The 135,894-nt window shown below is 33.2% G+C and overlaps 17 protein-coding genes across 20 annotated transcripts; 9 read left to right on the plus strand and 8 right to left on the minus strand.

The window, feature by feature from the left end:
* Positions 1–3,677: 3,677 nt before the first annotated feature.
* LOC107038977 (raf homolog serine/threonine-protein kinase Raf) lies at positions 3,678–7,199 on the minus strand. The gene is made up of 2 exons (XM_015258378.1): positions 6,582–7,199; positions 3,678–5,549 (listed from the first exon to the last, which is right to left on the minus strand). The coding sequence occupies exons 1-2, from the start codon at positions 7,152–7,154 to the stop codon at positions 3,813–3,815; spliced, it is 2,310 nt and encodes a 769-aa protein (XP_015113864.1). The 5' UTR covers positions 7,155–7,199; the 3' UTR covers positions 3,678–3,812.
* Positions 7,200–9,021: 1,822 nt separating this feature from the next.
* On the plus strand, positions 9,022–11,979 carry LOC107038979 (estradiol 17-beta-dehydrogenase 8). The gene is made up of 3 exons (XM_015258379.1): positions 9,022–9,140; positions 9,736–10,228; positions 11,675–11,979. Exons 1-3 carry the CDS (start codon positions 9,101–9,103, stop codon positions 11,889–11,891), a joined length of 750 nt encoding a protein of 249 aa, XP_015113865.1. The 5' UTR covers positions 9,022–9,100; the 3' UTR covers positions 11,892–11,979.
* Positions 11,980–12,011: 32 nt separating this feature from the next.
* LOC107038980 (deoxynucleotidyltransferase terminal-interacting protein 2) lies at positions 12,012–14,115 on the minus strand. Its single transcript, XM_015258380.1, has 2 exons — positions 13,953–14,115; positions 12,012–12,731 (listed from the first exon to the last, which is right to left on the minus strand). Exons 1-2 carry the CDS (start codon positions 14,047–14,049, stop codon positions 12,070–12,072), a joined length of 759 nt encoding a protein of 252 aa, XP_015113866.1. The 5' UTR covers positions 14,050–14,115; the 3' UTR covers positions 12,012–12,069.
* Positions 14,116–18,437: 4,322 nt separating this feature from the next.
* LOC107038841 lies at positions 18,438–33,281 on the plus strand. Its single transcript, XM_015258143.1, has 4 exons — positions 18,438–21,170; positions 26,799–26,972; positions 30,789–30,975; positions 32,240–33,281. Exons 1-4 carry the CDS (start codon positions 18,819–18,821, stop codon positions 32,461–32,463), a joined length of 2,937 nt encoding a protein of 978 aa, XP_015113629.1. The 5' UTR covers positions 18,438–18,818; the 3' UTR covers positions 32,464–33,281.
* A 3,215-nt stretch (positions 33,282–36,496) lies between these two features.
* LOC107038877 (mediator of RNA polymerase II transcription subunit 22) lies at positions 36,497–38,312 on the minus strand. The gene is made up of 2 exons (XM_015258190.1): positions 38,123–38,312; positions 36,497–37,301 (listed from the first exon to the last, which is right to left on the minus strand). The coding sequence occupies exons 1-2, from the start codon at positions 38,223–38,225 to the stop codon at positions 36,982–36,984; spliced, it is 423 nt and encodes a 140-aa protein (XP_015113676.1). The 5' UTR covers positions 38,226–38,312; the 3' UTR covers positions 36,497–36,981.
* Positions 38,313–39,531: 1,219 nt separating this feature from the next.
* On the plus strand, positions 39,532–54,424 carry LOC107039034 (gamma-aminobutyric acid type B receptor subunit 1). 4 transcript variants are annotated; one of them, XM_015258469.2, is made up of 12 exons: positions 39,532–40,002; positions 40,851–40,949; positions 41,794–41,928; positions 42,170–42,340; positions 44,102–44,600; positions 45,593–45,720; positions 45,839–46,131; positions 46,897–47,140; positions 47,958–48,201; positions 49,036–49,430; positions 50,060–50,223; positions 54,059–54,424. In XM_015258469.2, exons 1-12 carry the CDS (start codon positions 39,871–39,873, stop codon positions 54,099–54,101), a joined length of 2,547 nt encoding a protein of 848 aa, XP_015113955.1. In that variant the 5' UTR covers positions 39,532–39,870; the 3' UTR covers positions 54,102–54,424. The 4 variants fall into 4 exon arrangements, with proteins under 4 accessions (XP_015113955.1, XP_015113956.1, XP_015113957.1 ...); XM_015258470.2 differs by having other exon boundaries at positions 50,060–50,204; XM_015258471.2 differs by having other exon boundaries at positions 50,060–50,198.
* Positions 54,425–56,001: 1,577 nt separating this feature from the next.
* Positions 56,002–58,317, minus strand: LOC107038880 (protein roadkill). The gene is made up of 2 exons (XM_015258192.1): positions 57,824–58,317; positions 56,002–56,777 (listed from the first exon to the last, which is right to left on the minus strand). Exons 1-2 carry the CDS (start codon positions 58,154–58,156, stop codon positions 56,097–56,099), a joined length of 1,014 nt encoding a protein of 337 aa, XP_015113678.1. The 5' UTR covers positions 58,157–58,317; the 3' UTR covers positions 56,002–56,096.
* Positions 58,318–59,571: 1,254 nt separating this feature from the next.
* Positions 59,572–64,321, minus strand: LOC107039037 (pre-mRNA-splicing factor CWC25 homolog). Its single transcript, XM_015258474.2, has 5 exons — positions 63,917–64,321; positions 62,814–63,153; positions 61,559–61,722; positions 60,951–61,222; positions 59,572–60,668 (listed from the first exon to the last, which is right to left on the minus strand). Exons 1-5 carry the CDS (start codon positions 63,932–63,934, stop codon positions 60,554–60,556), a joined length of 909 nt encoding a protein of 302 aa, XP_015113960.1. The 5' UTR covers positions 63,935–64,321; the 3' UTR covers positions 59,572–60,553.
* On the plus strand, positions 64,126–67,018 carry LOC107039036 (2-oxoglutarate and iron-dependent oxygenase JMJD4). Its single transcript, XM_015258473.2, has 4 exons — positions 64,126–64,415; positions 64,903–65,200; positions 65,719–65,971; positions 66,549–67,018. The coding sequence occupies exons 1-4, from the start codon at positions 64,175–64,177 to the stop codon at positions 66,996–66,998; spliced, it is 1,242 nt and encodes a 413-aa protein (XP_015113959.1). The 5' UTR covers positions 64,126–64,174; the 3' UTR covers positions 66,999–67,018.
* A 5-nt stretch (positions 67,019–67,023) lies between these two features.
* Positions 67,024–70,902, minus strand: LOC107039035. The gene is made up of 3 exons (XM_015258472.1): positions 69,768–70,902; positions 67,721–67,898; positions 67,024–67,232 (listed from the first exon to the last, which is right to left on the minus strand). Exons 1-3 carry the CDS (start codon positions 70,761–70,763, stop codon positions 67,120–67,122), a joined length of 1,287 nt encoding a protein of 428 aa, XP_015113958.1. The 5' UTR covers positions 70,764–70,902; the 3' UTR covers positions 67,024–67,119.
* A 1,118-nt stretch (positions 70,903–72,020) lies between these two features.
* Positions 72,021–95,126, plus strand: LOC107038842 (sodium/potassium-transporting ATPase subunit alpha). The gene is made up of 14 exons (XM_015258144.1): positions 72,021–72,255; positions 74,568–74,750; positions 77,162–77,314; positions 77,635–77,675; positions 77,915–78,025; positions 87,206–87,419; positions 88,901–89,213; positions 89,291–89,416; positions 90,166–90,572; positions 91,289–91,552; positions 91,854–92,168; positions 92,833–93,238; positions 93,496–93,784; positions 94,556–95,126. The coding sequence occupies exons 1-14, from the start codon at positions 72,211–72,213 to the stop codon at positions 95,124–95,126; spliced, it is 3,438 nt and encodes a 1,145-aa protein (XP_015113630.1). The 5' UTR covers positions 72,021–72,210.
* LOC107038937 (uracil phosphoribosyltransferase homolog) lies at positions 79,256–85,223 on the minus strand. Its single transcript, XM_015258299.2, has 7 exons — positions 85,011–85,223; positions 84,855–84,897; positions 84,629–84,778; positions 83,468–83,612; positions 83,271–83,401; positions 82,680–82,743; positions 79,256–79,817 (listed from the first exon to the last, which is right to left on the minus strand). Exons 1-7 carry the CDS (start codon positions 85,145–85,147, stop codon positions 79,789–79,791), a joined length of 699 nt encoding a protein of 232 aa, XP_015113785.1. The 5' UTR covers positions 85,148–85,223; the 3' UTR covers positions 79,256–79,788.
* Positions 95,127–96,274: 1,148 nt separating the features above from the next.
* LOC107038874 (protein obstructor-E) lies at positions 96,275–101,218 on the plus strand. Its single transcript, XM_015258185.1, has 4 exons — positions 96,275–96,412; positions 97,154–97,477; positions 99,566–99,962; positions 101,025–101,218. The coding sequence occupies exons 1-4, from the start codon at positions 96,373–96,375 to the stop codon at positions 101,152–101,154; spliced, it is 891 nt and encodes a 296-aa protein (XP_015113671.1). The 5' UTR covers positions 96,275–96,372; the 3' UTR covers positions 101,155–101,218.
* Positions 101,219–103,552: 2,334 nt separating this feature from the next.
* LOC107039021 (protein obstructor-E) lies at positions 103,553–107,279 on the plus strand. Its single transcript, XM_015258449.2, has 5 exons — positions 103,553–103,689; positions 105,442–105,636; positions 105,727–105,911; positions 106,529–106,761; positions 107,093–107,279. The coding sequence occupies exons 1-5, from the start codon at positions 103,647–103,649 to the stop codon at positions 107,127–107,129; spliced, it is 693 nt and encodes a 230-aa protein (XP_015113935.1). The 5' UTR covers positions 103,553–103,646; the 3' UTR covers positions 107,130–107,279.
* Positions 107,280–109,805: 2,526 nt separating this feature from the next.
* LOC107039019 (protein obstructor-E) lies at positions 109,806–113,676 on the plus strand. Its single transcript, XM_015258447.1, has 4 exons — positions 109,806–110,132; positions 111,582–111,707; positions 112,062–112,350; positions 113,592–113,676. The coding sequence occupies exons 1-4, from the start codon at positions 109,877–109,879 to the stop codon at positions 113,617–113,619; spliced, it is 699 nt and encodes a 232-aa protein (XP_015113933.1). The 5' UTR covers positions 109,806–109,876; the 3' UTR covers positions 113,620–113,676.
* Positions 113,677–115,940: 2,264 nt separating this feature from the next.
* LOC107039020 (protein obstructor-E) lies at positions 115,941–121,530 on the plus strand. Its single transcript, XM_015258448.1, has 5 exons — positions 115,941–116,071; positions 118,381–118,599; positions 119,669–119,936; positions 121,200–121,334; positions 121,402–121,530. The coding sequence occupies exons 1-5, from the start codon at positions 116,014–116,016 to the stop codon at positions 121,415–121,417; spliced, it is 696 nt and encodes a 231-aa protein (XP_015113934.1). The 5' UTR covers positions 115,941–116,013; the 3' UTR covers positions 121,418–121,530.
* Positions 121,531–122,726: 1,196 nt separating this feature from the next.
* Positions 122,727–130,630, minus strand: LOC107039018 (protein obstructor-E). Its single transcript, XM_015258445.1, has 3 exons — positions 130,579–130,630; positions 124,747–125,154; positions 122,727–123,143 (listed from the first exon to the last, which is right to left on the minus strand). The coding sequence occupies exons 1-3, from the start codon at positions 130,628–130,630 to the stop codon at positions 122,833–122,835; spliced, it is 771 nt and encodes a 256-aa protein (XP_015113931.1). The 3' UTR covers positions 122,727–122,832.
* Positions 130,631–135,894: the final 5,264 nt, after the last annotated feature.

The raw sequence follows: 135,894 nt of genomic DNA on the forward strand, positions 1-135,894 counted from the left end.
AACTAATCTTGAAGGGGAATACTCAGCAAAATTAAGATGGCCTCGGGAGCACTTTAGCTCCTATTTTCTCAGCCAAAAGGGAACGAAAAAATTTGGAAAATGACTTTAAAAAATTGTTCCTTTTATAGAAACGGAATGCAGCGAGTTTCGGGTGATTTCAAGGTGATGAATAATTTTAAGAAATGTTTAAAAATGCGAAGTGGAGACGCCGCCATCTTTGAAGCTCCTTGCGGCAGAGGGAGGGGCATCTAAACAAGATGGCGGTGACCACATCTGTCAATCACCTTGCATTTTTAAACATTTCTTTAAATTATTTATCATCTTCAGATTACCTTCAACTCGTTTCATTCCATTCCTGGGAAAAGAACAAATTTCTCAAGCTATCCTTCGGATTTTTCCATGCCCTTTTGATTAAGAATTCATGGCGGAGTTTCCCCCACATTTCTGTAGTTTTTTTAAATCCCCATGCCTTTGAAAATCTCAGTTTAAAGTGTGAATACGATTTTCAAATTGAATTCTGAGCAAAATAAATTTGGAATGAGTTTTTTTTATCGAAATCTCATTTGACTAATGTAGAGTCGTTATGAAAAATATCGTTCGCTAATTATCACGGAAGATGTTTTACAAATTATTTGTAACAGAGTGAACGACCTCACCAACTTATTTCCATCAAAACTGATGGGAGGAATCAATCAATATTTAAAAAAAGCCATAAGATCAAGTGAATTTTATTTCTAATCTTCTCAAATACAATAAGAATTTTCATCTGTTCTGCACCTTCAATCCTGGCCCATTATCTCTCTCAGGAGAATCCCTCGAGTCTTTAAGTAACTCACATGCTCCCCACCGCACAGGTGATCGAGTGGAAAAATTATTCTACATAAATAAATAAATAAATTTTTTAAAAATGGGAATGAAATTTCTCACTTCTTCGAGCATTATTACCTTTTCTTTATTCTCTCATTAACGTTAATCTTATGCTTAATAACCCATTATGATATCATTTAGGCCTTCTAGGTTGTGACAAATCGACTAAAAAATGATTTCAGACACGATGATAAATAATAATCGGATACCACCGCAGCCCAGTTATCGGATACCGCGTTTTTATATTATTTGATGAATTTTATGTTTATCTCTGGATTCGTCGAAAAAAAACTATTTCTCCTGAATTCGGCACATTTCTATGATATTACATGTATATATACACACACACACACACACTTCTGGGGAAATATTTCAATAAAATTAATCACCTATCAGCACGCGTGGAAAAATTAGAAGTCCTCGGGATTTAAAAAAAACTACTGAAATGCGGGAAAAACTTTGGGCCGTGAATTCTCAGCCAAAAGGCGATGGAAAAATGTGAACGATAGCTTAAAAAATTTGTTCCTCTCCAGTAACTAGATGAGACGAGTCGGAGATGGATCTGAAGAGAATAAACAATTTTAAAAAGTGTTCAAAAATACGAGGTGGTGGCCAGGTGTGGGCGCCGCCATTTTGATGTACCAACGTGCTTCAAGATGGCGGCGCCTCCACCTCGTATTTTTGAAGATTTCTTGGTATTATTTATCCCCCTTGCCACTTGGTAAAACTCCAGTCCCTCACCCACACCCTCTTAACGTGACCCTATTTTGATTCCCTCCGCTGGAAGTACTTTGATGATATCTTTTCCACTCTCACCCCATGTGGCGTCTTAGAGAGCCCCTCGTCCTCGACCCTTCGGAATATTCACAACTTCTTTAATGAACGCCTTCACTCATCGTATTTCCAGTTTATTTACTCGACTATGAATAAATTATTTTCAAACTGTAGGAGAGTTTAAAAAATATATGACAATTATTGAATGAATTGAAGGGAACTAGTGGGAGAAATTGGAGATTTACTTTTGTTGAACGTCTTAATAATGTAAATAATTCATAAGATTCATTTGTAATAATTACGTTATATTTTGGTTTTCCCTTAGGGGATTTTTGTCTCAGGGAAATAATAAATTGCTCCTATCTATCGAAGAAATATTTTCTGTTTCATGTCAATTTCACCGAATACTTCTCCATTCATGCTTGAATTATACAGATTCGTATTAAAACAATTGCAGTCATTTGCAAACGTTTCGAATACGCAAAGTGTGTTCATCAGTTAATAATTAATTCCGCATAAACAAAAACAGAAAATCAGAATCAAGTCTTAAAACAATAATATTTCAGCTAAATTTGAAAGAATTCTGAGCGGTTGAGTAAATCGCGGTAAATTTAATGAACTTTATTAATTAAATGAGAGGTTGAGGGAAAGAAAAGAACGCGTGCAAAATGGAATGCACTTGTTCAACGAAATAAATTTTTTTTTAAAGAAATCTTTCAGATTTTTTCCATCCCCATTCAGCTGAGAATTCATCAAGTCAATTTTTCTCCGCATTTCAGTAGTTTTTTTACTCTTGAGGACGCCTAAATATTTTCTCACGCGAGTCATTCCCAACGCCCTTTCCTTCGCAAATTAGTGAATACTAATTTGAATTCCTTTTCTCCCACGAATCGTTTTCCTATGGTGATAAACATCATTGGAATACAGATATTTGCACATAATTTATCCAACCGACTGGGTAAAAAAATCTACATCCTCTCGTTATAACACCCCTTACATTATTTCTCCGAACGAAGCTAAGAGAAACAAAGAGCACGAAGAAAAATCATAAGACCAGGAACTTTGATGTATTTCTTCAGAATAACATTATATCACAAGTAAACGACAATTCTCGTTACTTTATTGAATGCTGTTACTGCTAAAAAGTGAGTATATGAATTATTTATATTCTTTTTTTCGAGGATTCTCCCTCATCTTCCCCCAGAAACGAAGATTTTCAAGGGAAATATCAACGAGCACTTCAATATTCTTATGTACACAGAGATACTGCTAGTTTTAACGAACGCTTTTCTGGAGAATTTCCCGTGATGCGTGAGGATTTTTCACTGCACGAGGATGATAAGAACAGTTGTCAAATTGAAGATTATCTTCACGTCACGTGTTTTAAAAAAATCGATAGGAAAACCCGGGGTTTGTGGCAGAAAATTCTGGTGAAATCTCTATTTCATTTGTTTAATTCTGATTTGTCTCGGTTTTTTCATCGATTTTTACGAAAAATCATGCAATTTTGGTTTTTCAATTTTTTTAAATTACAGAATTCAAGAAATGAAATTGAAAAATTGAGGCTAAAAAATTTTTATAGGAAAATCCTTTCAATCTTCATTATATATTGATTCATAAACACCCGAATAGCATAATTTCTGATCAAAATTGCTAGAAAGAATAATTTTCTACTGAATTTCTATTGAAAGTTTTATTAATTTTTATCTTTCTATACAATTTATTCTATCAATATTGTGTCTATAGAAATTCCTCAGCTCAAATTCAATTTTTTTGCAAAACAAAATTGCAGAAAAAATGAGCAAAACGGAATTATTTCGAAAAAAAATTCAATTTTTCTCTAAAACTTATTTCCTAAAAAATAGAAAAAGACAATTTAAAAAATCAGAAAATGTACTTTTTTCATTTTTTCTGCAATTATTATTATTATTATTCAAAAATTTGCAGAAAAAATGTGCAAAATAATATTTTTTCGAATAAATTTTCATCTTTTCACAAAATTGATTTCCTAAAAAATGGAAAAAGCCAATTAAAAAATCAGAAAAATTATTTTTCACTAAAATCCTCAAAAAAAACAGAATTTTCCAACAAATTCCCCAGGTTTCCCCCTAAATTCTCCCCCCATAATACCATTAAAATAGTCTTTCGTGATGTAGAATAGTCTCCACCCCTTAAATATTCCCCCCAATGGGACAAAACGGAAATGCGCCAAACTGAAAATTAACAGGTGTCTTGGGTGACGCACAAGCATAAAGAAAATCATCAGACTGCAATTGAGTCCTATTAAGATTGGGCTCCGACGTGGACCTAGTAATTTTCGGTAAACCCCTGATGAGTCCCTCAAGATTGCCATGAATTTGCCTGAATATGGGTCTCTCATCCCTGGAGAATTTGATGCACTCCTCGGTGAGACGTTTGAGTACCTTGGGTGTGTCGGACCTGAGTTTATTCAAATCAGGTTTTAAGTAGCCCCTCCCCACCTTATACAGTATTTGGTCCTTATTGTTAATATTTGAATAGGGCAATTGTCCAGCGAGAAGTTCGAAGAGAACGACCCCGAAGGCGTAGACATCGGACTGAAAGCTGTAGGGATTTTTCTCGTCCATTCTGATGACCTCGGGTGCCATCCAGAGGATGGAGCCAGTGGGCTGATTGGACTGTTGAGTCCCAGACCACCTGGTCTTGGCAGTGGCCAGTCCAAAGTCCCCAATCTTCACAGTGAGATCGTCATGAAGAAAGATGTTGTTGCTCTTCAAGTCCCTGTGAATGATGTTCTTGGCGTGAAGGTAATCCATCCCCTGGGCGGTCTGCCTCCCAATCTCGATGAGGGTCAGCAGCTCGAACTTGGACTCGAACACGTGGAGATGCTTGTAAAGAGAGGAGCCCTCGCACCACTGGGTGACAATGGCCAGCTGTGGCTTGCTGACGCAGCCCATGAACAGCAGAATGTTGACGTGACGAGTCTTCCTCAGAACGGCGACTTCGTTCTTGAAGGCTTGCAGCTGCGAGGTGGTGGGTATCTTGACGTTGAGGGTCTTGACAGTGACAGGGCCATGCCAGTGGGCCTTGTAGACAGTCCCAAAGGAGCCAGAGCCAATCCTGGGACCCACTAGGATCTCGTCAGCTGGGATTTCCCAGTCCTCGATGGACTCCCTTGGAGCCAGGAGATTCTTCGATGACTCGTCAGCTGACTTGGCTCTCGGTCGTTTTGGTCGCAGTGTGCTGGTGGGACTTGCTTGGGTCGACTGGCTGTGCTTCGTTGGACTGCAGCTTGGTGACACTGGCGACTGGCCTGCCTCCACTGGGCGATTTAAACTCTGAGATCTCGAGTAGTCGTCCACCATTATGGGCTCACCCCCTGGTTTAACCATGTTGAAGCAGACGTTTGGCGCTGAACTCGATCTGTCCTGCTGGGCCAGGGTTCTGGGGTGCTTCTGACGCGAGGGACCCAGTGATGGCGACATACTTCGGTTGAAGGTGTAGCCCGAGGGGAGAATTCCAGTTGTTGCCTCCGGATTGTGCGCCAGTAATGCACGAAAATAATCGTCCAACATTCGCACTTGGGTGCACAGGGGTGGAACACCACCAGTGCATCTCTGGTGGAATTTGTAGTTACAGGTACGACAGTAGAAACCTTGGAATAACAATTTTCTACAGCACTCGCAGAAGGCCAGGGAGAACCAGGTCTTGCGCACGAAATTGTGGGACATTGAGGTGGCTATGGGAAATTTGTCAGATATCTCGACGGATATTTCGTCACACTCCAGGGACGATATGTCTGTGTCCCAGGGGATTGGGTGCTTTGAACCGTCTGGGTCCAGTATGTACACGATACACATCTCCGTTGTTAAGTTGCGGAGCTTCATTGCTTTTGCTAGGGCGTCACGGAGCGCCATTCCCTCTCGCACCTGCGGGGAAGATAGGGGGAGCTTAGTGGGGTGGGAATTTCAGGCGCGAAATCATTTTAGTGAGAAACCTGGGGTGAACCACGCACGATAAAATTTAATAGAAAATCCTATCGAATTCGACAGACAACATTCAATGGAAAAAGTCAACAGGATTCGATTTTTCTATATCACTTATTCTTTTCGTGTATTTTCTGTAGAATTTGCTCGACTCAAATTTTCTGGGTTTTTTTCAGTCTATTTTTCTTTGCTTATCATCAAGAAAATCAAACGAAAAAACTTGGAAAGTTCGAGCCGAGGAAATTCTATAAAAAATGTCGCAATAGAATAAGTTATAGAAAAATTGAATTCTATTGACTTTTTCTACTGAATATTTTCTATTGAACATTTCAATAGAAATTCAATAGAATTTTCTAACGAATTCGATAGGTTTTTCTATTAAATTTTTTCGTCCGTGACAGGCTCTTTCTAAAATTAAAAAATCATCTAAAGGGGAATATGACGGGCTCCAGGCCTTCAAGGATATTTTAATTGGCAGAAAAAAATTTTTTGATGTCAAAGTAACGAAACTGAGAATGATTAAATACAGTAGTAAAAATTTAAAATCTTTTTTCATTTAAAAAAAATTAATATTAAAAAATTGCACAATTTCCAATTGAAATAAATAACTAAATAAAAAAAACATCAGACTTTGCTTCTAAAATTTTTTTCAACGTGACCCACTAACAAATACCCCAATAATAGTGATCAAGTGACACTTTTGCTATAAAAATTATTCAGTATAAATTTCGTAATTTAAAAAAAAAAATTCAATAAAAGAATTTAATACTTAATAATTGCATAATTCCCACTAGAAATTAGCAAAAAAAACAAAAACAATTTTTTAACAAAAAAAACTCTAAATATAAAAAATTGCATAATTTCCAATCCAAATGAATAAATAAATAAACAAATAAATAAAGCATGAGATTAGCTATTAAATTATTTTTCAAAATGACCCACTAACAAATAATGGAGCAATAATGCTGAAGTTACCTGTACACTTGTTCTCTGTTGATTGGGCAAGTGTGCCCTGAGTAACGATTTGAGAGGTGTTCTCGGGCACTTGTACCGCTCCGATAATTGCAAATCATCACAACCGGATGTACCACTACTTGCCGAATTGAGTAGTTCATTGAGCTTGTGCTCTTTAGATTCCAATTCATGAAGTTTACTTGTTAATTCTTGATACTCAGTCAGGTATATCGAGGGTGGATGCTGGAATGCAGCGAAACGGCTGTTCAACGCATCAATATTCTGTCTTGTCACGTGTATGACATTTTGAATATTTCGTAATTCATACCTGACTGGATCAGTATCAATATAAGCATCATCGGGATCACTGATATCTCCCTCATAATGTTGGTTGTTGCCGCGATGTGACGGTGAAGACATAACGCATCCAACAACTTTATTGTATTGCGACTTTTTAATGTCGCAATTGTTGATAACTTGTCGACGGTTGAACGTAATATCGTCTGTGACGACGACACACCACGGACCGTTCGATCTCGACGATATTTGGTTATCATTGACCGAGTTGAATTTCGATACGCCGATTACGGCCATATTACAACTTGGTGAACCATTGTGGGCGATTAACCCAACCTACTGCGTCGATTTATTCGCGCAACTGGACTCCTGTAAACTGGAATGCGGCTCTACCAACCCTACGGTGTGCCATGCATTTTTTATTTTGCGGTCGGACACCTGGGGGACTGCCTTATCGACGGGAATTGCGCGGGGAATTCGAAATTCTATAGCCGATGCTATTGGATTTCTATAGGAAATTCTATTTGCGTTGTGTAATGAATTCCGTTCCACTAGGAATTTTTTATGGACGTGTTTAGTAGAAACTATTCTATAGAAAAATTTTCATCGTTCTATAGAGAGTTCTATAGAATTCCTCCACGGGAATTTTCCATATTTTTGCAGCTGTATTTTGCGTATCTTTTTATTTTTTTTAAATGAGTCGAAGAATTTCTATAGAAAATTCTATTGGGTTTCTATAGAAAATCCTATTGGATTAGACTATTCTATAGAAAAATTTTCATAGTTCTATAGAGAGTTCTATAGAATTCCTCCACGGGAATTTTCCATATTTTCGCAGCTGTATTTTGCGTATCTTTTTATTTTTTAAAATGAGTCGAAGAATTTCTATAGAAAATTCTATTGGGTTTCTATAGAAAATCATATTGGATTAGATTATTCTATAGAAAAAATTTCATCGTTCTATAGAGAGTTCTATAGAATTCCTCCACAGGAATTTTCCATATTTTCGCAGCTGTATTTTGCGTATCTTTTAATTTTTTTTAAATGAGTCGATGAATTTCTATATAAAATTCTATTGGTTTTCTATAGAAAATTCTATTGGATTATACTATGCTATAGAAAAATTTTCATCGTTCTGTAGAGTTTTATAGAATTCCTCCACAGGAATTTTCCATATTTTCGCAGCTGTATTTTGCGTATCTTTTAATTTTTTGTAAATGAGTCGAAGAATTTCTATAGAAAATTCTATGGGTTTTCTATAGAATATTCTGTTGGGTTTCTATAGAAAATCCTATTGGATTTCTAGAGAAAATTCTATCAGTTTTTCGGCGATTCTTTTGAAGAATTCCGCTTCACTGCGCGTTTCTAGATAGATATGTTCAATAGAAATTATTCTATAGAAAGAATTTCATCCTTCTATTGAACCATTTCCTATAGGAATTCCTCGACATGAATTTTCAAAGTATTTTCCGCTATTTTTATTCTACTTTCGTTAAAAAAATTAAGTCAAGGAATTTCTATAGAAAATTTCATTAATTTCGATTGAATTTCTATAGACAATGCTATTAATTTTTGGCGGGTTCTATTGAGGAATTCCGCAGCTTTACTGCGCGTTTTGTTAAATAGAAAATGTCCAATGGAAACTGTTTCATGGAAAAAATCCGCGGCGCTTTCTCTGATAAATTCTATTGAATTTATATCGTAAGTCTATAGATGAAATTCAGTCAATAGATTTTCATTTTTCTATAGCAATTCCTGTGCATAAATTTTCCAAATTTTTTTCTGCAATTTTTTTATTTGTTTTTAATAACAAATCCAAGAAAAGAAACTTCAAATAAATAAAATAAATTAAATCTATTTTATAGAAGGAGACGATAGAGTTTATCTTTCTATAGAACTCATTCCAAAAAAATTTTGACATTTATTTAAATTTTCAAGTCTACTCTCCCTGGGGTCCCTAGGCACCTCCCACATCACCACAATCCAGCGCTAAAATTTGAAAGGCAAATTATCCAGACACTATTCCGCGATTTTTCCTCTTTGAATTGAGTTTCCTCCATCTAGGGAGTTTGAAAACCGCAATAATTAGAGGCACCAACCGAATCTGACAAATTCGCAAAGCGTTAATGACGAGAAATAATTCAATGGACTTTGACCGCTTGTGGCGAGTGAAGGTGGCGTTCTATTTCTATCCCTTCCAGCATTTGGATAGTAAAATAAAAATAAAATATTGACAGACTGAAATGTCGAACCTTCTGAGAGGACAACTTGCCTTCATCACAGGTTCGAATGAAGAATATTGAAAAAAATAATGATAATTCAAATCTAATGAAGAGCATTCAAAACATGATCATCCAATTTGAATCCAGAATACTTAAAAAACAATAATGGGTTTTAAAAGTCTTCATGTTTTGCTCTTGACGCATGATGCGTTATCTTAATCTATTCCTTATCAATCCGCATGATTTTGTTGCCTTTAATAATTTTATTTAAAAAGTTACGGACGTTTATTAATTTTACGAAGAAATTTAATGACTTTTATTGAACTTTGGAAGATTAGAAGAGAAATAATTATAAAATTGTCATTATTAACATTAAAAAAATGAAAATTAATTTAAAAAATAAATAAATCAAATTAATAAAATTGCATTAGATTCGGCTAAATTTTATGAATTATAGTAAAGTTTAAATAAAAAATTATGATAAAGTGCAATTAGTTTTAATTTTTCTTCACTCTATTTTTCTTTTCTTTTAATCAAAAACATCAAATGAAAGGCTCAGAAAATTTGAGACGGGGAAATTTCAGAGAAATATCTCAATAGAATAAGTTGTACAGAAAAATCTAATAAATAATAAATATTCTTTTAAAAAAAATCAGGAGCTGGCGGCGGAATAGGAAGAGCTGTCTGTCGAGCCCTAGCAAAAGAGGGTGCGGACATAATCGCTGCGGATGAAAATATCAGAACAGCCAAAGAAACAATTTCTGATTTAACGAGTTCCAATCACTTACCCATTCAAATCGATGTGTCGAATGCTGCGAGTGTAGACGATGCCCTGAAAAAAGTTGTCGGTCATTTCTCTCGGGCGCCAACGATTGTGGTGAACGCCGCTGGGATAACTAGAGACAATTTTTTGCTCAAACTCCCTGTGGAAGATTTTGAGAAAGTCATAGATGTCAATTTGAAGGGGACGTTCCTCGTGACTAAAGCCTGTGTCAATTCGATGATCGAGGGAAATGTCTCTCGAGGGGGTTCTGTAGTCAATATTGCTTCGATCGTTGGGAAGACTGGGAATATTGGACAGAGTAATTACTGCGCATCGAAGGCTGGAGTGGAAGCTTTCACGAAAACTGCTTCTATGGAATTTGGAAAGTATGAAATTAATTTTGGAAGGAGAGCAGATTGACAATTTTTAGATGTATTTCAATTACGTGGTTTTAATGGATAGAGTATTGCGATACGGACGGAAAAAATTGAATTCAATTTTTCTATACAATTATTCTGTTGAAATATTTTCTATAGAAATTCCTCGACTCAAATTTTACGAGTTTTTTTATTTTTCTGAGTGAAAGGAGAAGAAAAATAGAGGGGAAAAACTTGAGAAATTCATGTCGTGGAATTTTTTTTCTATAGACATTCAATAGATTTTTTTATTAAATTCGATGGGAAATTCTTGTGGATTTCTGAATTTTTTTCAATAGAAATGTTCTATAGGAATTCAATAGAAATTCTATAGATTTTTTTTTAACGAATTCGCCAGAGAATTCTTCTGGATTTCTGCGCTTTCTTCAATAGAAATCGTCTATAGAAAATATTCTATAGAAAGAACCAATAGAATTCAATTTTTCTAGACTTATTTTCTAAACGTATTCTATTGAGACATTTTCTATAGAAATTCCTCGGCTCAAAATTTCCAAGTTTTTTATTTGATGTTTCGTCTAGTGAAAAAAATATATAGAAAAAAAAAATTGACAAATTCATGTCCAGGAATTCCTATAGAAAATGTCTCAATAGAAAAACTTGTACAGAAAAATGGAATTCTACCGATTTTTTCTATAAAATATTCTATTGGAAATTTTCCATTAAAAAAACGCGCAGTAAAACTGCGGAATTCTTCAATAGAATCGGCCAGAAAGTAATAGAATTTTCTATAGAAATCCAATAGAAATCCTATTGCAAGAAACCACTCGGATTTCTCTTTGAAAATGCAAGTGTTCAACCAGTGTTAGACCAAATGAATCGGAATACCCTCGGTGAAATGGGTCTTAGCTCAAGAGATTTCCAGGATTCGGCTGATTGAGGGGTACTGGTACAAATACAAAACTCAACTCGTGGCCTTTCGTTTTCCAAATTAACAGAATCAATTGGTTTTGACTCACGACCAAGCCCCTTTTAACGATGAATGTGTCTTCTTTTAATTTATCTTTTCACACTATAATTTTTTTATCGAATTCACTAAATTTCTTAATGAAATTCAGAGATTAATGTAAAAAAATTGAATGTGAAGCGATTTTCATTTCAATTCATCTTTTGAATGCTGCAAAGTAATATAAAAAATTATTTCAGTAGCGAAGTGGTAAACCGGTTTAAATCGACTCATCTCCCAGTTGAGTTTTTGAGGAATATTTCCGAATCTAAGGGAGATAGCGAAATTTTTGTAATGACATTTGTTGTAGCACTCAATCGGCTCTACAAAAAACGTTATAACAACAATTTCCCTATCTCCCTTAGATTCCGAGATATTCATTGAAAACTGGTCACTAGTCAAAATTGACTTTTACCGTTTTACCACTTGGCTACTGATTTCATCTTCATCAGGTTCGGAGTGAGGGTAAACGCAGTGCTTCCAGGCATAATCGAGACTGCGATGATCGAAACAATCCCCAGCGAAGTGAAACAAATGTTCAAGAGCAAAATAGCACTTGGGAGAATGGGAAAACCAGAAGAAGTCGCCGAATTAGTGCTGTTCCTGGCCTCTCCCCAGAGTTCCTACATCAACGGAGCATCCGTCGAGATAACAGGAGGGATGCACTAGCCACCTCCAGCCCTTAATAAAAAAACAATTCAATTTAATTTTCAAAACATAAAAATGAAACTCATATTTTTTCAATAAAAAAAAAATCTTTTCTCCAGAAAAATAAATGATCTATTTTTAAATACAAAAATTATTTTATTCAATTCTTTATGCAGCCCCAAAAATACATATCCAAAAATTATTTCTTCTTCCCCTTCAATTTTCTCGCATGTCGATGAGCCTTGTAATGCATCTGCCTCTTCTCATCAACGATTTCCTTGTACTTTCGCTTATTATATTTGGCGAATTCAGCGTCAGCCATCAGCTCATCAACGATCGTTCGCTTCCTCTCCTTCTTCGTCAGTCTCCCGTGATAAAAGTCCAGTGGACTGTCCACAACTTTTCCAATTTGGAAGAATTTCGGAAGCGCCTTGACATCGTTCTTCTTGTAAAATTGCTTCGGATCCAGAACAGATCGCATTTGAATGATCTCAAGGTCATGCTTGACTTCGTCAGTCATCTCTGTCGCTGGGAGGTTGAACCATTTCTTCCCTTTAGATCGTTCACGCTCTCTCTCAGCTCTCGCTTTCCTCTGTCTCCTGCTTATTTCGTATTTTGGGACGTGAGTTAATTTCTCGAATCCTGGCTTTATCGCTGTTTTCTGGAGGATTTTATCCACTGGGTCGACCGCCCGCGACAGTTCCTCGACGTCGAGAGCCTTCGGGGCTGGAGATTTCTTCGATTTCGTCGTCTTCCAGCCCATGTCAGCTTCGAACTCGTCTAGGTCGATGTCGTTGATTGCAGGGGCTTTCGCTTCCTTTTTGGATTGCTTTTTTAGTTTTATTCGCGCGGGGTCTAGGTCTGAAAAATCATGGGACGTACGAAGACGTTTAATGGAGGTGAGAAGACTATGGGAATTTTATTTTAAAATTCTATTTGTTTTTGCGAGAATTATAGAAGAAATTATGTCTTTTACGTGGGGTTCTCAACAGATATTTGCAATATCTGTGAAACAATATAAAAAAGTATGAAGATGTTGATTTTTTCATGTAACTCGTTCTAGTGGGAGTATTTCTATAAGAATTCTTGAAGAATTTTTTTTTCTTGAGTTTTATTTGGAGAAAGATATAAAAAATCAGAAAAAAAATTCGTAAAAAATCGGAAAAAATTCTAGGGGTTTCGATGCGAAATTCTATTATGACAAATAAATGAAAAGGCAACGAAAATACTTAATAATAAGAAATTCTATTGAATTTTTAATGGAGTTCTATGAAAAGTTTACTAGAAAATTTATTAGAAAATTCTATTTGTTTTTATGTCATTTCTACTGGAAATTATGTCACTTTCACGCGGAGTTTTCCATAGATATTTGCTCATACAAAAAAGTATAAAGATGTTGATTTTCGCATACAACTCATTCTTTTGGAATTATTTATACAAGAACTCTTAATGGAAAATTTTCGATTTTTCTTCTTGAGGTTTATTATGCAAAACAATTGAAAATGTAACACAATAATTTCATAAAAAATTCTAGTGTTTCTACAAGAAAGTCTATGGGAGAGCTAAAAGAATTTTATTAGAAAATTCTATTTGTTTTTATGTCATTTCTACTGGAAATTATGTCACTTTGACGCGGAGTTTTCAATAAATATTTGCTGATACAAAAAATATAAAGACGTTGATTTTGTCGTATCACTCATTCTACTGTTTTCTTTCTTAAGTTTTATCATAAAAAAAATAAAAAGGCAACGAAAAAACTTGTAAAATTTATGCTGACGAATTTCTATTGAAAAATAAAATTTTCTAGATTTTTTTCTACCAAACATCTCTTGACAAAATGACAGAGTAAAATTGTACAATCTTCAATAAAATTAGCAGAAGAAATCGACTGAATTTTTTAATAAAATTTCAATAAAACTAGAATGGAATTCTTATAGACTATTATTATTAAATTATTATTTGTCAAAAACCAATTCAATAGAATTTCTTGAAGAATGCACTAGGTTTTTCTATCAAATTTTTTCCTACGTGGACATAACCTCAAAATACATTCCATTTATTTGTACTTTATGTTATCCTCACCAGATCCTTCGAAATCCACATCATCATCACTTTCGATTAACTTTTCCCTGTTTCCAAGATCCGATTGACCCGCAGTATCGAAGAACATTAGAGCCATTGTTTATGTTGAAGAACAACAATGTGCTCGCAATGAACGAATGGCCCGGACTGACGTCAGGAGGGGGGCGAGGGGGAGGGGGCAGTGGATAGGGTGGGGGGAGCCCTTGGATACCACTTCCAGGAAAAAAAATTGCATGGGGTTTTATCAACATGTTTTATTGGTGTTTATAAACCGTTTCCTGTTTCACAATTAATTAATTTTACGTACGATGGAAATTAGTGGAAAAAAATAGATTTAGAAAAACGGGTTATTGTTTGGAATAAGGAAGCAGCCACGGAAATTCTAATAAAATATAGAAATTGGCGAATTCTATAGAAAATTCTATTGCATTTCTATAGAAAATTCTTTTAGTTTTTGGCCGGTTCTATTAATTCATTTTTTTTATAGAAAATGGGTAATAGAAATCATTTTTTAGAAAAAATCAGTAGAATTTTATTTGTCTAGACTTTTTCTGTTGAGAAATTTTCTATAGAAATTCCTCGACTTGAATTTTTCCATTTTTTTCCATTCTATTTTTCTCCCCTTTTCAGTGTACAAATCGAACAAAAAACTCGGAAAATATGAGGCGAGGAATTTTTAAGGAAAATATTTAATAGAATAAACTGTATCGAAAAATAGAATTTTATTGAATCGGCCTAAAACTAAATTAAAAAGGAAGTTTAATTAAAATTTATTACGATTTTCCAACAAATTCTCCAGATATTTCTATGAAATTTTTCGGGCCCAAATAAGTTCATTTTATTGAAACTTTCATTTTCATTGAATTCAGAGTTTTTTAATATAAACGAAAGCATTATTTCTCATGAGAAATTCAGCTAGAATTTTATTAGAAGTCTATAACAATTCTAGTGAAATTCTATAATGAATTCCATTTCTTGTTCGTCGATTTTTAAAAAAGTCTAATAACAGATTTTTATTTTTGTATAAGAATTCTTAGGCCCGAATTTCCGTAGTTTTATTTCTTGAATTATTTATTAATGCCCAAGAATTTCTACAGAAAAACCTCAAAAGAATAGTAAAATCTAAATTAATATTTTTTCAATAAAATTTTATACAATTCGCTCTGGAAATCAGCGCGAAAATGAATAGATTTTCGAACGGAATTACAACAGAATTTCAGAAACAATTAAATATTTGGTCCTCGCATTTTTAAATTTCAGAATTATTTGTTAATTTTAATTATTTTTCAATTTACATAATTTTAATTATTTTTTAATTCATACCTAGGGATAAACCAATTATCAGCGGTTATTCCAGACCCCCGAAAGTCGAAAAAAATGAGTCCCATAAGGCCCTCTTTTGTGTTGCCTGAATACCGAACGCCACATCCGGTCTTTTTTGAATATCATGGTCGTTCGCAATCCATAACTGCTCCATTTTCCATAAATACCCACTCTTGCGCGTGAGAAAGAGAATACAAAGGTGAAACTTTATGAAATTCTTTTGCTTCGACAACGAAACACTCAAACAAATCCATTTGTTCATTTATGGATGACTGACTGTTACATTTAATTAATGACAGAAATAAAATTCAGTAGCTGAATAGCTTCACTCACTATAAACTCGATAAAACGGAATGAATAAAAGCGAATAAAATTGCGAATAAAAAAAATCAACCGATAATTGAAGAATGAAAGCACTTCGTTTATTAATTATTTCATCGCGTCAAGTAAAATGATTTCGAAGGCATAATGCCGCAGGTAATAAATGGCAATCATGGAAAGCTTGGGTAATCCAAGATGATAAGAATATTCCATTTACTGCACGTCAGGCGGATCAATGTTAATTACTACATGGTGCATTTTTCAGTAATTAAGCACTATCAAGGCTCATGGATTTCTTGATGAAGATATTTGTGAATAAACTAATGAATGAACAAGTAAATAATTGAGTAACTAATAAATAAATAAGAACACAAAATTAAATATAATGAATATAATGAATAACTTGATGAATAATCAAATTAATAAAATATGGCGAATAAATAAATGATTGTGAATAAAGTTGTTTAAATAATTATGAAATGAGGGGATGAAGTGGATAAAACTTTAGGTAAATGAATTTTCCATATATCAAAATTTCTGAACCCGAAAAAACTGCAAAAAAAATTACGTGTCTCCCTCTCAAAAAAAAACAACGTGCATAGAAATAAAGATTTCTCCATTTTCCCGATTTAACATTGTCGTAGAAAAAAATCTGGAAAAAACCTAAATTTTCCAATAAAATTTCCGCAAGGGAAATAGACTTCTCCACTAAATTATCTAATAAATATTTATTCACCTTATTTATTCATCTCTTCGGTATTGCCAGCATTTGTTTATTTTACATAACGTCAACATAACGTCAATTATATAAAATTCTATCTAAATTCACCTTTTAATTGAATTCACCTCTGACTTTTCCAATAAACAAATAAATCCTCTAAAAATCTCCCCCGAAATTCCCCACTAAATTATCTACTAAATATTTATTTACCTTATTTATTCATCTCTTCGGTGTTGCCAACATTTCTTTATTTTACATAACGTCAATTATATAAATTTTTTTCCAAATTCACCTCTGACTTTTCCAATAAACAAATAAATCCTCTAATTTGACCCCCAAAAATCCCCCAAAAAAAATTAAAAACTCATCTGAAGGCCCCTCCCCTCCAAAAATCCCCCCCAAAATTCCCCCCTAAATTATCTACTAAATATTTATTTACCTTATTTATTCATCTCTTCGGTATTGCAAACATTTCTTTATTTCAACATCAATTATATAAAATTCCATCTAAATTCACCTTTTAATTCAATTCACCTCTGACTTTTCCAATAAACAAATAAATCCTCTAATTTGACCCCCAAAAATCCCCCAAAAAAAAATGTAAAACTCACCTCAAACGTCAATTATATAAAATTTTGTCCAAATTCCCCTTTTAATTGAATTCACCTCTGACTTTTCCAATAAACAAATAAATCCTCTAATTTGACCCCCAAAAATCCCCCAAAAAAAATTAAAAACTCATCTGAAGGCCCCTCCCCTCCAAAAATCCCCCCCAAAATTCCCCCCTAAATTATCTACTAAATATTTATTTACCTTATTTATTCATCTCTTCGGTATTGCAAACATTTCTTTATTTCAACATCAATTATATAAAATTCCATCTAAATTCACCTTTTAATTCAATTCACCTCTGACTTTTCCAATAAACAAATAAATCCTCTAATTTGACCCCCAAAAATCCCCCAAAAAAAATTAAAAACTCATCTGAAGGCCCCTCCCCTCCAAAAATCCCCCCCAAAATTCCCCCCTAAATTATCTACTAAATATTTATTTACCTTATTTATTCATCTCTTCGGTATTGCAAACATTTCTTTATCTCAACATCAATTATATAAAATTCCATCTAAATTCACCTTTTAATTCAATTCACCTCTGACTTTTCAAATAACCAAATAAATCCTCTAATTTGACCGCCAAAAATCCCCCAAAAAAAAATTAAAAACTCACCTCAAACGTCAATTATATAAAATTTTGTGCAAATTCCCCTTTTAATTGAATTCACCTCTGACTCTTCCAATAACCAAATAAATCCTCTAATTTGACTCCCAAAAAAAATTTAAAACTCACCTCAAACGTCAATTATATAAAATTTTGTCCAAATTCCCCTTTTAATTGAATTCACCTCTGACTTTTCCAATAAACAAATAAATCCTCTAATTTGACCCCCAAAAATCCCCCAAAAAAAAATGTAAAACTCACCTCAAACGTCAATTATATAAAATTTTGTCCAAATTCCCCTTTTAATTGAATTCACCTCTGACTTTTCCAATAAACAAATAAATCCTCTAATTTGACCCCCAAAAATCCCCCAAAAAAAAATGTAAAACTCACCTCAAACGTCAATTATATAAAATTTTGTCCAAATTCCCCTTTTAATTGAATTCACCTCTGACTTTTCCAATAAACAAATAAATCCTCTAATTTGACCCCCAAAAATCCCCCAAAAAAAAATGTAAAACTCACCTCAAACGTCAATTATATAAAATTTTGTCCAAATTCCCCTTTTAATTGAATTCACCTCTGACTTTTCCAATAAACAAATAAATCCTCTAATTTGACCCCCNGCCCCCCCCCCCCTCAAAAAATCCCCCCCCGTTAACCTTCCCCTGTCAAACAGATCGAGTGGGTCGCGCGCAACCACTGCACAAACACTTTTCGATTTCCCGTCTCTCCAACGACAAGTGTACTCCCCCCCTGCACACACACATGAATCCCCGAAGCCGGCAACACCGAACAAGTCGGGTGGGAAGCATGAAAAAAGATAACCTAAGGTGGCAAAGCGCCGCGAGAGGGGAGTGTACAACCCAGAGGGGGAATCGTCGCGAAAGGGTCGAGCTCGCCACAGTAGTGGGGCTAAATGGAAAGCGTGGTGGACAGTGAGTCGCAGTGTTACGGCAAAACCGAGTGTTTCCTGACGTTCGTCCGCGCCCGAAAGATCAATTTCCCGGTGAAAACCTCTGTATTCCGATAAAATCGCGTCGCAATCCCGTGTGTTCCCCAAAAACCTGACAATCGTGCGCCTAAAATCCCCTAGAATGGAATCGCCGGTCGTTACTCCCCCCTCCCCCTGCCAATTACCAATAAATAATCAAGAGTGAGTGAGTGATAGCCGATGAGTGCTGTAGTCACGCCTAAAACCGCGAAGTCCCCGATCAGGATGGCTAAAAAACTGAAAACAAAATAGAGGATTTACCGGCCGAGTAACAAAGAGCAAAAGCGAAATGATCGAAGGAAACATGGCCACCGGTGCGAGTGTAACAGACCCCGCGATTCCCCAGTGGAAACGCGACCTGATCCGCCGCAGGCAGCAGAGCCGAGGCCTTTCCCCAGGTGGAGGGCCCCCGGGAGTGACGGGTGTCCCCGACCCCGTCATCCCCGAGGGGCCGGACTCCAGCGGGGAAAACGCCAGCTCGGATGCCCCTAATTCATCCGAATCATCAAGCGCTCAGGTTACTCCGGCATTAGTCCAAAATCCGACAGCCAGTGGCGCTGCGAGCCGCGAGTTGAACGACTGTTCCCCGGCTGGCAACGTAAAGTCAGTCGCGTGCAGCATGCACCTCGAGTCGAACGGATCCCTCTGCCGGGAGGAGCCCCCGACCCTGAAAACTCACCCGTCGAATTTCGATAATTGCGAACTAACCCGGTACAAAAAATACGGCAGCACTGATGATTCCCGGGAATCCCCGAAAAATAAAAAGAACCTTCACAACGAATTCGGCAATCGCGAGCGCATCGTAATAATGGACGACTGCGAGAGTGACAGTTCCGAGGAGCTGCAGTACGGTCCGGGTATCGTGAACAAGCTGAAGAGCAAGTACCTGAACCTGACCCTGAGGGAGACGAACAAGACCCGGGGGTCGGTCCAGAGGTTCCGAAGGGCGGCGAGCCTGGAGGACCTCCTGGACTGCGACCACGAGACGGAAAAGACTCGAAAGTTCACGAAGAAAGCCCAAGGAGTCTCCGCGAAGCCGGAGAGGTACCGCAACTCCTCTCGCGGCAACGACTCGATGAAGCGAGCCAGAAGCGTCGAGACCCTGATGAGGTACCAGTCCGAGGAGGACAAGACCCCCCCGGGAAAACTAAATTTCCAGAAGGAGCCGGTGAACGATCACATTGTCTTGATCGACAGAACGACTGTCAACATCGAGAACAGACTGATGAAGGATCGTCCCAAGGCGATGAACAAACCTAAGAGAGTCAGGCCACTTCTGGCTGACACCGAGCGCCCGCCGCCAGATCTAGTCAAAACGACACTGCGAATCTTCGAGGGTTCCGTGAAAAAGCTCAAGCCCAAGGGCGAAGTCGCCGTCAAGGTCGCGACCTTCAAGACGATAAACGACACTCTCAAGGCGCAGACGATCAAGAAGATCGTGCCGAAGCCACCGCTGCAGCCCAAGCCCTTCGTCAACGGAGGCTTGAAGGGCTCGAGCTTCCCGAAGAAGACCCCCGACCTGGAGACACCCGAGGTGCCCAGGAACGGAGTGGCGAGCGACCCGATCGTTCAGTCTGTCTCCTCGGTCGTCTCCAAGTTCCAGATGATCGAGAAGTCCGCTTCTCCGGCGTCCGCCTCGCCGGAGCCCTCTCACAAGTTCAAATTCTCACCTGCACCGAGCCCAGAGCCTTTCCCAGCCAGGGTCAAAGGTTCGGAGGGCTGTGCCAAAGCTGTGCCAGTAGTTTTAGGTTCTCTAGGGTCTAAGAGAGACTCGCGCTCGAACGCTTGTCAAGGGTCGATGGTCACGAGTTGCGATACCACTTGCCAGACTTCGTCGCCCGAAAAGCCGGAGGGTTCGGAGTCTGGGCGGGACATCAGTGCTTTAATCGAGGAGAAGGCTCTGCAGGATAGCAGGGAAGTTTGTGAGAATGAGGAGGTCGAAGGGACCAAAGAGCCCGCGAGGGTCGAAGAGCCGAGGGCTGTCTCGGTGGAGGTCACCTTCGAGGGTGAACCTCTGGGGAAGGCTCAGGGCCCTTCGAACGGGGTGGCTGACAGCCTCGAAGGAAAGGCCGCTGCAGACTCCACGGACTCGAAGGAGACGTCTAGGGTCGAGGAGGCAGAGGTAGAGCTGACGAAAGAAGCGAAAGCCGAGATCGCTGTGGCCAACGAGAAGCCTATCGGCGCAATATCGAGTTTGGGGCTGATAAAGACGTCCCCGATACCGTCTTATCCGTCTACGAAGGAGTCCAAAATGATAAAAAGTCACAAGTCCGGGGGCTCGCCCATCCCAAAACAGATTGGGATCATTCGGCCGCTGGTGTCGATGAAGACCCAGGTGCCGCAGCAGAATCTGAGCAATCGGGAGCTCGAGAAGAACCTTATCAATCGAGTTAAGAATATTGAACAGCCGACCAAGGTTGTTGTTAGTCTCAAAACTGCGGAGGAGATACAGCCGGTTAATAAAAGTTGTTCTGGTGGGGCTGGGGGTGAGGGTGGTGGAGGTAGTGGTGGACTGTGGGACACTAAACCGTGGAATCAGCAGAATAATACGATGGTGTTTAACTTCAGCAACAGGAAGGACGTGCCAGATTACATCGAGAACGATGGCCTCATTATTAGAAGGAAGAGGGATAAACCCAAGGTATTGTGGGCAATGGAAATTAGAGTTGGGAGTTTCTGGTGCGAAGGAATTCAGGGAATTCCCTGGGAAATTCTAGGGGAGTTGTGGGAGTTTTTCACCGATTATTTCTCTCTATATCTCTCTATATAAATAAAAAAATAAGGCGAAAAATTCAGGGGACACTCTAGTTCAGGGGACGCTTAAATTCAGGGGACGCTCAAATTCAGGGGACGCTGGGTGCCTATACGAGGAGGTGCGTGTATTTATAAGAGATGTCTATATGAGGGGGTGGTCATAAAGGGGATATCGATATTTATGGAGGATTACTATATTAGGGGGTGCTCATATGGAAGATGTTTATGGGTACGGTCACACCGCTGCGGTCACACGGACGGGGGGGGCAAAGCCCCTCCCCCGGGTTGGCGAGCGGAGCGAGCAGGGGGCGAAGCCCCCTAGTTGTTCTAATATTCGGTGGAGAATAGTCTGAAAAACGCAATGGGGCAGCAATTTTTTTCAGTACAAAAAAAGCACATTATTAACACATTATTAACTGCCACGAAATCATCCTATTATGACCCTGTTTCGACAAATTCAAGGGGTATCAATAGAATTTGATTTTTTTTGACAACTTATTCTATAGCGGGGTTTCGTACAGAAATTCCACGGCTCAAATTTTTCAAGTTTTTTTCATTTTTTTTATGGGAAAAAAAGGAGTGAAAAAAATTTAGAGAATTCATGTCGAGGAATTCTTATAGAAAAAGTTGTAATAAAAATTAAATTCTACTGATTTTTCTATAGAATACTTTCTATTGGAGATTTTCTATAGAGAAAAACGAGCAGAGGCTGTGGAATTTTTCAATAGAATGGGTCAAAAACTAATCGAATTTGCTATAGAACAGATCAATAGAATCGGATTTCTCTATACAACTCATTCTATAGAGGTATTTTCTACAGGAATTCTTCGGCTCAAAGTGCCTAAATTTTTTTGTTTGATTTTTTCGATGAAACGAGAAGAAAACGAACGTGGAAAAACCTTGGAAAATTCATGTCGAGGAATTCCTATAGACAAAACGACCAATGAAGCTGCGGAATTTTTCAATTGAACTGGCTAAAAATTGATAGAATTTCCTACAGAAATTTAATAGAAATTCTATAGATTTTTTTATCGAATTCGCTAGGGAATTCTGGATTTCCGCCTTTCGTTTCAATAGAAATATTCAATCAAACATATTCTATAGAACTTATTCTATAGAGGAATTTTTTATAGAAATTCCTCGCCTCGAATATTCCCAGTTTTCAAATTTGATTTTTCAAATGAAAAGAGAAGGGAAATGGATTGAAAAAAAGGAAATTTATGTCAAATAAATTTCTATAGAAAATGTATCCTATGAAGACAATAACAAACGATAAAAAACGCGTAGTAAATGTCACTAATTTGCAGTGAGATAGCCCCATAATTAAAAGAAAGAGGGATAAACCGATGGTATTGTGGGTAATGGGAATGAGAGTAGTTGTAATTTCTCTTTGAGAGTTTGAGGGAATTGAACGGTTGTCGAATTGCAATGGAGCGTTGCTTCCTGGTACTGAGTGATTTCTATGGGTTTTCACCTGAAGGGGTCTTGGCTGATAGGGATTGTTTTATTGATTCCTTTCTCCTTTTTACGATTAGATAAATACGAGAAACTAATTCATTATTTTGTCGTTAAATTATCAGAAACTGTTGCAGATCTCAAATTTTCGCCGGCGGATGATTTAAAAATATTTTCACATCCCCAGAAAGAATTTGCGAAATTTCGTCGACAAATTTTGCCGCTATTCATTCATTATTAAATTTGACGTCTGTTCATTTTTTTTCAATTCGAAAGTTCAATTTCGAAATTTTCGCCAGCAGATGATTTCAAAATATTTTCACATCCCCAGAAAGAATTTACGGAATTTAGTCGACAAATTTTGTCGCTATTCATTCATTATTAAATTTGACGTCTGTTCAATTTTTTTTTAATTAATCAGAATGTCAAATCAAGACGAAGAAAATTCTGTGCAAAATCCTTTTGATTAAGTCTCACATCCTCACGAAATTTCGATAGCAGTATGAAAATTAAATATTATTCTTTCCATTCAAGCCCCCGTGATTAATGAGGAACTCGTTTTTTACTTTGATACGCGCCCCTCCGAGAGTTTATGATTTTCTCACTGGACCCGTCCCATGTGCATTCCAATGTCCACTAAAGTGGTGGGGGAGGCTCCCCCGAAGTGGAATTTTTGAGACCAGACCGGTCGTTACTGCACCGTTAATGTAGCCCCCCTGGAAATGAAAAAGGTACTTCATAGAATTACACCTCGGAAAATCGAGGGCTTCACGAGAAAGTGAGTTTTATTGAATTGTTATAACGTGTGGTTATGGATCAAGTTATGACTGGGAGCACTCAGTAAGGAGTTATGGGAGCATTTGAATGCCAAAGGACTCACTTATTTCAACCGAAGTATTTGGATAATTGGTAGAGTAGTATCTGGTTTGTCTGTTTAGAAGACAAACCAGATGGCTTTTAAGGATATCCAAGTATAGTTTACAGTTTGCTACCATTCATGAATATTCAGCGAACATTAAATTTACATTTTACACGGAATTATTATTTTTTTAACATTCGTTGTTTATGAATAAATAATTGACATTGTTTAAACTTTGGCTCATTTTTTAGGCATTGAATCGAGTTTCGGTGAAATTCTGAATATGAATAAATTTTTTACGATTCCGAACATATGATTTTTACGGTAGATAATTGATTGTTTATAAATTTTTTAGTTAAAATCATCGTAATTTTCAAAAATTGCTATTTTTAAATAATAAAATCATTAATAATAATCATCTATATTATTAATAATAATTATTATTAAATGACATTAATAATAATATTAATATTATTATTATTATTATTATTATTATTATTATATTGAGGGAACGGAGTAATATATATTAATATTAACAATATAAAATATTATTGCATATTATTATTTAATAATATTAATAATTATTATTATTAAATGACATTAATAATAAATTATTATTAAATGGCCGGTATTTGACCCCCAGTTTCCGGAAATTTTACAATAATTTTTTTATTTAAACTTAAATGATTATTAATAATAAATACATGAATGTATACAAAAATACAAAAAAAAAGCTCAATAATGTTCATATATTCATGAATTAATACATAAATATTTAAATAATAAAATAATTGTAAAATGTCCCGAAACTTAATTCTGCTCTGGAGTTATTGCCGATTAAAACCGCGTGCTGAAAGAAATATTGGAACTCAATTGAAATGAAATGAAGTCCAAAGGTGTCGATTGCTTCTTATATAATAGACTCTACAATGTATCAGTCCGAATCGCCTAAAAACCCGGCGTCCTTTTGATATCTGATTGTCCATTGATACCATATCGTTACGTGTTTCGTTCTCCTCTCCATTCCATTCAACGGAGCTGCGTTTATCCCTTTGAATTTCGTTGGATACCATCAACATCAGAATCTCACCCATTCAATTCAAATCCCATAATTCATGGAGAGCGAAATGGAATTCTTCATCTCCCGGGTTTTGTGTCAAATGAACTATGAAGAAAGTGATGTGTTTGGAAGCCGCGTAATGGTTTTATCGATGAGTCATGGTCTATTCAGTTATCAACAGATAGCTAGGACAGGGATGGAGACCGCGGATAAAATACTGCGTCACATCCTCCGGTTGGGGATTTTTATTTCTTTGGAAGTTATCGAAATCCATGAATTAGGAAAATTAAGTGGAGCACTAGTTCGTGAAAATGGGGTGGAAATGCAATTCGATAAAAATATACGAAAAAATTTCATTGAAAAAATCAGGGACTTCGCTATAAAATTCTATTGGATTTCTATTGAGAATTCTCTTAGTTTCTGGCGATTCTATTGAAGAATTCCGCACCTTAACTGCGTATTTTTCAATAGAAAATGTCTATTAGAAACTACTTTTATTGTGATCTTTAGGTACAATTTTTTCTATAGAGAGGTTTTCTATAGGAATTCCTCGACGTGAATTTTCCAATTTTTTGTTCTCTAACTGCTCAATATCAAGATTAAAATTCAGACCAGCAAAGTTTAAATAATAAAATCATTGTGAAATGTCCGGGAACTTAGGGTCAAATGGGAGAGCATTCCCCGGCGAAAAAAATAGCCAAAGTACTTGGAAATCGTTAATTTGTCATGTTTGATGACTCCAGAATACCAATCAGTCACGAACATTTCAACCAGTATTTTCCCCCCAGCATTCCTCCCCGATTTTTTGCGCAATCATTTCAATTTCACTGGAACTGACAGCAACCCTCGGAATCAAGAGAATATAATTGGAATACAAAGCAAAAAGCAATTAACGAGGAATGTAAAAAATCGGCTGAAGGGAGCAGACGGGAAAACGGCCTTGATCAGCAGCATTCCAGTTGATTACGTGGAATCCACCGTAGAATATGGCGGTTGTAGAGCAACTTACGGGGATACAGCCTGTAGATGGAAATTTAGTTCTTGAGATCCGTTATCCCCTTTTTAGAAACGCTCGGTCGACAATGTTCTGTCTCTCTCGGCTGAACTAGCTGGAAGAATTTCAGGATACAGTGTATGTCGTATTGGTTAATTTCTATTTCTTTTTCATGTGCGAGAAAATTTTGTGAAAGAGCCTTGCGCCTTTGCTATTGGAATTCTACTGGAATTCTATTGGAAATTCCTCGGATTTAATTTTCCAAGTTTTTTTCTTGGAATCTGTTAGATATTGATGCAATGGAAAAACCTAGCGGATTCTGTAGAAAATTCCATTGGATTTCTATTAAATTTCTATTGAAAGTTCCATCGGTTTTCGGCCGATTCTATAGAAGAATTCCGAAGCTGTAGCACATGTTCTTCTATAGATAATGTTCAGTAGAAATTATTTAATAGAAAGCATTTGTAGAATTTCATCTTTTCATAAATTTTTTCTATAGAGATATTTTCTATAGGAATTCCTCGATTTGAATTTTCCTTGTTTTTTCCTCTATTTCTCTTCTACTTTCATGAAAAAAATTAGACAAGGATCTGGAAAATTTGAGCCGAGGAATTTATGTAGGAAGTTCAATAGAAATTCGATAGAATTTTTTGGAGAAATTCTATAAGAGTTCTATAAGGAATCTATTCAAATTCTATAGAACTCACATTTTCCATAGATATTTTATATATTTAGAAAATTCTATTGAATTTCTATTGAAAATTCCGTAAATTCCGGCTGATTCTATAGGAGAATTCCGCTATAGAATTCCCTAGAAAAATCGTCAGATTTTTTTACGAAATCCTTTTGCAGAAAATATCTTAGTAGAATAATCGGTCTTAAAAAAGCCTGAGCGCAGTAATTTTGTTGTTCTCGGCTGATTCTATAGAAGAATTCCGCAATAGGATTTCCTAGAAAAATCGCCAGATATCTCAGAATAATCTGTAATAGTATTTTTTCTGTCAAGTTATTTCCTACATATCACACTTGACATGGGACTATCTACCTGACATTGAGTCCACTCTAGTTAAAATTTGACGGATGAGGCACTCAAAATGATGTCATTCGCGATAGCTATCGATTAAATCAACTGTGTTATTCTCCTCAGGTGGGAGATGGTGGGATCATTGTTCTGGACGCAACCTTGGATGCCTCGACGACGGATGAAGGCGACTGGGAGATGTCCAGAGGACCCCCATCACCCTGCGATGTCCTCTTCACCAACGACAACGTTCTGATTAATGGTCGCAGCAATCTGATAAGGACTCCGAGGAATCACAAGGTATCAGCAAATTCTTTTCCTACTTTTTGCATGTGACGAGGCAAATGCGAAAAAAAATGTTGTAGAACAACCGAGAGAATTCGCTGGAAAATTCTATTGAATTTCAAATGAAAATGTCATTAGTTTTTCGTCGATTCTATTGAAAAATTATAACTCAATTTGGAACTATTCTATAGAAAGAAAAAAAAAATTCGAGTAGAGCTCGACCTTTCTATAAGAATTTCTCGACATTTTTTTTACTCTATTTTCTCCTCTTCCCATTCAAGAAAGAAATCTATTCTATAAATATTCCAGTCAAAAATCAATTCTATTGAAAAAAAAATCAGTAGAATTGTTTTTTTTTATGTAGAATATTCTTTATTAAACATTTCTATAGAAAGCGCGCGGAATTTTTCAATAGAATGGACAAAAAAATAGTAGAATTTCCCAGAGAAATTCAATAGGAAGTTTCTATCGAATTTCCTAGGTTTTTCTATAGAATTTTTTTATTCTACTTTTCTATAGAGTAAGGGCATTCTTTTTCCTACTTTTTAGAAATGACAAGACACAAAATTCGATTGAATTGCTATAGAATTTCTATTGAAATTCTGTTGAGAACTCTAGCTTCCCTGATTTTTTTAATAGAAAATATTCAATATAAGCTATTTTCATAGAAAAAATCAGTAGAATTAGGTCTTTCTATAAAACATTTTCGATTGAGTCATTTTCTATAGGAATTTCTCGACAAAAATCAATTAAACGAACAAATCAATAAATTTCCGATGTTTTTCAGTTCATTTTTTCTTTCCCTCATTTAAAAAATCTAACGAAGAATTTTATAAAAAATCCAATTCTATAGATTTTTCTATAAAATATTCTCTGTTGAACGTATATCGAAAAAAAAAACACGGAGAACAGCGTCGGAATTCTTGAACAGAATTTTCTAGAGAATTCACTACATTTTCCTGTAAAATTTTTTCATCGCCAGAAAAAAAATTAAGGAAAGTCATCAGTCGGAATACTAATCACCGGTTTGCGCCAGTTTTGCTGTGCAATGTCGCTTCGGGTAATGAATACCGATAAAAAATTGATTCTGAATTCCCGCGTGAGCAGATTCCCAGCTTATTTATAGATTCTTTCCACCGAGAGGAGATAATGTTCAGTATCCGGAAGCAAATCGAGAAAAAGCCGTAACAATTGTGATTACCTGCTCGTCTATTTTGCTCTAACATCGCGGGAGATAATGGAGATTACAGATAGGGCAGAGAAAAATTATTGAATAATGCACGACTCGGCAATTTATCATCCTCGGGATTTTTTAACTCGCGTTATCTCACGTTGGAAGAATGGAAGTCAACGTTAGAAGTCTTAGAGATAGCTGACTGAAAAAAAGAGCTGCTGGTGAGCTCTTCGGATCTAGCAGTGTTTATCTGGTTATTTTGGGTTGGGATAAACTTCTGGGAAAATTACCGTTGCAATTCTAGCGAAACGACAATCTGTGGAAGTGTTGCGAGTGAAATAGTTATTATTAATTTACACATGAATAAATTTAATAGAGAGAACTTGTTCTTTTCTGAAGGAATTCTATTGAATTCTATTGGCAGTCTATTGAATTTCTATTGAATTCCATTGAATTCTATTGCATTCTATTGAATTTTAACAGATGTTTGATTGAAAAATGCCAACAGATTTTTATTGTTCTATAGAAATTCTTAGACATAAATTTTTATTCCGATGTAACTCAGTTTCTTTCCGCTGTATTCCTGTTTTTTTTAAGATCGAGGGAATTTCTATAGACAATGTTTCAATAGAAAGAGTAATGGAATTTTCAATAGATTTTCCTATGAAATTTTTTACACGTGAAACCGCCTGAAACAAGAATTCCTTATTTTTTTCCTCCGATTCATAGAAAATTCTATTGGATTTCTATTGAACTTTCTATTTTTAAAAAAATTCCGCAGCCTATCTAGGAGTTTTTTTCAATAGAAATGTTCGATGGAAAGAATTCTATAGAAAAAAATCAATGGAATTCAAGTTTTCTATACAATTTAAATTGATATATTCTCTATAGAAATTCCTGGATTAATTTTTTTTTATTTCTCATGGAAAGAGAAGAAAAATAGAGTGGATATACTAGAAAAAATCATGTGTAGGAATTTCTATAGAAACGGAATAGAGGAATTTCTATAGAAAACGTGTCAATAAAAAAAAGTTGAACAAAACGACGAAATTCCACGAGTTTTATTTATAAAATTGTTTCTATTGAACATTTTTTATGAAGAAATCGCGCAGCAAAGCAATTCCTCAATAGAATTGTCTATTGAATTTCTGATAAACTTTCTATTATTAAAAAATTCCGCAGTCTATCTCGCCGTTTTTTCCAATAAAAAAGTTCGATGGAAAGAATTCTATAGAAAAAAAATCAATGGAATTCACGTTTTCTATACAATTTAAATTGGTATATTCTCTATAGAAATTCCTCGATTCAAATTTTGTCTTTTTTCGTTGGAATTTCAAATGAAAAGAGAAGAAAAATAAAGTGGAAATACTAGGAAAATTCATGTGTAGGAATTTCTATAGAAAATGTGTCAAACGAGGTGAAATAGAAAAATGAGATTGCAAAGGGGAATTCCCCAATAGAATTTGTAACAGAAATTCAATAGAATTTTCTATAGAATTTTCTAGATTTCTCAATGAAATTTTTTCGTCCGTGTAAACGTCTGGAACAACAATTTTTTATTCTCATCCTCCTATTCATATTAGCAACGTGGCACAAGGATGACGCGGGTAGGTGCGCTCCCTAGTTCGATACTCAACGAGTGTGACCGGTTACTGTTATGCGAGGTTACATACCGTGCCGTCAGCTATATCCTCTCCATCTCTCCCCTTCCCCTCCGGGCAGGCATTCTTATCTGCCGCATGTACGAGTTTACGAAAATTCGTCAAAACACTGGAACAGGGGCCACAACGTGAAAATATGGTGCCAAGGTCAGCGAGGAACGATTGTCCGGATTCATGACCCGTGGAAATTATCGGTGGTTTATATCTAGGATGGAAATCGTCGTGATAATGATCGGGATGGGAAATTGATACGGAGGAAAGAAATTCAAGTTTCGAGTCGAAACGCATTTTAGAGATTGAAAATTTATTATTTTATTTTCACTAGAGTTACTCAATTTTTTTGTTCTATATCGCACGAATGAATTTAACAGAAGAGTCTAGCGAATTTGTTAGAGAATTCTATTGGATTTCTATTAATTTTTGGTGGATTCTATTGAAATGTTCAATAGAAAAATTCTGTCCATACGTACGCGTGTGACCAAGTTTTTCATTAATTGATCGCTAATGAATCGATGGAATTTAATTTAATTTTCAAATGAAGGTTTTGTTATCTACCAACATTAACTGAAATTTAATTCGGTTGTCCCACGATAACAGAAAAAAAATGATTTCGATAGCTTGAAAAATTGTTTTGATGTCCCTGTGACCAAATTCGAAGATGAAAGCGATAGTAATAATAGCTGTTTTGATTTATAGAGTAATTTTCAAATAATTTCGTATTCTTTGAAAATGATAATTCCGGAGAAATCTTAGGATTTCGTTCAAGATAACAGATAGAATCATTCTTTCATTTGATTTATGCAAGAATTTTTACAAGATTCGAGAATGACACAATTAAATTGAACAATAAATTGAAGAATAATATAATTTATGCGAATAAAATTGTGTGAAAGGACAGATGATGGACGATAGAAGGAAAATGTGTGCAAAAATAAAATGAAAAATTACAATTACTGTGACATTTATTGTATTGGACATGATCGGTTTTGTTTCCAGCATCGGATACAGTTCGACGATGACGCGACACGAACATTTGAGTATCCCAGTGAGGCGTCTATGCTGGAGGATGACGCCAGTGGAGAAACCTCGGCGACGGGACATGGCGATGATCACCAGTCAGCTGTTAGCAACAAATCCACGTGTTCCTCGTCTACGACGGGGAATTCCGCCTCGCCGATTCTCGGTGAGTTAGCCGCCATTCATATCGGAAAATAATTTTAATTTGACTGGGTAATTCTATTGAATTTTCAATTTTTATTGCAATTTTGTTTGAGATGAATTTTAAGAGGATTCTGTAATGAGAGACAGGAGGAAAAATTTTAAAAATGATTTATACAGAAAAATAAAAATTTTATCCAAAATTGCAGAGGAGGAATGGATGACTTGTAAATGGAACTCCAATGGAACTCGATTACAATTTCAATTGAATTTCAATTTAAAACTAATTGAATTCTCATGGAATTTCAATAAAAAATTTAATTCCACTCTACTTTCCTTTTCTTTTAATTGAAAAATCATACAAAAAAACTTGGGAAATTTGAGGCAATGAATTTCTAAGAGAACTCCAATAGGAATTTTATAGAAGTCTATTATAAATTTAATAATATCTTATGAAAAATCCTAGGTTTTCCTATCAAATTTTTCATTTAAAGTTCCTTAAAATAAATTTTCTAAATTTTTCAACTCTATTTTTCTTTTCTTTAAAAAAAAAATAGTATACCAAAATTTTAGAAAATTTGCGCTCTGAACTTCCTATAGAAAAATAACCATTTATACCATTTTTATTCTGTTAAACACAGGGATAGGCAATAATATTAGATTTTGAAAATTTTAAAAAGGATTATCTCCTTATATTGTTCAAAATTTAACTATATTTAACAAATTTAAAGTATAGAATTTATTAGCTGAATTTTTCTGTTGATGGTGAATAAAATATTTGATAATACTGAAATGTAATTTTTAGTTAAACTAATTCTACCTTTAGGTACTACTTAAATTATTGGTTGCTAGAATATTTCGAAATTTAATTTAAAAAATTTTTAAGATTTATGTTAAAAATTGACATCACAATTTAACGGTAATTATGATTGATTGATGCCTATCACTGATCAAACATCAATTATAAAAAAAAAACTTCCCTAGAATTTCTAAGAGAACTCCAATCGGAGTCTTATAAAAGTCGATTAAAAATTGAATAACACCTCACGAAAAATACAATATTAAATTAATTTAGACATGCATTATATATTTCCTTCAACTCTGCTGTGATGTCACGTCCATTGATAACTACTTTTCCTTTCAATACGTTAATTCCCATTGGGTGTATCCACCTGTCGATAAAGAGTACCTCCACAATACAAATTATCTCCTTCCTCTCATCATTCACTCTACCATTGAATGCCTCCTGAAACCGCAACAACTCCGTCATTTCTTCGATTGAATTGCAGGTGGAGGTGGTCTGGCAAGCTACACACCAAGTAAAGTGGACCTCACATCCGATGGATTTGAATTGGGCATCACCAGATCTGTCCACCCAACGACGTGCGGAAGTGGTCAGCAGTGGGAGACGAGGGAGAGCACCACCGATGGAAAAATCGAGGGTCAGGAGCATCTGGGGGAGTCGCATGACGCTGCCTGGGGCGTCGAAGCCACCGCTGATCTTCTTTATTGATGAGGGAATCCTCTGGTGCTGAAATTCGGAGAGATGTGCATTGCTGAGCAAATTTACACACCTTTCCCAGGGAAATAACACCTTCGTGGGAGAGGAACTTTCACGCTTGACTGAGGCTCAAAATTCTTTCGTTCGTATTTTTTTATTGCAGTTGGGAAAAAATTCAATAGAAATTTGGAATGAAAATGCGAATTCCAGTGAATTTATCTGGGAATTCCATTAAATTTGTTTCTGTTGGAACTGGTCTTTTGAATTCTGTGCAATATTTGAGGAAATTTTATTTAATTTATGTTAGAACATTATCAGAATTCTTTAAACTTTTCATCAAAATTCAATTAAAACTTTTGGAAATATTGGATAGAATTATTCTTCGGGGAATTTATCTTCGAGAATTCTTGGCGTGAGCTATCCAAGACTTTTATTAAATTTTGTAATGAGAAACAAAAAAATAGAATGGGGAAAATTGGGAAATTTATGCGCAAGAGTTTCTGAATAAAAAAATCTCAAGAGAATAATGGAAATATAAAAATTAAAATCTGTTGACCTTATTCTATCGAAAAAGCCCCAGGCAAAAGAATATTTCCGCAGGAAATTTGATTTTTAAGGAATTCTATTCAATATTTAAGGAAATTTTACTTAATTTCTATTGAAAGATCAGAATTCTTTAAACTTTCCATCAAAATTCAGTTAAAATTTTTGTAAATGTTGGGTAGAATTATTCTCTGGGGATTTTAGCTTCGAGAATTTTTGGGCATGAGTTTTCCAAAATTTTCATTAAATTTGTAATGAAAAACAAAAAAAATTGGAAATTTATGCGCAAGATTTTCTGAATGAAAAAATCTCAAGAGAATAATTGCAACAAAAACATTAAAATCTGTTGACCTTATTCTGTAAAAAAATCCCCAAACAAAATATTTCTAATTGAATTTCAACAGAATTCTTTCCAAAAATTGTCTATTGAATTTTTTTCATGTGTGTGGTATCTTCACTGAGAATTTAACCGATAAAATACATTCCATTCTCGATAAATCGAATATTTTTGAGACATAAAATACCTGAACGCATGAAAAATTGAGGGTTCAACGTATTAAAATCGAAAACTAGCATTTCATACGACAGAAATGACTGAAACTGCCAAACCATCACAGACTCAACTCGTTCTCTATTGACCGAAGAGGACTGACAATTTTCTATGTACAATAGATTCTAGGCCATGGTGATCGATCAGTCTGAGATGAGTGAACGCTGGAATTCACATTTGAAATGGTAATTTTCTCATTTTATCGATTTCAATTTCTCGCATTGTTGTTTCTACGCAACTCTGTTGTAAAATAGTCAGGCGGGTATAAATCAAACTGGTTTTTCTACGATTTTTTATCGTGATTGGGTGATAAAATTTTTACGGATCTTACGATTTTTATAATATTTATGCATTCTGTGAAATTTCAGGCAATTTCACACACTAAAAAATTCATAGAAAAACGTTGAGAATTTGACAGAAAATTCCATTTGTTTTTGGCTGATTCAATTGAAAAATTCCTCGGCTTTGCTGTTTATTTTTAAATAGAAAATTAACAATAGAAATTATTTTTATTTCCATTTCTATCAGTAGAATTCCATCTTTCTGTCAATTTTTTTCTATTGAGTCATTTTCTATGGGAATTCTTGACATTAATTTTCCAAGTTCTTATTTTTACTTGAAATAATCAAACATGATATATTTAAAGTAAAGTAGCAATGAAAAAGGAAAATTCATGATCAATAATTTTCATTAAAAAAATCACAACCGAATAAATTTAAAACGATCAGTTTCTATTGATTTTTTTTATCGATAGCAAAGGAAAAAATCAATAGATTTCAATAGAAATCAGCAAAAAACAAGTGGAATTTTCCAGTGAATGCAGAACGTTTTCTACTGGATTTTTCCATTAAAAAATCATTCGAATTATCGCAAGATGATTCACTCCCCTAACGTAATGAAAAACCAATTGATCAGAAGAATTCCAAAATTAACCCCTCGAGAATGCAATTCCCTTCACTGCTCAAAATCATTGTGTTCTGTTTAATATTTGTTTCGTTTCTCGCAGTTTTGATGATCGAAAATTAATGAATGGGGAGGAGTTGTCAAGTTGCCAAATATTTTTGCAACCAGTTTTTCCTTCGTACTCGGTAGTCTGATGAATTTTGTATATACGATAAGTTATGATTAGTCTAGGAATAGGTATTCTTTCCTCATTTACTCCAAATAATCATTTGCGATTTGAAGTTATGTCTCCAAGGGAGACGAACACTTGGAAGTATTCCATATTGTGTATTTTTGAACCGGTTGGAAGGAATTTATTTTGTCTGAAAGAAGGCAGAACTGAGGAGAAAATGATTTTTACAGTGTGAAGTCAGTAAATGTGTGAGAAAAAAATTATGGAAAATTTCTATTGAATTCTTATTGAAATTCATCCACAAAATTTTTATTTTCAATTTTTGATTTTAAAAAATCTGCGAAATTTACTTTTTCATAAGAATTATTCTTCAGCAAAAAATGTTATTTACTTTTTCTCGATCTTTGTTCTCGAATTTTTAATATAATTTTCAGTAAAAGAAAACAGTGAATTTCATTTTCTTTAATTAAAATTCTTCCTTAGCATAAAATCTCCGTTTTTGTTTCTCATTGAAAAAATCCAAAAATTAATCCCATACACTTCAATTAATAGTTTGCATTAAAAAATAGAAGTTCAGTAGAATTTTTCTATGAATTCTTTTCATACGTGAAATTTTCCAAGATATTAATGAAAAATTCCCCAAGAAATCATGCAAATTTCCTATTTATTCATGTCTGCAAAAATTGCAATCCACCTCAACTACTTTTATTTGGTGTTGTTATTAATTTATATTATGAATGTGATATATCCATTAGAGAAAGCCGAAAAAAATGGTTTCGAAAGTTCGTCCTACTTCTACATTGCATTCCTCTCCTGTCCAAATCGAAAAAAAGGTAATAACAGTGAATATTTTTACACTGCTGTGACATTCTCACGATCAGAATCGTTACTATCCAACCTAAATATAAATATTGTGAATGTGCTTTGGTTATCATTTGTAAATTATTGTTGTACAGTATGTCTAGGATAACGAGGATATGCAGCGGTAAATAAATGAGTCGATGTCAAAGTATGGATGAAGCAACTGGAATACCCATTGAATGTAGTATTTATCGTTAAGTGTAGATCTAGGGAGATATGAAATTTTCGAGTAAGTTTTTAATTATTGTGAAACTACTTATGTACCAAGTGATTAAGCGATTATTCATTGTCAGGGATTTTTCCTGATCTGAAACTTCAATACGAATATTGAATGATATATAATCGAAGTGTAATGGAAATTAATTGAATAAAGGAACATGTAAACGACTTTTCATTTGAATTTTTTCAGTGGTAGTTCAGGGATCGATCCCATTCTCATCTTCTATTCAATTAAATTAATGCATTGCATGCATTTTTAATTAATGACGTGAGTTTTTTATTTATAAATTATATTGAAATTCTCTAGAAATACTATGGGAATTCTATTAAAATTCTAGCGAATTCGCAGTTTTTCTTTGATTTTTTTTTTCATACGTATTATTCAATACTAATCTCGCCTGTTAGGGCATCTAGTAACTTCTTCCTCTAGGTTCTTTGGTTTGTCTTCCCTCCCCAGCCTTTCCACCAGTCTCTACCTAATACTTTCAGTCTTCTCATCACCATCTCCAACTTATTGCTTGTTCCAATGATTCTGCTGAGTCATTACATGCCCGGCACTTGGCAGCCACTTTTCCCTCTTCCATTGCATTGCCACATCTCCACCTAGCCCAACTTCATTGAATAATTTTCCAATTTTTCTATAAAAAATTCTTAGGCGCCAATTTTCCAAATTTTTTTTTGTATTTTCGTTCGAAAATGGAAAATTCAGGACTAAGAATTCTTACAGAAAAAATTACTTCGGGTTTTTTAAATAATTTTTTTCACGTGTGATCATTTTAAATTACAATTCACTTATGTTCATGTCAAAAATATTTATTACATTATTGTACCTAAAATACTTATATTATACACATGTGGGCGACGTTAAATATCAACAAAAATGACAGTGAATCAATGAAAAAGGACGAGATCTTCGAATTCGATTTGGGAAGCCTCTCCAACGATCCAATGTAAATCAATACCTGAGGTAAAAATTTAATTGAAAGATCTAGCACTTTCTAATGAATTTTTTGGAGACTTCTCGATTTTTCTATAGAATTCTTCAATTACAAATACCTAAATAATTCATAAATCCTTTCAATAGTTTATTTAAAAACTTGGAAAGTTCATGTCCCAGAATTCTCTTAGAAAAATCAACGTCTAGACTTTTCTCTCTCAAAAAATCTATTGAAATAGAATAATTCTCGTAGCCTTCCAATAAAAATTCAATAGAATTTCCCACAGAAAGTGCTAGTGTCTCCCATTAAATTCTTCAACACTTGAATACCTAAATCGTTCAAAATCATTTATAAATAGACGTGTAATACTCCTCCTCCAAATCATACAGATCAGCAGCCATGTCGTCCCTCAAAGCAGCCAGTTTCTGATCGCACTCAGCCTGTTTCTGCCTGAACAATTTGCTATTTGTCGCAATGGCATCATTAACAGATGGAAAATCGTTGAGAATCAGATATTGCTTGATATCAGACACAAGTTTCATGAGGGACTCGCCAGCTCTCACGATATTAGCAGCTCTCACGTGCATTTCGTAAGTGTCTTGTTCACACTGAGTCATCCTAGACAACTGCGAGTCATTCTCTCCTTTAGCCAATTTTATAATTTCTATAACAGAGCAAACGTGAAATATTTCACACGAATTGTTAACAAATAATAAACATTCAATTACAGGGGCGAAAAAATTTTGCGAAAAGCTCTAGGGAATTGGCTAGGAAATTCTATTGGACTTTCTATTAGTTTTTGATTAAAAGAGATTTAATGGACAATATTCTATAGGAAAAATCAACGGAATTTTTATTTTTCTATACAACTTATTCTATTCAGATCTTTCCTGTAGAAATTCCTCAGCTCAAATTTTCCAAGGTTTTTTGCAGATCGGCAATAATTATTAATTCCTCAATATTTTTCTAAATAATTCCAATTCGTGCACAAAAAAATTGAATAGAAAAACCTAGCGAATTCGATTTTTCTGGATAACTTATTCTATTGCATTTTCTGTAGAATTTCTTCGGCTCAAACTTTTCAAGTTTTTTGTGCGATTTTCTTGATGAGAAGAAAAAAAAAGAATGAAAAAACTAAGAAAATTTGAGCCGAGGAAATTCTATAGAAAATACTGAAAAGAATAAGTTATAAAGAAAAATCGAATTCTGTTGGCTTTTTCTATTCAACATCTCAATAGAATCGGCCAAAAACTAATAGAAAATTCAATAGAAATCCAATAGAATTTTCTAACGAATTCGCTAGTGTTTTCTATGAAATTTTTTCATCCGTGAATTATCACCCTGAATCGCCATAGGTATTCTCAATTTTCCAGTTATTCCATCAATCGGTAATCACAACAAAAAATTATGCATTAAATTCTCAATCGACAATCAGCATTGGGGTATGATCGTATGATTTTCTCGTGCGTGTAGGTTAGAACGAACCTTCAAAATTCTCTAGCATTGACTTTACGTCTTCTTTGAGTCTTGTCGTGTAGGATTTCAATAGAGCTTCTTTGCTCTGGGGCAGAGCTCTTGGTGCAGACATTATTACCCCAATAAATCGCCTAATTTCACTATTTTAATTGCGATAAACTGATGAAGACGACCGGGGGCGAGAGTCTACCAAAATAAAGCGCTTCCGCCGGGTTGATAATGCAGCGGGCGATTTTATTGAGCGAGTGCTTCTTGAGGGATGGAGTTGGCGCCGAAGCAAACGTGATTACAAGACCATTGCGTAAACATGAATATTTCATTGCGGATTAATCCCCTGTAATTAATCATTTCCCGCAGTCGTCAGGAGTCTAAATAGCGGATGAACGACTCTCACCGAATTGTTATTTATGAATGAAGTAGAGATGACGTTAAAGGCGGGAAAAATTTCTGTAGAAAGAAAAATTCAATGATTCATTGAATTCAACATTGCTCCAACATTGACCGCCAACATTGCCCAAATATTAACAGCCAACCTTATCCCAACATTGCCCCGACGTTAGGAGCCAACATTGACCGCAAACATTGCCCTGGCGTTAGCGGACAACATTATCGTAACGTCAGCATCCAACATTGTCCCAACATTGTCCGGGCGTTAGCGGCCAACATTATTCCAGCATTCACCGCCAACATTGTCCGGACGTTAGCGACCAACATCACCCCAACGTGGATATCCAACATTGACCGCCAACATTAACCGCCCACATGGACCGCCAACATTAACCGCCAACATTGCCCCGAAATTATATTTTTTCACCGTTCCCTGAATATTGGCTTCAAAATAAATTATGTCAACAACAGATGATGCAATCATCTCATGATCGAACTCGGTCAAGACGCAATCGGATTAATTTAAACAATTATTTTTTCAGTTATCCTCGAAACCCAACGGCTTAAAAAATCAGTTATCCTGGCCCAAAAAAATGTAAGAGAACCCAAAACTTATAAAATCGTTGGACACAGAAGCCCAACAGAAGACTAATAGAATTTTACAAAAAATAAATAAACAAATAAACGAGATACTGCAGGAATCAGCTTCATTAGCCGAGTGGTTTCCAAGGGATGAAATTCGAAGGCGCCGAAGCAAACACGATTACAGCCCACCGCATAAACATAAATACTTAATTCCGGATTAATCCCCCCGTCAATTAATAATCAGCCCCCCCTCGGGCCAGCGAGCGCCGAATAAACCTCTCCCCCAGTTGTTAATTTTAAATGACTGACAAATGGACTCAACACACGAGAAAAATGGGAATAACTGGCATGGGTATTTCGGGGTTTGTGCACATCGATTTTCCGATGACTCCCTCGTAGAGGGGGTAGACCTCTCTACCGCGACCCTCAGGAATACTTTGCTGGAACAGAATCAATATGATTCATACCCGAGCAAGTTCTCCGTCGCTCTGACCTCACCAGGATCATCACAATATTGATGAACCTTTCCGTCATTCGTAATTAGGAATATTTTAATTGGAGAAATTATGGCGGTGTGATGGCTCCTCGGAATGGGTCAAGTGTTTATTACTTTTTAACGTAGGCAACAAGTGATGATAATGGATTATAGTGAGTGGAGGGAATTCAATCGGGAAAATGATCTGTCGAGAGGATTAGCCGATTCTTCGCCGGCGTCATCGTCAGGAGAATTCTCTGATTGAGAGTTTAAGTGGTCACTCTCGGTGGGGGTGGATTTGCTGATAATTATGATGCGATTAGTCACCGCTTTGTCGATGATGTCGTTGGTCTGCGGATCTTCACCTGTTTCGGAGGATAATATCCTTCATATCGGGGGGATTTTCCCGATCGGGGGGGAAGGCGGCTGGCAGGGAGGGCAGGTAATTATCATTAGGGGAGTGATGTGGACGCACTAATTAATTTCGTGGGAAAAATGGTTAGGGATTTTTTTTTCAAGTTCTAGGCGAATTTTTGTGATGAATTTTATGGAAGAAATCATGCATGAAAAAAATTAATAGGAAATTTCGCTAATTCGACGGACAATTCTGTTGAATTTTCTATTAGTTTCATGGCCGATTGTACTGGAATGTTCAATAGGAAATATTTTATTGAGATGTTTTCCGTTGAATATCTTTCGCGCAAATTTTCCACGTTTTTTTTGTTTGATTTTTTTTAAGGAAAAGAAAAATGGAATGAAAAAAATTGGAAAATTTGGGCCGACGAAGTTCTATAGAAAATATTTCGATAGCATTTTATTGAAAGAATGCATTTGTTTTTCGTCAATTTTTAATAAAAATTGTGCACAACGTCATGCGCTTTTGAATAAATGCTTTTTGATCCCAGAAAGTTTATAAATTTTTATTTTTACATATTATTATTCATTCTCTCGACAAATTTAATATATAGTTTTTAATATTTGTTATTGCAAAATGAAAGAAGGAAAACTTCAAAAATTCATATCCAAGAATTTTGTGGAACAAAATGAATAGAATTAATCATATAATTTCGATAGGAATTAATTAATTAATTGGTAATGAATTAATTCATTAGTTCCCCCCGAAAATAAAGGCAGAGTTGCATAATTTCCAGTAGAAATTGGAAAAAAAAAAATTCCCATAGAATTTTACAGAGAATTCGCTGGATTTTTCTATTAAACTTCTTCACACGTTTATTTATTCAATCGAAGACACGAAGGTATCAATGAAATCGGTCTGCACGTTTGTTTCAGGCGTGCATGCCAGCGGCGAATCTCGCCTTGGAAGACGTCAATAAGGCGAAGGACCTGCTGCCGGGATTCGAATTGAAATTGCATTCTAATGACAGCGAGGTGATTTAATATTCATGAAGCCAATGCAGTGGACAAGTGATAACACGCGACACAACAGAGAACAGAATAAATCACCCCTTTTATTTAATTAATTATGGAGTTATTTCGATGATTCGCGTTTTGAAATCATATATTTCCGCACAATTAATCATTATTAAGAATTTTTATTAATTTATTTTAATTAATTCAATTAATTTATTATTAATTTATCTTAATTTAAAATGAAATTATGTGACGTAAAACTGTTGCCTTAGCAGAAAATCTCCAGAGAAAAGAATTTTATATTTTTTATATCAATTTTTTTCTTTTTTCATTAAAAAATTGACCTTTTTTTTATTAAAGAAAAATTATTTACATCAAATTATTACGCACCGAATCATCGGTTTGGAATTATATTTTGTGTATTTTATAATATAATACAAATATATTTCTTTAAATAATAAAAATGTAATTGTAATTTAATTTAATATCTGTACAATTAAATTACAATTACATTAATATTATTCTAATTAATTAATATAAATAAATAAATATTTTATTAACTTTTTATTTTATTTTTTATTTGTATTGTTTATTTTATTAAATAAATAAATAATTTTTTATTATTTATTTATTTATTGAAATTATATAAATGTAATTTGTAATTTAATTGTACGGACGGATACACGTTAATTACGCAGGAGGAACAAATTTTAATTTAAAAAATTCGGTCACACATCCGTATCCAATATTATTCCCTCAGATAATTAAGTTATTTTGTCCTCAAATTTCGCGACCATCAGTCCATCACTCGACGGGAATTCCAAGGACATAAATAATTCAATCACTGAAATTTCGGTTTCAGTGCGAACCTGGTCTAGGAGCTTCTGTGATGTATAATTTACTCTACAATGCACCCCAGAAGTTGATGCTGCTGGCAGGATGCAGCACTGTCTGCACGACTGTTGCAGAAGCATCCAAAATGTGGAATTTGGTCGTTGTAAGTTTTAATACTTGCACTTGAAAAAAAAAATTGAGAATTCTTAGAATTTTTTACGAAAATGAAACAATTTTTTTCTTATTCTTAAAAAATTCTTGATAACTCTGAATTTTTGGCGAAACGAAGCAATTTTTTTCTTGTGCTCAAAAAAATCTTGAGAACTCCTTGAATTTTCGGCAAAATGAAACAATTTTTTTTCTTTTTTCGTGAGATAATGCGTGAGATAATGTTGTTTTTCCAGTTATGTTACGGCGCATCATCTCCCGCACTCTCGGATCGAAATCGCTTTCCGACGCTATTTCGAACGCATCCGTCTGCAACAGTTCACAATCCAACTAGAATAAAGTTGATGCAGAAATTTGGGTGGTCTAGAGTTGCTATTTTACAACAGGCCGAGGAAGTCTTCATATCGGTAATATTACAGTATTCAAATATTGATGAGAAAAACATATTTTTAAATCGGAGAATCGGAAACCTTGAATTCAGATCCTCAGAAATCTGAAATTACTCTCCATTTGTTTACTAGAATTTAAATATAATTATGAAATAGAACTCCAACAGAATTCTTACAGAGAATTTCAACAGGAATTTAATGAAACTTCTCGGCGAAAGCTCCAGTTGTCCATAAAATATCTTCACGTGGAGATCCTGAGAAATCTAAAATAATCCCCCATTTGTTTTCTAGAATTTAAATGTAATTATGAAATAGAACTCCAACAGAATTCTATCAGAGAATTCCAACAGGAATTCAACTAAATTTCACGTGGAAAGCTCTAGCTCTCCATCCGTGCAGACCCTCAGAAATCTAAAATAATTGCTCATTTGTTTCCTAGAATTTCAATATAATTCTAAAACAGAACTCCAACAGAATTCTTACAAAGAATTCCAACAGGAATTCAATGAAATTTCTTCGCGAAAGCTCCAGCATGAACGCGAATGAAGAGATTGTATAGTATCATTTGCCTCATTTGTATTCCAAAATTTCAATGTAATTCTAAAACAGAACTCCAACAGAATTCTTACAAAGAATTCCAACAGGAATTCCATGAAATTTCTCCGCGAAAGCTCCAGCATGAACCCGAATGAAAAGATTATATAGTATCATTTGCCTCATTTGTATTCCTGAATTTCAATGTAATTCTAAAACAGAACTCCAACAGAATTCTTACAAAGAATTCCAACAGGAATTCAATGAAATTTCTCCGCGAAAGCTCCAGCATGAACCCGAATGAAGAGATTGTATAGTATCATTTGCCTCATTTGTATTCCAGAATTTCAATGTAATTCTAAAACAGAACTCCAACAGAATTCTTACAAAGAATTCCAACAGGAATTCCATGAAATTTCTCCGCGAAAGCTCCAGCATGAACCCGAATGAAAAGATTATATAGTATCATTTGCCTCATTTGTATTCCTGAATTTCAATGTAATTCTAAAACAGAACTCCAACAGAATTCTTACAAAGAATTCCAACAGGAATTCAATGAAATTTCTCCGCGAAAGCTCCAGCATGAACCCGAATGAAGAGATTGTATAGTATCATTTGCCTCATTTGTATTCCTGAATTTCAATGTAATTCTAAAACAGAACTCCAACAGAATTCTTACAAAGAATTCCAACAGGAATTCAATGAAATTTCTCCGCGAAAGCTCCAGCATGAACGCGAATGAAGAGATTGTATAGTATCATTTGCCTCATTTGTATTCCTGAATTTCAATGTAATTCTAAAACAGAACTCCAACAGAATTCTTACAAAGAATTCCAACAGGAATTCCATGAAATTTCTCCGCGAAAGCTCCAGCATGAACCCGAATGAAAAGATTATATAGTATCATTTGCCTCATTTGTATTCCTGAATTTCAATGTAATTCTAAAACAGAACTCCAACAGAATTCTTATAAAGAATTCCAACAGGAATTCAATGAAATTTCATCGCGGAAGCTCCAGCATGAACGCGAATGAAGAGATTGTATAGTATCATTTGCCTCATTTGTATTCCAAAATTTCACTGTAATTCTAAAACAGAACTCTAACAGGATTCTTACAAAGAATTCCAACAGGAATTCAATGAAACTTCCCGGAGAAAGCTCCAGCTCTCCATAAAATCTCTTTCCACTCGCAGATCCTCAGGAATAAAAAATAATTCCCCATTCGTTTTCCCCTCCCAAAACAGACTGTCGAGGACTTGGAAGCGCGTTGCAAGGAAGCGGGAATCGAGATCGTGACACGTCAGAGTTTCCTCTCAGACCCGGCGGACGCTGTTAGAAATCTCCGGCGTCAGGATGCCAGGATAATAATCGGCCTCTTCTACGTGGTGGCGGCGCGTCGAGTCCTCTGCGAGGTCTACCACCAGAATCTCTACGGAAAGAGCTACGTCTGGTTCTTCATCGGCTGGTACGAGGACAATTGGTTCGAGATCAATCTCGACAAGGAGGGGATCTCCTGCACTAAGGAGCAGATGAGGATGGCCGCTGAGGGCCATCTCACTACTGAGGCCCTAATGTGGAATCAGAACAACGACACAACCATCAGTGGAATGACTTCCGAGGATTTCAGGCAGAGGCTCAATCAGCTGCTGAAGGAGGACGGATATGATATCGATGGGAATCGGTATCCCGAGGGGTATCAGGAGGCTCCCCTGGCCTATGACGCTGTTTGGTCGGTTGCGCTGGGTAAAAACACGAGCGAAAAATTAAATAGAAAAACCCGGGGAATTTGGTAGACAATTCTATTGAATTTCTATTCAATTTGCCATTTGTTCTTGGCTAATTCTGGAGAAATGTTTAATGGAAAATATTCTGTAGAAGTCAATAGAATTTTCTCATTCAGTGAATGTCAATTTTTTTCATTCTGGATTCATTTTCTTTTCATTGAGAAAGTGAAAAAAGTTTCACGAGAAAGTGAAACAGAAAAACTGGGAAAATTTGAGCCGAGGAAATTCTATGGAAAATATCTGGATAGATTAAGTTATATGGGAATATCTAATTTATTGACTTTTTCTGTTGAAATATTTTCTATAGGAATTCCTCGACATGAATTTTTCATTTTTAAAAATTCAAATTTTGAGATGCGGAATGTTTATAGAAAATATTTGAATAGAATGAGTTCTATTGAAAAATGGAATTCTTTCAATTCTTTCTATAGATTTTTTTAATAGACTTTCTATTGAAAATTCTATTAGTTTGAATAGAATAAATCTATAGAATTGATCCATTTTCTATAGGAATTCCTAAACAAGAATTTTTCAAGGTTTTTCCACTCTCTTTTTTTCTCTTTCCATTGAAAAAATCAAACAAAAAAATTTAGGCGAGCAAATTCTATAGAAAATATCTCAGAAGAGTATAAATTCTATAGAAAAATCGAATTCTATTGAATTCTTCGATAGAATCGCGACGAATCAATAGAAATCCAATAGAAAAAATTCCCACAGATCAAAATACATAAAAAAAATCAAAATCTATAGAATTTTTAAAATTAAAAAATATTAAAAAACACCGCAAACAGCATTTTTCACTAGAAATTCAATAGAAATTTTTGTTTTCGTTCATGAAGCCCTCAAAAATCGCATTTCCATAGGATCTTCATGAACTGAAAAACAATTAATTAATAAATTTAATATTTTGTCCCCGCAAAACATGAAATTTCCTCACGACTTTAATTTCAGCATTCAATAAGACGATGGAAAAACTGGCGAAATCCGGAAAGAGTTTGAAGAATTTCACCTACACGGAGAAAGAAATAGCGGATGAAATATACTCGGCGATAAATTCCACTCAATTTTTGGGCGTCTCGGTGAGTTTATATTACTCAATCCCACCCCACAAATTTCAATGCAATCGACCTCACAATAACGAAAAAATAATGAAATATTTCTTCCCTCACGACACAAATAACCGCCTCAATCTCCCAGGGATACGTGGCATTCAGCTCTCAGGGTGATAGAATAGCATTAACCCAAATAGAGCAGGTGATCGATGGAAAGTACGTGAAATTGGGTTACTACGACACGCAGATGGATAACTTGACCTGGAAGAACATGGAGAGATGGATCGCTGGAAAAGTTCCGCAGGATCGGACTATCGTCAGAAGAGTTTTGAGAACTGTTTCTCTGCCGCTGTTCATCTGCATGTGCGCTATTTCAGCGCTGGGGATCACCATTGCGATTCTTCTTATCATTTTCAATATTTGGAATCGTCACAGGAGGTGAATTGTTACTTCTCATTGCGGCAAAATTGAATTGAACAATTTGAACAAATGGATTTTTTTCCCGATTTTTATTGAAAATTATGCAGTTTTCCACTTTTTTTATTGTAACAATTTTGCATTTCGTTTTGCAACAGATATTTCGGTGCAAAATTTAATGCTCTTTGCTAGGAATTTTTTTATTCTCTTATTGACGAAATTTTTGAACACATCAACATCTCTTGATATTTTCTGTAGGATATGTTATATTGAAAATTTTTATTGGAAAAATTATGAAGAACAGCTGGGGATTTTTTTGGAAGAAAACATGGAAAACAAATGGAATTGTCAATCTTCAATTTTGTTATTTAAATACTATTGGAGTTCCATTAGAGTTATATTGAGATTCTATTAAAAATATTGTTCATTCTTTATTTTACTGGACATTATGCAATTTCGACGGATTTCAATACATTTTTTTTATAGAAAAGTCAATAAATGTTGATTTTCGTTGAATTTTATAATTCGAAAAAAATTCAATCACAAAAATTTGCAAAATTTATGTCCAAAAATCACTATAAAAAAATTATCAACTATTCTCTGTCAAATCTCTATTAAAAAATAGCAACAAAAATAAAATAAATAAAAAACTGCACAATTTTCAAGAGAAATTAACGCAAAAATGAATAGATTTTTCGAAAATCTATTTTTTTTTTTTATTTTTTTCCGAAAACTATTTTTTTTTATTCAAGAAAAAATTACTTCAATTACTTTCTCCATTCGCAGAGTAATTCTATCGTCGCACCCAGTCTGCAACACGATAATGCTGGTCGGTGTTATCGCCTGCTTCGTGTCAGTATTCTTACTGGGTATTGACGGACGCTTCGTCCAGCCCTCTGAGTACGCCGGCATCTGTCAAGGAAGGGCCTGGGTGCTTTCCATCGGATTCACCCTGGCGTTCGGAGCGATGTTCAGCAAAGTATGGAGAGTACATAGACTGACGACCAAAACAAAAGCTGATCAAGCTAAAGTAATAGCAAATTATGAATTTGTTATTTCAATTCAGTAGTGAAGTAGTAAATTAAGGGAGACGAGTCAGTTTTTTCATTTTAATTAATTTTTGTTGCATGTTATTTCTTTTTATATTTTTTCATTTGTTATTTGTTATTTATTTAGTGAAGAGCGAATTTCATGTTTCATTTCAGCAAAATGATTTAATGGAAATTGAATTATTGAGGGGGAGCCCTTCATTTTTCGAATGAAAATATCATTTTTCATTCTTTTGAAATTATTAAAAAATCGAGAAACTGAAGAGTAAAAATTAAATTCTGAATAGAGAGAGAAAAAAATATTTTCTATTGTAAATTTTAACAAAAATATTAAAGTTGACTCGTGTAATTTCATTAATTTTAATAAAAAAAAAAATTATTCTGCGTAATTTGTTTTTACATTTTTTTTCATGTTCTATTTAATCAAAACAATTTAACGAAAATGAAATTTAGGAGAATCCCTTGATTATCGGAATGAAAAGATCATTTTTAATTATTTTTAAACCATTAAAAAATCAAAAAATTGAAGAATAAAAATTAAATTCTGAACATAAAGAGAAAAAAAAATTCTATTGTAAATTTTACCAAAAATGGTGAAGTCAACTCGGCTATTTCCATTCACTTTATGTTTTTTCTATTTTTTTCATTAATTTTCATTTCTTTCCCCATTTTTTCTCGTTCCATTTTATCAAAATGATTTTAAAAAAATTAATAAAATGAATAAAAATTGACTCGTGTATTTTTACTACTTCATTACTGCATTCCCAACAGATGAATGATGTACTAATGATGTTCCAGTTGTTCATGGCGAAACAGAAAGTATCATCAGTACAAAAAAACATTCAACCCTGGAAATTATACACAATGGTCAGTGCCCTGTTGGCGGTGGATATAGTTATTTTAGGTTCGTGGCAGGGGTTGGACCCCCTCCAGAGGCAAATCGAGGTGTTTCAGCTGGAGATGCCACCTTACGGGGAGGACGACGCCAGGATCCGTCCTGAATTGGAGCACTGCGAGAGTGAGCACAACGGAGTATGGCTTGGTGCGAATTTATTTAAATTTCTAAACACTTTAGAACTCATGTAAAAATATAAAATTAGTCTCACTACATATTTATATTAACAATATCATGCAAATACTATTATTAAACAAAGCATTTTTAAGTAATAATTATGACTATAAATATATTATTTCTGTTATATTATATTTATTATTTATATTCATTATTTCATTATAAATAAGATTATATTATATATTATATAATATAATGCCGTTTATAATAAACTGAAAACATGATGACATAAAATAAATAAATGATGTTTTTATTATTATAGTTTAATTTCATAAAGAGAAATGTTGTAATTAATAAACATTATGTACAATTTAGTGATTTAATCCTATAATATTTATCTTAATTACATTATAATATAATATAAATAATATATTATTAATATATTATTTATATTATTATATTATTTACATTATTTTTTTATTATTTTTATTTATTTTTATTTCGTTTTTTTTTCATTAAAAAAAATATAATTTTATTTAGTCACATGTATATCCTCTCGAGTCTTTTTGTTTCTTTCCCTTATTGAATACTTAATCCAGCTATTAAGATAAATATTATACTATTAAATTACTAAATTGTCCATAATGTTTATTAATTTCAATATTTCTCTTGTATGAGATTAAAATATAATAATAAAAACATTTATTCATTTTATGTCATCACCCGTTCATTTTTTCATAAATCGCATTGTCATTCAAATATTTACAACACGAATAGAATTTTATAATTTTATAATATATTGAATATATATATATCTAATATATTTAATGTATTTTTTTATTTTATAATCTTTCATCCCCACAGGCTTAATTTACGGATACAAAGGGGTTGTCCTCGTATTCGGACTGTTTCTCGCCTACGAAACTCGCAGTATAAAAGTAAAGCAGATCAACGATTCGCGTTACGTGGGAATGTCAATTTACAATGTCGTTGTGCTGTGCCTGATAACAGCCCCGGTGACGATGGTCATAGCGAGCCAGCAGGACGCGAGCTTCACATTCGTGGCTCTGGCTATAATATTCTGTTGCTTTCTCAGCATGGCCCTCATTTTCGTGCCTAAAGTCATTGAAGTCATCCGGCATCCCAAGGATAAGGCTGAATCTAAGTATAATCCGGATGTGGGAATGTCCAAGGAGGACGAGGAGAGGTATCAGAAACTTGTGGTGGAGAATGATGAACTGCAGAAACTCATTGCCCAGGTGTTAAATTTTCTCTGAGTTTTTGAAAGAATTTTATGACACAAATTTATTTATTTATGTATTTTTTTTTGTTTATGTTTTCATTTTTTCATTTATTCATTCATTTATTTATGTAATTATTTTTTTTATTATAATTATGCAATTTTGTAGAGAGATTTATTAATGAATACTCGAATTATTCTTGTGTATTAATTTATCCCTTGAGTTTATATTATTTTATATATTATATTCTAACATAATATAATATATAATATAATAATATTATATATAATATAATAATAATAATATATAATAAAGTTGAAGTTTATTTTTTAATTTAATTTTCGTCTTTGCTGTCGTTTTTCACTCGATATTTTTTTATATTTTTGTAAATATTGTAAATATATTATATATTAGCATTGTTATATTATTATTATTATTATTATATAATATTATATATTATTATATTGTACATATTATACAATAATAATAATAATAATATAACAATGATAATATATAATATATATATTTACAAAATATAAAAAAAATATCGAGTGAAAAATGACAACAAATACGAAAATTAAATTAAAAAATAAATTTCAACCTGAGGAATATTAAAAAAATTTTTGTTCTGTCTAATTTTGTTCCAGAAAGAAGAAAAAATAAAAGTATTAAAACAGCGTCTAGCAGAGCGAGACGCATCGCGAGGAGGTACAGGCCACATGCCTAAGGACTCATTGATAGTAGCTGATTTCGTAACAGGCGAGGGAACATCAGATAGTGCCATTGGTGGGGGTATATCAGTTTATACGAGGTCCTCACGTGCATCTGCATCTGATTTTGAGTTTTCCGAATCATACCTCTAAATTTCTATGCAACTCTATTTTCTACTCCATCATTTCTGCCTGGAGGACTCTTTAAATTTTTTTTTTTCAAGTTGACGATATGAACGAATTTGTTGACGAATTGCACAAAAATCCTGACAACATCGACTGCAAATTTGTCTTTCGAAAGTTTGAAAATTCACGAACTATTCGTTGTTAATATTTCCAGAGTCGAGGGAGGATTATTGGATCCCCACGAGAATTTTATTCAACCGATAGTACAAACAGGAGTTTCAAAACCACTTGACTGCTAAACTCCTGAGAAGGGAAAATAATAATTTTGTCGTCGTCCCGTCAACGGCATATGAACCGCATTCTCATTGCCGAAGTTGTTATTTTCTGCGGAAATGTTTATTTGGAGAGAGTACCTGAGTATCAGAGTATCTGAGGAATATGAAATCAAATAGAATCGGCCTAATCTACAAATTTATTTGATATTCAGTCGTAAAAAAAACGGAATGTCTTTCAATCAAAAAATAGAAAATAACTCGATGGTTTCGTGGGTGAAAAAATTGGATAGAAAATCGAAAGAATTCCCTAGAAGATTGGAATTATATTTTTTGCGAATTTTTATTGAAAAATCTGCAGTTTTATCAGTTTTTTTTAAATAAAAAAAAGGTTTTTTAAATAGAAAAAAACATTTTTTAATAGAAAAAGTCAATACATATACATTTTTTACTTTCTCATTCTGTTGAGATATTTCTACGATAATTCCTGGAATTTTGTGACGAATAACAAGATAAAATACAGTGGAAAAATTATAAAATTTCTGCCCAAGAATTTCTATATAAAAATCTAAACATCAATTATTGCGTAAAACAATAAAAATCTGTAAACTTTCGTTCCCTCAAATATCTGACTTTAAATCACGTGAAATGACTGCAAAATTGTCAATAGATATCAACAAAAAAACTAATGAAAATTCTGGTGAAATTCCAACAGAATTTCATGGGAATTCGTTCGATTTTCTATAGATGTTTTTTTCACTCGTATTCCCACAAAAATCATTTGTCAGCCTTCGAAAGGGGTTCTCTCACTGAAATTTGGGTCCAAGAATGCGAACAACTGAAACATTGAGAATTGAATCTCACCGTAAATCCGAATAAACTGTTAATGCACAAAAGAAGTACCGAAGAAGCTGAAATAATCGCTCCTAGCACATCACCATTGCATGTCATTTCCAATTGAAATACCATTGCACTATTATTTTTATCTCCATTCAGACGCGTTGGAGAGGCATGTTTATTTCCATTAAATAGAATTAATGAAGTGCAATTAAATCTCGTTAGACAATCAGATATATAATTGATGTTTCGCTTATGTAAACCTCATGAAGTGTGCTCCCAAATTTGAATAATGCCAAATGATAAAGTCTAGTCAATAAAAGAAGTCGAGAAAAAATAGAGGATAAATCGTTGATGATCACGTACGAAAAAACTCAATAGACTATTCCATTGATTTTTTCCCCAAATCTACGAAAAAATTTCTGAATATGATGGAAATATTTTAATTGAAAAAAATTGGTCGATTTTCGGTTTTCTATAGAATTTTTTTTCTATTGAACTATTTTCTATAGAAATTCTCGACATAATTTTTTCACGTTTTTTCTACTCTTATTGGAAAATTCGGGATCTAGTAGAAAAATTCTATTTTAAAAATTGAAAGAATTCCTGTTTTCTATAGAAATCTCTAGGTTTTTTCACTGAATTTTTTGGTTTTGCTATAGAAAAATTGGAGCAAAAAAAATTGACAAGTTAATCCTGAGCAATTCTATAGAAAAAAAATCTCAACTTCTATAATTTCTATAGAAATTATATCGCTATTGTTCTATACAAATTCTTGCGCATGAAAATTCTATTTTTTCTCTTGAATTTTGTACTAAAGAATATTGTTTCAAAATCGGAAAATTTTTGCAGAAGAATTTTATAGAAGTCTATAGAAAGCTGAAGAATTATGCCCCGGAATTCTATAGAAATCTTGTCGAGATATGGGAAAATCCGAGAATATATACTCCATAATTCTATTGACACTATATAAATCTATAGAAACTGAAATTTTATATCCAAGAAGTCTATAGAAACGCTATATGACTCTATAGAACCCCGAAAATCTGTTCAAAATTCTACAGAAATTCCATAAATTCCTATAGAGACATGTGGAAAATTCTGAAAATCCATTTACATCATTCATCGTCGACTCCATCATTCTATAGAAATAAGGAGAAGTTCTATAAAAATTAATAATTCTATTGGAATTCTATAGAAATCTATAGAACTTGAAAATTTATATCCAAAAGTCTATAGAAACTGAAATTTTATATCCTAGAAGTCTATAGAAACGCTATATGACTCTATAGAACCCCGAAAATCTGTTCAAAATTCTACAGAAATTCCATAAATTCCTATAGAGACATGTGGAAAATTCTGAAAATCCATTTACATCATTCATCGTCGACTCCATCATTCTATAGAAATAAGGAGAAGTTCTATAAAAATTAATAATTCTATTGGAATTCTATAGAAATCTATAGAACTTGAAAATTTATATCCAAAAGTCTATAGAAACTGAAATTTTATATCCAAGAAGTCTATAGAAACGCTATATGACTCTATAGAACCCCGAAAATCTGTTCAAAATTCTACAGAAATTCCATAAATTCCTATAGAGACATGTGGAAAATTCTGAAAATCCATTTACATCATTCATCGTCGACTCCATCATTCTATAGAAATAAGGAGAAGTTCTATAAAAATTAATAATTCTATTGGAATTCTATAGAAATCTATAGAACTTGAAAATTTATATCCAAAAGTCTATAGAAACTGAAATTTTATATCCAAGAAGTCTATAGAAACGCTATATGACTCTATAGAACCCCGAAAATCTGTTCAAAATTCTACAGAAATTCCATAAATTCCTATAGAGACATGTGGAAAATTCTGAAAATCCATTTACATCATTCATCGTCGACTCCATCATTCTATAGAAATAAGGAGAAGTTCTATAAAAATTAATAATTCTATTGGAATTCTATAGAAATCTATAGAACTTGAAAATTTATATCCAAAAGTCTATAGAAACTGAAATTTTATATCCTAGAAGTCTATAGAAACGCTATATGACTCTATAGAACCCCGAAAATCTGTTCAAAATTCTACAGAAATTCTATAAATTCCTATAGAGACATGTAGAAAATTCTGAAAATATATACTCCATCATTCTATAGAAATCTGTAGAAGTTCTATAAAAAATTCTATTGGCATTCTATAGAAATCTATAGAACTTGAAAATTTATATCCAAAAATCTATAGAAACTCTATATCAATCGATCGAAGTCCGAAAATATATAAAAAAAATCTATAGAAATTCTATAGAAATCTACAGAAAAATTTGAACCAAGCAAAAATCAAAGTTCAATGAATGTTTAAAAATAGAACTTTGATGCTATTGAATTTTTCCATACGTGACGTGATATGCTATAAAATTATTTTTAAGATATATATACAAGAGTCACGTGCTAACGAGATTTAACCACTGATAAAGGGTCAAGTACCATTCATAAGTAATTTGGGAGTCTTGATGAGGTGCTTTATCGTGAGATACTGAATGTTCAGCCAGTGTATCGACGAAATACAGATAATAAAAATGTCCCCCCAGAATAATGAATACACCAAATGAGTACTTGGAATATTATTTATGAATGGGTCAAATGTTGAAAAAATCGTGTGCACAATATTAAGTTTATTTTCCTGTTTCTGTTTCTAGAGACGGACCACAACGGCTGAAAATTGGATACCATCCGTCATAATGAACCTAATTAAAATTCATTGTCTGGATCGGCGGACGAATCTTCGATCAATTCTGAAATGATCGATTTTTTAAATGAATTTCCGGTGTAATAATTTCGTACATAAGTGTTCTCGTAGCGATTATCTGTACAGATTGAAACCGCTAGACTACTCGATGAATTCCTCATTGAACAGGCGATTGAATTTAGTTAATTACATGTTGACAATCCGATGTTTGTAGTTCCAATATGTCGGATGTTTCAAGGGGGTGAGATTCGTTGGACTTGTTGAGGTATGAATTGTTCTCTATATTGATAACAGAATTATAAATATATGATCTAGAGAGAAGTTTTATTGAAGATTCTCCTCTCCTTTCCTAACGAGTAGTTAAAAATTCCTGTGTTGAAAAATCATGATTGTTCTGGGCTCTTCATGATTTGGGAGTAGAGTATTTTTAGCTGGAGGCGGGGATAGCCATGGCCATAAATTATAATTACCGTTAAATGATTGAGTAGTCAATTCGTTATTACTCTCAAATTTCAATTATTGAAGTCATTATCAATTTAAATATTCAACTTTGGAATTATTTATTAATCAGTAATTTAGTTATGAAGATTGACGATTATTTGGATGCTCGAAAATCGCTTATAAAAAATTTAGTATTATTTACAGAATAAAAAATTTACAGTTCCATATTGAAAATATTTAATTTATCATGAATTAAAAATTTAGATTATCAATTATTTTACTATTTTTCAATTTCGATTAGTACATCAATGTAAGTCGGGAATTCAAAAAGCTGACAAATTGAATTAATTAAAAATTTTAATTAGCGTTCTACACAATTTTTTAGAATTTCTTGCATCAATTCTATCAAAAATTCATGCAAAATAATTTCCATAAAAAATCAATCTACTGACTTATATCTAAATTGAATCAATCTCGTGGAATTGAATGACTTTAAGTTGCCTAAAATTTCACTCAAGTGCCATAGTCTGAAGAATTTCCAAAGCTAAACTGCAATTCGCCTCGGTGAGCGTCCTATACCCCTCGGTCTTTAATTATTAAAGTCATTATCAATTTAAATATTGAAATGCCGAATTATTTATTAATCAGTAGTTTAGTTAGGAAGATTGACGGTTATTTTGATAATTGAAAATCCCCTATAAGCTATTTAGTATTATTTATTTAATAAAAAATTGCCAGTTCCATATTATAAAATATTTAATTCCTCATAAATAGAAAATTTAGATTATCAATTATTTTACTATTTTTCAATTTCGATTAGTACATCAATGTAAGTCGGGAATTCAAAAAGCTGACAAATTGAATTAATTAAAAATTTTAATTAGCGTTCTACACAATTTTTTAGAATTTCTTGCATCAATTCTATCAAAAATTCATGCAAAATAATTTCCATAAAAAATCAATCTACTGACTTATATCTAAATTGAATCAATCTCGTGGAATTGAATGACTTTAAGTTGCCTAAAATTTCACTCAAGTGCCATAGTCTGAAAAATTTCCAAAGCTAAACTGCAATTCGCCTCGGTGAGCGTCCTATACCCCTCGGTCTTTAATTATTAAAGTCATTATCAATTTAAATATTGAAATGCCGAATTATTTATTAATCAGTAGTTTAGTTAGGAAGATTGACGGTTATTTTGATAATTGAAAATCCCCTATAAGCTATTTAGTATTATTTATTTAATAAAAAATTGCCAGTTCCATATTATAAAATATTTAATTCCTCATAAATAGAAAATTTAGATTATCAATTATTTTACTATTTTTCAATTTCGATTAGTACATCAATGTAAGTCGGGAATTCAAAAAGCTGACAAATTGAATTAATTAAAAAATTTAATTAGCGTTCTACACAATTTTTTAGAATTTGTTGCATCAATTCTATCAAAAATTCATGCAAAATAATTTCCATAAAAAATCAATCTACTGACTTATATCTAAATTGAATCAATCTCGTGGAATTGAATGACTTTAAGTTGCCTAAAATTTCACTCAAGTGCCATAGTCTGAAAAATTTCCAAAGCTAAACTGCAATTCGCCTCGGTGAGCGTCCTATACCCCTCGGTCTGCACGACAGCCTTGACCTGTCCCTTGATGAACCTGATGACGGAGTTCTTGACCCCCTCGAGCTGATACCGATGAGCAAGTAGCAGTCTCTCCGCGACATTTTCCGTAGTGAGATCCTTCAGCAACGCGTGCCCCGTCAGCTGCACCAGCCGCCTCAAATCGTACTTCCACCCTGCGAAGAGAAGGTCGTCCCTCATGGCCTCCAGACTCCTCACTCGATCGGTGTAGATGAAGTAGAGGACCTCCTCGAAGACGTCTCCAGTCAAATCCGTGATCTCAATGCTGTTCTCCTCCTCGTTCTCGTCCTGTTCGAAGATGGAAGCGAATACTGAGCTGCGAGCAGCCAGAATAGCCTTCAGCGCCGAAAATTTACGGTCTCCAACTGCTATAGTTACGTCGGAGAACTTGGGATTGTTGAACAGCTTCTCCATGTCAGCCTCGAAGCTGCTCTCCAGCGGAGACATGCCGCTGGGGTTCTCTCGACGATTCGTGGAGACATCAGTGGTGACGCTTATCGCAAAACAGAGGGTCAGAGAGTTACCGGGGAGAAGTGTCTTGTCCTTTGCGATCAGCTTGTGGCTGAAGGGTAGGGTGAAACGCACCTGTGAATAACAGATTTTTGGTCACGATATTTTTGTGACTAGAGATGCTTTTGCATGTGGCGCTATAATACGATTTTTCATTTAGTTTTATTGTATTTAGAAAAAAAGAATATATCCGAAACAAAATAATCCGAATAAACCGGATTATATATATATCCGAATGAACCGGTGACAAAAAACGAATTTATAACGGATTTTATAACGGATTTCATCAGCGAAGAGGCAAAACGTTCGAGTCGACTTGGCTCCTAGCTGAGCTCTCGAAGAATGTCGCCGAATCTAAGGGAGATATCGAAATTTTTATAGAGACCTTTTTTGTGGGGCGAATTGAGGGCTACAAATAAGGTTCTAACGAAAATTTTGGAATTTGCCTTAGATTTCGAGATATTTATTGAAAACTGATGAATGACCAAAATCGACTCATTGTGGAAGAATTTTGCGCTCTCCGAGAAATTCTATTGCTTTTCTACTGGAATTTTCTTGACATTTCTGATTGTTTTTGATTGATCATTCATCTTTTTATAGGACTTCTATAGAATTCTATAGAGATATTTTTCTATAGAAATTCTTCGGCTCAAATATACGAAATTTGATTTTTTTTAAGGGAAAAGAGTGGAAAAAACTTGGAAAATTCATGTTGAGGAGTTGTCTATAGAAAATGTACTCAGCAGACTCAGGAATTTCTAATGGGAATTCATAAAAATTCTATTAAAAAATTTTAGCATTTCTTAATGTTAAATAATCTTGAACAGAATGGGCGCAAAAACAATACACTGATTTAACAAAATTGTAACAGAATTTTTATGATTAATTTAAATAATAAATTAATAATAAAAAAACTATTATAATTAATTGAATTTTATGATTAATTTATTATGTAAATTAATTAATCGTAATATAATTTTTATAGAGGTGCAGCAGAAATTCAATAAAATTCCTTGATGAAAGCGCTAGGTTCTTCCAATTTCATTAAATAATTTCATCAATTCCTCCTTTAAATAAATTACTAAATGCCTCTTATTTCTCAAATAATCATGGGAACCAACCTGTGAAGTAATAATTTTCTTCGTCGTCATGCACTTCACCCCCTCAGAATTGACGACAGACACCTCGATGTCACTGTGCACAGCGTCATCTTCGATGTGTGCGTGGATATCCAGGTCCAAACACTCGACGTCGTTAATCCCCGAAACGATGCTGCCGTTTGCACTCAGAGGAAAAAGGTCCAGGTGCCCCCGCAGGGGATACCCAGGCACGCTGAACCTGGACTGAAGGCTACCCGGTTTGTCGATTATCTCGGAAAAGTCGTGGATGATCCACTTGAAACTGTGCTTTATCACTTTTGCCTTTGTTTCGTATATTTCGTCGCAGTCTGTCATCGCGATAAACAGCAGTTGCAAATTTATTTTTTATTTTGATTAATTTTCCTGCGGTTTTGTCGCAGGATTATGAGAGCAACAGATCAATCGCAGTTGATTGAGAATTATTTTCGTGGTTTGTTTTTTATTCAGTAATGAAGCAGTGGAAATTGCCGAGGATTTTGAGGAATTTTCTCCAATTTGAAGGAATATTAACTAATGTTTACTAATTTTTTGATTATCTAATACTTTGATTGATGATAATTCAATGAATTTTCTTCAATTTGAAGGAAAATTAACTAATGTTTATTAATTTTTTGATTATCTAATGCTTTAATTGACGATAATTTGATGTTTTCTTAAATTTGAAGAAAAATTAACTAATGTTTACTAATTTTTTGATTATCTAATACTTTGATTGATGATAATTCAATGAATTTTCTTCAATTTGAAGGAAAATTAACTAATGTTTATTAATTTTTTGATTATCTAATGCATTAATTACCGATAATTTAATGTTTTCTCTAATTGGAAGGAAAATTAGCTAATGTTTATTAATTTTTTGATTATCTAATGCTTTAATTGGCGATAATTTAATGAATTTTCTTAAATTTGAAGGAAAATTCAGTAATGTTTACTAATTTTTTAATTATCTAATACTTTGATTGATGATAATTCAATGAATTTTCTTCAATTTGAAGGAAAATTAGCTAATGTTTACTAATTTTTTGAGTATCTAATACTTGGATTGATGATAATTCAATGAATTTTCTTAAATTTGAAGGAAAATTAGTTAATATTTATCAATTTTTTGATTGTCTAATGCATTAATTACCGATAATTTAATGTTTTCTCTAATTGGAAGGAAAATTAGCTAATGTTTATTAATTTTTTAATTAGCTAATGCTTTAATTGCCGATAATTTAATGAATTTTCTTAAATTTGAAGGAAAATTCACTAATGTTTACTAATTTTTTGATTATCTAATACTTTGATTGATGATAATTCAATGAATGTTCTTCAATTTGAAGGAAAATTAACTAATGTTCATTAATTTTTTGATTGTCTAATATATTAATTACCGATAATTTAGTGTTTTCTCCAATTTGAAGGAAAATTAACTAATGTTCAATATTTTTTCGATTGTTCAATGCTTTAATTGATAATTCTCTTCAATAATTTACTATTCAATTATAAACTAGCAAAAGTTGCAGGAAATTTTTTCGAATTGCAGATGGTTTTAAGGAAACGAGTTAAACTGTAAAATCTCTGAATATGTCTTTCCCAAACAATTAATATTTCAAAATCTTAAAAATGAATGAATGAATTTGCTTCAATCCCCTCTTCCGAAAGCAACGAATTGTGTTTTAAAATTGTCAAATGCCGCTGGCGAGGTTCTAATAATTGGAGAATTAGCCTAGACATAACACTTCAACTTATAGCAGAACAGATTTATTCCAAATTCGACAGGAAAACGAACAGAATATTTTCTAGAGGTAGATGTGACTGTTCAGAGAGTTCAATTAATTCTGTTTAAGTCGGAAGGAACTAAAGTTTCGTTTTCGTGTTTTGGGAATGGACAGAGGGGAGAGGGGAGGGGGAGGGTGATTGGTTGAACCTGGGAGTCACATACCTGCTGGAGGATACCCAGTAATTAGGTGAATCGAATGCCTTCGACGGAGTCGGGGCCAAGGGTGAGGGTTTAGGTAAGAAAGAAAGGTGAAACGTAGAGTAATGAACAAAAGAATTGAGGGAGAAATGAATGCAATTGTTGACATCATAAAAACTAGAATTTCTCAGACGTCTGGACTCTAGAGTGACGAATGAGTCATGACGACATGAGCTTTCCCCGTCGAAGGACTTGACATGCATTCAATTTCAATTCATTTCTTATAATTTTTCGAGTGTCTAATTGACGATAATTTTTTTGACGTGAATTGACGATAATTTCCTTCAATCATTCATTATTTAATTATGAACCTGCGAAAGCTGCAGGAAATTTTTTCGAATTGCAGATGGGCTTGAGGAAATGAACGAAATTAATTCATAAACTTTGAACTCTTAACGCACGTTAAATAACAATTTAAGTTATTTTATAATTGTAAAATGTCTGAAGATCCTTCGCAAACGATTAATATTTCAGTTTTGAAAATGGATGAATGAATTTACTTCAATTTCCTGTTCTGAGGGAAACGAATTGTTTTAAAATTGTCAGATGCAGCCCGCGAGATTCTAATAATTAACAATTGACGAATGAATCTTGATGACGTGATATTCCCTCGTCAATCCATTTATTGCGTGTCTTGTTCATTCCTTCATGTCGTTATTGTAAATTGATATCAAGTAAAATCTCAGTGATTCTATCGTAAAAAATAAAAAATTCTGTAATTGATTCATTTGAGACCTTTAGTGCTGTCGCTACCGCCTGGCGAAATTTGTGTCCATTGCACGTCCAGATCTTTGAATATTATTTATGTTCGATTTTATCCGGGAGGCTACGGTCTCCACTTCTGTCGCCTTCACCAGATGTTTCCTGAAAAAATTATATAAAAAATAATTATTCATATTGAATAATGATTGATTGTTTAAAGAATTAATAAAATAATTTCCACATCTTGAAATTATTTTCATAATAACAGATTTTTAAAAAAAGGTAAAATAATGACAAAATAATTTTTAAAAAAATAATATTTTTTTCTCTTCATATTATCAAGAGGGAATTTTTCTAGTAATGAGAAAAAAAATATTTTTGTATTTGGAGTCTCGAAATGAATTATTTTATTATATTTTTATTAGAAATTTTTAAAATTTTTACCTGATGAAGTCCTTGTCGTACGATTTACTCTTCTGCTCCTTCTTATCCTGATCCCGATACCTCTTGACATTTTTCGCTCGCTCCTTGTCCCGCCAGGAGGCATTGGCCAGCATCTCCTTGAGTCTTTTCTCTTTTTCCTCATCGGAGAGCTTCACTTTCTTCTTCGAATGATGTTTACCATCGTCTTTCTTGGATTTGTGGGAGTCCTTGTGGTGTTTCGACGACTTGTGGTGCTTCGAGGACGATGGCTCTGGACTTCTCCTCCTTTTGCTCTAGAATTAATGTAGAGGGAATAATTCTAGCTGATTTTTGAGAGATTCGAGGGACACGAAGTGAATTAAAGTTCGATTTCCTGACGTTTTTTGCATTTTTCTCGAGTCCTATTCCTTCTCGAGTCCTATTCGCAGATATATTGTTAGCTGTATAACTTAATCTATCTATCGAATGAGACACCGCACTCAATGAAAAAAAAGGGAAAGATTAAGTTATACACCTAATACATATGATTCCATGTTATAATATATACATACTCTCATTAAAATACGAACATAAAACATAAAATTTCAATAAATTTTCGATAGAGGAAATTATTAGGGACTTGTACTCACAACTAATTCCTTCAGCTGCTTGAGTTTCACTGGATTCTTCAATAACTGCGTCCTCGACTCCATTTCCTTCTTCTTTATGGCGTACAACGGGTCCTCCTGGAGTTTCTTCTGCAAATCCACTTGCTCGTTGCCAGAAAAAAATCTCAATGAAGGTGGGACACATTCTGGAATGAAAAAAAAACTATTTCAACAACAATTGAATCTGTGAATGCTTCAAATATCAATTGGACTGATAAAAAAAGATTATAAAGAGTGATGACAATTAATGAGATTTTTTAAATCACATTTATCCAGTTGAATTTAGCTATTTTCTCTCCAGTGAAATGCTTTATTGAAATGCTATTGTTTAAATTTTGCAGGGCTCAATTTAAATCTCGATATTGAACCTTTAAAAAATATTTTAAAAATCTGAAAAAAAATTGGCAAGCCTTTTTTTTGGAAGAAGATTGATGAAATAATTTAAAAATTCCAATTTGCAAAATTACGAGCATTTTCGATAAATAATTTATGTTGCAGAGAAGATTTCGACCGAATTTTTAAAAATTTTCATCACCTCAAATCAACTAATGACTTCAGAGGCCAATAACTATGAGACACTTTATAAATAATTTATGAACAATATATTTTTCATCATAAAAATCATTTGTTCGGAATCGTAAAAAATTTATTCATATTCAGAATTTTAGGAGAATTCGATTTAATCCCTAAAAAAATTAGATTTCGGAAAGTTTAAACAATTTCAATTATTTGTCTATAAACAACGAATTATCATTTTAAAAAATAATTCTGTGCAAAATGGCACTAAATATTCATGATTTTTTCAAAATTGTTCTCACGCAATTTAATTGACAAATTTGATGATTGAAAATGGCTGAATCTGCAGTTATCAATTAATAAAATGATAAATCATGTCTAAATTATTCATTGAAAATAGTAGAATCGTAACTTAAATTGTTGAAAAATGATTATCAAGTGAATTTCAACATTTTTTTCAGTTTTTGATTTCAATAAATTTTTTAAATAATTTGTCACAATTTTTAAAAGCAAAATTCATTATTATCAATCGATAAAATGATAAATCACGACTCAATAACTCCTTAAAAAAAGTGCAAAACTTAATTTTAATGACATGATTTTTACAAAACTGTTCTCACGCAATTTAATGGACAAATTTGATGATTGAAAATGGTTGAATCTGCAGCGTGGTCTCTACCAAACTGAAAGATACTATCCTTAAGAAAAAAAAACAACAAACCATATTCAACATGATTGCTAGGCATTCTGTTCCTCTCGGCATCTCTCTCCGCCTGTGCCTGCTGCTCGAACGTCTTATCAATGGCCTTTCCAGTGAGATAATCCTCCCTGTTGATCCCCTGGTTGGGTCCCTTGTACATCCAGTCCAGTTTTTTATCGTCCTTCTTGGCAATCACCCCCTGCTGCATCGCGTACTTCGTCATGTCCTCTCTGTCCTTCTCCATTTCAATGTCTCGTTTCAACTCAGCTATCTTCCTCTTCTCTCGGCTGTCCTGCTGCTCAGCCTTCCACACCTTCTCCATGTTCTTCATCGTCGAGGGGTGCCAGGACTTCTTCAAGTTCTGGAGACAATAATGTTGATTGTTTTTAATTAATAGGTTTATCAGTTGTAAATTAATTGAGCATTGTGAATAATTTTAATTTAAATTGAGTCAATTTAAATTTGTTGTTTAAACAATTGATGAAATGATGAATCACGACTGAATTATTCATAAAAAATAGTAGAATTGTAATTTAGATTGTTGAAAAATTATTTTCAAGTCAATTTCGATATTTTTTTTTCATTATTGATTTCAAACAATTTTTTAAATAATTGTCACAAGTTCTAAAAACTAAATATTCATTAGTATCAATTAATAGAATTACTCAATGACTCATTAAAAATAGTAGAATTGTAACTTAAATTGTTAAAAAATTATTAAAAATGATTTTAACGTTAATTTTGATTTTTTTTTCAATTCTTGGTTTCAATAAATTTTTAACAATTTTTTAGAAGCTCTAAAAACAAAAATTTATCATTAGCAAATCATAAAATGATAAATCATGACTCAATAACTCATTAAAAATAGTAGAATTGTACCATAAATGGTTAAAAAATTATTGTTAAGTGAATTTTAATTTTTTTTTCAGTTCTTGATCTCAACAAGCTTTGAAAGCAAAATACTCGTCATTATCACTCAATAAAGTCGCCAATCGTAAATAAATTATTGATACCAAATAATTCAACTGAAAACTAAATAATTAAAAAGCGATTTTTCGAGGTTATTTCCTTATTCCCATTGAATCTCCCGACTTTCATCGACTTTTCTACAATTTTTCACTCACCAAATCGCCTCCGCCCATTTTGACTCCCCTTTTCTCCCAGCAATCACCAAAAAATCACTCAAAAATGACAACAACAACTTTTCGGAGCACAAACCCCTGTATTTGTAAATAAAAACTCAGGTGTCTGACGAAAATAACTCCACGACGAGAAAAAATGTAAACACACGAACATGATGAGGTTCAAGGTCCCTATCCGGGATCTAGGGACTTTCTGGGCGGTCCCTCCAGTCCCCCAAAAATGTGGGATCAGCTGGGAGGATGGAGGTTATCGAGATCGATGAAAAAAGCCCCAAAAAGTGGAACAAGTGTGACAATGTCTCTGTAATTCAGAATTATCGAAGTGTTGACTCTTCCTTAACGTATGATGATTTTTTTTCCGAGCATCTTCTGCCAAATTTGCCTTGTGTCATTCAATCGGGAATTACTAATGAGTGGCCGTGTGCGCAACAGTGGCGAGTCGATGGAGCGCCAAATTTTAAATGTCTGAAACAATTATACGGTAATTACTCCACATTTTTAATGATCTTCAATAATTAATCGACATTCAGCGCTCGATATCGCGGGATTGGCAGAGTGAATTTTCCCGATTTTTTTTTCATTTTGAAGGGCTTTTAGTCGTCTTTGGAATGAGATGCGACTTTTGCAAATCGCATCGTTTGTTTAAAAGATATTGGAGATTGAATAAGATTGATTTTCAATTACTAAAAACCTTAAAATGGGATTTCCATGTTTAATAACCCGGGATTGGCTGAGTGAATTTCCACGATTTTTTTTCACTTTCAAGGTTTTTTATTCGTCTTCAAAATGAGCTTTGACTGATTAAAATCGCATCATTTGTTCAGAAGATATTAAAGATTGAATAAAGCCAATTTTTTATCCCCCTTTCAATTTAAGAATTCTCAAGCAATTAATTTCGTAAAAACATTACAAATGAAGCCCTTCGCAAAATTATTAGCAAAATAATTGTAGAATTAATTTAATTGCAGGAGAATCCAAAGTACCTGTAGCTAACTGTGGCATAAAATATTACAATGCTCAATTAAAGGAGACAATGAAAATAGAGAAATTCGTAGATTATTGGCAGGAGTATAGGAACAATAATTACCCCTGTGAGATGCCCCTGTTGTACTTGAAGGACTGGCACTGCCTGAGAGATCATCCCAATGCCAAGATCTACAAGGTGCCCAAGTACTTCGGCTCTGATTGGCTTAATGAATACTACCTCGCTCATCCTCAACTCGAGGATGATTACATGTTCATTTATATGGGGCCTAAAGGATCTTGGTAATCACAATTTCATTTAATAAACTTCTTAAATTCGATTTAAGAACTTCACTAATTCACCAAATGTCAAGAGAATTTTATCGAAATTTTTTTAAGTTTATTTTATTCATTTTATTCTGCTGTTTTTTTCCATTTTCATTAAAAAATTAATTAAAACTACTTAAAGACAAAAAAATGATTAAATTAATTAAAGACAGAAAACTTCTGTTTGCTGTTTTTAATCTAAAAATATTAAAAAACCATCTATTGATTTTTTTCTGTGAAAAAACATCTATTATAACAAGAGAAAATGAATAGAAATTTTTCTCTTGGTAATTTCAACAGAAATTCTCGGGTTTAATTTTTTCTAAATTTGTTTTTTTGTTTTTCATTACAGAATTAAAGACGAAAAACTTATATATCATTTGTTTTTCTATTTAATTCTATTTTTAATTTCATTTTGTGACCAATTCTATTGTCAATTTTTTCCTGTTATTTTTTTTTATTCATAATAAAAAAATATGGACATGATTTATTAGGACGCCTCTGCACGTCGACGTATTCGCATCATACAGCTGGTCTGCCAACATAGTAGGAAAGAAACGTTGGCTGCTGTTCCCTCCAGGCGAGGAAGACAATCTTTGTGATGCTCGTGGACACCTACCCTATGACATCGCCTCCCCAGACAATAACTTACCCTTAAACCAATCGAATAAGTCATTAGAAATAGTTCAGGGACCTGGAGAAATTGTGTTCGTACCTTCCGGATGGCATCACCAAGTTTGGAACCTGGTAATTACTCAGAAATCATTATTTCCATTAATTAATCTTCGATTTTTCAAATTATTTAAATGATTTTTTATTTAATTCGTTCTATGTCTCTTTTATTAATCACTCACTTATTTTCATTTCATCACAAAATATCAAGAGAATATTTTTGGAAATTATGGAATTCGTAAGAAAAAAAAATCCATGACATTCCCTGACAGATAATACAAAGAATTTTGCTTTCAAGGAAATTAACATTTACTTTTCTAGAAAATTTTAGGGAGTAGAGGAATGATTCTTGATATTTTCCATTAAAATGGTACAATTCACAATTAATTAATTAATTAATTTGTTTGATTAATTGTTGATTCTTTAATTAACAATTACTAAACAGTCTTTATTCATAAATAAATTGGTTCATCAATTTTTTTTTCATAAAAAATTAATTTCCTTAATTTTTACTCATTAATTTGGTTTATTTAAAATTGATTAATCCCTTAATCACTTCACGACAAAATATCGAGAGATTTTTCTTTTCAATCACGAAATTCCCATTCCCCTGAAATTTCCCCAGAGACAATTCACTTAATTTAACCACCAGGAAGACACAATTTCGATAAATCACAACTGGATAAACGGCTGTAACATATGGAACATCTGGCGGGAATTGAAGAAGGCACTAGTAGCTGTAATGAAGGAAATCGACGACTGCAGCAACATGGACAACTGGCCCTCGCAATGCCAGTTGATTCTGAAGGCATCACACGGCATGGACTACACTCAATTCTACCAGTTTCTGTCTTTCATAATCGAGAGACGTCTGGACGCCCTGAAGACCCGAAAATCCTGCGTCAGCTTCGACACCTGGCAGCTGGGGGTGAATCACACTCTGTTCGACGTGCATCGAGCCAAGTCTGTGCTAATTAGTTTAATGAAGGACGCGAAGGAGAAGAACATATGTGATGTTATTTTTTCCGATGGAAAAGTCGAGCAGTTGGTTCAGCGCATCGAAGCTACACTTAAATGTACAGAGAGTATGAAAATCGCCTAAATAAAATATTTTATTCTGTACAAGGTCCGTATTTTTTTTATTGTTTTGTCGTTTTTCTACAAAAAATGGCTTAGTAATTAGCGTTGAGGCTGTCGATTAATCTCGGAGGTGGGATTTTCGTTCATTTTCGTCGCTCTTTTCTGCCTCCGTCACGATCTCCTGCTCCAGTGAACCAACGACTGGTTTTTGAGACTATTTCTGCGTCACTCGTGCCATGCTTCTCTCTCAAAACGTCTGGAGAATGATTTTTTTTAATTAATTGGTGAAACGGGAGAGGAGACAAGCTCCAGAATTTTTTATTTTTCGTTCACAGAGCGAAATTTTCACAGGTGAAAAACGTTTTTTGATTTGAAATTGAGTATTATTTGGGTTAATTCTCTGCAGGGGTAGCCATATCCGGAAATTATAATTACCGTTAAATTATTAAGTAGTCAATTAGCTGATTATTGAAGAAATAATCAATTTAAATCTTTAATTTGATTAATTTAATCTGAATTATTTATTAATCAATCATTGAATTAGGAAGATTAACGATTGGATAATCGGAAATCCCTTGTAAGAAATTTAGTATTATTTACTTAGCAGAGAATTTACAGTTCCATACGATTAAATATTTAATTAGGGATCAATTGAGAATTTAGATTGTTAATTATTTTACTATTTTTTAATTTCGGTTAGGATATTTAAACCTTGGAAATATTGGCTAAATTGGTGACTTTTACCTTTGAAATATCTGAATGTGTTCGTGTCCCCAAAGTTTAGTTTTTTAATTCCCCTGATTTTCTTTCCACACGCACTGTACTGCATTTGCACGTCCTTCGCCAAAATTGCTGATAAGGTACAGCCAATACTGTTGCTCAGTGATGTAGCTCCAAAACAAAGCGTTGTCATCAGTGATTTCTGTGGAAACAAAACACACGATCAGGCGAATTTTTTTTTATTTAATTCAGTAGTTGAATTATGAAACGAGATCAATTCAGAAAAAAATTATTTGTTGTCTTGATTTATTTTGCAAACATCTTAGTATTTAAAAAGTTCAAATAATAGCAATTTTATCTCATATTATTCCCATTTTCAATTTATAAAATTCTGCAAATGAAATATTTGAATGGACTACTATAAATTACATTATATTAAGGCCCGGGTGTACTGTCTTTCAAACGTCAACTCGATGTTTTTCTTCATCTTTCGTCATCTAAAATTGCCAATTAAGTCCTGCGTTATGCAGAAGTTTTGAAAAATTATGAATGAATAATCAAAAAACAGTAGAAAAAGTTCAGAATTTTCTCCATTTTTTTGATCACTCTATCATAATTTTTGGGAATTTCTACAGGATGTACCACTCAATCGCCAATTTTGGATAACGAAAGATGAAAGAAATCCCGATGATTATTCCCATTTTCAATTTATAAAATTCTGCAAATGAAATATTTGAATGGACTACTATAAATTACATTATATTAAGGCCCGGGTGTACTGTCTTTCAAACGTCAACTCGATGTTTTTCTTCATCTTTCGTCATCTAAAATTGCCAATTAAGTCCTGCGTTATGCAGAAGTTTTGAAAAATTATGAATGAATAATCAAAAAACAGTAGAAAAAGTTCAGAATTTTCTCCATTTTTTTGATCACTCTATCATAATTTTTGGGAATTTCTACAGGATGTACCACTCAATCGCCAATGTTGGATAACGAAAGATGAAAGAAATCCCGATGATTATTCCCATTTTCAATTTATAAAATTCTGCAAATGAAATATTTGAATGGACTACTATAAATTACATTATATTAAGGCCCGGGTGTACTGTCTTTCAAACGTCAACTCGATGTTTTTCTTCATCTTTCGTCATCTAAAATTGCCAATTAAGTCCTGCGTTATGCAGAAGTTTTGAAAAATTATGAATGAATAATCAAAAAACAGTAGAAAAAGTTCAGAATTTTCTCCATTTTTTTGATCACTCTATCATAATTTTTGGGAATTTCTACAGGATGTACCACTCAATCGCCAATTTTGGATAACGAAAGATGAAAGAAATCCCGATGATTATTCCCATTTTCAATTTATAAAATTCTGCAAATGAAATATTTGAATGGACTACTATAAATTACATTATATTAAGGCCCGGGTGTACTGTCTTTCAAACGTCAACTCGATGTTTTTCTTCATCTTTCGTCATCTAAAATTGCCAATTAAGTCCTGCGTTATGCAGAAGTTTTGAAAAATTATGAATGAATAATCAAAAAACAGTAGAAAAAGTTCAGAATTTTCTCCATTTTTTTGATCACTCTATCATAATTTTTGGGAATTTCTACAGGATGTACCACTCAATCGCCAATTTTGGATAACGAAAGATGAAAGAAATCCCGATGATTATTCCCATTTTCAATTTATAAAATTCTGCAAATGAAATATTTGAATGGACTACTATAAATTACATTATATTAAGGCCCGGGTGTACTGTCTTTCAAACGTCAACTCGATGTTTTTCTTCATCTTTCGTCATCTAAAATTGCCAATTAAGTCCTGCGTTATGCAGAAGTTTTGAAAAATTATGAATGAATAATCAAAAAACAGTAGAAAAAGTTCAGAATTTTTTCCATTTTTTTGATCACTCTATCATAATTTTTGGGAATTTCTACAGGATGTACCACTCAATCGTCAATTTTGGATAACGAAAGATGAAATCCCGATGACATTCGAAAGATAGTACACCCGAGCCTTAAATTGAATTGACAAATACTCTGCCAGTTTCAGTCCCCCAAGCCTCACCATAGCAATTTCCTTCTCGGGATTGTCAGCAATGCCCTCGTCAAAGTCCCTGAAGGTGTCGACATCCAAAAACGGCAGTTTGATCCCCAGAACCTCCCTGTCGTCCGTGAACCCGGTGCCGAGGGCCCTCGTGGATATGCCAATCCTGTTCTTCAGATCCTCGTACTTCCTCACCATATCATAAAGCAGACTCCTCTTGGTGCTCTCGAGCTGTCTCGCCCACTTCTGCTCCATCTTCTGGAGCTCGAGCTTGATAATCGAGCAGAATTTGGGCCCAAGCTCCCCGGCGATGGCCCTGAGTCCGTCCTTCCCCTTCTGGCTGTCGTCAGTCATGAAATCAGTGACAGCAAAGTCAGGGCAGATGACGTCGCCCTTGACATTGCCCTCGATCTCGTCGTGGGACAGGGGTTCGGAGCTGTTGTTGTCCTCGTTGGGCCACATGGACTCGCTGGACTCCTCTTTTTTTATCCAGACGTCGACCCTCTCGAGCTCGCCCTCGGTCAGGGCGTCGTCCTTGCCCCCCTGGGGGGCCCCCGAGGGCCCCTCGCCCCCCATGAGGGCCACAGCACTCCCTGGGAGGTCCAGGTAGCCCTCGTCCCTCAGAATGTTCAGCAGATCGTCGATAACCTCAATCCTCAGGGTCTCGGAGTTCCTCGCAGCCCAGGCCTTCAGCCTCATCGCCAGGGGCACCCTCTCCAGGGGGGGATTCATCTCACTGAACATCTCTCGGCCCTTGTCACCCAACAGGTCATCGTCGATCACACTCCCCTGGCTCTGATTGCTGTCCTTCAACAGTATCTGACAGTACTCGTCGAAAAATCCCGCACTCTCCACCACATTATTGTCTAGGTTAATGCTAGGGTTCGTATCAAAATCGGTGACTTTTAATTGTTTATCGAGGCGCACGTCGTGATTACTTTCATCACGTTTTCGTTTCAGGTCCTTTGGCCTTCTCACATCACTCAGGGACTTCATGGCTGGGGATGCGAGGCTCATGGGGCGGCTGGGGGACTCACCATGTGGGGTTGATGGCGGAGGGGGAGTTTCGTGTCATCTAGTCCTTTTTTTTAAGGGTTTATTTGTTTTTATTGAGGTGGAGGGATTTGGCTTTTGACAGAACTGAAAGGATTGGCAGGCGGCGTTTGCAATGGACTGCAGCTCTGGAAGGCTCCCCTTCCTGTTGAGGGAAATAAATTTGCGGGAAGGGCTTGGGTGGGAGGGGAGTTTGAATTGAAGGAAGTTGACTATTTCGTTTTTGGGGAATTTCTCCGAAACTAATGGAGATAGCGGAATTTTCATTATGATCTTTTTTGTAGAGGAGAGTTAGAACTACAAAAAAGGTTCTATTGATAATTTTGGTATCTCGGCTGGATTTTGAGATATTTTGAAAATACGGTGGTAAGGGGAAAGGCTAAAACTAAGGAAGTCCCATCGAACATTCACCTAGATTTTGTTGAATTTCTCCGAAACTAATGGAGATAGCGGGATTTTCATAATAACCTTTTCTGTAGAGGAGAGTTAGAGTTACAAAAAATGTTGTATTGATAATTTTGGTATCTCGGCTGGATTTTGAGATATTTAGGAAATACAATGATGAGCGGAAAGGATCCAATTAACGAAGTTCTCTCGAACATTCACCTAGTTTGTGTTAGATATCTCCTAAACTAGTGGAAATAGCAAGATTTTCATTATGACCTTTTTTGAAGAGGAGAGTTGGATCTCCAAAAAAGGTTCAGCTAAAAATTACGATATCGCCATTAGTTTCCGAGATATTTAAGAAAAACGAAAATGAGAAAAAAATCTTCGTTAGAATCAACTCGTTAAACTTTTTATTCATTTATTTACAACAAAGCAATTGACATGAAATAAATTCTAATTTCCCATTATAAAAAAAACATAAATGCGTTTCCAATGAACTTCAGCTTCCGCACTCGGTTGCCCCCTCCACCCGCCGCGGGTGACGTAGTTCAGAGGTAAAATAGAAATCCAGCCGAAATCTCCTCGATTCTCCGTTCAGTTTTTCAAAGTTATCTCCGAAACTATCGCAAATAGCGAAATCTTCATCTCTACCTTTTTTGTAGCCCCAATTCTCCCCTGCAAAAAATGTCATGACGAAAATTTCGCTAGTCCCGTTAGTTTCAGAGATATGCAAGAAAAAAGATGACGGGGAAAAGAACACTTCAGTCGTTTTGAGTCTGGCCCCCACCCCTGGCCTCACACTCATTAGTGCTTATATATACAATAACCTGGCGATACAGGGAGGACCATAACCAGCCAGTTGTCTTGTGGAATACACACGCGAAGTCGTTGACAATCGTTCAACTAGTTAATTAATAAATTAATCGAAAAACGATTGGGGTTTTTGGGTCGTCGATAAATAAATTGTGGAAATTCTTGTGCAGTTGATTGTGTGGATTCTGTGATTTGAGAATTACGGGGCAAAATGGTTGTGAAGGTTTACATATCTGGGATCAGCGGGAATAAGGAAGTGAGTATTGGAGGTTTTTGTTACGTTTTTTCAGGGGAACCGTTTTGTTTTTGGCGATTGTCGGCGGGACCTTGGGCACTCGGGGACTTGTACTTGTGACATTTCGTGATGTGGGATCATGTTACCAGTGTTTAGTGAGGATCGCGATGATGAGGGGCTGAGGGAGATGATTAATTGGGATTTTTTTGGAGATTATTTGGGGTTTTTTGGACTTTTTGGATTGTTTTGGCGATTTTTTGGGTTCTGAGGGGATTTCGTGGAAATAGTAGGAAATTGCAAATGATTGTAGCTTGGGAAGGAGTGGGTTTAGGGGGAAATATCATAGAATGTTTTTTGTAGATCTTGAAATTGTTTAGAGAAAATGTCCTCTGATGTTTTTTGATAAACCTACGCGTTTTTGAGATTTTTAGGAAATAAGGAAAGATTTGGTTTTGGAGTTTGGAAAATAAAGTGTTTAGTGAGGATCTTGATGATGAGGGGTTGAGGGAGATGATTAATTTGAATTTTTTAGGATTTTTTTGGAGTTTATTTCGGGTTTTTGGGGCTTTTTGGATTGTTTTGGCGATTTTTTGGGTTCTAAGGGGATTTAGTGGAAATAGTAGGAAATTGCAAATGATTGTAGCTTGGGAAGGAGTGGGTTTAGGGGGAAATATCATAGAATGTTTTTTGTAGGTTTTGAAATTGTTTAGAGAAAATGTCCTTTGATGTTTTTTGATAAAACTACGCGTTTTTGAGATTTTTAGAAAATAAGGAAACCTAAATAATGAAAAAACGAAATAAGGAAACAGTTCCTTTTGAAGTTTTGAAATTTGTAGGATTTTGTGAGGATCATGATGATGCGGTGATGGGCTATTGAGAGAGATGAATAACTGGGATTCTTCGGGATTTTTTTGGAGTTTATTTAGGGTTTTTGGGGCTTTTTTTTATTTTTCTGTGATTTTTTGGGATCAAGGGGATTTAATGGAAAAATTATGAAATTGAAATGATTTTATCTNTTTTTTTTTTTTTTTTTTTTTTTTTTTTTTTTTTTGATTTTATCTCGGAAACTAGTGGTTTTAGAGGGAAATGTCAAATGACGTTTTCTATAGAAAATTTAAAGATCTATAAAAAATGTCTTTTGATGTTTTTAGCTAAATCTCTTCCTTTTTGAGATTTTTACGAAATCAGAAAAAAATTCGTTTCGGGTATTGAGGGAGATGATTAATCGGGATTTCTTTAGGCTTTTTTGGAGATTATTTTACGTTTTTGGAACATTTTTAGATTGTTTTGATGATTTTTTGAGATTCAAACGGATCTGTGAGGGAATTTAATCTAAATGATTTTTTTTATTTTGTTAAAGGGAATTATTGGACTCAGGTGGGAAGTCTATTCTCGTTCGTAGTCGAGGGTAATGTCAGGGTTTATTAGAATCATCTGGTGGGATGATTACATCGATCCGGTGTTTATTATTATGAATTCTGTTGGGGGAGAACTGCAGGGAAAAATTCCACCGGAAATTGCATTAGCATTTCGCTTGTATCTCTAAAACTACTAGATTTAGGAAGAAATGTCCCGGAACATTTTTTGTAGATCTTTGAATTCTCTATAAAAAATATCTTATGGTAATTTTTCCTAAACCTCTTCCTTTTTGAGATTTTTAGGAAAAAACAAAATACTTCGTTTTGAAGTTTGGAAAAATGCAGCAGAATTACCTCCACTCAATCTCGAATATCTCCTCACTGAACGACCCGATTCCAAAAAATCTGAATTCATTTTAAACCTAAAGAGAAGATCTTCAAAATGAGCCCTGTATTCTCAAAATTCACTCTGCCAATCCCGAGTTATCGACGATTGAATCCAGTGAAATTTTCCCCAAGCTCCCATTTTTTATCCCATAATAAATTCTTCGTTTTGTTTTCATTTTTATTTCAATTCTCATAAATTCCCGAGCGAAATCTTGCAAACAAATTCTTTACTTCATGAAGAGAAAGAATTACTTAACATCAATTAATTAAAATCACAATCATTAATTAATTAATTAATTAATTGTATTGCGTAATTGTTTGGAACGTCTAGGTCACCTATTAAAGTACGTGATTTTGTCATTCGCCGGAGGGCGAGTGGTTCAATTTATTTATTCAATTCGCTCCGCGTGTCATTGATTTGAATTTGAGGCGTTGGTTCCGCGAATGACTCACTAGACCCCTTGTTTCATGCTAATTAAAGAATTGCAAAGAGTCACAGACTGAATAAAAAACAGGAGTGACTCGTCAGCGGGAATTCTCGTGGACGAGTATTCCTGGGGTTGTTGTCATGTCCGACTGTTCCACCAGGTGAAGAAGCGTCAGCAGAGGGTGATGATGATCCTCGACAGCAAAAATGTCGAGTACGAGGTGATTGACATCACGGAGCCCGGGAAAGAGGACGACAAGGAGTATATGCAGTCGATGAGCAATGCCAGGGACAACAAACATCCTTTACCCCCGCAGATCTTCAATGATGAGGACTATTGCGGGGTAATTATTGAAATTATGGAGGGGTTTTGGTCTTTGAGGGGAAGAATTGCATTTTTGATTGAGGATTTTAGGGGAAAATATGGGTGTGAATGGTTTAAAATTGTGTGAACAGATGAAATATTTTTTTTTCATGAAAAATTCGCGGGGTTTTAGCAACTAATTTTGGTAAAGGATTATTTGAAATAGTTATTTCGAGTTGAGGATTTTTAATTATTGGATAATATTAACTAATTCGTATTTGTAAAGTTGAATTATTGAAATTCTGGTGGGGTTTTGGTCTTTGAGGGGAAGAATTGCATTTTTGATTGAGGATTTTAGGGGAAAATATGGGTGTGAATGGTTTAAAATTGTGTGAACAGATGAAAGATTTTTTTTTCATGAAAAATTCGCGGGGTTTTAGCAACTAATTTTGGTAAAGGATTATTTGAAATAGTTATTTCGAGTTGAGGATTTTTAATTATTGGATAATATTAACTAATTCGTATTTGTAAAGTTGAATTATTGAAATTCTGGTGGGGTTTTGGTCTTTGAGGGGAAGAATTGCATTTTTGATTGAGGATTTTAGGGGAAAATATGGGTGTGAATGATTTAAAATTGTGTGAACAGATGAAAGATTTTTTTTTCATGAAAAATTCGCGGGGTTTTAGCAACTAATTTTGATAAAGGATTATTTGAAATAGTTATTTCGAGTTGAGAATCAATTTTGATAAAGGATTATTTGAAATAGTTATTTCGAGTTGAGGATTTTTAATTATTGGATAATATTAACTAATTCGTATTTGTAAAGTTGAATTATTGAAATTCTGGTGGGGTTTTGGTCTTTGAGGGGAAGAATTGCATTTTTGATTGAGGATTTTAGGGGAAAATATGGGTTTGAATGGTTTAAAATTGTGTGAACAGATGAAAGATTTTTTTTTCATGAAAAATTCGCGGGGTTTTAGCAACTAATTTTGATAAAGGATTATTTGAAATAGTTATTTCGAGTTGAGGATTTTTAATTATTGGATAATATTAACTAATTCGTATTTGTAAAGTTGAATTATTGAAATTCTGGTGGGGTTTTGGTCTTTGAGGGGAAGAATTGCATTTTTGATTGAGGATTTTAGGGGAAAATATGGGTTTAAATGATTTAAAATTGTGTAAAGAGATGGAAGATGGTTTTTTTTTAATGAAAAATTCACGGGATTTTAGCAATTAATTTTGATTTTGGATTCGATTTTACGTAATTAATTTCGATAAAGGATTACTTGAAATAGTTATTTTGAGTTGAGGATTTTTAATGATTGGATAATATTAATTAATTCTTATTTCTAAAGTTGAATAGTTAAAGTTGTGATGAGTTTTTGGTTTAAAGGGGAGGAATTATATTTTTGTTTGAGGTTTTTATGAGAAAAAATGGGTTTAAACTATTTAGAATGATAAGAAGAGATGAAAGATGGTGTTTTTAATGAAAAATCCGTGGAATTTTATCAATATTTTATGAATATTGAATTAAAATTCGATTTTAAATAACTAATTTTGATGAAATATTGTTTGAAAAAGTTATTACGAGTTGAATACTTTGGCCGTTTCAATAGCATTCATTCATCTCTAAACCTAAACCATTGAATTTGTGACGAGTTTTCGCTTGTGAATGAAGCAGTGTATTTTTGCTTGACTCTTTTACAAGAGAAATTCTGTTGAAATAATTCAAAATGATCCGAAGAGATAAAATAACATTATTTGACAAAGAATGCACAGAATTCTATCAAAATCGAATGAAAATATCATTTTAAATAATTAAATTTGAAGAATCATTATTCTAAATAATTTATTCCAGTCGAGTATTTTAACTAATTAATAAATAGTATTTCCTATTTTTTAATGTATTCTTCTAAATCAAACTATTCAATCAAACCACAAATAAAAAAAAACAATTGTCAATGAAACAATAAATTGTCAATTAATTCAATTGTCAATGAAATTGTATTTAAATTCCCTTTCGTTCTCAATATTCAATAAAATCATAATGAAAAACAACTTCAATCAGATTTCCCCCGATTAAGAATTCTCAAACCCCATTATATTCTCAAAAGTGCAAAAAATTTTAATTATTGTTAAATTCTTTGTGATGTAAAAGGCAAAAGGTCATACGTGTCTGAATAAAAAATCACAAAAAAATCAAATTAATATTCTTCGTAATGCCGAGAATATTATAGACAACTATATAGCTGCACATTCGGGAGGAAATTACCCATTAATCTAGAGAAATAATAACTCTCGTTTTAATTAGCCTCACACAACCGGAAATATCCAATTGTTATCATCAGACTTTCTAGCGAATAAAGTTATCACGAATCGTGACACTTGTAACTCAACTCCTCTAATTAAACCGATAAGATAATTCAGCAAAACATTAATTTGTGGCGTAGGATTACGAGGATTTCGATCTGGCGAATGAGATCGACGAATTAGAGAAATTCCTGAAAGTCGTTTCGCTCGACAGCTCGGCGGAAGGAACTGCTGATCAGGATACAGAGGTTCACGTGAATGTCAGGCAAAATGGAAATACATCGAGTCGAGAGGTAAAAGGAATTAATTCAAAACAATTTCATTTGCAAAAATGGAAATTGCGACGTTTGTCAAATTTCGTCTGCAGTTTTTGACGAATATCTCGGAATCTAATGGAGATAGCAAAGAATTTGTTAAGACCTTTTTTGTGGAGCGAAAAAAGACCTACAAAAAGTGTTTTGACGAAAATTTTGATATCTCGCTTTAATCTCAAGATATTCTCCAAAAACTGAATGAGGAACGAAATTGAATCACCGATTTTGTTTTAACAGTTCTCCAATTATTTATTGCTCTCGTTAATTGTTAATTACTTTAATTAATTATGTTTTTTCAGGCCTCTACTGATAAAGACGTCAGCGGTGTCCCCTCAGAAAGGTAAATATCCTCGCGACAGTATTTTTGTTAATTTTTTATTCACGAAACGAGTGATAAATTCGTTTGAATCGATGAATCACAGGATAAATATAGACTTATTTCTTCAATTGGTGGTTCTACGACGAGTTTTGAGGAGATTAGTTGTCACAGAACCACTAGTGCTTGAAATAAATGCAGAATTAATGAAGATTTCCTATTTATTTTGATACTTTCATAATTTTTTCCTTTTGTTTCATTAGTGAAGTGAATGAAAGACAACATTCGACAGTGGAAGACACCGAGGACCAATCAAAATCCGTAGACGATGATTTATCAACAAAATCCCAAGCTGAAGATGGAGAAATGGACGACAGTATCGACAAAAATGAGGAGAAATCGGACGACCAAGAGAAAGAAGAATAAATTGCTGACAGAGTATTACATGCACTCATTTAATTTTCTACTTTGTTCATTATTTCCATTAACGTCACTCCAAGTCGACAAGTACTGCCAGATGATTGAAGACAAACGATGAGAATGTGAGAATGGAATGACTTGTGGGATTTCAATTTCTCATCAATTGATTCTGTCGAGTGAAGCGAAAAAAAGTGAATAAAAAAACTTCGTACTATTTTGCAGATATGTTCGAACCTAAGGGGTTTAGAGCAAAAATTCACTGAACATTTTTTGTAGAGAATTTTGCGGCCTACAAAAATGGTAGAGTGGCATTTTCTCGTAAACCCAGTGGTTTTGGAGATATTCGCGAAATAGTGCACATGGAATTCTTTCATTCCCTGATTTTTACGGATTCACTGAAGAATTGAACTGTTTCTTCCTCTAAATTCGGTAGTCTCTCATCACGATGATAATTGCTCATGAGAAACCATCACAAATGGCAAAAATCAACAGAACGTATATTTATGTATAGAAGAAAGCGGCCTAGTTCTCTAGCTACATTTTCTTTTTCAATAACATAAACTTTCTCAATGAGACTTGCTTTTATGGGGCGTCCATTAATGCGTGAATACTCAGTGGCAAAAGGACTCGTGCAAATTAATTACTTTTCATTAATTCATTGAATGAAAAAATGGAAAACTATTTGAGTCGTCACTCCAGTGGTAAAATAACAAAACCGGAGGTTTCAGGTTCATTTTTATTTTACTTCTCGATGAATATCTCGGAATCTAGGCCAGATAGCTCCATATGTGTCTCGACCTTTTTTGTAGATCTGATTTTTCTCTACAAAAATGATTCCGACAAAAAATTCGCTATCTCTAATAGATCCAGAGATATTTCACGAAAACTGATGCATTAAAAGTGAAATATTGACTTCTGTTTCACTATTTCACATATAAATTGTTAATTACCCGAACAAAAATCAAGAGACAACTTTCGACAAAATATTTCTCAACATTTTTTATAATTGTCAATGAAAAAATAATCAAACATGGGAAAATTCTTCGCTTTCATACGTAAATCGATATCTTCCGCTGGCATTGATTTTCACTAGTTCTACCGAATAGGATTTGCACATTTTTTTCATCCCCAAAATATCGCAATTAAGGTTTAAGATAATGGAAATGACTAGGATTAATCCGGCGAGATTAAAAATGCCTGTGAATGAGAATAAAATATGAACAATCGATTTAATCAACAAATTTGTTGCGACTAATTGGGCTTTAATAGGAATTCGCTTTCCTCTGGGGGGAAAGAGGGATAGGAAGTTGGATTTTTCAGCTTCCAGTTGTACAATTTTGATTAATGGCTGTTAGTATTTAATGTTACTTCGAGTCATTACGCAAATTTTGAATATATTGCGCAATATATTTACAAAAAAAGAGATGGAGAATAATATTCATCGTATGATCTACATCATATGAATCAACTGTTATATAAATACATGAATTTACTAATAAAAATATTACGTCAGAAACAAAAATCTTGATTAATGCAATCTCAATTGGTTTTTGGTCAATTGTTCGATTGATCGCGACTAGTGAACGCTTTCACGAGATCCAAGGGGTGACTGTCTGTCTCCCGATGTCGGAATGATTATTTTTATGAATTTATTCATCTCACCCAAATGTCTTCACTAAATCAATATTCGCTCCGTTTTTTAAATTTTTATCTCCTCTCACTGCCTCTCTCCTCGATTTGAACATCCTGAAATCAATTATCGAAATAATTAAGTCTGGGGTAATTAATTTTTATAATGAAGAAAGAAAAGGCGATTTGTTAAATTGAAAATTTTCGTTAATTTGGGAAAACTCAGTTTTGGGGCTGCTCTAGGGCATTAATTTCTACGCAAATTTCTCTATTTACTCATCACTTTTTATTATTGGTATCATTATTATTTTTTTATTGAAGAGAACATGAAGAGAAGAAAAAAAATATGCAAAAGTTGATTTAAATTATAAAATTGTTTTTTCTCAAATTTTATCGAAAAAATCTGCAACTTCTCTGCGTTCTTTCTGTAGAGGTGTCCAATTAAAAATAATTAATATAAATAAAGAATTGTTTCTACAAAAATACCTAGACTTCAATTTTTCACGTTTTTTCGAATTTTTTAATGAGACGAAAAAATGAATTGGAAAAAAAATGTCAAGGAATTTCTATACAAAATTCCTCTACTCACTCATCATTTTATTATTATTATCATCATTATTATTCTTTTATTGAATAGACAAATAATCTCCAGAAAATAACTTGAGAAAAAAACTAAAAATAAAAATCCAAGACAATGTGTTTTAAAATTCGCAGTTTATTCGATAATTAATCATCATAAATTCACAATTTTTTTTCTTAGCCTTCCCATCCTTCGACACTTTCATTATTCATTAAAAACGTTCAACAAATACATGATTAAGTACTCGGGTACGAAAGAATCATGTATACAATATTGTAATTTTATTTTGCTTTATTAATTTTATTTCATCAAAATTATTCTAATCGATACAGTTTCGCCTGCATGCAAGTAAAACATAGATCATAAATTCTCACAATGTTTTCTCTTCGTTAATAAACAACCCAATGAATAATAACTATATTAAATACCCTATGTTAATGAATTTTATGAAATTTCAATTAAGTCGTTCGTAAATGCCAGAATACCTAATTTACTTTGAAGTCAATTTTTTTCTAAATATCTAGCAATCTATAGGAAATGCCAAAATTAACGCAGAGACAATTTTTGTAAAGGAAAATACAGGCTACAAAAATTTTCTTGACAAAAAATTTATTAATTCTCCTTAAATTTCAGAAATTCGGCGAAAACTGACGTCCAAATTAAATTAAACATGTTTAAAAATCATTTTTCTATCAGAGCTGGGGATTATCTAATGAAAATCAAACAGAAACAGTATTTCAAATGACTAAACACTATTTATTCAAATCCAAACTCCATTTCCATGATTTTTAATTCAAATTAATGAATCGAAATTAAATTATTTTCGTTTTGTAACTAAAAAACGAGAGAATATTCGCTTTTTTAATTTGTGTATAGGAAAATACAAATTACAAAAATCTTCATGACAAAAAATTTATCAATTCTCTTTAAATTTAAGAAATTCGACAAAAATTGACATAAAAATGAAATTAAACACTTTAAAAAATTCATTTCAAATGTTTGAACATCATTTATTCAACTCTAAACTGCATTTCCACGATTTTTAATAAAAAAAATGAAATTTGTAATTTTTAATCCAAAAAAATTTTAATAAAAAATAAAAAAATTGAATTATTTTCGTTTTTCAGTTAAAAAACGAGAGAATATTCATTTATTTTAACTAAAAATGGAATCGTAGCTCCAAATAGATAATATGCCAACTACAAATTCAAATAAAATTCCCCAGCTCCGTCCACCCTCGAAATCCTCTCAATTAAATAATTATGCCGCACCATTCGAAATTACTCCGACCATCTCCCCCAAATGAAGATGAAATATTGCACCTCAGATCGCCAATTATGCAACATTCAATGTTATCGATAAATATAAATATTCCTCCCCCACCTCTCGACAGACAGCTACTCTACAATAATTTTCCTTCGACATCACAACAGATAACAAGAGATTCGCAATGAAATACAGTGTCTCGTGGTGAATCACACAATTAAATTTATATCATCTCAAAATAATGCATTATCGTACAACGAAGTATCTCTTCATGCGAAGAATATCGTAACAGTTCAAATTGAACAAAATCATTAACCATAAACCCCATGTTTCACAGTTGATTGATTAAAAACTAATAGCAAAGTGCCACACAGTCTTACGATAAAATTAAACTCGAAAATTACAATCTAATGAAGGTATGAAGGAGCTGTGCGTAATCATCAGTTGAATAAAATATTCAGCACTGAAATGTTTAAATGATCGTGGGGGAAAATTTTTTATAGAAAAACGTAGAGAATTCGTCTGAAAATTCTATTGGATTTCTAATTTCGAAAAAATCTGTAGAATTTGATTTTTCTAGACAAATTATTGAGATATTTTCTATAGAATTTCCTCGACTCAAATTTTCTAATTTTTGTTTGATCTTTTTGATGAAAAGAAAAGAAAAATAAAATGAACAAACAGAAAATTGGATCCAATTCTATTGAACTTTCTATTGAATAGAAATCCAATAGAATTTTCTAACGAATTCGCCAGGTTTTTCTATTAATTTTTTTCGTACATTAGACTCAATTCCTCGACATTTCGTGAATGTCAAGTAATTTGAGGCTGTCAGGATGAATGAAGTAGAGAAAATAATACTCTGAACTCTTTCTCTTTCTCAAAAATACTTGGACGAGCCAGGAAAGCATCGAACTCATTGCACTGGAGTAAAAATAGATCGCATGATCTCATTCAATGCATTATTTACAAGAAATATGGGGAATTGAGAGTGACGATGATTGTGGTGATTGTGCTGGTGAATTAATGTGACCTTCAGTAGTTTGCAGCTTTCGCAAGATCTATTGCTACTCAATTGTTGGTTTTATTTATCAACTAGTTGTTTACGTTATTACTATTTATTCAGTCCGTACCAAAGTATTTCTGTCCGAAGTGATTGGGGGCGACGTTGTGAATTTCCGATGTTAAGAATTTCATCTGAAATTGATAATTTTGAAGTTATCATTAAATTGATAAATGTTTCAGGAATTAAATCGAGAAATGTATGAGTTGAAAGGGGAATTCTTCTCAAGTCGGAGAATATCTCGATAATTATTGGGTTTAGACAAAAACGGCACGGGAACTTTTTGTAGCTGAGAAAATTTCCAAGAAAAACTCTCTTATGACATTTTTTCCTAGAACTAATCGTTAATGAATAAATCTATGAAGAAGTCAAAATGAACTAGTCATTCTAAAAATTAAAACTCATTAAATTGCAAATATCTCTCGAAATATTGAGTTTAAAGAAAAATGTCATAAAAACTTTTTTGTAGCTGAGAGAATTTCCAACAAAAAATGTATTTGACATTTTCCCCTAAAACCCCTGGTTATCGAGATAATCTAATGTTTAAAAAGTGAAAAATCTAATCTGGAACATTTGACCACTTCGCGTTGTTCTATATTCGTTAAAACTCATAAATTTCATGATGCTGATGTCTTCATGCAAATCATGTGAATATCGTTACCTTGGGAAAGGCAGTGACTAGAGTTTTGGCAGCAGGTGGCGTGCAAAATAAATTCGAGAGAATAATATTTTCTTCAGAGACATTATGCTCTTTCAAAACAGCAATGGCCTTTATCACAGTATTTCCAGTGCCTGAAACCCAGAGAGTTAATGAGAGTCACGTGGGAGTTCATTCAGGATTTAATTTTTGATGCTCACTCATTATGGGGTACATCAGTAGTACTTTTCTGTCCGCAATGTCGTCTGGAAATTTTGCATAAACAACTTTGGCTTCGTGTGTGTCTGCGTCACTCTCGACGAGGATTTTCCCGATTCTTATGCTACGACAGCAGTCCCTGAGCCCCTAGAAACGTCAATAGATCAATATCAAACGTCATCGATTGGGAAAAACAGGAGAAATGGAAAATTCCTGTGAGCGATGATTAAGGATACGAGTACTTTGGCTATTTAAAAATTGACTTTACGTTATGTTTCGTATTTCCTGGGATTGCTAGATATTTAGAAAAAAATTGACTTCAGAATAAATTAATTATTCTGGTATTCACGAAAATAAATAAATAAATAAATAAATGAATTACTTGATAAAGTGAATCAATTATTCTGGAATTTACGGACGACTTGATTGAAATGTAAATTCATTAAAAATGGGGTATTTAAGAATTTCCAAGCACTTTGGCTATTTTTTCTTCAGTAAAATGCTTTAAATTAATTCTGTACAAAATGTAATTCTAATGACGCTGAATATTCATGATTTTTTTTAATTTGATGGGTGAAAATTGTTGAATCTGTAGTGTGGTCTGTACTAAATTGTAAAAGGCACTTGGATATCTTTAAGTTGCAAAATGGTGAAGAAAGATAAATCAAGTCAATGCCAGGTTTAAGTATTTTCTTAATGTTTTTCAATCTAGAGTAGATAATGGGATTTCTATGAAGGCTTGGAGGAAAGATCAATAGAGAAATCCGACATTCTCTCCAAGAAATTCTACCGAATTTTCTTTCTACGAAAAAAATCCATTGAAGTTCCATCAGAACTCTATAAACAATTCCATTCACTCTTTGTGCTGATTTATAAATTAAAAATTATGAAAAAATCCACAGAAGTTCATTTTCTCTCGAAATTTTTTCTTGAGGAATTCCTGGGCTTTTCCCATTTTATTTCCTCGGTTTTTGGAATGAGGTAATTGTTTTTGGAGATGAGAATCAGTTTTTGGAAATGAGATAATTCGCATTTCCCCAAATTCGTTCAACTGTCAATTTCTTCAAAAAATTGACAAATAAAATCAGAAAATGAGTCGTGTGGCCTCGAAATCTCTTGGTTTTTGACTCTCAAAAATGACAAATAAATAAAAAAATAGTTACCTGTTCCATAGCTTCTCCACTCCTGACAATGGACACCCCACAATTCCCCTTCTGATACTTGAGCCCCTTGTACTTGGCGCCAGTGGGAGTAGTAACCACAAACTTAGTGAATGGCAATTGATTGAGACTCTCCTCGATAACGAGTCTTATCTAAAATTTCATCATTACGTGGATTTCGTCATCCCACAAGGCACAAAAATTTGGAAAAAAAAATTGTGTCAATTACCAAACGATCGGCGTAGAACTTGAAATCGCTTCTCGTCGTGTTCCTGAATAAAAAGAAAAGGCCCTCAAAATTAAGAGAAGAGAAATTCCCGACCTCGGCAATTATTGTCGCCATGTGACAGGCGGTCCCATCATCGCGAAATTTCGAAATACTCACTTGTCTCTGAGAATGGTCTGCAGCTCTTTAACTTGAGCGTTGGTGGGCAGAATTTTTAAATTCACTCCGTACTCGTCCATCAGGTCGTTGCCCTCGGACGACTGTTTTTTCACGACAGCTGTGTCTGCAGTGCCCATGATGCTGGCAATTTGGAAAATCTGGTGGGACTGTCACGTCTGGTCTAAACATCGAGGGCGGCCGACAACCACGAGACTGCGGTGAGCTGAGGATAAAGTGTTGGGCATTGAACAGGAAATTTTCGATGATGCACATAGTCGTGCGCGCGCATCTCTCTGTTTTCTTCCGGTCGGTGCATTCGATTGTCGGTTGGTTTCTGGTTTATCGACGTGTCGGTGTGGGGCTGTTTTATCGACGGAGGGGTGAAGCGGAAGTGCGACGACTTCCGGTTTTATTTGAGAATTGGAAAGAAATTTCGGAAAAATAAAGTTTTTGAATTTTTTATTTGAAAATGCGTTTTTTTGGCAGAAATATTTCGAACTGTTTTGTAGGAAAAATCTGTGGAATTTCATCTTTCTATAGAATTTTTTTCGGTGAGCCATTTTCTATAGGAATTACTCGACATGAATTTTTTGAGTTTTTTTTCTGCTCTTGGCATTGACAAATTTAAATAAAAAACTTGGAAAATTTGAGACGAGAAATTTCTATAGAAAATTGTATAGAATTGAATTCTATTGATTTTGCTATAGAATGCTTTCCATTGAAGTTTCTGAAAAACAAAGTTTTTGAATTTTTTATTTGAAAATGCGTTTTTTTGGCAGAAATATTTCGAACTGTTTTGTAGGAAAAATCTGTGGAATCTCATCTTTCTATAGAATTTTTTTTGGTGAGCCATTTTCTATAGGAATTACTCGATATGAATTTTTTGAGTTTTTTTTCTGCTCTTGTCATTGACAAATTTAAACAAAAAACTTGGAAAATTTGAGACGAGAAATTTCTATAGAAAATAGTATAGAACAATTGAATTCTATTGATTTTGCTATAGAATGCTTTCCATTGAAGTTTCTGAAAAGCAAAGTTTTTGAATTTTTTATTTGAAAATGCGTTTTTTTGGCAGAAATATTTCGAACTGTTTTGTAGGAAAAATCTGTGGAATTTCATCTTTCTATAGAATTTCTGTCGGTGAGCCATTTTCTATAGGAATTACTCGACATGAATTTTTTGAGTTTTTTTCTGCTCTTGTTATTGACAAATTTAAACAAAAAACTTGGAAAATTTAAGACGAGAAATTTCTATAGAAAATAGTATAGAACAATTGAATTCTATTGATTTTGCTATAGAATACTTTCCATTGAATATTGAAATTTAGAATCAGCCAAAAATTGATAGAAAATTCAATAGAAATTCAATAGAATTTTATAGCGAATTCGACAGAAAATTCTATTGAACTTCTATTGAAAATTCTATTAGTTTTTAGCCGATTCTATTGAAGAATTCCGCTTCTTTACTGTGCGTTTTTATAGAAAATGTCGAATAGGAGCTTTTTATAGAAAAAAATCCGTAGAATTTCAGCTTTCTATACAATTTTTTTTGTTGAGACGTTCTCTATAGGAATTCCTCGGCATAAATTTTTCAATTTTTTTTTCACTCAATGTCTCTGTCTCTTCTCTTGTCATTCAAAAATTCAAATGAAAAAACTTTGAAATTTTTAGCCTAGGAATTCTATTAATTCCATTGATTTTGGCTATAAAATATTTTACATTTTCAATAGAAAGAAAAGCGCAGATTAGCTACGGCATTTTTCAACAGAATTGACCCAAAACTAATAGAAACTTCTATAGAAATCCAATAGAATTCTATAGCGAATATATTAGAAAATTCTAGTGAACAATTTTTTTTTCTATAGAAACTTTTTCATAGAAAAAAACCCTAAGAATTTCATATTTCTATACAATTTTGCCATCAACACATTGTCTATAGGAATTCCTCGACTTAGAATTTTCCAAGTTTTTTCCGCTAAATTTTTCTCCTCTTTTCATTCGTTTTTTTCGCTCACTGCCTTCACTTCCGGAACAGAATTCTATCATATCGACATTAATTAACCTTCAATCCGTCTTATCACGGAAGAGCTGAAGAGGAAGTCGCCTCGACTTCCGGTTTTTGGTTAAATTATGATACGAAATCGAAATGTTTGGTAGGAGTAATCAGCCCGAGGCTGGGGCAAACGACAAGAATTCCCTCCGCGAGGATATTGACACGGATGTCCATACCCGGAGGATCAGTGAATTGCTGGAGAGTTTGGGAACTGATGTGAGAAGAGGGTTATCGAGCTTGAGGGCTCGGGAATTATGGGCGGAAGTTGGGGCGAATGCTTTGACTCCGCCGAAGAAGACTTCCGAGCTTTTGAAATTAGCGAAGTGCTGCTGTGGGGGATTTTCCACGCTCATATGGGTTTGGAAATATTAAATTCAAATTTGTTTATTCGGGGATTAATTTCACTAAAAACAAAATGATTCCTTCAATAGTACTCTTCAAATTATTAACAAACCAAATAATAAAAAAAAATTTAAAAATTGAAGAAATTTAAAAATTGAAAAATTTTTAAAAATTAGAAAAATAATTTTAAAAATTCCAAAACTTTTTAAAAGTGAATTTTATTGTCCACTAAACAGTGCTTTGATGCTTTTGACAGAAAATAATTCTATTGGACCGCTATAGGATTGATAATTTGAGTTCTAGCATTATTTTTTTCGATTTTATTGAAAAAATTCGCAGCACATCTGTGCACTTTTTTCTGTAGAAATTATTCTTTAGAAAAAATCAATAGAATTCGAGGCTTCTATACAATTTTATCCGATTGAGATGTTTTCTATAGAAATTCCTCAGCTCAAATTTTCCACGCTTTTTTAGAGCGGAAAATTCATGAGGAATTCCTATAGAAGAATGCTCAATAGAAAAAAGGAATTCTATTGATTTTTCAAATAAAATAGTTTCCATTTGACGGTTTCTATGAAATAAACGCGATTTAAAACTGGAATTCTACAATAGAATCGCCCAACAACTAATAGAATTTTCTATAGAATTTTTCATAATTTCTGGACTAATTCTCTTAAAAAATTCCACAGCCTATCTGAGCGTTTTTTACCAGAAATGCTCAATGGCAAAAATCAATAGAATTCTATAAAATTTTCTAGAAAATTTCCTCAGCTCAAATTTTCCAGTTTTTGCTTGAATTTTTTAATGAGAGGAGAATAAAAATAGAGTGGGAAATACTTGGAGAATTCATCTGGATTAATTTCTATAGACAATATCAGAATAAAAAATTCTATAGAAACATGAAATTCTGGAACTTCAATAAAAATCCAATGGAATTTTCAATCGAATGTTCCAGGTTTTTCCCTTAAAGTTCTTTCCTGCTTGCCTCTCTCAAAATAATATTCGGAAATAAATTCCTGTCGATAGGTGGGTGCATTCCTCTGAGAGGAGAATAAAAATAGAGTGGGAAATACTTGAAAAATTCATCTGGATTAATTTCTATAGACAATGTCAGAATAAAAAATTCTATAGAAACATCAAATTCTGGAACTTCAATAAAAATCCAATGGAATTTTCAATCGAATGTTCCAGGTTTTTCCCTTAAAGTTCTTTCCTGCGTCTCTCTCAAAATAATATTCGGAAATAAATTCCTGTCGATAGGTGGGTGCATTCCTCTGAGAGGAGAATAAAAATAGAGTGGGAAATACTTGGAAAAATCATCTGGATTAATTTCTATAGACAATGTCTCAATAAAAAATTCTATAGAAACATGAAATTCTGGAACTTCAATAAAAATCCAACGGAATTTTTAATCGAATGTTCCAGGTTTTTCCCTTAAAGTTCTTTCCTGCGCGTCTCTCTCAAAATAATATTCGGAAATAAATTCCCGTCGATAGGTGGGTGCATTCCTCTGCTTCGGCAGCTACATTTTAGAATCAGCGACCCAAGAGGTCCCCTCCCAAGACCACCTCTGGCTCGGTGTCGTTCTGGTACTCCTAACAATGCTAACCGGAATGTTCAGTTACTATCAAGAGTCAAAAAGCACTAAAATCATGGAGACATTCAACGAACTCCTCCCACAGAGAGCTGTTGCACTGAGGGACGGTGAAAGGAGGGAGCTCAATGCGACTGAATTAGTCCCTGGGGACATTGTCCTCATCGAAACCGGTGACCGAGTCCCTGCTGACATTAGAATCCTGGAATGTCAAGGTAATGCCTTTCTTTCTCCTTTCACTTTTCTCATAGTTTTCTTTTTCATTCCCATCGGTATAATCCCTCGGCTACAGGTCTTAAGGTCGATAATGCATCAATAACTGGTGAGTCAATTCCACTTTTGAGATCATCAATGACATCAGGGGGAAGCATTCTTGAGAGCAAGAACATGATTTTCTTCTCGACAAATGTTATTGAAGGTGAAAAGAAGTCGTTTTATTTATGAAAATTAAATTCAATTTTAGAAAAATTTGGGAATGCCAATTTTTATTGAATTTGAGTTTATTGAGGTCAAATTTAATAAAAGTTTATGCATCTGAATTTTTATTCAATTAGGGGATTTAGAGGATACACAAAGGATTTTTAGTTAATAGAAAAATCCAGGAAATTCTATTGAATTTCTATTAGAGTTCTATAAGAACTCTCTTGAAGTTGTAATAGAAATCTATTTAAAAAATTCATTTTTTTGCGTCACTTCAATAGAATATGATGATTTACATAATCTTCAGCAAAAACAATTCAATTAAAAAAAAAATTCAATTCAATTTTTATTTTTCTATAGAAATTTTTGGGCGTAAATTTTTCAAGTGTTTTCTGCTGCTTTTTGGAGTTCCTCAGCAAGCTCTAGATTTTTCTACTAGAAATCTATTAAAAAAATCGTTTTTGCCCCAATTCTATAGAAGATTATGAGTTACATGATCTTAAAAAAAAGGCTACAGATTTCTATAGAAATTTATATAATAAAATTTTATTTTATTAAAAAAAATAGAAATTAAAAACAGTGAATCGGTGCAAAAAACAGATAGAATTCTCCAATAGAATTCCAATAGAACTCCTATAGAATTCTTATGGAGTTCCGCAGCAAGCGCTAGATTTTTCGATTAAATTTTTTCGTACATGTCGTCTCCAAGACACTTATCACCGATTAAATTCTATTTCTGGGCCCAAGGTACCGGCAAGGGGGTGGTGGTGGCCTGTGGGGATCAAACGGTGATGGGAAGAGTGGCTAAACTCACTTCGAGGCTGTCGTCAAGGCCGACGCCACTCGCTCGTGAGATAAACTCGTTCATGAGGTACATCTCCTCCTGGGCCGTGTTCCTCGGTTTTTCGTTCTTCGTAATGTCCCTGGGGATGGGCTACGGATGGATCGAGTCCCTGGTATTTCTCATTGGAATTATCGTGGCTAATGTGCCTGAGGGGCTTCTAGCCACTGTCACTGTCAGTCTGACAGTCACTGCCAAGAGAATGGCCAGCAAAAACTGCCTTGTGAAGAATCTTCAGGCTATTGAGACCCTGGGGTGCACTGCGGTCATTTGCAGCGATAAGACTGGAACTCTTACGCAGAATAAAATGACAGTATGTTTGAGAAATTTTCGGTTCGGGGATGCGAGATGACGGGATTTTCTCAAATGCGTCAGGCCATGCATGAAGAAAATGAATAGAAAAATCAGAATCAATTTTTTCTATAGAAATTCTTGGGCATAAATTTTTTAAATCGTTTCTGTAGTATTTTTTTCATTTTTCCTGACGAAATGATGGAAAAGAAACATTTCCGAAGAATTCCTTGAGTTCCGATGGAAATTCTTAGAGAATTCCGACGGAAGCAGAATTTTTCTATAGAATCTTGGGTTTCGACGCCATCTTTATAGAAAAAATTTCGATAGAATGAGTTCTCTAGAAAAATCCACATCTATTCGAAAAACGAATCTGATTTTCCCTAGAATTGCAATAAAATTCTTGGAGTTCCGATGGAAATTCTTAGAGAATTCCAACGGAACTCCAACTTCTCTGTGAAATCTTTGGACTTGACACCATCCATATAAATAAATTTTAATAGAATGAGTTCTATAGAAAAAATCTGCATCTATTCGAAAAGTGAATCCGATTTTCCACAGAATTCCAATAGAATTCCTAGAGTTCCGATGGAATTTCTCAGAGAATTCCAACGGAACTCCAACTTCTCTATAAAATCTTTGGTGTCGACTCCATCACGTGCACTGACACGTTGTCATTCCTCCGCATCCCTGATTTCGATTCACGAATTCCCGAGCTAGTAGTTCCGGAAATTGCAGGTCAGACATCTGTGGTTCGACGGGAAATTGCGAGAGGTGATGGCTGGACACAACTGGCGATGGTACTACAACAATCCTGGATTTAATAATTTAGCGAGGGTCGCCAGTTTGTGCAATAGAGCCGAGTGGGCGCCCATTTCTGGACCCCCTCCTCCCCTCAGTAAGAGAAAAATTCTGGGAGATGCCTCTGAGGCGGCTCTTCTCAAGTGCTTGGAGGTGCTGGTCAGGGGTGGGGCTGCATTCTTTCGGAGGCAGTATACAAAAGTATTTTTATAGATCGGAATGTTTTTTCAATTTTTTGTCGTTTTTAAAAATTCAAATTCCATATTTTTTAAGATGTTTTAGGAGAAAAATTCATAGAATTCCTTTTGCTATTGAGGGAATTTCCAAAGCACAAAAACTGCTAGATAAATAAATAAATAAATAAATAAATAAATAAATAAACAAATAAATAAATAAATAAATAAATAAAATATATATAATTGAATTTCCGTAAATAAATTTCTGATTTCCTTTCACTACTGAATATAAAATGAAAAAAAAAAGTATATTTTTTCCTCTAAAGATTTTTGAGATTCCCTTCAACTCGACTGACAAATACCAAGCGAACATTCACTCCTTCAACGGCCGCTACCTCCTATCCCTCAAAGGAGCCCCCGAGAGAGTCATAGAACACTGCACGATGGTCTCCATCGGTTCAGAGACCCGAGAGCTCACAGATGATGTTAAATCAGCTTACACAGCCGCTTGCGACGATCTCGCGAAAAACGGCGAGCGGATTTTAGGATTTGCAGACCTAGAACTTCCCAAAAAATTATTTCCGAGGGGTTTTCAATTTACTGGAGATCCTCCGAATTTTCCACTCCAAAACCTCAGGCTGGTGAGATTTTCATTTTATTGTTATGAAATTAATTTAAATAATTGAAGAAATAATTGAAAAATTTCAATAAAAATTGAGGCAAAGAATGAATTTTTAGAATTTTTTTAATAGGAGTCCAATGGAACTCCTATAGAAATGTCATAGAATTTCAAGAATTTGGATGGAGTTCTGTTAAGAATCCTAGAGAACTCCTATAGCAATTCTATAAAAATTCCAGGCCGGAGTTCCAATAGAATTCCAAGAGTTCGGTTGGAGTTCTGTTAGTAATCTTGGAGAACTCCTACAGAATTTCAGTAGAAATTCTATAAGAATTCAAAATTAGAGATCCAATAAAACTCCAAAAATTTGGTTCAAGTTCTATTAGAAATCGTAGAGAACTCCTATAGAATTTATATTCAAATAGAGTTTTAATAGAACTCCAATCGATTTCTTGGAGAATTCCAATAGCCATTTGATTGGGGTTCTAGTGGAATCCCAATGAAAAATCGAATTATCCCTCGAAAGGGCGAATCAGATTTTATGCCAAAGATAGACCAAAGGAACTCCTATAAAAATTCTATAGAAAATAAATTAAACTAAAGACCTGAAAAATAATTCTTCGGGAACTCCAACAGAAATCCTAGATTTCCCCTCTGTACATTTCAATTCCATTGAACATTATCAGGTAGGTTTAATGGCGATGCTAGATCCCCCTCGACCAACCGTCCCCGACGCTGTCTACAAATGTCGTCTCGCTGGTGTCAAAGTCATCATGGTGACTGGCGATCACCCAGACACCGCCAGAGCAATAGCCAAAGCTGTCGGGATCATCACAGAAGATCCCCAGGTCGACTCAGTCCACTCGATCGTCATCACGGGCTCGGAACTCCGGGAGTTGGAAGAAGGAGAGTTGGATGCCCTCATCAGAACCTATCCGGAGATTGTTTTTGCGAGAACTTCACCCGTTCAAAAGCTCCAGATCGTCGAGAGCTGCCAGAGACTGCACTTGATCACTGCTGTCACTGGTGATGGCGTCAATGACTCTCCAGCCCTGAAGAAGGCGGACATCGGAGTGTCGATGGGAATTACCGGTTTGAGTTCTTTCATGTGTAATATTTTTTTATGAACTCGGGAAGGCGAAATGAGCGAGGAATTTTTTTAGAGAATTTAATAATTTAAATAAATAAATGAAGAAATGAAGAAATGAATAAATGAATGAATGAATAAATAAATGAATGGATGAATAGATAATGAGCTGAATGAATTTCAAACACAACAAAAAAATTAGACTCATTAATTTTTACCAATTTATCATAATAGCTGATAAAAATTTTAAATTTATGATCAGGATCAGATGTAAGCAGACAAGTAGCTGATTTAATCCTCCTCGACGACAATTTCGCCACAATAATCACGGGAATAGAAGAGGGACGAAGAATTTTCGACAGTTTGAAATCAAGTATTGCTTATACTCTAGCCAGTAATGTTCCGGAGATCACGCCGTTCCTCGCGTTCATTGCATTTGGGATTCCCCTGCCTGTGGGGATTATCTGCGTTCTTTGCATAGATTTGGGAACGGATATGTGGCCAGCGATAGCACTGGCATATGAAGAGTCAGAGGGTGATTTAATAAAGAGGTGAATCATTCTACCAAAAAATAGAAGATATAGGAGAAATAAAAAAAAATCTGCTCGAAAATTTCTATAGAAAAATAAAAATCGATTGAATTTTTTTCTATCAAATGTCTATGAAAAAAATTACGTGGGAAATTTGCATAATCTTGAAGGAAATTAGGCGCAAAAAATTGATAGAATTGTCTAAGAGAATTTCAACGGAACTCCAATAGACTTCTTATAGAGTTCCAATAGAAATTCAATAGAATTTCTTAGAAGAAACACTTTCTATTGAATTTTTTCCATCGAACATCTATGAAAAATAAGACAATGAACTTGAATAATTTTCAATAGAATTGACGGGAAAAATCGATAGAATTATTTAACAGAATTCCAATGGAACTTCAATAGACTTTTTCCAGAGTTCCAATAGAAATTCAATAGAATTTCTTAGAAGAAGCACTGGGTTTTTCTATCAAATGTCTATGAAAAAAATGACGTGGCGCAAAGAAATGATATAATTATTCAATAGAATTCTAACGGAACTCCAATAGAATTCTCATAGAGTTCCCATAGGAATTCAATAGAATTTTTCAGAAGAAGCGGTGGATTCCCCCGTGTCATGAGAAAAAAAATCTTATTCCAATAAAAAAACAGGAGAGAAATCTAAAATTTTCTATAGCATAAATTCCAACCGCATAATTTCCCCCAAAAAATCCAATAGTTTAATAGAATGCAAATAAAAATTCCGCCGATTAATTCTTCACAAATGAATGTGCCCTTTACTTCATGCAGACCTCCCCGGATTCCCCAAACCGACCATTTAGTCAGTAGAAAATTGGTCTTCATGGCCTACGGACAAATCGGAATGATCGAAATGGCGGCTGGTTTTTTCACCTACTTCGTGGTGATGGCGGAGCACGGCTTCCGTCCTGGGGACTTGATGGGACTGCGAGCCGCATGGGACAACCCAGCGGTGAACGATCTGAAGGACAGCTACAGTCAGGAGTGGTCCTACGAGCAACGAAAAATCCTAGAGTACACCTGTCACACCGCGTTCTTCGTGGCAATCGTGATAGTCCAGGTGGCGGACGCAATCGTCTGCAAGACGAGAAGAAATTCGATTCTCCGTCAAGGGATGACCAACTGGATGCTGAACCTGGGACTTCTATTCGAAATCGTGATGGCTTGTGCTGTCTCCTATGCTCCTTACATGGATGTAGTCCTGAAGACGTATCCTCTGAGGGCCCAGTGGTGGCTTCCGGGAGTTCCTTACGCCGTTTTGATAATTGTTTATGACGAGTTGAGGAAATTGTGGATCAGGAGACATCCTGGGGGCTGGTGGGATCGTGAGACGTCTTATTGAGGGGTTTGGAGGTGGGTATTGAGGTCATGATGTGGATTCAATCTTCTAATTTTTTCAGATGTTCTATGAGAGCTATAGGATGTTCTATAAGAGATGCAGAATTTGTTGTAGATGAATTCTGTAAGAAGTATAGGGGTCTCTGGGTTCTAAAGATTTTTTAAGGATTTTTCGGAGAGGATATAGAATTTTTTATAGAACGGGTCTATAGCAACTAGAGATTGCTATAGGCGTCTTTTGCGCGGGAAACGAAATATTTTCATTGAGGAAATTTGAACACTAGAAACTAATATCCTGTCGGGGTACCGGCTATAGGCTATAGAAAATCTATAGACACTATATTTAAAAATCGAATGTTATAAACTTACTCGCAACGTCTAAAGAAGAATATTCTATCGCCAGAAATTTACCGCGAATTTTCTTCCGAAATCTATAGACTGATTTTTTATAGACCAAAAATTTTCTAGAAAATATCACAAAACTCGATTCTCACAGACATTCTGACTATGAACAATTTGTCCTCAGCAACGGTTCCACACTTTCGCAGATCAAACCTATAGCAGAAACAGCTATAGCCTATAGAAAGTCTATAGACGCTATTTCTCCAAAAAATAAACCTCACAATTTTACTCGCACCGTCTACAAATAATGTTCTATAGCCGGAAAATTCCCATGAATTTTCTTCCGAACTCTATAGACTGATTTTCTATAGACCAAAAATTTTCTTTAAATTATCACAAAATCGATTCTTCCGGGAATTCTCCCAAGCCTTAAAGATCAAACCTATAGAATCTTCCACATAAAAATCCACACATGCGTCTATAGGATTTTTTCACACATCTAAGCACCGAGAAATTGCTACGTCATCTTCGTCATCATTTCCCATGACCCGATGAGTTTGTTGATCACGTGATGTCCTGAGGGCTGATGTCGACGGACTCCCCAATCATGAATTCCCAAAAATAACGTGAACATTATTATTAGTTCAATCAAAGAAATAAACAGTAGGGAATTAATATCTCCACCTGGACACATCGGCGTATGGCGCATTGCCGGGTGTTGTAACTCGTCGACACGCAAGAACGAGTGGAAAGTGGGGGAGGCATATAAGATCCTTGGTGGCACACGACGCCCCAGTAGTCTCTAGTCATCACGCTTTGCATCTACAAGAGCGGATTTTAAAAAAATTAAAAAACAAATCAAGGGGGCAATTGTTGACACCTGTGTGCCGAGACTTTCATCCGTCAGGATGAAGACCATCACTGTTTGCCTGCTTCTCGCATGTGTCGGTGAGTCACGAAAGGACTTTCTCATGGCTTTTCGACGGTTTTTCTAGCCTCGATAATCTCGAAAGTGTATGACCCAGTTTTTCATTTCTTCATCGGATATCTTTTTTCTCGCACTCGGTGATTGTTGAAAGTTTTTCGTTAGGAACTTGAATTATTCAAGTGGATTTGTTTTCACTATCGCAAGTATTGTTGAATAATTTTTCTTCGCTGGAGATTCTGGTCTGCAATTTAATTGTTGTGGGCATTTTATTGGAGGGAAATCTAGATTTTTTTTTTTGCTTCAGAGTAGAAGCTTTTTGTGGTGGGGTAATTAAATGTGAATATGCGATTTTTAGAGGTCGGAGTTTTATGAATTTTTTCATAAATAGAGACTTTCGGAAGCAAATTCCTAATTTATTAGCAACAAGAGCTGTTTTTTGGATAATGCTTCAGCCGAATTTCTCTCAGTTTCCGCGCATCTACTTCGGTTTCGTCCGCTTTTCGCAGCGAATAACACTCGAATAATCGAGAAGAAACGCCTGTTCTCGTGAGAAAACCCTCAAAACCGGAAAGCAGTTCTGTCACGCGTATATCAAGTTTAAACATTAAACCATCGAAACACTTTCACGCTTTCTTCTTGAAGTAGTCGAGGTCGACCGGGCGATTCGTTGCTTCACGGCCGTTCCAGAGGCCTCCGTAAACCCGTTTAAAAATTCTCGAGACACCGTCATTCTCCCTCATATTGGCCTGTGACCTTGACAGGATTGACAGCAGCATTGACGAGGAAACAGGAGGCGGCGGAGCAGGGCAGGCGCAAGATCGGTTATCGCAGGCCGCAGACGACAGCAGCACCGGTGGCCGCTGAGGACGACGAGGAGTACGAGGAGGTTGATCTTCCCGAGGAGTGCCCAGAGCCAAACGGCTTCTTCCCGGATAGCAAGCAGTGTGACAAATACTACGACTGCAGGGACGGAAAGTTCACGGCTAAACTGTGTCCGGATGGCCTCGTCTTCAATGATTTCAGTCCTCAGCATGAGAAGTGCGATCTTCCGTTCGGAATCGATTGCAGTAAACGACCGGAGAGACGTAAGAGAATTTTTAATGGGGAGAATAGTTTGATTTAGCGAGAAATCAATGCGATCGTTTAAATTTCAGAAGCGACACGGATGAAAGATTCAATAGAAAAGCTCTGCGAATTCGCCAGAAAATGCTATTGGAATTCTGCAGAAATTCTATTGGGATTTTTCTATTACAATTCTGGGGAATTCTCGATGAATTCTATTTGTTTTCTGCGCTGATATGTAGAGTTTATGAGCTTTCGGTGATCATTTATTTTTAGAAAAACTGAAAATTCTATAACTTTCTATAGAAATTATAGCGCTATAGATTTTTGTAGAGAAAACGACATCAAAGAGCGAATGGCTATAATATATCGGTGATAGTATGATTATAGAAATTTCTATAGAAAAATCTATACACCCGCAGTGTCTATAGAACAATTCTATAGAAATTATAGCGCTATAGATTTTTGTAGAGAAAGCGACATCAAAGAGCGAATGGCTATAATATATCGGCGATAGTATAATTATAGATATTTCTATAGAAAAATCTATACACCCGCAGTGTCTATAGAACAATTCTATAGAAATTATAGCTCTATAATATTTGTATTGAAAAACAGCTTAATGAAAATATAATTATACAAATCTCATTGAATTATAATTATAGAATTCCTAGAAAAATTCTGTCGATTATCTATAGCATTGGAAAATGAAATTCTATAGAACCGCAATTTCTCTTAATTCGCTCCAGAAAAGAGGTCATTACGAAAAATTTTGTATCTCCCTTAGATTCGTAAAAAAACTCAACTGACACCTGGATTTTGATTATTGGCCAGTTTTCAGTGAATATCTCTGATTCTAAGGGAGGTAGATAATTTTTTGCTCGGACATTCTATTGGAAATTCTGCGGCACTTCAATTTCATAGAGAAGAGCAATCATTTTTTTCTACAGAATTTTTTTTGTGTAGCAATTCTATGGTAACTTAATCTTTGCAGAGAAAATGCTATAGAGATATAAAACTTATGAGCTAATTCTATAAACTTTCTATAGAAATTACAGCGCTATAGATTTTTTTGGGTAAAAACGACATTAAAGGGCGAATAGCTATAATATATCGGTGATAGCATAATCATACAGATTTTTATAGAAAATCTATAGACCCGCAGTGTCTATAGAACAATTCTATAGAAATTATAGCTCTATAATATAACAAATAGAACGAAACAAACTTGGAAAATTCAAGCCGAGAAAATTCTATAAAAAATATCTCAATAAAATAAGTGCTGTAGAAAAATCTAATTCTATAGACTTTTTCTATAGAATATTCTCTATGAAGCATTTCAATAGAATCCGCCAGAAATTAATAGAAAGCCAATTGCCCAGTAAATTAGCTAGGTTTTTATATTAAATTTTTTCATGCGTGTAACAAATTCTTTAATTAACAAATTCGTTTCCTATGGAAATTCTATGGAATCTTAATTGTTACAGAGAAAATGCTATAGAGATATAAAACTTATGAGCTTTCAGTAATAAATTTTCAGAAAATCTGAAAATTCTGTAGACTCTATAAAAAATATCTCAATAGAATAAGTGGTGTAAAAAATTGAATTCTATAGACTTTTTCTATAGAATACTTTCTATTGAGCATTTCAATAGAAACCGCCAGAAATTAATAGAAAGCCAATAGAATTGCCCAGTAAATTAGCTAGGTTTTTATATTAAATTTTTTCATGCGTGTAACAAATGCTTTAATTAACAAATTCGTTCCCTATAGAAATTCTATGGAATCTTAATTGTTACAGAGAAAATGCTATAGAGATATAAAACTTATGAGCTTTCAGTAATAAATTTTCAGAAAATCTGAAAATTCTATAGACCCTATAAAAAATATCTCAACAGAATAAGTGCTGTAAAAAATTGAATTCTATAGACTTTTTCTATAGAATACTTTCTATTGAGCATTTCAATAGAATCCGCCAGAAACTAATAGAAATTCAATAGAATTGCCTAGCGAATTAGCTACGTTTTTCTATTAAATTTTGTCATACGTGTAAATTAACATCTTTCCTAAAATCATTAAATCATAAAATCATCACCCCCTTCTCTTCTCAGAGTCCCCCCAGCCCTCACCCCACTGTCCCCGAATGCACGGTTACTTCGCCCACGAGACCCTAAGTATCTGCGACACCTTCTACTACTGCGTCGAGGGTAAATTCAACATGATAACATGCCCCGACGGCCTCGTATTCTCGGAAAAAACCGGAATCTGTAACTGGCCGGACGAAGCCCAGAAGAAGGGCTGCGGCTCCAAAGAGCTCTTCAACTTCACCTGCCCCAAGGTCGACGAGACAGTGGCAGCGACCCACCCACGTTACCCAGACAGCGAGGACTGCCAGTACTTCTATGTCTGCGTTAATGGGGAAATTCCGAGGAGAAATGGTTGCAAAATTGGTCAGGCGTTCGACGAACGCACTGGCAAGTGCGATTGGGCGAGAAAAATTCCTGAGTGGTGAGTTATTTTATCATTGACAAAGCAAAGATGGCCTCTGAGGTACAGAACGTGTTTTGCATTATGATAATGAGAAAGCCCCTCCTTGATGACTAGCCTCTGAGACCTTTCACTGCGGAGATAATATTCTGGACGCTCAATTGAAAAGAAGTCATTTGAATTGATTCAATCGACCGATTAATTATCGCTGTTTATTATTATTAAAGATGATTAATGAATTTTTAATGTTTTTTTAATGTATTTTTTTCAATTTTCGTTTCGTTCGTCAATTAAAACTGAATCATTTTGTTTTGAAAAGGATACGGAAGTGATCATCGATTATTATTGTGAATAGTTGATAATGAACAATTATCAATTGTTAATAATTATTCATCTTTTATATCTAATTTTTTTTTCTTCATTTTTGTCCTGTTCGTGATTTGAATTTCTGATTATTGGTTTCTATAACAAAGACAATGGAATAATAATTGAGTTGAAATCATTCGCTCGGATGGTTAATAATTAATGGTTATTAATGATTAGTGAATGTTGATTTACTTCAATTGATTTTTTCCTTCATTTTTCTATTTATCAGTCAACATTCTGCCATTGTTCTATAGCAAAGAATAAGAATAGATTATCACTATTAATCAATTATTATCAATAGTTATTAATAATTAAGAATTATGAATAATTAATAATGTTTAGTGAATATTGATTTTTTTCAATTGACTTTTTTCTTCATTTTTCTCATTTATCAATTAACATTCATTGTTTTATAGCAAAGGAATAAGAGTTGCTTATGAATTATTATTGTTAATAATTATTGATGATAAAGAATTATCAATTATTAATAATCATTAATAATTATTAATTGACAATAATTATTATTAATATTATTATTATTAATAACTAATATTATTAGTTATTATTAATAATAATAACATTCTTATTAATAATAATTATTGTTGTCAATTAATAATTATTAATTAATGATGATGAGTAAATATTGATTTTCTTCACATAATTTTTCCTTTTTTGTTCCACTCATCAATTAAAATGTCAATTATTTTATAATTACAGCAAAGACTGGTACAAAGGCCAATTGACTGACGCTGAATTGGATGCCCTAGAGAATCCCCCACCAAAACCAAAACCAACGGGTGGTCCCAGCAGGCGAAAAAGCTCGAGACCCACGAAAACTCCCGCCTAAACTCCAATGACTACTAACGACTAGAGATATCTATTATTTAAAATTCTATACACACTATTTTCTACTGTACTTTAATTGTAAAATAAAGTGAACATTTTACGTAAATACTGATGATTTTTTTTTTCACTGATAATTGATGTTACGTGTGGCTTTCGTTTTCCTGGACTGTGGTCGTTCGAAATGAGGAAGTGGTTTTGGAAATTCGGGTGACGGTCATCGATCAGTGGAGAAGGCCTAGGTCTCAACTCAATGGATGAATGATCTTCTCACTTTCGCCAAGTGGTCAATGAACGCTGGCTACTGCTCCATGTTGTTGACGAGGCCCAGTCTGCTGGGGCATCACTTTCTTTTCGATGTGTCGTGGAATCGCATTTTTTCATTCATTTTATAATAACTATTGCGAAAAAAATTACTGGCAAAAACCAAGGATTTTTTTGAGGAATTGAATGAAGAATTCTATTTGTTTTTTTTTTTCACTGTTTTCTGCACGAAATTATGCAACTTAGCCTGGGGATTTTTTTATTGAGGGGAGAGTCAATAGAAATTTTAGAGCAAATTTTTTACGTTTTTCTCATTTTTAAAAAATGTTTTTTTTGAATAAAAATTTCTTCTGAATTTTTTCTGGAGAAAAGTTGACGTATTTTGATGGTATTTAGTTAAATATCTGTTGCCAAATGAAGTTGCATAATTAAAAATGGAAAACGAAAAGGATTATTATCAGAATTTTAATCGAATTATAATTGATTTAAAAAAATGGAAATGGAATTTTGTTGGATAAATTAATTCAACATAAGAGATTAATTCATTCATGATAATTAATTAATAAATTCATAATGAAATGATAATTTATCTATGAATCAAACGAATTAAAAATATATCTGGACGTAATTCCTCCGAAATCGACTGGAAATAAAGTTTTAAATATTCAATTATTATGAGAGACTTAAAAAAAAAGACTTTTAAAAACAGTTGTTTAAAATCCATTATTTCACCTGACTAAATATTAATTATCTTTTCATGTTTCTAGGACTGGAATGAAATAGAAATTTGGTATTTAATCCTATGAGAATGAAAAATGGAGTGGAATTTTCATCCAGTGATCGATCAACGCTGGACCCACTTTCATTTCGAGGAGTGTGAAATTGATTTTTTTTTCGTGTTACACTTAATCTCCTTCTCACGCCCTAAATATCGTCATCGAGTCCGTTGATTGTCCCCAATTTATCGATTTAATTCTATCCAAATCAAGAATAAAGCAGTATTTCCTATTTTATTTCACTATTCAACTACTTTAATGTATAAAATAGAAGAACTTTTTTTTCGAAAATTCTCATTTCTTTATTCATTTTAAACTAGAAAAGATAATTATTCCAGTCCATTTTTTTACTTGCAAAATTAAATAAATGGAAATATTAAGGTTTTCAGATGAAATTTCTTTGATTAATAATTTTCAAATGCTATTTTATCACATTTCATCATGAAACACTATGGGAAATCTTTATTTAGAGTTAATTAATTCCATTGCCTCAACATTATTCATTTATTCGTATTTTAAAAACTGAAATAAAATAGATATTTCATATTTTATTCTATCCGAATAAAAATAAACCAGCATTTTCCATTTTACATCAGTATTCCACTATTTCAATAAACATAAAAGAGTAAAATTCGTTAAAAAAATTATGTCATTTGCAGTATTGAATAAATTAAAAACATAAATGATTTGATATAAAATTTCTTCGATTAAAAATTACCAAATCCTATTTTCCCCATTAATTAACTCTGAAATGAAGAATTCAACTGACATTTCCTTCAGTAAAAAAAATTCTGAAAACCCTATTTTAGACAAAATTATCATTTTATTATTGTCTAAAAATAAAAATAAAAAAAACAATTAACCATTATCAGTAGTTATTAATAATTTATTATTATTATTATTATTATTATTATTATTATTATTATTATTAAAACAACAATAATAATAATAATAATAATAATAATAATAATAATAATAATAATAAAATTTAATAATAATAATAATAATAATAATAAAATTTATTATTATTATTATTATTATTATTATTATTATTATTATTATTTTATTCTCCTTGTAAATGCTAAATAATCCCATAAATAAATTGAGGAGTCGCATTGAAAGAGGATTTTCATCGACAAAACCCTCTCAATTGTACTCTCAAGAGTCCAAAAGGTGAAAGGTGGAGCCCACGAGATTTTCCACAATCTTTCATCGACTTACATGTAGAAATGAATAATCTCGAGTATTTAAACTGAAGCTATTGCCGGCGAAAGTGGGAGAAATGCAGAGTGAAGTGGGGATGAACAGGGTATACCCGATGCTGAGCCAACGGATGGAGGCAGTGTCTCTCGACGTTGAGGCTCATCCAAAGAGGAAATCCGAGATAATCCTAGAACCCCAGTGAAAATACCTCTCCCCAACCCGTAAATAGTCCATTTCATTTATAAAAATAATAATGAGGGTGTTCTTGATATTTCTGGCTGTCGCATCGGTCTCCTGTAAGTACCCAACGCAGAACAGAAATTACATCGCGAAATACAACTGGAGAAATTGATCGGTCTCTGCACTTCAATTTTTCCACCAAAATTAGACGTTTGCGAAACTTTCTAAAATCTAAATGTCAGATATCTTTCTCCAGTTGCGTAAGGATTTCGAATGAATACTGAATACTTAATTATATAAGTTAAATTAAAATGATTTTACGAGTTAATCCAACCGGTTGTCGTTAATAACTCAGATGGCGAGGGGAAAAATACATTTTAATTGAATCTTTATTCTGATTTAATTGTTTCGGTTGTTTACGTCGCTCTTGTCTTCATATGGTAGTTATTTTTGTGTCAGATTTTCAACTTAGCTGAGTGTTATCGTTATCGTTGTACTTATTATCCTTTTGTTTCGTACAACCGATTGTCCTTTTTGCGGTCCTATCACGACCCTCACCCCTTTGTTGCTTCACGGGCTGACATTCTCGTCTTAACTATGTGGCATTTACTTCAGGAGCTGAATTTCCTATTCACGTTTCGGTGTTTATATTTTCGTTCAACGGTTTCCTAGTTCTTAAAATTGGCTTTTTTATCGGCTCTGCATTCAACAGGTTGTCGTCTACATAAGCCACGTTTAGGCCGTTGTTGTCGATTATTATTAATATATGATGGATAATTCGAAGTTTGCAAAAATCAGCGTAAAAATAAAATCAACAGATATAGCTGTCGTAATATCGTTCAACTTCGACAGTGTGGCATTCAAACTAACGTTTTAAGCTAGAATTGAATTCATTTGAAGCGTGATATCTCAGGATATCTCCGGAATTCCGATTTTCAAAGAATACAAAAATTTAGCAAATTTTTATGTCAATCAAAACAACGATTGTTGCTATCGCCTTCATCTTCGAACTCAAAAGGGCATCCAAACAATTTTTTAAAGCCGTCATTCGAGGAATTTAGAACTTTTTTTTAGTTATCGTGGGACAACCGATTTTTGGAAGAATTGAAGAATTAAAGAAATTGTTAAATGAATTAAAGTTTCATTGATGTCGGTGGATAGGGCTCAACAATACCTAATTTATAATGATTTTATTATTTAAACTTTTCAGGCTTGAATTTGAATTTCGATATTGAACCTTTAGAAAACATTTTTCAAAATCTGAAAACAAATTAGAAAGTTTATTTTTGGAGGAAGATTGATGAAATAATTTAAAAATTACAATTTTTGAAAATTACGAGCATTTTGAATGAATAGTTTATAAACAATCAATTTTCTACTATAAAAATAATTTGTTTTAGTTTTATCATCCGCACCTTGATCTACATATGTTAATTTATTCTCGAAATTTTTATTTTAAAAATATGTAATATTCTGTAAATATTTATACAGCAATAAATAAATAAATAAATCAATAAATGAATAAATAAATAAATAAACAAATAAATAAACTATAAAAATAAATAAAACCAAAGCTTTCCGAAATATTAAACAATTTTAATTATTTATTTATAAACATGAATGTTTAAAAAATGATAATTTTATGCAAAATGGAATTTTAATGGCGCTAAATATTCACGATCTTTTTCAATTTTTTTCACGCCATTTAATTGACAAATTTAATGTTAAAAAATGGTTGAATCTATAGTCTGGGCTGTACCAAACTGTAAAAAATCCTTGGACTCCATTCAGAAGCCATAAATAACAATTAAAAAAATTGAATAGATGAGTAAAAAAAATTAATGACCCATAAATTATTGAAAATGCAGACGGCGCCTTCAATTGCCCCAAAAAAGACGGTCAGTACGAGGACCCAGTGCAGTGTGATAAGTACTACCACTGCGAGGATGGCGTAGCTACTGAAAAATTATGCCCAGACGGACTCGTATTCGATCCCCTCAATCGCAAGATCAACAAGTGCGATCACGTATTCAACGTCGACTGCGGTGAACGTCTGGAATTACGTGAGTTAAATTTATGGATTTTTTTTTCTTCATCTACCGTTATGTCTGGTAAGTGCATAAAATTTTTTACTGAATATTAATGGCTTTCAGAGCCACCGCAACCGACCAAGAAGTGCCCGAGGAGAAATGGCTTCTTCGCTCATCCAGACCCAACAGTTTGCAATGTTTTCTATAATTGCATTGATGGAGAGTCCGTGGAGATTACTTGCACTACTGGACTGCATTTCGACGAGTTCACTGGCACCTGCGTGTGGCCGGACAGCGCGGGACGAGAGGTAATTAGATTTTTTTTACGGGCTGATGAGTGCGAGAACGAGACGTGAAAAATTATTTCTGTAATTTCGTTGGGGGTAATTGGGGATTTATGGGAGGGAGAACCACCTTTATTTCGCCAGCTAGGGTTTTCTACATTTTTAATGAAGATATTTGTCTCTAAACGAATGATCGAAGTAAAATTTTTGGATTTATCTTCCTCAAAATTTTTAGCAATTGTTAAATGTCGAATTATATGGATAACTAATGGTTTTAGGAGAAAAAGTCATGAATTATTTTTTGTTGGAAATTTTCTCAGCTACAAAAAAGGTTCAGATACATTTTCCTGTAAACCCAGTAGTTTAGGAGATATTTGGAGAATAAGACATACGAAATTTTTGGATTAGTCTTCTCAGACTTTTTCTTGCATTTTGTTAAATGTTGAATTTTCTCGATAATGAGGGCTTTGAGGAGGAAATGTCTTAAAAGATTTTTTGTTGGAAATTTTCTCAGCTAAAAAAAAGTTTAATAACGTTTTCCCGTAAAATCCCTCGTTTTCGAGATAAATCGGTACTACCAAAAAGTTTTGGAACAGATTTTCATCGAATTCTTGAGATTGAAAGGTTTTTTTTTATTTAAGAATTGTGGAGCTGTTGGAAAGACACTGAAGGACGGATTCGAGTGCCCCAAGGACCGTCAAGTGGATACGAGAGGAATGCTCGTGGATCATCCGAAATATGCACATCCGGATGATTGTCAGAAGTTTTATGTATGTCTGAATGGAGAGACGCCACGAGAGCAAGGCTGCAGTGACGGTACTGTCTACAATGAGGCGACGCAGATGTGTGATGCACCTGAGAATGTTCCCGGCTGGTACGAAATAACTTCCTTCTTTAAAAAACTAAAATCCCATGAGTCAAAACGAAATAATCGAATCAATTTTTAAAAAAAAATTCACTTCGATTTCAGTTTTCGCAAAATATCTCAAAATGGGTTGCAGATAGCGAAATTTTTATATGAACATTTTTTGTAGAGCGAACAAACATCTACAAAAAAGGTATTAATGGAAATTTCGCTAGCTCTGATAGATTTCAAGATATTCACCAAAAACTTAGATTGAAGAAAATGGACTTTCGTATTTTTTTCAAGTTTCAGTTTTAATTTTAATTTTTATTTCTTTAAATTATTTGACTTTTATTTTCAGTGAGGACTGGTACAAGGACGACGCCAAGAAGCCCTAGGGCGCCATTGAGGCACCAGCTGTCCCGCATCGGGACCCAGGCGTTTCAACTTTCACCAAAATTCCGGCTCGAACGCCAAAAAAAAACAAAAAATTACTGTAGCCATGTAAATGTTTTTATTTTTAATAAAACCCTGTCTCATTAACTGTAGTAATAACTCTTGAATTTTATTGAAACTGTTTGTTACTCCTTTTGGATAATGGGTATTGAATTCCACTTCCTGCATCGCGTATGTTTCACTCTTGAAATATCGCTTTCACTATTTTCTGATGGGAGGGAAAAAAGCTCGACCTCGCGTGTTATTATTCGCCTTCACGGATGAATTGAGTCCAGAATTGAGTGAGTCTGGGAGAACTCTCTAACGTCTGGGTCAGCAGTGGACCTTGAAGGATAATTAAAGGCGATCGGTGATCGGTAAATTTCAGATTTAAGGGGATCCCAGGATTTTTACCAGTTTGTCAATTAAATTGCGGAAAAAAAAAAAAAAAAAAAATCGGGAATATTCAGCGTCATTAAAATTCCATTTCGCACAGAATTATAATTTTTTAAACGTTCGTTCTTAATAAATAAATAATTTAAATTGTTTAAACTTTCGGAAATCATATGTTTTAGGCAATTATTTTTATAGTGGAAATTGATTGTTTATAAATTATTCATGGAAAATGCTCGTAATTTTAACAAATTGCAGGTTTTTAATTATTTCATCAATCTTTTTCCAAAAGTAAATTTTTAAATTATTTTTCAGATTTTTAAAATGTGTTCTAAAGGCTCAATGTCGAGATTTAAATTCCGATCTGTAAAGTTTAAATAATAAAGTCATTGTAAAATGTCCGGGAATTTGAGGTCAAATGGGATTTGACTACAAAAGTAGAAGAGCATTTCAGTGAAGAAAGATTATTCCAATTGCAATTATTCAATTATATTATTTATGAATAAAAAATAATTATTTGTATATAATATATAATATAATAATGTATAATAATAATAATAATAATAATAATAATAATAATAATATATTATTATATATAATATAATAATATATTGAATATTATCATGATAATTTATCATGTTACGAAAAACCTATTCAATTTATTAGAACATTCTCTAGAATCTCTATAGACATTTCTATTATTTTTTGATTCTATTGATTTTGTTTCAATAGAATTGTTCAATAGAAATTCTTCAATAGAACTTTTATAGATTTATTTATTCAATTTTTTCACACGCGATTAATTAATTTAAAAAAAAATAATTTCGGCACTAAATTTTAGAATTTTTATGAAGGCACAAATGTTTGTTGAAATTCAGGGATAATTTCAACAGATTTTCGACTTCACGTAGCGATGTTCAATGGAGATGAGGAAGAGTGACATTCAAAGATGAATTTTTAAAAGAAAAAGTGACATTAACTGCACTCTGACATTTCGCAGATAAATTTCCTGATTTTGTAGAGAATAAACTATGCACGTTCTCACCTTTCTCTGACATTGTCGATTTAATCATTAATGATAGAGTCAGTAAGTGGAGGTCGTCGACCCTCTCCTCAATTTTATGGGAAATTTATTAGCTCCGCAGTTATGGAAACATAAACAACTTTTTCAGCTATTCCATAACTGCGTCAGGGGAATTCCTCGGATTCATCGGTTTCGTAATTCACTGCACGTCAGTTCGTACGTTGTATCTTCAATTGTTGATTAAACTAATTAATTAATTTGTGAAATCAATTTCACTTGAGAACACATGAATTTTTTATAAATATTTCACAATTTGAAGATCGCATTTTTAACAAAAACTGATGGATTTTATCATTTTCACCAAGATGAGTCATTATTATTTTTATATAGTATTATATTATTTTTGATTATTATATATTCATTTATTCATCAGAAAAGAGTTGATGTCCGTTTTTGTTATGTTCAGATTTAAGAAAAAATTAGTGAAATAATCTGTAAATATTTTCATGATGAAAAATTAATGTTTTAGGATATAGGGGAGCATGGGGCAAAATGAAACAGTGCGAAAATCTCGTCATCTAAAGGAGGTAGGACATTTTTGAAGAGGACCTTTTTTGTAGCTTGTAAAATTCTCTACAAAAAAGGTTTGCATGAAAATCGTTCTATCTCCCTTAGATCACAAGATTTTCTTGCTGTTTCATTTTGCTCCGTGTTTCATTTTGCCCCACCGTCCCCTATAATATAATAATTTTTTTTAGACAATATATTTATTAATAAAATCATTATTATTGTTATAATAATAATTATTATTATTATTATTATTATATTATTAATAATTATTATATATTATATAATATATTATATAATATAATAATATATTATATAATTATATTATATATTATATATAATGTCTATAGAAATTCTATAGAATATTTTAGTCAACTCAATAGATTTATCTATGAACTTTCTGTAGACGCAATAAAAAAGGAACAAAACAATTGCCCTCTGCGCGTAAAAATAATCAACAATGGGGTTGATAAATCGTCATAATGGAAAGTGCATACGTGGCAAATGTCTTCGGATGCCTGGAAAATGGTGGACCGTTTGTGAGAGTGACCGGTGTTTCGGCGAAAGGGGTGGGGGGTTGTTGGAGGTGGTGTAGAGGCCCACTCGAGCGAAACGGGATCAGTACGATACGACTTCACGTGCCGCGTGGCGACGAGAAGATTATTTCGAGGATTTCCGGGTGTTCATAATTCCGAAAATCGTAATCATCAGTAGAAAAAAAATATCATGAGATCGTCGATTGTGTGGTATTTGGGGGTGGGTCTGGTGGTCCTCGTGGAGACGACCTGGGGCCAGTTCCAGTGCCCCGAGCCCAAGGGATTCTTCGGGGATCCGGAACAGTGCGATCTTTACTATATTTGCACCAATGGAAAACCCGAGGAGAAACTCTGCAAGGATGGCCTCGTCTTCAGGGATGACAATCCCAAGAAGGAACTCTGTGATATACCCGCTAATGTGCCTTGTGGGGACCGCACGCTGTTGCGTAAGTGATCACTCGGTTTGTCGGGGAACTCAAGATTATTTGGTATTTATTGGAGGCTGAGGCCCGAGGAAAGTGGGAAAACTTGATGGATATGGTAATTCTGGGGTCGGGAGGCAGCGGCTTTAGAGGGAAATTTATGGGGCCTTTCCGGGGATTGAGGGACTTCTGATTCAAATCGCTGGTGGCGTTCTCTTAGGCGAAGAATGACGGTATTCAGTTGATTTTTATGGGTTTCAATTTTTTCTTGATTGATTTTTATGGGTTTTATAATTTTTTATTTTGTGTCTTTTGAATTTTTCTTTCAAATAATTCATCATTGATGAAATTTCGTGTTTAAGAAGATGAAAAAATGGAAATAAATCGCTTGAGATTCTTTTCGACTTCACGTTATGGATTTATTGTTAAATTAAGGGATTTCTTATTTAAAAAATTGATGTTAACTGTCTTTTCTTGAAGAATAATCCAGGGTTCAATGGATTTTTATGAGTTTTATCAGTTTCTATCGAGTGTCTTTTGATTTTTTTTTTCAAATAATTAATTATTGATGAAAGTTTATGTTTAAGAAAATGAAAAAATTGAATTTTATCGATTGAGATTTTTTTTGACTTCACATTATGGATTTATTCATTTTTTGGACGGGGGCTTTAAGGAAATTAAGGGACTTCTAAATTAAATCGCTGTTAAAATTCTTTTAGTTCAAGAATAACTCAGTATTCAATTCATTTTTATGTCTTACAATTGTCTTTCGATTTTTTTTCCAAAATCATTAATTATCAGTGAAATTTCCAGAAGATGTCAAAACAACATTTCTTTATGTCATTTAAAATTGAGAATTTTTTAAAATTTTTTTTTATCTAACAATTTTTTTTATTCTTTTATCAATTTAATTTATCGAGCCTAGCGCAAATATATAAACTGCGATGCGTTTATCATTTCCCGACCATTTATAAGTCCTGTAATAGGCCTCGGCTGTCTTGACTTGAATAAACAAATAAATAAATAATAAATAAATAAAATACAAAATAAGTGGTTTCAGATAAAAACTCCAAAAGCTATTTCTTCAGATAAAAAAGTTCCCAAAAAATAATTCTCCACCATTCTCTTCCGAAATAACTAAATAAAACAATTTAATATTCAACAATCGCAAAAATCCATTCGTCCCATCACTTATCACTCGTCATTAAAATTTTTCATTAAATTCTCCATCAAAATTCCACTAAATAAATAATGTTTTTACTATTCAGCTGCGACAAATCTCCACAAGCATTCCCCTAATTCGCATTTCCCCCTCAATTAACAATTAACCGTCTGCTCAATTAAAGTTAAAAATAAGAATGACCCATTTACAAAAAAAAAAATATATTAGATCACCATCTCCCCAGCGTCCGAGGAATGTCCGAAGAACAGGTTTCCCTAAAACCGGTTTTGATTGAAATTTCAAACTTCCAGAGGAGCCCCAGCCGTCGAAAGGATGTCCACGTGCGAACGGCTACTTCAAGCACGAAGATCCCCTCATGTGCGATCGCTTCGTCAACTGCATAGACGGAGTTGCAACTGTGATGTCCTGTCCACCAGGTTTTTGCTTTCGATAGAATTTAATGATTTGATTTAATGAGTAATTTTTTAATAGATTCAATGACCACGAGATAAAGTACATTTTTTGTCGCTGATGCAACTTTTTTCCGCATAAACAAACAAAACGGAGATGATAATAACTGTTGAAAATTAAAGTTAGTTTATGTATAAATGCATTTGCATTATTCGCAGGAAGAAATTGAAATGCTGTGGCTGACACTAAATGATTAAATAATTTTGAGAATTATTTTTCTGGCCATTTTACATGAAAACGTTGTCGTTTTTCGTTTTATTTTTAAAACAAATAATTCAGAACTCAGAGTCTCGCAGTAAAACTGTCGATCACTTGTCCAGGTCTGCTTTATGAGGACAAGATGGGCGCCTGCGTCTGGGCGGTGGACTCCACCACCCCCTGTCACTCGAAACGCGACGTGCTCGACGACGGGTTCTCCTGTCCTGAGGAGAACGTCGCGGGCCCCGGTGGGAGGATTCTGCCGCACCCCACGTACCCCCATCCCGAGGACTGCGCGAAATTTTATATTTGCAGGAATGGAGTGCAGCCGCAGAAGGGACAGTGCGAGGAAGGGACTGTCTACGATGAGGAGACCTTCAGATGTACTGATCCTGAGAACATTCCTGGATGGTAATTATTTTATTTTATTCATTATTTCAATGCATGGGGAGGAATGACGCATTTGAGTGGAACGAAACTGTTTTTAAAAATTGTTTTCATTCATTTTAACCATTTTTTTCATTCATTTTAACAAGTAATTTCCAGTTTTTTGGAAATTAGGAAGCTCATGGGTTTATTTTTAATTAATTGTGTAGTGGAAAGGATTATTTTATGTCGATAAATGTCTGAGGGGAATACATATTCGTTGAATTTTAATTAAAAAAAATATTTGTTGAATTCAAATGAAGTTTCAGGAGAATCAATATTTATTAAATTCAAATAAAGTTTATTTTGCTTGGATAAATTATTCTTTTAGGTGTAGAATTTGTTGCCCAATTTTTTACTGGCATTTTCATCGAAATCTACTTGTTATTGAGATAATTGCATGATTATTAAGATGTGGAGAAGTGATTTTCTCATTAGGCTTTGGAGTCTGTGTTAAGTATTTTGGGAATATCTTGAAAACTAGTGGTTTTAGGAAAAAATTTCATATAAACTTTTTTAAAGCTGAGGAAATTTTCGATCCACAATGTTTTTTGACATTTTCGTCTAAAATCACTCGTTATTGAAATAATCTAATAATTTATAAGATGTGGAAATTTGAAGTTCTGATTTTATTGTCGAAGTCGTCTTAAGTATTTTGAGAATAACTTGAAAACTAGTGGTTTTAAAAGAAAACTTTATAAGACTTTTTTAAAGCTGACAAAATTTCCGATTAAAAATGTTATTTGATATTTTCCTCTCCAATGCCTCGTTATCGAGATAATTCAACGACTCTTAACAGATGGAAAATTAATTTTTTTAGTCCACCGCAGGATTTATGTTGAATACTCTGCAAATATCTCGAGAACTGATAGTTCTAAAAGAAAACTTCATAATAACTTTTTTAAAGCTGATAAAATTTTCTATAAAAAACATTCATATATATTTTCTTCTAAAATTACTCATTATCGAGATAATCCGACAATTAAAAACGAACTAAAAATAATTTCGTTTCCTTTAATCCACAACTTTCCTAAATTCCCATAAATCCCTCCAAAAAATTACTAAACTAAATTAAATATAAACTTAAATAAATACTCCAAATATTCCTTCAACATTTTTCTTCATCAGATAATTTAATATCTAAAAAAGCGCTTCGTTCTGCTCCACCTCCTCGCACTCTGACCGAGTTTACCATTAAAAAATTGACAATTTCTTTCAACTTTCAGTGAAAACTATTACAAGGAAAAGAACTGAGGTGCCAGTTACAAACCCCCAACTCTCCCATTACTTTTTACAACAATTATCTGTAAGAAAGACAATAAACTTTATCTTACATAACTCATTTGTGCGTTTTGATAATTTTTTTATGCACAATTTCTAAGTTACGTAACCCCTGGAATAATATAAATAACCAGTCACGCATTATTTCCCCAGTGAAAGACAGTTTTGAATGATCCAGAGCGAAAAAAAAAATATCAAATTTCAAATTCATTTCCGGTGATTGTCCGCATCCGTAATAATTTAACTACTTTCTCTAGTCCACAATGGCACATTGGCTCATTGTTCTGTCGGTTAGATCTACTCTCAGGGGTCAGAGGAAAATTTCTTGTCGTCTCCTGTGATAAAATACACAGCCTACAGCGGTTAATTTTTGGGTGAACGATAGGACACGGCTGATTGTCTGTTTCCACCGTTGTGCAATCGTCAATGGTACGAGCGTTGGATTGACTGCTTTCACTGTATCCACCGGTGGATCTGGTTCCCTCCTCCGGGCAATTTATTGCGCAACCAGTTTAATATCGCCTTGTACGTTATTCGCAGTCGGGCTGAATAATGATTTTGTTGACAAAATTATTGACGGAAGAGGGAATTAAGAGGACGGGGGGAATAAAAAAAATGATGAAGTAATGAAAAAAAATTAATTTCAATTGAAAACGAGGACTTCAACATTTGGAAACACGATTATAAATTATTAGTAGCATTTATTTATTTAAGGTATCGTCGCGTAATTTTTTATAAGAAATTAGTTGTGATTTTTTAATTTAATAAATTATGAATTTATTATAAATTTAGAAACAGAGATATAACAGAATTCCACTTGCAGAAATGCCTGAACGACGACGATTGTTATTCTCAAATTAAATTATATGTGAAAAAATTTGAAACCATTAGTCAACTTTGGAAATAGTTAAAACGTCTAATATGACACTTTGCGTTTATTATTTTATTTATCTTTATTTATTTACTTATTCCCTTTATGTATTCATTCTATTTCTTTTACCTTTTTGTATATTATCTTTTATCAATCTTTTTTAAAGATTATAAATTATTATAAATTATAGAATTATAAAATTATAAAACGCAATTATAAATTGTTAATAATATTTATTTATTTGTTCTTTGATACTAATATTAAACAATAATTATGCGATAATAATTTATTTTGGTAAGAAATAATTCACGAATTTTTAATAAAAATAATTATGAATTTTTAAATTAAAATAAAAAAAAAGTTAGTAAATTAGATAGAAAATTCTATTGGGTTTCTATTAAAAATTCTATTACATTTTGGCTGATTTCTGCATTTTTTTATAGAACATTTCCGATAGAAATTATTTTAAAAAAACAGTGGAATTTCCTTTTCCCACACAATTTTATTTATGGAGACATTATTTATTGGAATTCTTCGGCATGAATTTTCCAAGGTTTTTCCACTCTATTTTGTTTCTCTCTTCACCAAGAAAATGAAATAGCTCAGGAAATTTGAGTCGAGGAATTTCTATAGAAAAAATTTCAATAGAATTTGTAAACAAAATGATCAACAAGAGAGGGAATTAATAATAAAAAAATGAGAAGACTGAAAAAAACGATAAAATAATAACAAAAACATGATTATGCTATAATACTTTTTATAACAAATTAATTATGAATTTTAAATTAAGAGAATTATCGAAAATTATGAGAATTATGAATAATTAATTGACATTTTTTAGAAACAGCTAATGAGTTTGATAGAAAATTATTTATTTCATATAATTAAAACATTTCCATCGAAGCAAATCATCAGCAAAGCGGTAGAACGTTCAAGTCGATAGCGCTTACCCGAGTTTTCGAGCAATATCTCCGAACCTAAGGCAGCTATCAAAATTTCCGTAATTACCTTTTTTATAGCCCTGAATTCGCCCCCCAAAAAAGGTCATAACAAAAATTTAGCTATCTCCCTCAGATCCCGAGATATTCACCGAAAACTGCCGACAGTCAAAATCAATTAAACGATTTTCCACTTCGCAATGGAATAGAAAACTAAAATAAATATATCCGTTCAATTGAAATGTGTCAATTCTCCAAATGAACGTTTTACTGCACATCAGCGGCAATTGCAGGTCCCCCGCTCAACGACTCGTGACAAATTTCGTTGAGAATGCACTGAAAAAAGTCTTTTAACTAAACATAAAAATAAAAAAAAAGGTGGGGATTAATATGTGGAGGAAAGAGCCAGCAAAGAATCAGTTGATGGTTGTGGTGCGAGTGAAGGGGCCCACCTGGGTACGTTCGAGGCCATGTTGTGCCTCTCCATTGCCTCTCAAACTCAAATAAGTTGTCAGTAGTAACGGTCTCCGTATCGTGCAGACAAGACACCCATAAGCAATGAACGTATCCACGATTGTCCTGGCACTACTGGCACTGGCGGGGCTCCTTTCGAATGGTGAGTACACGAGGATAACTGATATAAACGCGCATAATCCCATTGAATGCATCTCGAGTGCATCAACACTCGGTGATTATTATTTTATTTTATAATTCACGCGCATTCGGGCGCACTCGAGTGTTGAACTTACGACACGGTGAGGGGAATTCTCCTCGGAGAACGCTTTCACTGTCTACCGGACCATATGGTTGACTGACGAGAGATGATATAATCATGGGGATTAGGGGGAGAATAGGGGTCGTGGGAGGATTATTCTGCATTTCTTCCTTGGCCACACCTTTGGCGGGATTTGTATTTTAGAATTGCGCGGGCGTTTCTGGAAGAGTTCATTTGAATATTTGAATATTTAGAAAATATATATTTTATATTTAGATATAAATATATATAAATATATAAAATTTAAAAAAATTGAAATTAAAATTTATCTAAAATATATATTTATATATTTTATACAAATTTTAATTTTAATTTTAATAAAATCCTAAATTTTCCAATCCTAATTTTTTTTTGTCCAATTTTTTAAAAATATATATAATATATAAATAGATATTTTATATAAATATAAAAATAATAATAATAATAATTTTATACATTTTATATTTAGATATTTGAATATTTTATTGTTCCCCGGGGATTTTAGGGTTTGGAATTGACGAAATGAGGATGTCCAACTATTTTTTGATGTACGGAGTAAATACGGAAGTTTTCAAACATGAAATTCATCAAAAACTTCCAATTTTTTAAATAAATTTTGAAGAAAAAAAATTAAAAAATCTAGTTTGCTTTTTTAAAAAAATTTCTTGGGAATTTTGAGGATTGAAAATTTGTTATGAGTTCGAAGAAATGACTTGAGCTGTGGAAAATTGATTGTTTATAAATTATTTATGAAAAAGATCGCAATTTTCGCAGTAAAATTTTTTTAAAAGTATTTTATGAATTTTTCGCTGAAAAAGACTTTTTAATTTTTTAAATGTTTTCTAACGATTAAAAATGGAGGATAAAATAACAATGGAGGCCTTTGAAATTTGAATAATTTAAAATTTTAGGAATAATTGTGATGTTTGACAGAAAATTTTTCAATTTTTGGGGATGATATGAGGATGGGGATTATGGGGAGAATAAATCGTGGGAGGATTATAGTTTCTGTGCATTTTTTCCTTCGACACACCTTTATCGTAATTTACATTTTATTTCCGCGCGTCGAGTTATTAGACGAGTTCATTTGAATATTCTATTTTTCCCGATGATTTTATATTTTTGGAATTTTAAAAATGAGGATGTCCATCTATTTTCTGCTGTTTTGTATGGATGACACGGTAGATTTGCAGGTTTTCAATCATCAACTTCGTAAAAATTTGAAGGAATGAATTTTGAAAAAAAAAAAAATTAGTTTCCTCTTTTTAAATAATTTCTTGAAGAATTTTAAATTTAGAAAATTTGTTATGATCTGAGGGACAGAAAATTGATTGTTTACAAATTATTTTTAAAAAAGTTGTAATCTCTGAAATTCAAATGTTTCAAGTATTCTATGAATTTCTCTCCGAAAATAGACTTTCTCATTTTTTTGAAGGTTTCCTAACGGTTAAAATGGAGAAATTTGAAATTCAGACTTTCAAAATTTGGATGATTTAAAAGTTTAATGACAGTTCTGATGTTCAACTACAAATTTTGAAAAGGACTGTTTTGTTGGCTTTGGGAAGTTAATGAAAATTTTCTCGGTTTTCAGGAAAATTAAATTGAAATTTTGAAAAGGGGAATTATTTTGCTAAAAGCACCGCAAATTTTTGGGCCCGAACACAAGAATTCAGAGGAACTGAAAAAATCTATATTTCTTTCCAATATTGTGGAATAGAAATTTTCCTGGCGTTCGAACGGAGAAATAATAAACCAAGAATTTTTACTTTTCGAATTTTTCCAAAGTTTTCTTTCTGTTTTTTTAAATTAATTTTTTATGATGGAAATTTTGTGTCAATTATTTTATTAAACACAATAAATCCCGAGTCTATTATTATTAATTACTCTTTTCGTCTTAAAAAATGAAAATTTCTCATTTTTTAATCTTTATTCAAATTTAAAATCCCAAAATTCTAAAATTTCCATATTTCAATGTCCAATTATTTTTTTATTTTGATAGAATTTCCAAGCAGTTAAAAAAAAAAAGAAAGATAACATTATTTTCAACAGAATATTTTATATTTAGAAAAAAATTCAGTTGGAAAATATAAATAAAATTGATGAAATAAAATCAACGAGTTTACGAAATCCTTGAAACAGGAGTGAATGAGAATTTTTAAATAAACTTTCAGGCGACGCAGTAGCGGTTTTCGGTCCGCCCAAGTGTCCCGACCCCTACGGAGTCCACGCGTACCCTCACCCCGAGGACTGCGCCAGGTTCTTCCTCTGCACCAATGGCACATTGACCCTAGAGCAGTGCGAGAATGGACTTCTCTTCGACGGTCACGGGGCTGTTCACAATCACTGCAACTACAACTGGGCTGTGCACTGCGGTGAACGCAAGGCTGATTGTAAATATAAATTATTTATTTTATTCAATTCCGTGGTGAAGTGGTAAAACTGGACAACTCGACTCAATTTGAGTTTTTTTGAGACAAAATTTCTGGATCCGAAGAAAATACCAAAATGTTTATTATAATTAAAAGGTTGCTATTAAAATTTTAAGATATTTCTAAAAATTTTCAGTTAAAAAATTGAAGATGAAGTGCAGAAATCGAATTAATAATTTCTGGCAACTGTTTCTGAAAATGAGATGAAAAAATTTTACGGAGATTTGGTTCGAGTTGAAGTTTTCCTCAAATTTTGGAATTAAACATTTAATTTAATTAATTATAACTTTATTATTCACTGTTGGAAGTCATTTTATAAATCAGAAAAAAGAGAATGACTTTTATGTTTAAAAATATTCGTAAAATGGTTTTAAAATGTCAATTTTGAGAGATTACGATTTTTTTCGTAAATAATTTTTGAACAATAAATTTTCTATCGTAAAAATTTCTTGATGTTACCAATTTTATAAGGAATTTTATGCCAAGAAAAAAAGCTCTTCGAAAGCTTAATCAATTTGTATTATTTATTTCACTACAGGAAATGTTTTTTTTTCAAGTATAGTTTTTAAAATTTTTAAATAGAATTTTATTAACAAATTTGATAATTAAAAATCATAAAATTTGTTGATAAAACTGACGGTTTCAAAATTCCAATTTCGGGAGGTGACGATTTTGTTCGTAAATAATTTATGAATAAATAAATATAAACAAATATAATTTATGAATAAATTTGCTATCGTAAAAATTTAACGATGTTAAAAATTTCATACGGTATTTTATGCCAAGAAAATAATTTCTTCGGAAGCTCAATCAATTTCTATTATTTATCTCAGAAAAAAACATTTTTTTTAAAGTAATGTTTTAAAATTTTATCTTCACAGAATTTTATTAACAAATTTGTTAATTAAAAATCTTCAAATCTGTTCATAAAAGTGATCTGTTCTGGATAAAAATTGCGTTTCACCCCTTCATCTTAAAATTCTATGGAATAAACAATAAAAAAAAATTGATTTAATTCGAAAAAATTCAGTGACTCCAATCAGTTCACCTGGTTGTGAATACCAGTTCGGTGTTTACGCGGAGAGTGACGCCTGCAGCACAAACTACATCAAATGTATTCACGGAGAGCCTCACCTGGAGCCCTGTACTCCCGGTCTCGCTTGGGACGACAAGAGCCACTCCTGCGTCTGGCCTGATCAATTGATCCCCTACTGCAATCCCGAGGCTATCGTCGGCTTCAAGTGCCCAACGAAAGTGCCTAAACACACCGCCGCTGCTAAATTCTGGCCATTCCCGAGGTAATTTAAAATTTTGTCATTAAATCGTGAATTCAGGGATCAGGAAAGTGGCGATAAATAATTGTTAATGCCTCAACTAGTGGAAAATATCCCCGGGAGAAGGATTAGAGCCAATGAGTGATGAATTTTAAATGAAAATGTAGAAGTTTCGTTCGAAAATCACGAGTTATCGAGAGAAATACGAATTAATGAAGAAGTTTAAAATGTTTTATGTGATTTTACTATTTTGATTGTTGCAATTATTTTTATAATTACCAAATTAGGGGATTTAATTGTTTAGAAAAATTCTCTAGATATTTTCTTTCGAAACTAATAAACGCAAAATTCAATAATGAATTTTTTTTTAATTGGGAGAATGATTTTTATTTCATTATTTCATATTCATTTTCATTCGTTTATTATCGAGATAAATACGAATTAATGGAGAAGTTTAAAATGTTTTGAGTCATTGTTTTAGTCTGATTGTTCTAATTGTTCTTCTAATTATTGAATTAAGGGATTTAATTATTTACAAAAATTCTCTAGACATTTTATTTTGTAATTAATAAATGCAAAATGATAATTTAACAATGAGGATTTTTTAAAAATTGGGAGAGTGATTCATTCAGATTTTTATTTGTTTATTTATTTATCAAAAAGTGATTTTAGAGATAAAAAAAATATCAACAAATGGAATTACCTAGGTAATGAAGAATTTTAGAAGAAAATGTGAATAAAACATAGAAGTTTTCTCCTAAAATCACTAGTTATTGAGATTAATTCGAATTGATGAAGAATTCTAAAACGTGAATCATTTTTTTAGTCTGACTGTTCCAATTATTTTTCTAATTATTAAATTAGGTGATTTAATTATTTATAAAAATTCTCTAGAAATTTTATTTTCAAAATAATAATTCAACAATGAGAATTTTTTATAAATTGAAAGGAATGATTCATTCAATTTTTATTTGCTCATTTCTCCTCAAAAAGTGATTTTAGAGATGAAAAAAATATCAACAAATGAAATTACCTAGGTAATGAAGAATTTCATAAGGAAATGGGAATAAAACAGAAGTTTCCTCCTAAAATCACTCTTTGAAAGCAAATTAATGAAAAAAATAGATAATTTTCTGACGCCTTTTGTTATTCCATTAGAGAATTTAATTACGAAAACCCTCTAGACCCTCTTTTAAACCTAACAAAACCTAATGCAAAAAAATAATTCAGCACCGAGAATTTTTTAAAAATCGACAGAATATCTCATTTCATTTTTATTCATTGTAGATTCCCTGTCCCCGGAGATTGTGGAAGACTGATTACCTGCGTTGATTACAACCCCCGTCTGATCACCTGTGGCGATGGAAAATTATTCGACTCCATTACCTTGAGCTGCATGGACCCCGACGATCACCCACACTGGTAAACCCCCCATTTTCCCCTTAAAAAAAAATGTTTTTTTTCTTCTAATCAATGTTTAAATTTCCAGCGCCGATGGACTGTAAACAACGAAATCCCGGAAGATCCTAGAGAATTCGATGTAAAATTTTAGGCGATTGAATCACCAAAATGAGCTGTCAAAATGTAACTATTGTACATGAAGTGGAATGAAAAATAAAATCTGTACAGATAAATCAATGTTTTTTTCACTTTATAATTAAGGACATCGGCGTGTACACAAAATATACAATAGTCTTTATTAAATCAATCTCGTAATAACGATAAATCTCACACGATTATTAAAACGTAGGACGTGGGAGTATTTACAGAATCGTGAGTGTTGTGTGGGGTGTGCTGAATTCTTTAGAGTAAAAAATATAAAAATACTAATTTTTTAATTCTCTAACGTAAAAATAACGAATTTCCCCTGATTTTTGGGGGAATTATATTCACTTCAACGAACGTGTTGAATTTATGTCGCAATAAATACCCCAGTGGCTTCAATTGATCTTAAAATTTATAATTTTGATTAGAATTTTTTCTTTAAAAAAAAACGATCGAAAATTTTGGATTCACGCGTGACACAATTCAATAGAAAAATCTATCGCGTCCTTCAGGAATTGCTATTGGAATTCTATTGGAAATTCTGAAATATTTTCATTTGATAAAGAAAAATAGTCATCTTTTCTATAGCATTTTTTTGTATAGAAATTCTATAGAATCTTAATTTTTACAGAAAAAACGCTATAGAGATATAAAATATTATGAGATTTCGGTGAAATTTTTTCAGAAAATCTGCCAATTCTATAGAAATAGCGCTATAGAATTTTTATATTGAAGGGTCTATTGAAAAATTCTATAGACATTATAGCTCTATTAAATTTCCCTTGAAAAACAGCATTATGAAAATATAATTATAATATTCTTATTGAATTATAATTATAGGATTTCTATAGACTCGCTATAGGATTTTAAAAAAATGAAATTCTATAGACCCGCAATGTTCATACAAAAAGTCTATAGAAAAGTGAAAAATAAAAATCATAATTGCAATAGCTTTTTTCTATAGAAATTCTATAGAGCTATAATTTCTATAAACAAGCTATAGCAATTATATTGTTTTATAAATTATGGTTTTATTATTATTTCATTATGGTTGTGGAGATTATATCTCTATAGAATTTCTATAGGACTACGATTTCTCTATAGAGCTATAATTTAGCACTATAGAAATTCTATAGAACTATAATTTCTACAGAAAAACATGATGCGAATATAATCAAAATATTCTCATCAATTATAATGATAAAACATCTGAATCAATTCTATAGATTTTCTATAGATTTTTTTTTCTATAGAAATGCATATCCATCAATGACTTTCCAATAGAATTCTAACCGAATTTTTTAATGAATGCGTGAATTTTTCTATTGAATCAAGTGCGCGAGTTCGTTGTCTTCCCGATAATTTTCAAACTTTTTTAGTTTCTGGCTCTAGCCCTGAGGTTGATGGGCAGAGCCCCAGAGGGCAGAGGAGGCACTCCGGGTGGCAAATTCTCCTCCTCAGGCTCTTGCTCATTGCGGCCATCGGGCAGCTCTCCCTCGAGAGTGGCCGGTGTTGTTGGTACATCGCAGTCCTCAGTCGGTGGTACCACGCATCTCAGCGATCTTCTGTCGAATACCAGCATTGCTGGACACCTCTGGAGACGTGGATATCCACCCTGGCACTGCCAGTAGCGGTTGCAGGATTTGCCCAGTGGCACGTTTCCATTAGCGTCGTCATTACACAGCGCTAATTGAATGGAAAAAAATCTCATCGGTGGATTAAAAGTTTTAATTAGCCGGCTTTCGAGGGGAAGAATGGGTGGGACAATCGAGTTATGTATGGAGGTGCGACGTGTGGTATTACGTGAATGTAAATGAGGATTGTGCCTCGCCCAGTTACCTCGGGGCAATGACTCCGTGTTGAAAGGTAATGAAAGTTGAGGGAAGTGTGATTAATGGATGGAAGATTTACCGTTTCTTTCGGGAGACAGAGAGTTGAGGTCATATTTTTTAATGGGAAATTTCGTTTTAGGGTCTCCAAGTTATTTTAGAGTTTGGTATAGACTGTAGATTCAACCATTTTTAATTATCAAATTTGTCAATTAAATTGCGTGAGGAAAATTGAAAATAAAAATCATGAATATTGAATATTCACAGAATCATTATTTTTTTAAACATTCGTTGTTTTTAAATAAATAATTGAAATGGTTAAATAAATAATTGAAATTGTTTAAATAATTCAATTGTTTGAATAAATAATTGAAATTGTTTATAAATAAATAATTTAAATGGTTACGATTCCGAACAAATGATTTTTAGGGTGGAAAATTGATTGTTTATAAATTGTTTATAGAAAATGCTCGTAATTTTTAAAAATTGCAATTTTTTAATTATTTCGTCAATCTTTAAAAGGAAAGTTTCTAATTTTTTTCAGATTTAAAAAATGTTTTCTAACGGTTTAATATCGAGATTCAAATTCAGAATTGCAAAATTTAAATAATAAAATCATTGTTAAATGCTCGGAAACTTCGGGTCACTGGAGAAAAAAAAGTAAAAGTATTTGGATATCCTTAAGCATTTTAGGAAAAATTTTCGGAATATATTTAATTGAAAGGGCGAGGATGAGAGAATTTATTGAAGGGAATTTTTAATATGCAATTGAGAGAGGAATTTTCTTCGTAAATCATCTCGAAATTAAATTGAATGATTCGGAATTAGATTACAAAGTCGTTAATTACGAAATTTACGGATGGAGAGAATTCGGTCTGACCAGAACGGTTTTACTACTGATTGTTGTCATTAAATTATTCCGATAAAGAGTGAGTTTATTGAAAAATGTGACAAAACATCTTTCGTTGGAAATTTTCTCAGCTACAAAAAAGGTCTTATGTAATTTTTTCCTAAAATCAAAAACTTCTGAGATATTTTCAAAATAATCTCAACGAATTTTTTTCAGTCGAAAAATTCCTGACAGTACTTCACTTTTTTCACTTTCTTCACCACAATTATTATTCAGAAAACGATAGAATAAAAACAAAACTGTAATTCGTTTTTTCTATAGAATTTTTTCAGCAGATAAGTTCTACAAATTCTTCAGAATTATAATTTATGTTTTATAATTCAACTCTTTTTAAATAAAAATTGGGCGTAATTTTTTATGTGAAAAATATGAATTATAAAAATTATTGAAAACAATTATAAACAATTACAAAAAAAGGTGAATGCCAAATAAATTCTAGTTAGTTAACGAGGAATAGAATAAAATTGAAAAGTCGATTAAAAATCGTATTTCGACTTGATTTTCCCGAAATAATAAAAATATAATGAAAATATTTATCACATTCACTTACGATGTTTTTGGCATCCCTCGACGTTCTCCGGCCAGTCGCAGGAGCGTGCCCTCTCGTTGTAGAGAAGCCCACCGATGCACAGTTGTTCGGTGGCAGTGCCGTTCCAGCATGTCCAGTATCTCGTGCACGACGTCTCGTGCCCGAAGATACCGTAGAGCCAGTCGCAGTGTTCGGCGCCAATTGGTGGATTGGCCTGGCGTTTGCCATCGCAGTAGTTGGCCCTCCAGGGGTAGTCGCAGCCCTCGGTGACGCCGCGATGTTTGCCCGCGAATACGAGACCATTTGGACAGTCGAATAACTCGGCGCGTCCGTTCACGCACTCCCAGTAGCGATCACAGTAGTCTAGGTCACCTACCACTCGGGCTTTTGTCTGGCAGGGGTCCTCTTGTTGCTGTTTTTGCGCTGAGCCTGAGGATTGCATTTAAAAAATCCCGAGTTTTTCAGTTTCAGAACGTCTGATATTTCTATAGGCTATAGGCTATAGAAACATGAAGATTCTATAGAAATTATAGCGCTATAGATTTTTTTAAAATTGAAAAATACAGGCCTATAAGCGAATAATTATAGTATATCGGTGATATTATGATCATTAAGATTTCTATAGAAAATCTATAGAGCCGCAATGTCTATAGAAAAATTCTGTAGAAATTATAGCGCTATAAAATTCATTTTTAAAAACAGCGTAAGAAAAATATAATTATAATATTCTCAGGAAATTATAATTATAGAATTTATAGAGAAATTCTATAGGCTCTCTATAGACTGTCAAAAAATTAAATTCTATAGAACCGTAAATTGCATGAGTTTTTCAGTTTCAGAATATCTGATATTTCTATAGGCTATAGGCTATAGAAACCTGAAGATTCTATAGAAATAAGAGAGCTATAGATTTTTAAAAATTGAAAACACAGGACCATAAGCGAATAATTATAGTACATCGGTGATATTATGATCATTAAGATTTCTATAGAAAATCTATAGAACCGCAATGTCTATAGAACAATTCTATAGACATTATAGCGCTATTAAATTTTTTTTAAAACAGCATGAGAAAAATATAATTATAATATTCTCAGGGAATTATAATTATAGAATTTATAGAGAAATTCTATAGGCTCTCTATAGACTTTCAAAAAATGCAATTCTATAGAACCGTAAATTGCATTAGTTTTTCAGTTTTAGAACACCTGATATTTCTATAGGCTATAGGCTATAGAAACCTGAAGATTCTATAGAAATTATAGCGCTATAGATTTTTTAAATTGAAAAATACAGGCCCATAAGCAAATAATTATAGTACATCGGTGATATTATGATCATTAAGATTTCTATAGAAAATCTATAGAACCGCGATGTCTATAGAAAAATTCTATAGAAATTATAGCGCTATAAAAATCATTTTTAAAAACAACATAAGAAAAATATAATCATAATATTCTCAGAGAATTATAATTATAGAATTTATAGAGAAATTCTATAGGCTCTCTATAGACTTTTGAAAAATAAAATTCTATAGAACCGTAAATTGCATTGGAATGTCTATAGAAATTTGAAAATGATGACTTTTGCTCTGATATTTTTATAGAAATCCTATACATTCTATAGATGTTTTTTTCTATAGAAATTATAGCTCTATAGAAGTTTTTACAGAAAACATGATGAGAATACAATTACAATATTCTCCAGAAATTCTATGGGGTTTCAACACACCAAAAAATCTAATGAATTTGCAAACAGGAAAAATGGAAAAAAAAATTCCAAATCTTTATAAATAAAATTAGAAATTGAAATAAAAAGATAATAGATATTCTCAAGTTCCAAAATTTTATTTGTGGGTTTGTATAAAAAAATTGGACATTCAGATTCATTCAATCAAAATTCATCATAAAAAATATTATTGATCTGCGTTTATTCATAAAAAATAAGTGAAGATAAACTTGAAAATGTTCGAAAAAAATTTAATTTTGATTAAATAACACTTTCATAATCCCTTTACTATTCCCGACATAATCCCATCGCTTAAGAAACCCCACATTCCCCAAAATCTCCATAAAACCCCGGTAATAATGATTAATCGAAAGGGAAATTGTAAACAGTGGAATTATATGGGTGGGAAGCCATGCGGAACAACGCTCCCAAGAGATCGAAGTGAAAGTCCTTTCAGCCTTGACTTTAGCGACCTTCGTTCATCCTCATAACTGCTCCTAATCCCCATAATCTGTTTCTAATCAGCCTCTTCCTCATCAGGAGACGCGCCCCTCCACAAATCAAGTAAAATTAGAGTATTTAATTTAATTTAATTTAACATGAATAAACGAATCATAATTGTCCAAATAATTTAGGTCAGAGGAAAATGGAATAATTCAACTTTCTTAATATTGCGTTTTCTTCGAACAAAGTTGATTAGAATTAATAGCTAAAATTATGAGATTATCTCACATTTTTGACGTTGAGGACAGGAGAATCTGAATGCAATATAGTGAAAATGACGATCGATTTTTTCACATTGAACAAATAATATTAATATCCTACAATGATATTATAAATATAATATCATTGTAGTATGAAAATTAATCAGCTGATAAATTGGGACGTGTGATTCTCATCAGTGATTATAAACAATTGGTTGAAAAAGGGAATATCGAGTCTGTTCTATTTTTTTTTCTATTTACGACTGTCGCCCTTCGGTACACTCGCAATCCGGTTGAATTAAAACTCAGCCCCGGGCAATTCTCTCAGACACATCTCTTTGAGATCTACACCGGTCGAGTTACATAAGAATGCTCAGTGGCCACGGTATCCTCGAGAGGTTCTCTCTCGCGGCGTTGGCTTACTTTCCCTTCCTTTACGACTTCTACAATCGTATCTCCGAGCTTCGAACCGCTACACTCGTGCTATTTACTTCAAAACAAATGTGGATACGAATACCTGGGCTTGTGGACACGGTAAAAATGAGTAAATGCCCTGGGTAAGTGATACGCCTCGCCTTAAGGTGCTTTGACCCCCGCCCGCGGTTAACAATGTGGATATTTCGCGGAGGAGGGCCTACGGGGTTTAGATCTAGTTTTTTTGTCGGGAGGGGAGCTGGAGATTTATTGATCAGGCTCAAGGTGAGGCCGAGGGATATCTCAGGAATTTTTTTTGCAATTGGATTTTTTAATTTTTTTAACGAAGTGGGAGGTGAAGTTTGTAGTTTTTTTATTGGAATGGAAAATTACAGTTTATTTTTGCTGTAATTTTTTTTTATTGTAGGAAATTTCGAAGTGAAAATTAAAATTTGGAGATTTGATTTTTTTTGGGGGGAGCCATTTTAAATTTGAATTGAAGACTGAAAAATCAAATTTTTCGCAAAATTTGGTAATTTTTCGCTAGTTTAATTTTTATTTTTAATGCTGAAAATCAAATTTTTTTAGTTTTTATTCTTTATTTTTCGGATGGAAATTCGTGGATTTCTGAGTCGTTAAAAAAATTGGACTCAATTTTTTTTTTTAATTTCCGAATTTTTATTTGAAAATTCAATTGCTTGATTTATTAAATTTTGAAATGAAGATTGAAAGAAATCTCGGACTTGAATGTTTTTTATTTTCAATTTTTTCAATTTTCACAAAAAAATGTCAATTACGTAATTTGTAAAATTTTAAAATGAAAATTGAATGAAATTTTGGACTTGAAAATTGTTAATTGTCAATTTTTTCAATTTTCAAATACAAAAATGTCAATTTCTCAATTTATAAAATTAAAAAATGAAAATTGAATGAAATTTTGGACTTAAAAATTGTTAATTTTCAATTTTTTCAATTTTCAAATACAAAAATGTCAATTACTTAATTTATAAAATTGTAAAAAGAAAATTGGAAGAAATTTAGGACTTTGAAATTTTTCAATGCAACAATTTTAGAAAAAAAACATTTCAAAATTTTAGACTTTTTAAACTGTTCTTTCGTCTAAAATTTTTATTTTCCAAAAAAAAAAAATTTTAATGCATCTCTAAAATAAATTCACCTCCACCAATTTTTCCTCGGCATTTCCGTATTCCGCGGCCGATTGACAAATCATCAATCATAAACAATTTTCCCAAAGCCACTTCAACACCTTTCCAACCGGAAGTGAAAAATCCCACGAAAAAAGTCTCAAAACACGTTCTGACCCATTACTTATCAGGAAATTACCGGCATAATTTAATTGAGATTTATGAGATGTGATTAGCAACCGGCTTCAATCCCCCGCGATTACATTTCCGAGATTCTCTCTCACACCGGATTGACGTTTAATTACGAGAAACGTGAAACTGAAAGGACCCCTGGACACTCGCAGTGCCACTGGCTGTGACTAGAGGGCAACATAACGAATTCATTTTTCATAAAGGTGGATTGAGAGAGAAATGGCAGGAGAGTGTAAAGATACTGTTTGGGGCTGAGCTACTTTCATATTTTCACCCGTGAGCCACTGGGTGAAAGTTCTTTCTCTCGAGATGTGTATGTGAAATTTGAAATACATCAGTGACTCCTATTGTTTTTGACTGATGCATACAATTGAATTAACATTATGTTAATTTTTTTTAACAAACAAAATTAATTTTTTCTCCGAAGACAAAAAAAATGAATTGATTAATCAATTAATTTAGTGTCATTAAAATTTTCATTAAATATAAAATAATTTATAATTTATGAATAATTATTTATTTATAATTTATAACATAATTTATTTCTAATAATTGATTTAATCATTCCTTTTTTTCTATTAATGAATTATTGTTCAATTCCAACTATTGGAGAATGACTTTCGACGATGATTTTTCCCTCAACCACAGATGAATGTAATTTATTATTAATATTTATTTATTTTAAATTGAATAAACATGATGCCAATTTTTTGTAAGAACAAAATAATTTTTTTCTCCCAAGACATTTAAAAAAATCAGGGATTGATTAATTAATTTTGTTTCGTTTTCATTAAAAAAACCAGAAAATTGTTTAATAATTGATTCAATCATTAATTTAGTCAATTAATTATTATTTAATTTCGACGATTGGAGAATGACTTTTGACGATGATTTCCCCCTCAACTGCAGATGAATGTAATGTATTATTTATATTTATTTCTTTATTTACAACTGAATTAACATAATGTTAATTTTTTTATAAACAAAATCATTTGTTTCCTCACAAGACCTTAAAAAAATTCATGAATCGATTAATCAATCAATTTTTTGTTTCGTTTCCATTTAAAAAAAATGGAAAACGCTTTAACAATTGATTTAATCATTTATTTTATCTATTAATGAAGTATTGTTTAATTCCAACAATTGGAGACTGACTTTCAACGATTCTTTTCCCCTCAACCACAAATGAATGTAATTTACGAAATGACGTGGTGCATGAAATTTCCCACGAAATAAGTACAGTTATGCACAATAGCTGGATTTAATCTCACAATGGTGATTAGCAATTCATAAGAAGTTAAATTATTCAATAATAATGGTATGAATTTACAACTGATCGTGCGGTTATGGAGAGTAAAAGTGAAAGGAGATTTTATTTTATTTGAAATCACATGTAGGATATAGTTGGGAAACAAATCAAGTGATTACACTCGCGACTAATCGGTCCATTCGTGGGCCTCACTCATCCCTAATTAGTGGAAACAATTAATTAAACAACTCAATCAACAACAGGAGAAATTACCAAAATTATCAAGAGCAAAAAAAAATGAAGAGAGGCTTAAAAAAATTCTTAAAAAACAGGAGAACAATTTCACTTCCTCATTCTCATCATCCTTGATTAATCGGTTAATTAATGAGATAATTAATTAATTAATTGATGGAATCCTTACCTGTGGCAGCAACGAAGACCAGCATGAATGCGATGAGGTGAATCGCTCCCATTGTGAAGGTCAATGATTCAAAATAACTGAACTAGGAGATGAATTTAAGCTCCAACGTGAGGAGCATGAAATAATTGAGGAAACTTGATGAAAATTGAGGGTCACCTGACAGTTGTGGGCTCGTGTATTGTGAAATGTATTGTGAGGGCCCCCGAAGAAGCTTTGCTGATGGGTTTTCGTGTCGGGACTGGTCACTGGGAGAGGCGTTTGGCTACGGGTCTTATATGAGGCCCCCACTCTAACCCTCCCGCGTCTCCTTTTGCCACTAGGAAGGCATCATGCTTACCACTGGATTCTTCATCGTTGAATTAGTGTCTCTGGGGGTTCAAATGGCTGGATTCGGGGATTTTCGAGGGGGTCGGGGGGATCGATTGGGGATGGACAGATAGATAGATTGATTTAATATTATTCGAAATAATTAACTCGAAAATTGTTATCATTGTTATTATCAACTGTTTTTTTAAATTTATTAAATGAGAAATATAAAAAAAAAAATTAAAAAAAAAAAAAAATTAAAAATTAAAAAAAAATCTAAAAAAAATCTTGAATCTTAATTTAATTTTTTTTTATTAAACGATTTTTGAAAATTTTTATCATTGTTATTATTAACTTTTTTTTAAAAATTTATCAAATGATAAATATAAAAAAAAAATAATAATAAAAATAAAATTAAAAAAAAATTAATTTAAAAAAATTAAAATTGAATTAATATTTAAGATTTTTTTTTTATTAAATGATTTTTTAAAATTTTATCATTGTTATTATTAACTATTTTTTTAAATTTATTAATGTAAATGTTAAATTTATTAAATTTATTAATGATTCAACTAATTCGCAAGATGTTTTTTTTCTGTCACAAATAATCGCAAAGTTTTCGACATCCGAAAAATTTGAATAATTTTCTTCTGCCAAATCCGAACCAAATTGACAATTCCTCACAATCTCATTAGTGCAATTATATCTCTCTCGTTCCACCCACCGACTAAACCAACAAAATTACCTGTTATTTGTCCGCTATATAACAAAAGAAACTGAAAGAAAGCGTCATCTCTCCGCATGCCACCACTAATTCCCCCAAGAGCACATTTATTTTTAATCCCCCCGGCCTCCATTTTTCTTATCACCTCTCCATGGTTCTCAATCAGGATTATACGGCTGTGCGTAAATAAAAATAGAGGGAGCACAAATTAATGTTCACGGTTTCTTGGGACTCTTCAAGCGAGCCATCTCCGGTCTCCTTCACGCGATCGAGAGAAAATAATGGGTGAAATACACCGTGACAATTGATGATGGAATTTTATCACGAAGTTTTAGTTATTCACGATCAGATGGTCCGAGTAATTGGAATGCTCCAGAAATCTTGGCATCACGAGTGTTTGTTCAAGAGAATTATTTGTCTTGAATTTTCTCCAAGCGAATGGTTTTTCTGTCCCTCTCTTCACCGGTTAATTGGACCTAATCGCTGAATCTGTGTCGAGACAGAGTAGAAAATAACGATTAGATGACTCGAGGTTTTGTTGAGGTCATCATAAATCATAAATAATTTCAACTCATAATTTTTGATCTTTTGAAAGTTTAGTTCAACAATTATGAGGAGAAAATTCAGGTAGGAAATGAGGGATTTCATTCGAATAAAACTTTTTATTTTTATTTCCATTTTTCATTTTTATTTTATTTTTTTTTAATTTTCATTTAATTTTCTTATTTATAATTTTTCTGTTTATTTGAAAAATATTGCCATTCATTTTCATTTTTAATGAATTTAATTATTAATTAATAAATTTTTCATTTAGATCAAGGGAATATTTGTTTATATTTAAATGAAAATATAACCAAAAATATATAAAAAAATATATAAAAATATACAAACAAAATTGTTTATTTAAATTTTTTTCGTCTATTTGAAAAATATTTTCATTTTTAATTAATTAAATTACTAATTAATGGATTCTTAATTTGAATCAAGGAAATATTTGTCCCCATTTAAACAAAAATGTAAACAAAAAAAATTGTTTACCTGAGATTCAATTTCAAATAAAATTTATTCGATTTAAATGAACAATTCCTCTGATAAATCGCGAATCAAAAAAATCGCAAATAAAAAAAATCATAAACAAAAATGTAATTATCCGTTTCCCAACAATGCGTGGGTAACGTCGGTTCTATTTTTGAGACTGATGAGGATGTGGTGATAGTTTCCTCTTCAAAAACCTCGACTTGAATTTCACAATGGAATCCTAAACTCAGGTTTTATTAATCCCAGGATAGATTATCTCTCAGACATGTGAGAATGCTCACAGTCTCCCAGGAACATTCGAAATTTCATGACAATGGTGTGGAATTTCGAAATTCCGTGTGCGTCGTTAGTGTCCTCACCCTCGTTTTATGGATTTTTTTTTTTAATGTCCATGTGATGGCACTGGGGTGACGTGAATTTTGATGGTTTAGCCCTGGTGACGTCGATGAATATTCAAGGGGAATTGATTGTAATACGTGCTGTCGGTTTCAATCGAGATGACGAAATTTTTTACACAAAATTTGGGTGGCGAGAGGGTGAGAGGGGGGAAGATGATAGTAGAAAATTATGGATTATTATTTAATTAATTAATTTTTATTTGATTTTTTCTATTTTTTCTTTTTTTTAATTATTTCATTGTATTTTGTTATTTAATTATTCAAATTATTATTATTTAACATTATTGAATAATAATAATAATAATAATAATAATAATAACCATGCCATTGTTATTTAATTATTTGTTAAGAATTTTCTTGTTGGCTGCCATTGAATCATTGAATTCAATTAAAAATACATCATCATAAAAATTTTATTCGGAAGAAAATTGCTAATTTGTTAACAAAAATATATTGACAATGTCGTGACGAAAGTAATTTTCCAGTTATTCCATGTATTATGTAAATATTTCTTTGAAAATTTTCGGAATACTTCTTCGAAATTCATAATTTTATTTAAAAATCAATTAAAACTAAGGATTTTGTTAGATTGCTTGTAAATTGAAATTCTTGCGTAAATCAAATGAAAAATGACACTACGAATTTTTTTCATTCACAATTGAGTGAATATTTTAAAATCATATTTGAAAAAAAAACGGTCAAAAAATTCAATTTCAGAAAATTTTTGGAAAAATTCGAATTATTCAAAAATCATCACAAAAATAAAACCAAATACTAAGAAAATAAAAAAATAGTTCGTGAAATAAGTTTGATATTCTCAATCCAAGAATATATTAATTTAACGCAAAACTAATATTTCATTCTCCAATTAATAAATAATCAATCAGATCCCGTATTATCATCCGCATAAATCAACAATTCCAGTAGTTATACTCAACGACAGACACCGCTCCAGTACCCAGACGATTATATGATCCATTTGAAACCGATAGTAATCACGAAACATCTTCGATAACATTAAAGTAGAAAAGCCGGTTCTCTTCCCGAGAAAGTAAAAGTTGTCTTCTATTTCGCTCCAGAGATCGGAAACATCGTTTCCCCAGTTATCCAACGAATTCAAGAGACACCTGTGAAGATTCCTCTGAACACCCATCGGATTCTAACAATCGTTGATGGTAACCAGAACTGATTAAAATTAAACAAAACAAAAGAAAAGAAATACAAAAAAAAAATTAATTCTTTTATTTTATGAAATATTTGAATTATTTAAATATTTGAATAGTAAAATATAAAAAATACAATTTCATAAACATTTTATAAATATTAGTGAATAAATTGTCAAAATAATACATAACAATAATAAATTAACAAATGATGAAGAGAATTGAGTTAATAATTTGAACTAACGAAATCAAAATAATTATTTCGAATTATATTAAAATGGTAATTAATAATGAACAAAAATCGTACTTTTATTATCGATATTTGAAAAATAATCTCCAACTCAGATGATAAAAGACCAGAACTGATTAAAACAAAACAAAATAAAATTAAAAAAAAATGGAATGAATTATTTTACTTTATGTTAATTATGAAATATTTGAATTCTAAAATAAAATAGAAAATACTATTTTTATATAAAAGTTTTATAAATATTGCGGAATAAATTGAAAAAATTACAAATAACAATAATTAACAAACAAATGATGCAGAGAATTGATTTAATGAATTGAAATAAACAGCTTAAAACAATTATTCTGAATAGTATTAAATCGTAATTAAAAATTAAAAATCATATTTCCATTATCGATATTTGCAAAATAATTTTTAACGCAGATGATAAAAGATCAGAACTGATTAAAATAAACAAAATAAACAAATACAAAAATTATAATTAATTTTTTTACTTCATCTTAATTGAAATATTCAAATACCAAAATAAAATATAAAATTCTATTTCATTAAAATTTTATAAACATTAATAAATTTAAAAAATAATGAATAATAATAATTTTTGTTTAAATTATTTAATGATTTCAAATAATCAAATTAAGATAATGATTGCGAGCAGTATCAAATCGTCGTAATTGAGAATAAAAAATCGATATTATCGAAATAATCTCCAGCTCAGATGATAAAAATCTTCTTCCCCTAGTCCGATAAAACAGATTCGTCCCCCCAAACATTGAGATCCAAGAGATCATCGTCCCTTCCCAATGAATCCCCAGCCTAACGATCCGTCGAGTCAAGGTCGCCCCTAAAACCTTTCAAACCCCTTTCTCCATTATAATTTATCCCCCCGGCGTATCCCACCGTCTCCACCGCTTTACGACCCCCAAAAATCGTAAATCCCTTGAAAATACATTTTTAATTTATACTTCGGTGGATTAGAGGTACCTCTCAAATGCAGAGGAATTGCAATGGGCCCCCCCGAGAGCAAAGACCCCGAGGCCTTGACGCGTCCCTTCTCCACTTTCACGCTGGCATTTCAGTCCCTTTTTTATTTCCAACATCTTTCACCTTTTTACTCTTTCTCCTCTCCTTTTTCGATCCTTTCTTTCCATTCTGACGCACTTCGGTTTCGCCGAAAATTCATCCCACCCTTCATTAGGGCATTTTAGGGCCACACGGCACCCACGGCCATTCGCCAAATTATCATCGGACCAATGAGAGTTACGTGACGGCCAGAGTCATACGTAAGGAGTGCGCCTTACGCTCGGTGAGATAATTCACCTTCGTTACACATGTGCGGTAAAAAAGTTCTTTTGGTCCTCTGAATTTTTCCGGTTTTTTATTTACACTTGAGATCATCTCTTACAGGGGCCTGGGAAGGGGGCAGAGGGGCCGGAA

Source organism: Diachasma alloeum, unplaced genomic scaffold, assembly GCF_001412515.2.
Source record: "Diachasma alloeum isolate Michigan unplaced genomic scaffold, Dall2.0 Dall_scaffold_00289, whole genome shotgun sequence".
NCBI classification, from domain to species: Eukaryota; Metazoa; Arthropoda; class Insecta; order Hymenoptera; family Braconidae; genus Diachasma; species Diachasma alloeum.

Coding starts and splice junctions, on each gene's coding strand:
- LOC107038841 (XM_015258143.1), top strand. CDS start 18,819: ATGATCGAAGGAAACATGGCCACCGGTGCGAGTGTAACAGACCCCGCG. Junction 21,171..26,798: donor GGAAGAGGGATAAACCCAAG/GTATTGTGGGCA, acceptor TATTCTCCTCAG/GTGGGAGATGGTGGGATCAT. Junction 26,973..30,788: donor GGACTCCGAGGAATCACAAG/GTATCAGCAAAT, acceptor TTTTGTTTCCAG/CATCGGATACAGTTCGACGA.
- LOC107038980 (XM_015258380.1), bottom strand. CDS start 14,049: ATGGCTCTAATGTTCTTCGATACTGCGGGTCAATCGGATCTTGGAAAC. Junction 12,732..13,952: donor TGTGGATTTCGAAGGATCTG/GTGAGGATAACA, acceptor ATGATTTTTCAG/ACCTAGACCCCGCGCGAATA.
- LOC107039018 (XM_015258445.1), bottom strand. CDS start 130,630: ATGGGAGCGATTCACCTCATCGCATTCATGCTGGTCTTCGTTGCTGCC. Junction 125,155..130,578: donor GGTCTTCGTTGCTGCCACAG/GTAAGGATTCCA, acceptor TGCAATCCTCAG/GCTCAGCGCAAAAACAGCAA. Junction 123,144..124,746: donor CGAGGGATGCCAAAAACATC/GTAAGTGAATGT, acceptor CCATTCAATTAG/CGCTGTGTAATGACGACGCT.
- LOC107039035 (XM_015258472.1), bottom strand. CDS start 70,763: ATGAGCCTCGCATCCCCAGCCATGAAGTCCCTGAGTGATGTGAGAAGG. Junction 67,899..69,767: donor CCGAGAAGGAAATTGCTATG/GTGAGGCTTGGG, acceptor TTGTTTCCACAG/AAATCACTGATGACAACGCT. Junction 67,233..67,720: donor CACATTCAGATATTTCAAAG/GTAAAAGTCACC, acceptor ATCATTCTCCAG/ACGTTTTGAGAGAGAAGCAT.
- LOC107038842 (XM_015258144.1), top strand. CDS start 72,211: ATGGTTGTGAAGGTTTACATATCTGGGATCAGCGGGAATAAGGAA. Junction 74,751..77,161: donor ATGATGAGGACTATTGCGGG/GTAATTATTGAA, acceptor TTTGTGGCGTAG/GATTACGAGGATTTCGATCT. Junction 78,026..87,205: donor GAAGATGGAGAAATGGACGA/CAGTATCGACAA, acceptor CGACAAGAATTC/CCTCCGCGAGGATATTGACA.
- LOC107039037 (XM_015258474.2), bottom strand. Junction 61,223..61,558: donor AGCAGCTGAAGGAATTAGTT/GTGAGTACAAGT, acceptor CATTAATTCTAG/AGCAAAAGGAGGAGAAGTCC. Junction 60,669..60,950: donor TACGACAAGGACTTCATCAG/GTAAAAATTTTA, acceptor TAATTTTTTCAG/GAAACATCTGGTGAAGGCGA.
- LOC107038880 (XM_015258192.1), bottom strand. CDS start 58,156: ATGACAGACTGCGACGAAATATACGAAACAAAGGCAAAAGTGATAAAG. Junction 56,778..57,823: donor AGAAAATTATTACTTCACAG/GTTGGTTCCCAT, acceptor TGTTATTCACAG/GTGCGTTTCACCCTACCCTT.
- LOC107038937 (XM_015258299.2), bottom strand. CDS start 85,147: ATGGGCACTGCAGACACAGCTGTCGTGAAAAAACAGTCGTCCGAGGGC. Junction 84,779..84,854: donor AGTTCTACGCCGATCGTTTG/GTAATTGACACA, acceptor ATGAAATTTTAG/ATAAGACTCGTTATCGAGGA. Junction 83,613..84,628: donor GTGGAGAAGCTATGGAACAG/GTAACTATTTTT, acceptor TGACGTTTCTAG/GGGCTCAGGGACTGCTGTCG.
- LOC107039021 (XM_015258449.2), top strand. CDS start 103,647: ATGAGGGTGTTCTTGATATTTCTGGCTGTCGCATCGGTCTCCT. Junction 103,690..105,441: donor GGCTGTCGCATCGGTCTCCT/GTAAGTACCCAA, acceptor TTGAAAATGCAG/ACGGCGCCTTCAATTGCCCC. Junction 105,912..106,528: donor CGGACAGCGCGGGACGAGAG/GTAATTAGATTT, acceptor TTTTTATTTAAG/AATTGTGGAGCTGTTGGAAA.
- LOC107038874 (XM_015258185.1), top strand. CDS start 96,373: ATGAAGACCATCACTGTTTGCCTGCTTCTCGCATGTGTCG. Junction 97,478..99,565: donor CAGTAAACGACCGGAGAGAC/GTAAGAGAATTT, acceptor TTCTCTTCTCAG/AGTCCCCCCAGCCCTCACCC. Junction 99,963..101,024: donor GCGAGAAAAATTCCTGAGTG/GTGAGTTATTTT, acceptor TTATAATTACAG/CAAAGACTGGTACAAAGGCC.
- LOC107038877 (XM_015258190.1), bottom strand. CDS start 38,225: ATGTCTGCACCAAGAGCTCTGCCCCAGAGCAAAGAAGCTCTATTGAAA. Junction 37,302..38,122: donor AATGCTAGAGAATTTTGAAG/GTTCGTTCTAAC, acceptor GCTCTGTTATAG/AAATTATAAAATTGGCTAAA.
- LOC107039020 (XM_015258448.1), top strand. CDS start 116,014: ATGAACGTATCCACGATTGTCCTGGCACTACTGGCACTGGCGGGGCTC. Junction 116,072..118,380: donor GGCGGGGCTCCTTTCGAATG/GTGAGTACACGA, acceptor ATAAACTTTCAG/GCGACGCAGTAGCGGTTTTC. Junction 118,600..119,668: donor CGGTGAACGCAAGGCTGATT/GTAAATATAAAT, acceptor GAAAAAATTCAG/TGACTCCAATCAGTTCACCT.
- LOC107039036 (XM_015258473.2), top strand. CDS start 64,175: ATGGAGGTTATCGAGATCGATGAAAAAAGCCCCAAAAAGTGGAACAAG. Junction 65,201..65,718: donor ATGGGGCCTAAAGGATCTTG/GTAATCACAATT, acceptor ATGATTTATTAG/GACGCCTCTGCACGTCGACG. Junction 65,972..66,548: donor ATCACCAAGTTTGGAACCTG/GTAATTACTCAG, acceptor TTTAACCACCAG/GAAGACACAATTTCGATAAA.
- LOC107038979 (XM_015258379.1), top strand. CDS start 9,101: ATGTCGAACCTTCTGAGAGGACAACTTGCCTTCATCACAG. Junction 9,141..9,735: donor ACAACTTGCCTTCATCACAG/GTTCGAATGAAG, acceptor AAAAAAAATCAG/GAGCTGGCGGCGGAATAGGA. Junction 10,229..11,674: donor GCTTCTATGGAATTTGGAAA/GTATGAAATTAA, acceptor CATCTTCATCAG/GTTCGGAGTGAGGGTAAACG.
- LOC107039034 (XM_015258468.2), top strand. CDS start 39,871: ATGATGCGATTAGTCACCGCTTTGTCGATGATGTCGTTGGTCTGCGGA. Junction 47,141..47,957: donor CAAAAGCTGATCAAGCTAAA/GTAATAGCAAAT, acceptor ATGATGTTCCAG/TTGTTCATGGCGAAACAGAA. Junction 49,431..50,059: donor TGCAGAAACTCATTGCCCAG/GTGTTAAATTTT, acceptor ATTTTGTTCCAG/AAAGAAGAAAAAATAAAAGT.
- LOC107039019 (XM_015258447.1), top strand. CDS start 109,877: ATGAGATCGTCGATTGTGTGGTATTTGGGGGTGGGTCTGGTGGTCCTC. Junction 110,133..111,581: donor TGGGGACCGCACGCTGTTGC/GTAAGTGATCAC, acceptor TCAAACTTCCAG/AGGAGCCCCAGCCGTCGAAA. Junction 111,708..112,061: donor TGTGATGTCCTGTCCACCAG/GTTTTTGCTTTC, acceptor TCACTTGTCCAG/GTCTGCTTTATGAGGACAAG.
- LOC107038977 (XM_015258378.1), bottom strand. CDS start 7,154: ATGGCCGTAATCGGCGTATCGAAATTCAACTCGGTCAATGATAACCAA. Junction 5,550..6,581: donor AACAGAGAACAAGTGTACAG/GTAACTTCAGCA, acceptor TCTTCCCCGCAG/GTGCGAGAGGGAATGGCGCT.